Below are 144,179 nucleotides of genomic sequence, written 5' to 3'. Positions count from 1 at the left end.
GTTCATTGTGTCTGGCAGGCAGAGTCTTTGAGGGGAAGGTAAATGTTAGGCTTGCTGTTTCCATTAGTAACAAACAGGCCTGGAGGAAACAGAGAGGTCAACCTGCCAGGCCTTAGTTCACTCTGTTCACCTATTGCGTCCCAAATGGCACCCTATTCCCTATATAGTAATAGCGAATAGGGTGCCATTTGAGATGCACACAATTTCTAATTTCACAGACAGTAACCACATGCTTTTGTTACAGCTACCCTTATAGCATCATGACTATCCATAGCAGTGCATTGAAATTTCACATTACAGCTATACCTTCAAAACTAATCATTGTCTTGTGGGGTCGTGGTGATGGGAGGAATTCACATTGTGTGTGTGTGTCCCAAATGGCATCCTATTCCCTATTTAGTGCACTATTTTTGACCAGGACCCATAGGCCTCTTGTCAAAGGTAGTACACTATATAGGGAACTGGGATCCATTCGGCACGCAAGCTATGCATACTCTTTGATGGCAGGGGCCCTGGAAACAGCCCACTCCACTTCTTCACCTCCTGATTATTTAACTGGCTTCACCGCCTAAGGTGCCAATCAGTTGCTGATTGGATGTCAAAGACCTGCAGGAATTTCAATAGACCCTGGGCACAGTCAGCACTGTGCTGCATAGAACATGAGGACAAAGTGACATCAACAGCCTCTTTTACACCATATATACATTTCTATAGATATAAAAAGAGGCAACATATTTCACTCTATTCTCTATTGCCCGGTTTAAGATGATAATGAAGTCAAAGGAGCGTGTCCATCTAATTCAGCACATTTCCCCAATCTCATGGCTTGGCCCCCCAGTGCCCCCTATTGGCCCCCCACTCATCTGTTGCCTCCATGGACCTAGTTTAACTTACTCTAAATGATGAAATCCACTTTGATTAGAGAATAAAGAAAACATTGCAATTGCTCATTTTTACAGATTGTGGTTTTCACAAGAGCAAACATAAAAGCAAGACGAGTCTCTCTCCTCCCCCTCCCCTCTCTCTTGCTCTCTCTCTCTCTCTCTCTCTGAGAGGGATGCAGGTTGATGCAGGAGTGAGCTGAGGTGTTCTGATGAGAGTGATTATTATGGGAAACGGCGAGAGCGAAGGTCTAATTCTACCCCTGTCTACCTGCTCGCACCCTCACTATCCCCCTCCCTCGACAATAACACCGGTTGCAATTCTCACAAATTGATCGCAGACCCATTAGAGTTATTCTGTCCCTTTTATCTACGCATTTTTTTCCCATGAGCAATCTTTGCTCTATAAGGGCTTGAACCGCTGCATCAGCCTGCCGCTGTGAGCTCAGAATGCATTTCTCAATGCTTTTGACAGCAGCCATTATTACGACAACCTGCCCAGGAGGACACATCAGGCTAGGACTGCATCCCAAACGGCCCCCTATTTACTATTCCCTATATGGTGCACTCGTTTTGACCAGAGCCCTATGAGCCTTAGTCAAAAGAAGTGCACCATATAGGGAATAGGGTGCCATTTCGGACGCGGACTAGGACATTATGCAATGGAACCTTTTCAGTTAATGTCATGTTAATAGAACAAAAAAACGTACTGTATATTTATGGCCTGATTTGACATTATTGCTTGTGCAAGTAAGTTTTTTTTCAGTGCAAGTAAGGCTCTTAACATAGTTTGGGGATCAGAAACTAGCTTAGGAATCTTATAGTCATTATAATCCTAACGTTATAAATGTAATGTCCAATTCTCAACATGTCCTTTCAAAGCATGTCCACTGAATGTGTTGAGATCTCCATTACTCCTGAGACAGTGTTCACTTATGAAAATTCGCTGAGATTCAGTGGGAGAAGTTAATATGTCTCAGATTCACTGTGGAGTACATATAATGGCCATTCCTACAGCAGTGATGACAGTAACACAATGACAAATAAATAATGACGTGTGAAAATGGATGGAAATTAGACATAACTAAGTAATACTATTTTGGGGAGCTGTTGGTGCCCGGTGACGTGAACTAAGGTCATAAAGGTCATCAAACCTGTTTATCAAAGGAAGTCAAGGTGGTTGGAGGCTCACATCAAAGTTCCCGGGGAGGAGATAAAAATTGCCCGTGACTCCCAAGGATCATGTTCAATGCCAGTCAGTTGGATGGTCTCTACAGTCACATATAATTGGTCTGTCTGTATAGCGCCGCTTCCTGTCCACCTGCACATCATCGTGGCGCACGTTATTTAGAGATGTGTTCTGTCCATCTCCACTCTGACCACTCAAATGTATCAAATACCCACACCTCTCCTAAAGTACTCTACAACAGTTAGAAACCGTATTCATTTCCCATATCTTTTTAACTTAAACTGTAAAAGTCCAAGTCACTAAATGAACTAAGGCGTGGTATCTTAAACACGAGCAGTAGTCACATGAACTTGATTATATTAAGTCAAACAAACTCAATTCCTCAATGTGTCTCTCTTGACTAACAAGGAGTTAGTATAAAGTATTGAGAATACTCTGTCAAATCAGTTGTGCTTAACCATAGACATTAAAACCAGTATTTAGTGATAGCTCTGACATCATCCACGTATTCCTATGGAAAACTCCCGATGGCATATGAAGCCGGAAGTATTTGAATTTGAAGTGCACCGTTTTTCTGAATGGGTCTGAATGGCACCAAAATAATCGCTAAGGATCATGGTGAAAGTGGCTGTAACTAGCAAAAGATCCTGGTTGTTGTTTTCAACCTGCCTGAGAGAGTCAACCTTAATGTCTGTGGAGCTTCCTCGTAGTCTGTCGGCCCGTGATTGGTCTGTGTCAGCACATGGTCCTGTGTGGCGACAAATGCAGTAGTCAGAACGGATCACTATTTCATTAAATATCACGATTTGTAGCGAACTTTAAAACAATTCACTGTGGGGATCTAACTTACATTTACATTTTAGTCATTTAGCAGACGCTCTTATCCAGAGCGACTTACAGTAGTGAATGCATACATTTCATACAATTTCATACATTTTTTTTTCTGTGCTGTAATCGTAATTAACACATTTTAGAGCCCAAAGCGGACGTCCCCCTCCCAAAAAGTCATACGTTCTGACGATCGTAATTTACATAGGCTTTCCAGGGCTTTTGGCACCGCTAGGTTGCTACGCAATAGCCGACCAGCAGAGCTTGTGACTTCCCGCTCCTTCCTGGACACTGTGGCCTGCGCTTAAACAGTGAGTTTCATGGTCTGTTCCCAGCCCAGTTCACAAAGGCAGAGATGTAGGTCAAACCGAGTCCAGCTAGATCTAAATGTGATGAGAGGTACAGTATAGTGCCCAGGATCACAATCATTCAAGTGAAACGCTAAGAGTTCACTCATTTTTTTTGTGTGTGTTTGAAATTGCAAGAATCCCTCTCCTCGACTCCGAGGCATTTGAGGCAGTAAATTCAACACGTTTTTGATCGCCGATGTCCAGTCTGGTCAGGAGCGTTCTCTATAATGTAGCGAGTAGGTGAGTTTTTACACACTTTCCTGTCAGTTTTCAGGGCGCTTCGCAAGCAGAGGAAGAGGCGAAGTCTGACGGGTCCGTCCCAACTGTAGCACCGCCGGAAACCGGACTCTCTCAATCCACATCGCAGAAGTTTCACGGAAGATCCGCATTATAGCGTTACTGAAATTTAAAGACAATGTTCCCGCGTTCACGGAGGCTGCATTCATGGTGAACACTGCATATGTCAGCTTAATCCAAAATTGCATTTACATTTTACTCAGCCCTTACTTTGTATGAGTAAATAAAACATAGCCAAAGTATAAGAAATATGTGATTCTCGTTAACCAACATAGCAACGTTCCCGAAACCTTTAGGGGCCATTAGGGGAACGCTCTGTGCTCTCTGGGGTTAGAGCACGTTGGTGTGTGAATTCCTTAGCTTCTAAACAAACTTTCACATTACAGTCATTTTCAATGATTCTACATTGTAGACACTAACAATTGCAGTTTATACAGAAACCCTATGATTATCATAATGATGACGTGTCTTTACAAAGATGGCGTAACTCATATGATGTGTTCAATGGTTTAATGGTCCACTGCATCGGAAAGGCCTCAATCCCTTTCCTCAAACAGGTAGCACCTGTCTAGTCCCCCTGTGATCCCCCTAGCCTGTGATCTGGGCCTTTTATAGACTTTACTACCCACAGTAGCCTACAGAAGCAGTGCACAAAGCTTTAAACCTAACCCCCCTCCTTACCTGATGAAGCACCTACCTGCTGCAAGGCTGTAAAGATAAAGGGCGGGGTGTTTTCCCACCTGCACAAAGAGACCTGAGATAAGCACAACTTCCGCTATTCCTGTCAGTCACACAGCACACAACTGTTTCTCCGGTAGTAGTATACACCATGCTTCACCATCTCACTATTCCAATTTACTGTATGTCTGATTTGTAGAATAATTGAAGATTTATAGCACTGGCGGTTGTGTACTTTATTGGCTTGATCGTGAAGTTCGTCTTTATGACGACCGTCTAAAATATATTGATGTTCGGAACTCCTAAATCCACATGATGTGTTAAAACATGTCTCCCAGCTAACAATTCTAGGAAGAGAGAACGTTTTTGTAATGTGACCCGCAATGTTCCACTGATGTTTGAGGGTCCAGTCTTCCGTTATTTATGGGGAAATTCTATATATGTTAGCAAAAACCTCTTGAGAAGCTTTTTACCATGTTTTAGCGTTAAGAGTTATGATAACGTTCCCTTAATGTCAAACATAACTTACCCAGAACATGGTTAGTATGTTCTCATAATATCTAATATTGATGTTCTAAACATGTTTCATGGGACGTTGCAAGAACATTAACGTGTCCAGTTTCATGAGGGTTAGGAGAATGTTCCATCAACGTTACACCAAATACACACGCAACATGGTTACCATGTTCTCAGAATATAAGATATGAATGTTCTAGACACATTTCATTGGAACGTTTCAAGAACATCCCTGTGTCCAAGGACGTTTAAAACATAGGACACTCTGTCATGGTCCCCTGGAGGTTTTTGTCTAGTTCCCGGCTTGTTCCGGGGATGTCCCTAAAGACCATTTTAGGACGTTGCTTATTGGTCCCAAAGAAACGTTCAACGTTTTTTCATTCAAAGCTCTTTGTCTGTTGGCAAGGTTAGGGACACCCACACAGTTTTCAAATGACATATATTACGCACTATGACATACATGATTCATTTATACAGTACTTATTATTCAACATGTCCTCACAACCTCTTCGTTCACGGATTTCCGATCTTCCTGCTACTCCACCATGTCTATGTCAATGACTGATTTCACCTGTATTACTACACTTTGCATTTCGAAGTAAATCTCAGCTCTATTAAAAGTACCCTCAAGAATAAACACAAGACTACTACAGTATATAGAAAACCCTAAAATGGCTAAAATAAGTCAGTTAAATCAATGATGAGAGTATAGTCAGATGAACTAATATCTGACAGACAGGGTGGCGTAGCAAGAAGATTGGACTACCGTAAACCAAGAGGTTGTGAGTTCAAATCCTAGATGAGGAGATGTTGAATAATAATTACTGTATAAATTAACATGTACAATGTAATCATGTGGGTCAAATACGTAAGTTAAAAGCACTGTGGGTGTCCGTAACCTTGCCAACAAACAAATGAATCAGTGGTTCACCAATCAGGGCCTTGATGTGCTCGGCAACAGTAACCTGGTGTGGAAAGAAACTTTTTTTTGGAGAACGTTTCTTTGGGACCATCAGGCGACATCCTAAAAATGTGTTAAGGGACGTCCCTGGAACAAGCTGGGAACTAGACAAAAACCTCCAGCGGACCATGACAGAACGTCCAATGTTTTAAATGTTATTGGACACAGGAATGTTCTTGCAACGTTCCCATGAAACATGTCTACAACATTAATATTGAATAGTCTGAGAACACGGTAAACATGTTCTGGGTCAGTTTTGTTTGACATTAAGGGCCCTATTCAATCTGTAGTGCTGAAGATCCGCTTTATAGCGTGACGGACAATTAAAGGCAATGTTCTCATGGTCGCGGAGACTCCATTCGCGGTTAACACTGCATTCACCGTACGTATTCACGGTAAACGCTGCATTCAAATATTACCTTTGCATTTTAACACAGATCTTCCGCGATACTTCGACGATACGGATTGAATTCAGCCCTAAGGGAATGGTCTCTTGGAAACAATCCTTGCACTTCACAGGAACATTCCTATGAAAACGTTATGTAATGACCTAATGAGACTCTTAAGGGAACGTTCTCTAAAGTTTGTCGTTAGCTAGGCTTTTACACACATATTCTAAACTTCTGAAACAATGTTCGCATTTGTTTTTTGAATCTTTGAAATGTATTTCATTTTTTCGGTGTGGTCTTGTTTTCCGGCCGCCACAGGATTAGCGGCAGCTTACTGAGTTTACTGCCAGACTTTAGTCGTCTGTAAGGAAGGAGGGGCTCCTTCTTGCTCTTTGGACTATGATCCCAGCAGGCTTGAGTGTCAAAGAATTGGTATGGTTTCACTTGGAGGTAGAGGAACAGGACTCAGAGTCAACATCACAAATGGCACCCTATTCCCTTCATAGTGCATTACTTTTGACAAGGGCCTATAGGTCAAGTCTGTCTCGCTGGTCAAAAGTAGCGCACTACTTAGGAAATAGGGTGCCATTTAGGAGAGTACCAGAGAATCGGAGTCAGACACTGTCTGGCGAGACAGATAACGAGGACAACATGATTACATCACAGAAGGGAATGGACGATCAATGGCAGCAGCCTGCGATCGATAGCCATGCTCTTTAGGTTGGAGCCGCTGTAGCTGGGCTTTGTCTACTCCACAGCAGTTTATCCCAGCACTAATCTAACACGCCAATTTTATATCTCTACTAACAGCACTATAATTCACAGACAGAGCGAGTGAGAGAGGCCCCCAGAGGAGAGAAACAGATAGAGATGGAGCGGCAGAGAAAGAGACAGAGACAGATTTCCTCTGCTCCTTTCATAGGGGTGGTATTATCAGTGTGGTATGTGAGGTGTGGACTTACAATGTAAAGGACACACCTAGAAGAGCTGGTGCAAGTCCATCTGTCTGTCATTCCAGCAATAGCGTCGATTTGAGTATGTCCTCTTCCCTGAAGTCAGTTTGTTTACCTGAAATGAGGTACCGGAATAGGATAGAGTTTAGTATGGAACATCCACAGGTATGTATGACACATTAGACACAGGTATGAGAAGATACATTTCTACACAGTTACTAACCAGACATGAAAGCCGTTTTAATAGGGGTCAAACCACAATCGTGTGCGCAACCACTACAGAAGGTACATAAACACAAGTGTCTTCAATGTATCACTTCCATGTGCTCTCAAACATAAAAAAATGATGAGATCCGTGAGCAATAAGCACATCTTTTTAACAGGGGCCTGATTGGTTATTGTCATAATAGTCATGTGTTGTTTGAAGTGTCTACGAGGCTTCAGAGCTGAAAGTCTGTGAAAGGGAAGGTGAGCTTGAAGGTCTGAGCTTGATGTCCATGCTAACACACCGGGCGCATCCCAAATTGCAGCCTATTCCCTTTTGGGTTCACTACTTTTGACCAGAGCCTGTCCCTGGCAATTCCCAGCCTTACCTCACACTATTCCCATTATAGTGCACTACTTTTGACCAGCGCGCGTCAAAAGTAGTGCACAACATAGGGAATAGGGTGCCATTTGGAGAGACACGACAATGCGGCAGCAATACGCAGACACGACAACAACAGAAGTGATAAGACTGAGCCTTTGTTAAGGTGCCTTGTTTGCGAGGGAGATTATATTATTCTGGGAGGTGGTGAGGGGGGATGAGGAAGAGGGGTGGGGGGGGGGTGAGGTGGAGAGGTGAGGGGGGGGTGAGGAATGACTGGCAGGGGGTCACTAGGAAGGTGTGACTCAGAGGTGCAGCGCCGGTCGAGGTCTAATCAGCTCGCTACTATCCAGGCTCATCCTCCAGAGCACCGTTTGACATATCCCTTCAACGCCGCTCACAACTCTGCTCTCCTCACCTTGGTTCTCCAGTCTCCTCCACACTGGGCTGGTCTCTCAGCATGCTTCCCAAATGGCACCCTGTTCCCTATATAGCGCGCTACTTTTGACCGAAAGGGCTCTGGTCAAAAGTAGTGCGCTATATAGTGAACAGGGTGCCATTTGGGATGCAATCTCAGTCTAAGCCCCACTGCCTGTCTGCCTGCCTGCCACACTCTATTGACATTAACCCACTCCGCTATCAGTCCCTCGCCTCATTAGCTTCTGTTTAGCTGTTTTTTCTGAAAGCTAGTCTAGGCGCACACGCTCACAAACACACGGGCACTCGGGAAAGCTCACAATTCTTCCCAGGAGTAAGTCAGTTTGACGGTTTGGCGTTTTGGAGGTTGATTGTGAACTATGTAGATGACTTTCACTCCCGGTGTGATGTCCATGAAGAGAAATGATCATCAAAGTCGCTAGCTGGTTCCGGTAGACTGAACTGTGTCTGTGTCAGTTGTGTTGGTATGAGGTAGTTGTCTACTTTTGACTCGTTGGCTTTATGATGTCTGAGCAGACATTACAAATATGCAGCCTGTGACTCATGAAGTTAATGGTTACTTTACCTTTGGTTAATATCATAATCAATTAGGAAATAGGCACCGACTGTATCTTCAGACAGCATGAGCAGTACTTTGGAATCAATCCAGGACAACATTTCCTCCAAGCTTACTTCTGACAATGAACCAACAAAGTGAGAATCTGATGCATTGTTGCTCCAAGGACAGAAATCATTAACTTAGATGGTAAAGAGCAGATTGAGAAGACGTGTGCTTGGCTAGCATGTTATCATACCATAATAAGTAGCAGATACTGGCGTGGTTAGTGTGGTTGGCATGAGGAAGCGCAGTAGCCTGTTCCTGTGGCATAATTGAGCTATATTGGCGTTTGCAAGGTTCCTGGGTTAATTTATAGACTCTATTCGATAGGCCTGAGGTGAAATGGCACACACTTGAAGGACTCGGGATCATTACACAGATAGTATCTGTGTCCTCAGGTTTCGAAAACCGCAGATTGAACAGATCATGCCGAAGCAGAGTTTTCACACCATAAACATTGACCTTGCATATCCAGATTTGTCACACCAACGCAATTATCATTTGTTTGTTGTCTGTTGCTGAAATTGCCATTACGGTTTCACAACAGAAGAGGGCCTTGATTTCATGCACATGAGTCATTGTGTTTTTGCCCTTGGTTTCTAGCTATGATTTCAGCACATTTAAACCCATATGTGTGACAAACCACTCTTATCACAGAAACACAGGATCTATTTAGCCATCCTCTAAAACAATCTATAATTTGGTATTTGTGTGACTACCAGTGAAGGAATTGGGACTGATGTTTCACACGGAATGTGATATGTCAACAGAAGTGGCATGAGACTCTCTCCTAATCAAGCATTATCCCAGTTAAGGCCTGGATGTTCTAACCATGCCCCTCCACCCCTCCCCTGCGCGTTGGGTTCACCCTACTCCGTAGTTCAAAGTGGTTTTGCCTGTCTAGCCTTGGCGCTTAATGTTGAAGTACTGGGAGCGGCTGCAGGGAGCAAATAAAACATCTTTACAGACTCTGTGACACACCGAGAGCTACAATCCCAGGTACTGTTATTGTGCAATCTCCATTGTAACTCAAAATGAAATGCCTTCAGGACATATCAATCCTTTCAATACAAATCACGACCGATGTTCTCTAAAGTGTGATTGTACCGTCTTAAGTGATTCAAAGATAGAAAGATAATTCCACCTGGGGAAAGGTTGTGGGATAACTGGCGAATGTGTGCCAGTTTCACCTTTTGCAGATTGTCAAAGGTTCAGGCCAGGATGAAAGCCCTCAAGCCCTGAATCGGGACACCTGCCATTTGAAACTCTCAACCTTGTCCTTGGTGATGGTTTTCTATTGGGTCGAATAAAGGAACTTCCTTTTACCAAACAAAAAGAGAACTAGCTGGCACAGGGTGTGTGTGTGTGCGTGATCACTCTGCAGCGTTAATCCATCAAAACCTCAGACAGAAGGAGGACTTAGAACAGTCATGGAAGGACTTAGACCAGCAAAAGCTCTGTTCAGCCCCTTTCTTTCTGCCTCGCCACATGCTTGGTTAACACTGTGTTGTGCAAAATTAGCCACCTGTTTAGCTTTGATCAGATCAGAGGCAAATCGAGATCCTCCATGCCGGCTCAAACTGGTGAGGGGAACATGCTCGAACAACCAATGAGTGCTTTATTTGGGTATGGCTGAGGTGGATGGGTGTTTTCAATCAAGGCCTATGGAATATGGCCCCAATCACGTGGCAGAAAAAAAGGTGGTGTAGGCTGCATCCCAAATGGCACTCCATTCCCTATATAGTGCACTACTTTGGACCAGGGCTCTGGTCCAAAGTAGTGCACTATGTAGCGAATAGGTTGCTATATAGGACATACCTGTAGTCACCTGGAAGGGAGATGTATGGAGATGGCCATGAAGAGAACTGATGAGTCATCCATCTCACTACTCCTCACAGTGGATTATCCATCACATGCAACAGGCTCAGAGGTGCTACGCAATTCATAATGCCCTCAATCCCCCTTTAATGATTTCATCAAACAACTCTTATTGTTGCTGTGTCACTCCTGGTAGCAGTTAGCATGGCTCTCTGCTACTGCTCTGCTGGTCCCTATGTTCTACTATTTATGAGCGCTTTCTCTAAATGGACTAGTCTCTACCACTGTATAAACATTATGCTGTTGAGACTCTGCCCCAGTGTTCAGATCATCCAGATATCTCACGTCCCCTCCCCCACCACTTTATTTTACCTTTATTTAACTAGGGAAGTCAGTTAAGAACAAATTCTTATTTTCAATGACAGCCTAGGAACAGTGGGTTAACTGCCTTGTTCAGGGGCAGAATGACAGACCTTGTCAGCTCGGGGATTTGATCAAGCAACCTTTCAGTTACTAGTCCAACACTCTAACCACCAGGCTACGTGCCGCCCCACCCTCTGTCCATGGCCTCGGAGTAGGGTGAAGTTGCCCATAGATGCTGATCTTGGGTCAGTTTTGCATTTCCCCCACTAATAGGTGAGGATTGGGGGAGGGGAAGCTGATCCTAGATCTGTACCTAGGGGAAACTTCACCCCGGAGGCTATGGCTGTGTCAATGCTGGAGAAGAGATGCTTGGCTGGGCTGTGTTCTTGTTGTCAGCTGTGCTTCCAGTGGACTGGTTGGTTCCCTCGGAGACCAGGCAGTAGCACAGCCTCCTAGTCGTCTGTACAGGTTGCATTATTCATGGCCTCCAGTCTGCATTATTTACATTGCTTACCATTTTTACATTTCACACATTTAGTTACCAATTTACAGGGAGACCTTTTTCTCTTCTCCTCGTGTGATGGAGGTAATGTACCCAGTCGGTTCGTTGGCACAAGACATCATGGCGTCAGCCACCAGGGCAGAGCGGAGGCGGTAGTGGGTTGGTGGAGTCTGAAGGTAAGGGCTCCACCTGCCTCACCAGTCCCCGCCACACCGCGTGGCAATCCCTGTGGTTTTGAGGCACCTGGGTGACATCACTGGCATGTCTGCCTGGGTCTACATCTCAGAGTAGTGATACCTGAACTCCTGTTCACTGCCTGTGACCTCAGCCTGAACACTGCCCTTGGTTTTTGGAACGTCTCCTGCAGCTGTAGGCTAGTCCTCCGTGTGTATACTCAGGACTTCCACGTTGACGGCTGCTGAAATGTACCCTACTGCCGAGACAACTGAGATTCTCCTGTCACTCTGGAAACAAAGAACATAGAGGCATTTCAAGGGTGTGTGCACAGCTAGACGTAGATAATCAAGTTGTTTTTCTTGTACTCTGAACAGAGGGGGAGTCTCGGTTTGGCCTGACGCTCTGCTAGCTAAACTGGTCATCTTTCGGCAAGGGTTTCATCATGTTCCTGCGCACATTAAGTGACATGTAGCATCACCTGCCCTAATATCACCTGCCCTAAGCTGGCATGAGCCTGGCACGGGCCACGGACACAGGGCTGGCAGTGCTGGAGGTCAGCCAGGGCAGGTTTAAATTAGACCTAACCCGTCTCTCCTGTGGTGGCAGGATCTCCCCCGCTCTCGTGCCACATACAAATATAGGTTCGTCATAACTATTAATATTTCTGCATGATCACTATGATATGGAATACCAATGTTAACCAATAGTTCACCAGAATACATTATTTTTACTTATAGCCATTTATAAGAATAATCTCCAAATGCTAAGTAATCCATTGTTTGTTCGACCCAAATCAGCACCTCCTTACTGAACAAAGGGTTTTGTGATTACATACAAAGCTCCTCCCATTAGACTTTTAGTCAACCAAGCCCCAGATTTTTTCCCCCGTGATTCTTACTTATGTAGTAATATGCATATGCAGTATCAGAGCAGAGAAATACGACAATTTACAATATGAGCTTTTCCAGAGCAACTTACAGTAGTGAGTGCATACATTTTCAAACTGGTCCCCCGTGGGAATCGAACCCACAACCCTAGCATTACAAGCGCCATGCTCTACCGACAGCCTCACAGGACCACTATTGCTTCTACAACAGTCATTCACTGTGGCAATATCTTAAAGGTCTCTGCTAATGTTTTCTATTGTGTCAGAACAGAGTGGTTCACTCATTACCAAGTCCTAGATAAGGAGTTTACTTAGGTAAACCCAGAAAATATTGATGAAAGCAATCTAAACAGATCACAATCTCTTTGTGAAGCTCAGATATGATCTGCCATACAGCATCAATTGGATACTGATGAACATTATATGCATACATTGAGTTTTGGTCATCTCCAGAAGCAAAAAAAAAAAATCATTATCTGCAATGGGGCCTGCTAACAAAGGCCTGACCATCGAGGAGCAGAGGCAGAGCGTTAATATGTCTCCCAAGACAAACAGACACCATCTTTGAGAGCGGTCCTGCAAACGTGTGAAGACAAGAGAAAGTAAGACAATTAACGCACATACCTCGCCTGCTGCTATGGGCCAGTGAATACAGTGGTTACCATGGCTTAATCTGTCAATGAAGTGGACTTTGGGGGACAAGCTTTGTGGTCTGATCCCTGGCCCAAACAGACAGCAGCGTGTTTGTGTACACTTGACAAGCCATTTCCAATAACCAATGGCCCAGGATGTGGAGGAAGGAGAGGCCTGGGATAACAACCTCAGAACACCCCAAGTCTCTTCCCCCAAAACACCATTCAAACCAGGACACCATTTTGTGCTGATCTGGTTTTATCCATATTTTGGGGATTATGGTTCCATTCATTTGGGGGAATTTATTAAAATAGGCCTAAACATAATTATATTCCATAATAGGCCTGGAGGTTATTAGTTAGGAGAGAGACTGAATAATAAAATATGTTTAAAAGTTTAAAATTCGTTTTTAAATGTTTAGTGCTAAGGAATTCCCTTAGTTCCAAGGCTGAACATCTGACCCTATAGGCCTATATGCTTCCACACAACATACTTGTTGGCCTATTGTAACAATAAAGAAAATGTAATTCAACATTTGTATTAAAAGGTGTTACACAAAGTAACAGAAAAGTGTTGGCTACTCTTAGAATTTGTGTTTGCACATGGTATTGCAGTGTCGTTTCAATAATTACCATTTGGCGAATTTTGGAAAGGCTCATGTACAGCGCGCATTACGCATGTATCATTAACATAAAATTTGAATTTGAGTTAGACCTAATTTGCCAGTTTTGTCCATTTAAAAAAAGCCTGCTTCCTTGAAACGCTGTAACTGAAGAAAAATTGGATGGTGGCTCTTAAACGTGACATGCATCCACATAGCATATGTGTGCTCCACGGCCAATGGCAGTGTCATGCGCATTGATATGTTTTATTTATTTTTATGCAAGAACATAAACGCAAGGTTTTTCACATAACATAGGATGTTCTCTTTTTATGCAATATCAGACTTAAACGCAATTTGTCCTGCTACTTTCTGTTCTGACTGAAAACGGGTCTAAAATGCTTAAACTAAAATGAGGGGTTTCGTGCCCGAGTCAAATTGTATAGTTGGACGTGTGCATACATTAGTTTAGTCTAAATTATATTTCCTAATAGCTGTTTTAAAAAGGTTTATTTTTGTTCTCTGACCCGTCTAGTTTCCAACCAGCGGCTATGAGATGCAATACTAACACTGGGCTGTATGGTTAACCAATTGTACAACTTCTTGACAACTTCTGGCTTATTCATGCAGCCTTTCCACCCAGACACTCTAACATAGACGTACTCTTACACAGTGAGGAACACCCAGTCAGTCAGAGACATGCGCACCGGTGCGCGCACACGGATTTTCAAGCTATTTCCCACAAGTGGGGAGTCAACGTGTACCAAAGTTGATCTAATAACTCTAGACACAACATTCGAATCACCCACACTAAGTCAAATAACATAACAACATAGGCCTATAGGCTACTAGGTGGGTTTTCATCAATTGGTTCGTTTCAGGAACAGAGGAAGAGAGAGAGAAAAAAAGGTGCAATTGATGTTTTCCCGTGGAGTACAGCCCCTCCCCTCTAACCCACCCTTCAGGTGGAAAAAAAATCTTTAAAGATTGTTTTACTCTTTGTGGGATAACATCAGAAGGGTTTGTCTGGGCGAACCAATCAAGTCCCTCCCTGCCATAGATCGGTGCTATAATACATAGCAGTAAAAGCGGTCTGCTCGCACAAGCGGCTGTAGCTCGACTACGCAGAGATTCCGTGGCTAATTTTCTCACTTTTTACCCACGCAGCAACGTCTTTCCTTCGATGTGTTCCGTTATTCTTTTAAAGAGGCGTTCATTTCCGCACCTGCCACGGTAGTGATCGGGGGGCACGGTAGCCTACAGACGAACTAGAGGAGGAGACAAGGACATTGTGGAAGCAGCGGAGCGAGAGGCAGGAGAGACAGAAACCGCCGCCGGTTGACAACATACTGAGGCTCCGAGTAATTTAGTATTTTATGGACGAAATGCTGCTGTTGACAAGAATCGTTCTGGTCGGGTTGATCTCCTTGTCCTTGGTGTCCTCTGGGATGGGTTGTGGACCGGGCAGGGGCTACGGGAGGAGAAAACATCCGAAGAAGCTGACACCTCTTGCGTACAAGCAGTTCATCCCAAACGTCGCGGAGAAGACCCTGGGGGCCAGTGGAAGATACGAAGGCAAGATCACGCGGAACTCCGAGCGATTTAAAGAACTGACTCCCAATTACAATACTGACATTATCTTTAAGGATGAAGAGAACACCGGTGCGGACCGGCTCATGACTCAGGTAAAAAGGATACATGTTTTAATGCGGTGCATCTTCTAGCACACTGTCTAACACAACCTTTCACATAAGGGTGAAGATTGCGCACCACAAATAAGGACATATTTAGGTCTCGGGTCTGTTATTTTTAAAGCAGATGAGTGAAAAGGTTCCGTTTCAATCTCAGAGCATTGCACTTTTGATTAGGTCCTGCATGGGTAAGGCTTTCATAATCAAACCAGAGATATGACATAGGCCCCACTGGCATTTCGGTAAGACGCCCGGCCTTCATGATTGTGGCAGTTTATTTGAAATATTTATGTGGTTCTCTCTCCACATATCTATATTTGTATCAAGGCCTTGTCTTGTACAGACGCGCACAGGCTGTTTATGCATTAGCCTACTAGACATCATTTGGATATTCAGCTATTGCACCGTTAAGATTTAGATTACATCTTGTCTTAAATCTTAATTTCAGTCATCTGATCTGGCATCTATGACTATAGCAGCGGTGTTGTTTATGCGTGGTTGGCGCATTCAGATATATTCTTGCATAATGTTATTCACCCTTTCGCAGTATAGTGTTTATTGGCGCATGAAGACTGACATTTCTTTGAGAATGTTCTGAACACTGTCACTACTTCATAAATGGGTGGGCCGCGGCCAATTAGTGCAACGATATAGCAAGACGCACCGACTGCGCCTTGCGTAATGCATTTGCTTTGGAAAGGCTAAGTGGCAAATAAGCATTGTAGTTTCTGTGAATCACATTTCCCTTAGCCGAATGCTAGTCTGTGATGTCTTCATAAGATTCTGGGTGGCTAGCTTGCATGCATTGTCCATAAAAATATGGGTCAGAAATGCACAGTCTGGATAGCATGTCTCGCGCCCATAAGGTTACTTGATTTCCAGCTACGGTTAGGCTAAATTGGGTGTTTATTATGCTTATGCCGCACTTGATGTGCTGCTATTTTAATAATAACCGAATTACTTCCGTCCGGCCACCTTAAAATGCGACTGAACCTGAAGTAGTGTGATAGAGGTGCGCGAGCCGGACTCCCTGGACCGTCTACAGCGACATGGGCACGAGCTCTGATTAAATATTCACCCTGCGTGCAGTCTCAACATCTCTCTTAAACGCTCCCTTCCCTTCCTCTAATATATACGTTATCACACTTTAAATGGAGGCTAGAGTGAGATTCAACCATATATTCTGTCTATAGCCCTCGGCCACTACCCGTTAAAGCTGTGGTTGGACAGGGAATTGTGCCAAGGACTCTGCTTTTTGGACACACAATGCGCTTTCATCTCCATTTACCTGCCTTCTTTATCGATCTGAATAGAGTAGAGGATGTATTTTGGGTTTTATTCTGTTATCACTGCATAAACAAATGCGCAAAACCATTAAAAAAAACATTCATTCCATTGTGAGTGACAAAATAAGATCATTGCTCTCTGTTTTGTGCTAGACTATAATTCAAAGAAAGGACATGTTTGCATTAGATCAACCAGGCAAGGCAAAGGAGGCTCATAAACATAGGCGGGGGAATTTGAACGCATGACCTTTGGTCAATGAGAAGAGGAAGCATAAACAAAGTTCAGACAAAACATGTATTAAGTATAGAGTGCTCAGTATTTATTTGCTGTTTAGTGGCGCACTGCGTAGCCCTAATGTATAGATGCACCTGCAACAACAGCACGAGTTAGAGATAAACCAACGTAATATCTGAATAATATGAAGAGCTAATGCTTAGCATCTAGAATATGCTTGCCATCTTCTATATTGGATGGTTGTTGTGCGTAAAGGTCAATCCAGTGGGCTGTCGTGGGGACCGCGCGGACGCTCTGTGGGTGCACAGGTGCACTGAAAGTTATAGGCTATACGATCGATTCCTGGAATAGTCTAACTGTTGTTTAATCAAACTGTCATTTCAACTGAGATTAAACGTGTGTCTGTTGTGGTTTCCTAAATGTAAATAAAAGTCCAGTTAAAGTGATGACTATAAAAGCGTGATGCCCCAGGCTGCGCCAACTCATTTTGAGTGAGCGGGTTAACCAAGCAGCTCCATCAACTACAAAGACAAGTTCGTTTCGAGGAAAGTTAATGACGTCCTCGCTTTACAGACATTTTTTAGCGCGCAGCCCCCGAAGAGTCTGTCGCGAATAAAAACATCACATGGTCGTCTGTAGCAAGCACAGCTTAATGTGAACGGAATATTGCCACGCAAACGAGGCGATATTGAGACGGACCAGTGGGTTGTTTGCACTGACAGGTAACTGATAAGTGTTTCCTCTAACCAATTTATTTGTGGGAAGGTTAAGAGGCAGGCTGCGGGCTAGGCTTGTTGAACAACTTTAGTCTGAGCACAAAGCGCCGCTGAGGGATCCTGCTGGGCTTCACGGTGGCTGAACATAATTTGGCTTGATTTGCGGCACACGACTCAATGAATTAATAAATAGTTTAGTCTTCACGGCTCTTGACTCCGGCTATCGTACTCAGAATGTTTTTTTTCACCCACTGCATGCTACAAGTGCGAGTATAATGTTGGTTTGTTTTGACCTCTCGCAGGAAAGACCGTTTAGGCTAATTGAGATACCACTGGTAGCCTAACCTTATGACCAGCATGTCTTGGGGATCGTTGCCTACAAACGGGAAAGGATTGTGTGTGTGTGTGTGTGTGTGTGTGTGTGACAAGACTAATTCAACTTTCCCTCTGGTTGCGGTGAAAATACGCTTTTGGGATGTTTTATTTTACATGGGCCCTATTTGTTAAGTGTTGAGAAGAGTTGTCTTGGAGAAGGCCAAGCATCTCACAAAGGGTCCCGAGATAGGTTAGGAAGTGCAACGTTCCAATTACAGGAAACTATTTTATAACTCAGTTATTTCTGAAGATTATCCTCAATATCAATTATTTATTCAAAGAAAACACACATCTTAGCCTACTAAAGATTCTTGGTTTCATTAAGTGATATATTTTTCCCATTCTAATGCGTTTTTAATATGTCATTAATTCCGGCATTTCTTTTTTATTGGAGTCTATCACATCTTATATAATCTTGGGAGAGAGTACAATTAGGCCATTGAGCGGTCGCACCTGTCCAAGGACCAGATCTATATCTTTTAGGCCAGTGAAGCGAATGCAATGCCTTATCAATTTTTCATCACAAGCTTCTCTATCTGAGATGTGCCCCTCTGACGCTGCCCTTCACGCAGAACATTCGAGCTTAGGTAATTCAAACAAACCATTCACATGGTTGTGAGTAGGCATATATCCCATCACATAGGCTACATCACTCCATACAACATCATGATGGACGGTATTGACTGAATCTCAGTTGACGTTTAGTGTGGTGGAATCTTGGAGATATTCAGGTTTACCAGATGTAATGAAATGTTAACTATTTAAGGATTTGTACTTTGGAAAGACCATTGAAGACCTTGAAATATAGGAAAATGCTAACTCTATAGGACAATGGTTTTGGCCTCGAACCATGCATCTACAAAATCGCCCATACCTTCAGGCATTGAATTAAGATCATGAGCTTAATATCATAATATCTTCATTTATTACTTAGGCTTAATACCCAGGCCTGATACACATGAAAGGGTATTAGCATCTAATGAATCGTGAATTTGATATATCTTAATAGACAACTGGTCCATTTTCCTTTCCCCAGAGATGTAAAGACAAGCTGAACTCCCTGGCTATCTCCGTCATGAACCAGTGGCCAGGGGTAAAGCTCCGCGTCACCGAGGGCTGGGACGAGGATGGGCACCATTTCGAAGAGTCCCTACACTACGAGGGAAGGGCAGTGGATATCACGACCTCCGATAGAGACAAGAGCAAGTACGGCACGCTGTCCAGACTTGCAGTGGAGGCTGGATTCGACTGGGTCTACTACGAGTCCAAGGCCCACATCCACTGTTCTGTCAAAGCAGGTAGGGTGTCAAGTTAAGAAGCCGTTCGTCACCATCACTGACATTGAAAACGAATGTGAATGGGGAAGATGGTATTAACAGGGAATATAGCCACCCGCCCTCCCCTTCAAAGCATTATAATGTCCGATTTAAACTCGCACATTTAACTTGTCTAAATCCCTGTTACTGACATTAGCCTACATCAAACCCACAAAGGAAGTTGCACGGACGTCGTATAAAGGCCTATTTCTCACCGATGAACGAATAAAGTTATTGATGATAAAACGTTTTATTTATTTTTTTATTTTTTAACAATATGCTACTCCAGCTAGGCAATTAATCAACATAGATGATTGGATAGAAATAAACAACGTTTCTATAAATAAATAAAAACGTTTCTAGGATATTATCTGATGCTTCCTCGTTAACCAACCTTCAGCTCTCCACAATGTGTCCTCGCGCTATTCACTTGTTATACCGTGATCTCTTATCCTTTCATCTTAGGCCTATCAGTTATATTTCTTCTCGATTTATAGGCCTATTTAGATTTCAAATAAGTAGGCCTACTCCATCTTTATAGTAGTTGTGTTGTGTATGGGTCATTTCCTGTTCAAGTTTAATGCATAGACCCTACCAGACTTTTTTTTCATGATCTTTTATTGCCCCACACCGTCTCTTAGATGGAACCACGACCTTATATTTTCGCAAAATCTATTCCCACACTCATAAAATGCCATGACCTATACTTTCATTTTGTGCCCTGTTCCTGTAAGCTAACTGATAGGCTATGGACTCCAATATCATTGCACGCCAAGAGAAGGCTATTCGAGTTAACTAAACACATTACAGCTTTAGATGTGTAGATTTGTATTATTTTCCGAACGAATCAATCAATTCTAGGCCTGTTTGGATCAGTGTTAGCCATCCAAAATGTAGATGAATTTTACCAAAGTACTTCAGACAAATCATTCGGGTTGATATCATCTCTTTGAGTTTCCTAAAAAAACATATGGAAATCGACTCAGCCCTATTCTTCCTGAAGAGCACATTTGCGTTTTGAATTGAATGGAACATCAATTTAAAATTCAACACACTCGTTTGGACATCATATATTCCGTGTCATTAGGGGTCATGTGACTTTACCAAAGGGATTTAGACTTACAAATGTTGAACTCGTTTGGGGCAAATCTAGTTTTCAATTGTCACCTTATTTTCATGCCACGGAATCTTAAAATAAGATTAGATCCAGAAATTCAGAGCGGGTCGGTTCTATTCTGTGGATGTGTGTGTTTACTGACAGTGTGATCCTGGAGATCGGAATGTAAATAGTTCTCCAAAGGCCCGAATTATTGTCATCAAGATTGACAACAAAGCGGGGGGAGAGGTGGTAAAAAGAAGGGACATTGATGTTGGTCGACTGCAAGCATTTAGAGTCTTGGCCCTCATTTAAATTCAAATCTGCATCTTGAGAGGCTTGGAAAAGTGGCTCCACTGGGTAAATAGTCTTTGCGGCGCTCATGTTTTTTTCTCTGAGAAGTACTAGGCTATGTGTGTGAATTGTCACATAGAGGTTTCTGCACCTGAGCAAATATGGGAAGAGAAGCTGGGAAAGGCGCAAGTGTTCTTTTCCAAGAATGGCTCGGTCCACAAGCTGATTTAGAATGACAATGTTCGCTCTTTATTGGTTTTTAATTAACGTCAACAGACCCAGGGCTTTCGGTTTTCTCATCTTATGCAACAAGAAGCAGCCAATAGGCCTACGTTAATGTGTGAAGGGGGGTAAATGTAACCTATAGGATATTGATAAATGCGCCTAAAATCACAATTTTCATTCCTCCTTCCTTTAAAAAGTATGGATGGAGACAATAGGCTTATGTGACAGTGGTTCATTCATAGGCAGGCCCATGCGCTATATACATATTCCACAGTGCTGAGCTCAACTCGCCCTGCTCTCATGGGTAAATCAAATAATTGATGGATATATATTCACAATCACTAATACAATCTCTTCTATTTCAACAGAAAACTCTGTTGCTGCCAAATCAGGAGGCTGCTTCCCAGGCACCGCTTCGGTAACTCTCAAAGATGGAAGCAGGAAGGCAGTGAAAGACCTCAGAGTTGGCGACAAAGTGCTGGCAGCCAACAGTGATGGGAACCTCGCATATAGCGACTTCATCATGTTCGTGGACCAGGACTCTGCAACCAGAAGAGTGTTTTATGTGCTAGAGACTAAAGAACCAGTCCAGAAAATCATCCTTACTGCTGCACATCTGCTCTTTGTGGTCAACAACTCAACGGATGATCTCCACAGCATGTCAGCAGTATTTGCGAGCAAAGTCAAACCTGGACAAAAGGTGGTCGTCTTTGATGATTTGCATAACCAACTGAAGTCGGTCACCGTGGAACGGATTTACACGGAGGAGCACGAGGGGTCATTTGCGCCTGTGACGGTTCAAGGAACCATCGTGGTAGATCAAGTGCTTGCGTCATGTTACGCGGTAATTGAAGACCACAATCTAGCGCACCTGGCGTTTGCACCTGTCAGAATGAGCTACTGGCTGTCCTCGTTGCGATCCCCGAAAGACTACTCCATGGTCAACGCCACCTTACACGAGGACGGAGTGCACTGGTACTCCAAGATTCTATATCAATTAGGAACGTGGCTCTTGGATAGCCACGCGCTTCACCCACTGGGGATGTCAATAAACTCAAGTTGAAACCTCATATGGAAAAGCAAAATGAGACTAATGTAGAACAATAAACAATAGTAGAATAAAAAAAGACAGGCCCCAGCGGAGTTGGGATATTTATTTCAGTGACTTTTACATGTGTCCCTTTCAAAGAATGAATGGAGCCTTAAAAGTTTTATTTGAATAATTTATTCTTATGTGAACTAGCTGGTATCACACGGATGGATTCTAAAACTGTGTGACCAGCAAATTGTGCAGAATCTATTTTTGTATATCTCAAGTAAACCGCAAAGAAAAAGAAGACCATGTAAAAAGCAGCAAACTTCTTGACAGGTTGCAATGTTCTGTGCATATTATGTGCAGTTGACTGTTATATTTTGGGGATAAACAAAACTTCGTGGGGGTCCATAAATTATATTTTTATACACAGAATTGTAAATGAGATTTTGACAGATCGTTACCGAATCACATTTCGTTATTTGAAATAGTGTAAGATACGAGAATATATTTTAATTTAAATAGTTGGGAAACGACTTGGAAATCTTGTACTGTTTTGTTTATTATTAAGAAATCAATTATTTTGGAAACGTTTCGTTTAAGTTGTCAGAGTGGGACAGATATTCTGCCTCGTGTATATTTCCTCTGCTTTTGTTGTATTTCTTTGAGAAAATGTGAAATGCACATTCTGACAATTCAGTAACAGTATAAGTAGTAGCCTATAGAAAAAACGTTTCGTTGAATAAATGAATAAGTAACTCCTGTAAATTTACTAAAATGTATTTTTCTTTTCATATTTTGTAATAGGGAAATAGTTTTATAGAAATTACATGCGGCATATGCACAGTTTGGATAGTTTATAGCGTTCCAGTTAACTTTCATAACAGGGCGATGTGTCAAAAATGTCTAGAGTTTATTATTTATATGTTTATTACAAAATGATATAAAGAAAATATTCAAACCTGCAGTTGTTACATGTCTTTTTCTAATAGCTCTTGGAAATTGACATTCTGGGTCCATAAGGGAACATAGACTACCAAAATGAAAATCAAAATTCGAACTGTTGCTTCAATTGCATAACTTTGGCGCAAGTCTCCCTTTGACACCAATGCATGTGTCAAAAATGCGAGTTAAGCGCGTTTTTTACTCAACCCATGGAATAGTTTGGTGTTTAGCTATGAGTACATTAAATGTGAAGTTTAACGTATCGAGATAAAATTGCAGAAATTCCGCTCTGCTTTGAACCGCCTAATGTCTGCTTGTGAAATGTAGAGACCCCATGTCAAATTTAACGAGGTTAGCCTTTCGCAAATAACTTCTGAAAAACTTACAGACAGAACCGTGTTTGTTAGCCCTAAACCTGCTTGAAGACTCTGTGAGCAATTCCATTTACAGGAAACGTAGTTAAATCAAATATTTGCTCAATGAAGAGCTCACTGCCACATAATACACAAATGCCTAATACACAAATGCCTGTCCATCCAAGGAACAGCGACTGTTGCGCTAAGACAATGGCGCAGTATTCCAAGTCCTGCTGGATGCATGCCCACCAACGCATGGAATACGGTCTGTATTTACTTCACACATTATGGTCATACAAATGAATGATAAGCTGGCAAATGATTAAGCTTCTATTTACATTTGAGTAATTCAGCAGATGCTATTTTCCAGAGCGATGTGCCTTTCCTCAAGGGCACATCGACAGAGTTTTCACCTGGTCGGCACGGGAATTCGTACCAGAAACCTTTCGGTTACTGGCCCAGCGCTCTTACCCGCTAGGGTACTTGTCGGCCTAAATCTATAGAACGTCTGTGTTCTGGTCATCACGACCCATTCGATTATCGATACACATGACATCTATTTGATTTTAACTCAACAAAGTGAAAACGGCGGCATCAAGTCAATCTGTTAACATGTACAAGCGCGACACCATGTGGTTCTGGTACTTGACATGTTTCCTTACTCAGGCGACAGAGCAAGAGGGCGACACAAGCATCAACACCCATGACGTTCTATCTAGGGTGCAATTGTCTGAACATTCTTTAATCTTCCAATTAAGAAGTGACTAGACAAAACGGACCAGCAGCAATAATAGGAACACCACTTTTGGTAAATTGGTAGGATGTCCCAGAAGACAATACTGTTGAGATTGCTGATGCTAAGTGTTTGGTCGTGTTCTGTAAAAGGCTCTAGCTGGGAAATTGGTGCAATGGTATTGGACACATAAAATATTACATTTATTTGACGTACAGTGCATTCGGAAAGTATTCAGACCTCTTGACTTTTTCCACATTTTGTTACATTACAGCCTTATTCTAAAATTGATTAAATACATTTTTTAACTCATCAATCTACACACAATACCCCATAATGACAAAGCAAAAACTGTTCTTTTTATTTCAGAAAATGTATTAAAAATTAAAAACAGAAATACCTTATTTACATACTGTTCAGACCCTTTGCTATGAGAATCGAAATTGAGCTCAGGTGCATCCTGTTTCTATTTATTATCCTTGAGATGTTTCTACAACTTGACTGGAGTCCACCTATGGTAAATTCAAATGATTGGACATGATTTGGAAAGGCACACACATGTCTATTTAAGGTCCCACAGTTGACAGTGCATGTCAGAGCAAAAACCAAGCCATGAGGACGAAGGAATTGTCCGTAGAGCCCCGAGACAGGATTGTGTTGAGGCACAGCTCTTGGGAAGAGTACCAAAACATTTCTGCAGCATAAAAGGTCCAACTGAACACAATGCCCTCCATCATTCTTAAATGGAAGAAGTTTGGAACCACCAAGACTCTTCGTAGAGCTGGCTGCCTGACCAAACTGAGCAATCGGGGGAGAAGGGCCTTGGTCAGGGATGGTCACTCTGACAGAGCTCCAGAGTTACTCTGTGGAGATGGGAGAACCTTCCAGAAGGACAACCATCTCTGCAGCAGTCCACCAATCAGGCCTTTTATGGTAGAGTGAGCAGATGTAAGCCACCCCTCAGTAAAAGGAACACGACAGCCCGCTTGGAGTTTGCCAAAAGGCACCTAAAGGACTCTCAGACCATTAGAAACAAGATTCTCTGGTCTGATGAAACCAAGATTGAACTCTTTGGCCTGAATGTCAAGCGTCACGTCTAAAGAAAAACTGGCACCATCACTACGGTAAAGCATGGTGGTGGCAGCATCATGCTGTGGTGATGTTTTTAAGCGGCAGGGACTGGGAGACTAGTCAGGATGGAGGGAAAGATGGAACGGTGCAAAGTACAGCAAGATCCTTGATGAAATCCTGCTCCAGAGCTCTCAGTACCTCAGACTGGGGCAAAGGTTCCCCTTCCAACAAGACAACAACCCTAAGCACACAGCCAAAACAACGCAGGAGTGGCTTCGGGACAAGTCTTTGAATGGCCCAGCCACTCAAGGACAAAAAAAGAATAAGGCTGTAATGTAACAAAATGTGGAAAAAGTCAAGGGGTCTGAATACTTTCCGAAAGGACTGTATACATCAAATACACACCCCAGGTAAAAGGTAGTTAACACTTTACATGAAGGGGGTATGTTTAAGGCATTTATAACACCTTTATGTATGTTGCAGTAGCATTCATACAACATTCTTAACACATTTATTCATTCATAAGTGGTCTTCAAAATAAAACTCTGTTTTTATTCTAATACAAAAAGTTATGTTAGTAGAAAAATCTGGTGGGAGTAAGCCAAATGGTTATTGGTGTTACTGGCTGGGTGGGTTAAAGTTTTGGTCTTCTAAAGTCTAGGGCTAAGCATTAGTTTGTTAATCTAGTACAAGTCTTCAGGTCTCAGTTAAGATTGCTTAGCACCACATTTCAATGGCAAACAATTGCTCAGGTGGCATCCAGGCATCCAGTACAATAGTATTTAAAATCTTTCAAATACTGTGAGCTTTCCCATGAGCCTGACCTGAAGTGCCAGACGGTCAGGTGGGGTTTTCACTTTTGGGACTATTCCATTGGGCCAGGCAAGCTCAATCAAGCACAGCTAGCTTATATATTTAAATATTTACACCGAACAAAAATATAAACACAACATGTAAAGTTTTGGTCCAATGTTTCATAAGCTGAAATTAAAGTTCCTTGAAATGTTTCATACACACAAAAAGCTATTTAGCTCAGATTTTGTGCACAAATGTGTTCACATCCCTGTAGAGCATTTCTCCTTTGCCAAGATTATCCATCCACCTGACAGGTGTGGCATATCAAGATGCTGATTAAACAGCATGATCATTACACAAGTGCACCTTGTGCTGGAGACAAAAGGCCACTCTAAAATGTGCAGTTTTGTCACACAACACAATGCCACAGATGTCAAGTTTTGAGGGAGCGTGCAATTGGCATACTGACTGCAGGAATGTCCACAAGAAGTTTTGCCAGAGAATTGATTGTACATTTCTCTACCATAAGCCGCCTCCAACATTGTTTTAGAGAATTTGGCAGTATGTCCAACCCGCCTCACAACAGCAGACCACGTGTAACCACGCCAGCCCAGGACCTCCACATCCGGCTTCTTCATCTACGGGATCGTCTGAGACCAGCCACCCGGACAGCTGATGAAACTGTGGGTTTTGCACAACTGAAGAATTTCAGCAAAAACTGACAGAAACCATCTCAGGGAAGCTCATCTGCATGCATAAACTACGGACAACGAACACAATTGCATTTTATTGATGGCAATTTATATGCACAAAGATATCGTGACGAGATCCTGACGCCTATTATCGTGCCATTCCTCCGCCGCCATCACCTCATGTTTCAGCATGATAATGAACGGCCCCATGTCGCAAGGATCTGTTCACAATTCCTGGAAGCTGAAAATGTACCCAGTTCTTTCATGGCCTGCATACTCACCATACTTGTCACCATTGAGCATGTTTGGGATGCTCTGGATCTACGTGTACGACAGCGTGTTCTAGTTCCCGTCAATATCCAGCAACTTCGCACAGCCATTGAAGAGGAGTGGGACAACACTCCACAGGCCACAATCAACAGCCTGATCAACTCTAGGCGAAGGAAATGTGTCACGCTGCATGAGGCAAATGGTGGTCACACCAGATACTGACTGGTTTTCTGATCCACGCCCCTTCCTTTAAAAAAAAAAAGTTATCTGTGACAATATTCCATCCATCAATTAGGGCCTAATTTATTTCAATTGACTGATTTCCTTATATGAAGTGTAAGTCACTAAAATCTTTGAAATGTTTGTATGTTGTTTATTTTTTGTTTGTTTAGTGTATTTAAAAGATACACCCAGAGCTGGTGCCATCCCCTACAGCCATTGTGGCCTTTAGCAATTCATTTAACCCTCAAAACTGTTACAAGGGTAATGCCCTTAAGGCTGACCTTGTGCTTTCTCCTAACATGCTGTGTGAATAGTTTCTCAGAAGGTTGGCTACTGGGACACTAAGAACACACATTTCAGTTGTAAAATGGATGAATCGAGTTTTATTTGAGGGGACTTTAATTTTGAATACTCCTTATAAAGTATGTTGAATTCATGTGTTATGAATGATACTGCAACATTCAAAGGTGTTACGTATACCCCTTCATATAAAGTGTTGTCGAAAGGTAAACAAGGAATGATGACTTTCAGAGACCGATCGATCACAAATACTAAGACTTAGGCTTCACTCTCTTGAATAGATTGCGGTAGGATTATTAACCTATTACATGAATGAACTGTGATAAAAATGTCTATAGAGCCAAGGTATGGTTGGTCAATGTTTAATGCTGTACTACGGAATAGCTCTCTACATCTTATACTGAGCAGAGTGTAAGAGCAAACGAAGACTAGAAGTACAGAGTAAATGGCCCCCCCAAGTCTCGAAAAGAGGTAGGGCCACTGCAAGGTTTCTGAAGTCTGAACATTGTTGCAACACGACTAGGAATTCCACTTCCTTCTCTAGAGTCACCTACATTGTGTATTGTTGTTGATATTGTGAGGTGGAAACTTGGGAGAGAGACAAAGCGGCACGTCTCCTCCAGAGCGTTGACCTTGAGTCTCTGGCAGATACAAAAGCGGCTGAGAGAAAGCATTCCGCAGAGGAGGTAAATAAAGCTCTCGCTAATCCCTGTGGGGGCCTTGTGTTTGACTGCTGCAGTTTGAACAACCATTTCAACAATTGGGGACATTTGCAAACATGAGCGGTCATCTGGCATTTTGGAAAACACAACTTGGTTTCTTAGGGGGTCAAGTTGCTGCAATGGCAGGGACAATGATGGCTGCTTGAAAATGAAAGTTTGCATAATTTATTTTGTATTGAATCTGCTGTCACCAACAACCATTAGGTGTGTCTGCAACACTGTAAATGGTTGGTAGTAAGAAGGAAAAAGCTACAGAGGCTCTTCCTCAAAGAGCACATGTGCATGAGTACATAACTCCAAATGTTCAAAGGAATTTACAGTTGAAGTCAGAAGTTTATACTTAGGTTGGAGTCTTTAAAACCCGTTTTTCAACTACTCCACAAATTTCTTGTTAACAAACTAGTTTTGGCAAGTCGGTTAGCACATCTACTTTGCGCATGACACAAGTAATTTTTCCAACAATTGTTTACAGACAATTCCAGTGGGTCAGAAGTTTACATACACTAAGTTGACTGTGCCTTTAAACAGCCTGGAAAATTCCAGAAAATGTCATGGCTTTAGAAGGTTCTGATTGGCTAACTGACATCATTTTAGTCAATTGGAGGTGTACCTGTGGATGCATGTCAAGGCCGACCTTCAAACTCAGTGCCTCTTTGCTTGACATCATGGGAAAATCAAAAGAAATCAGCCAAGGCCTCAGGTAAAAAACTTGTAGACATCCACAATTCTGGTTCATCCTTGGGAGCAATTTCCAAACACCATGGGACCACGCAGCCGGCATACCGCTCAGGAAGGAGACGCGTTGTCTCTTAGAGATGAACGTACTTTGGTGCGAAAAGTGCAAATCAATCCCAGAACAACCGCAAAGGACCTTGTGAAGATGCTGGAGGAAACAGGTACAAAAGTATCTATATCCACAGTAAAACGAGTCCTGTATCGACAAAACCTGAAAGGCCGCTCAGCAAGGAAGAAGCCACTGCTCCAAAACCGTCATAAAAAAGCCAGACTACGGTTTGCAACTGCACATGGGGACAAAGATCGTACTTTTTGGAGAAATGTCCTCTGGTCTGATGAAATGAAAATAGAACTGTTTGGCCATAATGACCATCGTTACGTTTGGAGGAAAAAGGGGGATGCTTGCAAGCCGAAGAACACCATCCCAACCATGAAGCACGGGGGTGGCAGCATCATGTTGTGGGGTGCTTTGCTGCAGGTGCACTTCACAAAATAGATGGCATCATGAGGCAGGAAAATTATGTGGATATATTGAAGCAACATCTCAAGACATCTGTCAGGAAGCGAAAGCTTGGTCGCAAATGGGTCTTCCAAATGGACAATGACCCCAAGCATACTTCCAAAGTTGTGGCAAAATGGCTTAAGGACAACAAAGTCAAGTTATTGGAGTGGCCATCACAAAGCCTTGACCTCAATCCTATAGAAAATTTGTGGGCAGAACTGAAAAAATGTGTGCGAGCAAGGAAGCCTACAATCCTGACTCAGTTACACCAGCTCTGTCAGGAGGAATGGGCCAAAATTCACCCAAATTATTGTGGGAAGCTTGTGGAAAGCTACCTGAAACATTTGACCCAAGTTAAGCAATTTAAAGGCAATGCTACCAAATACTAATTAAGTGTACATAAACTTCTGACCCACTGGGAATGTGATGAAACAAATTAAAGCTGAAATAAATCACTCTACTATTATTCTGACATTTCACATTCTTAAAATAAAAAGTGGTGATCCTAACTGACCTAAGACAGGGAATTGTTACTGTGATTAAATGTCAGGGATTGTTAAAAACGGAGTTTAAATGTATTTGGCTAAGGTGTATGTAAACTTCCAACTTCAACTGAACATAGGCATACTTTTATAATCATAAGAATGACTTGAGCATAATTCGTTTCTACCTATAGTTAGCACATCATACTAGGCATCAGTCGCACTGTGATATTTCACCTGGTTAAATAAAGGTGAAATACATTTAAAAAAATCAATCACACTGCCTTTAATTTCAAAGTTAATTCAAGAAAACCAAAAGACAAAATACATTGGTGTTTATTTAGGTATGGAATAACTTAATTATTCAACAATGTACATTGTATCTTGTATATTTTGTAAAAATAATAGCATATTTCAACATGTTGCATCTCAGTTTACAAAGGAATCTCAAGCAAACATTTCACAGACAAACACTGAAATTCTTGAACAACGTTGGTTTGTACAATCTTGATTGATCAACATTTCTTTCAACACAAATGTGAAACATACATTTTGGTATATTTTCAACAATTCAAGTCAGTTCTGTCAGTGCTTGACAATACCACACCGTACACGGTATAAGAAATCAGTGGTGTCTTTTTTATGATCCAACCAAACATTTGAATGCCGAGCATAGCTGGCATGACTTGGGTGGAGCGGAATCGTGTGGCTTTAAGCGTGTCTGATCTGTGAACCCGGGTGTCGTCACAGATGTTAACCTCCATCCATTGGGCTAACAAACAAAGGTAATCCAGGCAGGGCCCCTGCTTGATACAGAGGGTTAAGAGCAGCAACAACCACAATAACAACACATCTCAACTGAGTCAATGCCAACCTTGGAGGTTGGGAGGATAGGGTTACAGGAAAAGGTGTTGACGGAGGAAGCGTAAGTCTGACCAATGGGGTTTGAGGCCCAAAACCATGCTGCAAAATCAATTGAATTATCAAGAGGAAAAAGTAGTCAATCGTGTTCTCACAGGACCTGCAAACAACCAAATCGTGTTAGCATTGAGAGGCAAGCCGCCAGTCCACGGGATCACACCTAAAAAAAAAAGAAGAGGAAAGGAGTCAACTATGGATATTCAGCCGTGGTCCTGCAAAAAAAAAAACAAAGCGCTTCTGGAGCCCATCCAATACACCTAAGTGAAGAATAAGAAACGTTAGTAGTTTCAAAGTTCGGAGATCTTTTAAACGTCAGGCGCGTCTTCAACCCAACGGCCACGATAACATTTTAAGCAGCATGTACAGTAGTTGTATCTTAGAAAACCATTGACATTTAAAATAATCAATAGGAAACAATTAGATGTGAGCAGATCAGTCAATGTAGCATCCTGTTTAAAACTTAAATTAGTGCAGTTTTCCAAAAAAAATCATCAACATTGAAACAGCTAAAGTGGAGTGCTCCAAACCTGATGACACAAAAAGCATAACGTTCATCATAAAGTACATGCAAGTACAACGGCAATAAAAACCTTCGAAACAAGGTACAAAAATAGGTCCAATATGAACCTGGTTCTCTGTTACAAGACATAACCTTCATGTCTTTTACTAATGGGACTTAAATGGCATTGACAATACTTTTCAAATCCATAGGATTCAAATTCAGTACAAAAAAACATTGAACAACGTGCAAAGAAGCGGCCAGTTCAAACATAACAAAACAAAATAAAACCTCAGTAGTCAGAGAAAGCACAAAATGGGAACAGTGACAAAAAAAACACTTTAAAATTGTACTCAATTGTAACATGTAGCCCTTTACGACTTACAAGGAGTACAGGAAACCACTAGGTAACACATGCGTCTTCCTCTGCTCCTTATGCTTACAGCTAATACTATGGCATCTCAAATAATTAATCATCAGTGCTGTGTGTTGGTGAGGATGGGGGTAATTAAATGTAAACTATGAATATATACACTATGAATAAAGATACTCAAATACTTGACAAAAAAAAAAAGATTAATTGCCAGAAATAATGGCAGATTGTACCCAATTAGCATGTAATGGAACTATGTAGCCTACATTCAAACTACGTAGCCTACATTCAAACTACGTAGCCTACATTCAAAAGCACAAGTTACCTAATCTTACTGATACACCTAGTTCCCAAATTGAATTGTGCAACAGGAAATTGTTAAAGGATTTGGTAAAACAGCACAGGGAGGGGAGTCAGTATACTGTAAGAGACAATAACCAGGGAGGATAAAAACTAACCAATATCTTAAGAAAAATATTAAATTACAATGAATGACAGCTGGCATCCGTATTGAGCTACCTCACCGCAACGACAAATAGACATCAGACACACAAAGTTGCGGGCTAGAATAGTTCAATCGGCTTCACATAACCATATTTCCATGGTATATATAGGCCATATTTTATTTTCCCTTTAAAACGTCTTCAAATATCTACAAACAGAAACAGGGTCCAGGCTCTCAAGTTTTTGTTCAACATACAAATGAAATACTTGTAGAATAATGAAAGTCTGGACACACATATCTATATATAGATATATATATAAAAATAAAAAAAGGTTAACGTGATACAACAAAGCACATAATGAGAACTCAAAACGTTTGGAAAAGTGATAAACATTCAGTGAAAGTTATAATTGTTTGATGTTATGTACATGACTACTAATACACTGACAATGGTTGCCCCCACACCTTCCCAAATGGAACAGGTATTGCACTAAATTATACTAAATAATGGAATTATACTGCAACTGTTTTATTCTGATATCTTGTTATGGGAGGTTGGTCACTTTTGGAAGCAAAATAAAAACCTAACCAAATTTGATCCAGCAACACTGAAAGGCACTATGTTGTTCACTGATACAAATATGCATTTGTTGCACCAGATATCAGGTTTCAGTAAACCTGAAATCCATCATTAATAAATAAAATACACCATGATAAAAAATAGGATGTATATATGCGTGTGTGTGTATATATACACGTTCATTACCTAGATAATCACTCAGGTAGAATGAGTTTGTAAATATGTTTTTTTCTTTTAAGTAAAAAAAAAAACAAGTATGAGCTTTCCTTTTGCAGCTTGGTGTTCTAATCAGAATGATAAACAACACAAACATAGATTGGCAAGACTGCTAGAACATTCTGAATTGTGGCCAAATGCAAAAACCACAAACCAGTATCCTTGTTTAACTATTGAGTCAAAGTAAAATGTACTATTAAATTAAAGTTTACTATTAAATTAAAGTAGAATTTGTAGCTCAGGTTAGAGTTGTATATGATCAGAAACAAAACTAAACTTCAACTGTTTCTAAATGACCCATATCAAAAATTTTCTGAACGTATCGGCCAACAATAATCATATCAGCAATACAATACAGAATCTAAATTTATGGCAACTAAAACACATCTGCTGCAATGTAAAAATTGTACCCTGCAAAAATTGGACGCTTCAAAAAGTTTTTTCCCAAATCAATCTGTAAGAGATTTTGTTGACAAACTATAAAACTACCAACCATACTCAGCATTTGAATCATTATACCAATGTAGCATGACAATCTTAAACCCAGTGTTTCCCCTGTATTCATTTAACAGCGGCGCACCGGTGCGGCTAAATTGTTGCCCCCACACCAAATATATATATAAAAAAGTGGAATGGAAAAATGTTTTGTGTAAACTTAAATGACAAAAACCAGACAAAGTACTTAGAAATGAAAATGTAATCTTTGAGAACTAGAAATCCACAAAATAAAAGCTAGACAGTTAATATTTTACATTTTTGATTCTCCCTATGAATTTATGAGTATTTTTTGGCCTGGGTGGATTACCTACCGGGCACATACCCAGGGGCCCGATTGGGGTACCCATTGCTTTTGTTATAGTGTGTGAGCATAACACAGCCATGGCAAAACGCGATACATAGAATTGCAGGACATTTTGCTGAGAAACCCGAAATTTGTCTCTCCGCCGCCAATTCTGAATCGAATTAAGCTGCGCCAACGGGTTGACCACGCCAATTACCACGCCCCCCCCAACACGAACACCAGATAAACCCCTTTATGATCCTTGCCTGACCCCCCACACCCCTTCTGCGACAGTTGCCACCACTGCTAAAACAAATTCTAAGGGAAACACTGATAAACCTTTAAAATGGAACTGTAATGACGATTTACTATGGAGCGAACACACACCCACTAAACTTGACATGTACCAATGAAATCAGAATATGCCAACAATATACAAAACTAAAGTTGAGTGCATCGCAAAAATGTAAATAAAGTCTAAAACGGATTCCGAGATCACACAAGCGTAGACGCCCTATTCATGTTTACCCAGTTAAAAGACAGAACTAACGGCTCCCTATTAAAGTACACGTTTTTCCGATGATCAATTAACGCTACTGGTCAAAATGGACACACTAGCATCATAAGGACAATTAAACCAGTCTTTCCACGTAACGTCAATGAACTTAAATGTAGAGAAAACCTAACAAATACACACTATTTATCCATGTCATCCAGCCTAGTATTCCTCCAGAAGTGAAAAGTGAAGATATGGTGGCCAGTCAAAAGAGCTTTCTTTAACAGAACTGTGTAAGGAATAGGTTAAGAACGTCCTGTATTTTGCATGGCTAATCAATCTAAATTCTATTTGAATAAAAATCCTTGGAATCGTTACCTGATGCAAGTGCAAGTTTAAATCACCATAATCATACCCTCAAACCAGATTATTATTATTTTTTTTAAATGGCTTAAATTCTCCACTAGGCTGTGCCCTTTACTCAGAAACGAAACACTACTTGAGGAAGGGCTCTACCCAAAAAGTCAACCCATCGCATCCAACCAACAATAATTATGAAATGCTGCCATCTGTAGAAGGAAAATGGCACTGCCAGAAAGGAAAATATGTTGTGGCAAGCTTCGCACCTATTCTACACCTGTTTCTTTCAGTCAAGACCTACATCAGCAGCTTGCCTCGAATCAGAAACACCTGTTCAGAAAATGTGTAAAAATCTCCAGGTACAAGTTAAATCTCCTAAACTCTTTTCCCTAATCGTTGATATAGATGGTGTTCACAACTGAGCTGAGGGTGGGAGCAACCATTATCCAGTGTTAACCACTACTTCTTGTTGTCGTTACTGCCCGATGCACAAACCTTTTACTCAAACCTTTTCTCATCTCAAATTTCTTCTGTCAAAGTTTGACAAATCACAGACTATCCAGCATCTTCCCTCTAGTCACGTCTGTCCAAGTGTCCAGAGCAGCGACCATAAACATATTTGTCATATGAAACCGGCATTGAACCTTCCCCTTAACGGCAATTCAAACATGAGCAAAACATGCTGCTTTGTGTTGACGTTTTCCCACAGTAGATAGCCAGCAGGCAAGGCGGTCGGGGGTGCTTGTTGTGAGGAGGATGAGGGTGCTGTGTAGGTTCGTGTTCCATAGGGCTGTGGTTACATATAGCTGAAGGATTTGTACACCGTAGTCTCCAAGCCACATGAGCGTCAGGCGTGACGTCCTGCACTGGGCACTCGCCGCCACCCTCTACCGCGCGCTTCAGACATCAATCAGTGACACATCAATATGGGACAAATCTATCATATGCCTGTATGGTTTCAAAAGAAAGATGCATCGATGAGTAAGCGTTCTAATTTGGTGTTAGGTGTAAACCCTTTTCATAATGATACATTTGGGGGGGGGGGGGGGGGAAGAGAGACACACTACATTTTCAGAGTAGTGACAGAGGATTGGGGGGTTTTAAAAATGGAGAGTGAAACAAAGTGGTTTATTTACCTGTTGAAGCTGACTTGGAAACTCAAGGCATGCTGGGGATTGTGAAATTTGGCAATGGCTTTCCTCTGCTGGGGCAGCATTTTGAACATCTGCGGCAGCATGAGCAGAACAAGGGGAGAGCAGGCGTGTTTAGAACAGAGCAGTTGCTGCTACCCCCATCGCAAGCTTCTCTCATCCACAAGAGGGAGCAGGGGTGGATGGGGGAGGCAGGTGTGGTTATATTACATTCTGTAGCTAGAGGGTGCTAGCAGACCACAATCGATCCACATTAGTTAAGAGTCCACCATTATGAGAGGGAGCATAGAAGACGTTCTACCGGTGGAGCAGGGAAGCATGGAGGGAGAGTAGGGTAAGCGTCCCAAATGGCACCCTAGAGTGCCCTACTTCAAAAAAATATTTAAAAAAATAATAATAAATGTCATTTTTTATTTAAAGTTGAGCATTCTAGGGTGCTATTTGAGACGCAAACACAGATGGAGACAAGGAAAGAAGGCCTACCTGGATGGGGCCGATTGAGTTGAGCAAGTTTCGGAGTTGCGCGTCGGTGGTGGATGTGGAGAGGCCGTCTATGGACACAGTGCAGGCCTGGCTGTCCCCTGCCCCTCTCTGGCTCTGTCTGGTAGGAATCAGGCGCCCACGGCCCAGCTGACTCGCCCCTCCCGCCCCCACTGCCCCTCTGGCTCTGCCACACCCCGGGACAACCACCTGCACCAGGCAGGGAGGAAAGAAAGGGGGAGGGGGGAAAGAGAGAGGAAACTTTTTGAACCTCTTATGCAGGTATGTTGTTTTAATACCGCATTCAGCCGAGTGGCAACGAGATGCGTGATATCTACAGTGCATTCAGAAAGTATTCAGACCCCTTGACTTTTTCCAGTTATATTAGACTTATTCTAAAATTGATTAAATATTTTTTATTCCTCATCAATCTACACACAATACCACATAATGACAAAGCAAAAACAGTTTAGAAATCTTAGCAAATTTATAAAGAATAAAAATGAAATAGTCACATTTACATAAGTATTCAGACCCTTTACTCAGTACTTTGTTGAAGCACCTTTGGCAGCAATTACAGCCTCAAGTCTTCTTGGGTATGATGCTACAAGCCTGGCACACATGTATTCTTCTCTGCATATCCTCTCAAGCTCTGTCAGGTAGGATGGGAGTGTCTTTGCACAGCTATTTTCAGGTCTTTCCAGAGATGTTCGATTGGGTTCAAGTCCCTGCCCTGTCAGAGTGACGATTGGGTTCTTGGTCACCCCCCTGACCAAGGCCCTTCTCCCCGATTGCTCAGTTTGGCCGGGTGGCCAGCTCTAGGAAGAGGCTTGGTGGTTTCAAACTTCTTCCATTTAGGAATGATGGAGGACACTGTGTTCTTGGGGACCTTCAATGCTGCAGAAATGTTTTGGTACCCTTCCCCCGATCTGTGCCTCGACACAATCTTGTCTCGGAGCTCTACGGACAATTCCTTCAACCTCATGGCTTGGTTTTTACTCTAACATGCACTGTCAACTGTGGGACCTTATATAGACAATCATGTCCAATCAATTGAATTTACCACAGGTGGACTCCAATCAAGTTGTAGAAACATCAAGGATGATCAATGGAAACAAGATGCTCCTGAGCTCAACTTCAAGTCTCATAGCAAAGGGTCTGAATATTCCCGTTTTTCTTTTTTATAAATTAACAAACATTTCTAAAAACATGTTTTCGCTGTCATTATGGAGTATTGTGTGTAGATTAATGAGGGAAAAACTATTTCATACATTTCAGGATAAGGCTTTAACGTAACAAAATGTGGAAAAAGTCTGAATACACTGTACATTTACGTCCTTTAGCAGTCTTATCCAGAGAGACTTGCATCTACCAGAGTCTACTGTTTTTCAGCATGACTGAAAATTCAAAAACCTGCTGTTTTTTTCTCCTCCATTTTCTCATAAACACCTCCAGGCTGCTGAGCTGGTGCTTTTGCTTGATTGACTTATTATATTTCTACATACAGTGTCAACGTCAAAACATGACTGCTGCATCTTCATACGAGAGCGAGGGAGGGAGTGGTGTGTTTGTTCGTCAGCCACCGCGGCGGAAAGGGGGAGCGACCCCAGAGTACAAAGAAGGAGAGAGCCAGCCAACCAGGCGTCATGGTGGCTGCCTTTCCCTGTCAGTGTCGCCGAGCCAAAAGCGTCCGTCCTGTCCGCCGAGACGGCGGGCTGGTGACAAGCGTGCAGAGAGGCCAGGGGACCCCATGTAGCAGTCGTGTCACGCCGACTCTCAGCTTGTCAACATTACTACACCTGGCATACTGTCCTGTCTTAAGTTACTACCAGACCTGCTCCAAATGGTACAGCTGCTAACATAAACGTCAGGGGAACGCCAGAGGCATGAAAAACATAGCGAATAGCAATGTATTAAGAGAGGACTTTCTTACATCTATATTTAAAAGATGAGTTCTGGGTAGCGCTCCTGTCAAAAATACACCTGCCCTTAATATGACAGTACTGGCTGGTGGACCAAAATCACAGTTTCAGGCCCTGGTAAGTAACGCTAGAGAGTGTTAGCTCGGCCCTGTTTAGAGTCCACCGGTTCCGTCCCAAATGGCACCTCAAATGGCTATGTAGGGAATAAGGTGCCATTTGGGACACAAACACTGTTTTTTGTTTAGTGCTCGTAATGGTGATAGGTGTGAGTGGATATAACCTACCCTGTTGCCCATGCCCCCTCTGCCCCCCTGTGTGACCAGGCCCTGTATGGGCTGTCCTCCGGGGGGGCTGGCTAGGGTTACCTTCCTCACTGGGCCCTGGCGGAGCTGGGGGGCTGGCCTGGTGGCCTGCTGCTGGATTGGGGCGCTGGCACCACTCACATCTCCTCCCTAGAGATCACACAGTACAGGGAAAGTAAATAGACTGCAGGGCTCTGTCCTAAATGGCACCCTATTCCCATTATAGTGCACTACATTTGACCAGAGTCCTATGGGGGGGCTCTGGTCAAAAGTAGTGCACTTTGTATGGAATAGGGTGCCAACATAGTGCACTATCGCAGGCCATAGGGTGCCATTTGGGGCGCATACGCTAACCAACAGACTTTCGACTCATTTCTCGGTTTTAACTGTTACAGTGTGGTCTGGATGGAGTCCTTCGATTGGATGCAAGGGCCTGGCGACGCAGAGAACACAAGACCGATCACGGATTCCAGACTTCAAATCGAACATCAAAACGGTCGAAAAAGGTCCTGTTGAAATGCGCCCTTCAGCAATATCTGAAGCCAGTCTGGCTTTCCTGTTCTCACACCACAATACCCACGAAGACATTAGCTTTGAGGCAGAGCACTGTGGGCCTCATGCTGCGAATGGATCCAACATGGTTACGCTCTCGTTATTAAATAGTTAGAGAGCTAGGGCCGTACAGCCTACACACATGCACACCCACACGCGGAACGAGATGAAGGCTGTCTCTTCTCTCCTCCTCCTCCTCCTCTTAATGTGACAGATCAATACTAGGAAAAGAGAGAAAGACAGCAGAGCTATCTGACTCGGACCGGTCTCCTGCCGTCATCCCACAGTAAATGGATTAATCCTCCTATAGAAATCTACAGCTGCTGATTGCACCCATCAGATGCTAAGCTGCATTACACCCGAGTGACACCGGCTTCACATGTTCCCCGTCCCTTTACCCCACCCAGTCTCCTCCCCACCCCCCTGGCTTTTGTAGCGCATGTTGCATTGTAGGGCCCTATTCTGCCTGATTAAACCCCCCCACCCCCCCCCCACCCCTTATCTGCACTGCCTAAGCTATACAAATCCAATTCCCTCAAAAGTGGCGACTCTTTCTTACACAGGTATTATGGCGCAGAGCCGCCCTGCTAAGGGAAGATTAATTGACGCGAGTCGTGGGTTGACGTTTCTATGGCTCACACACCTGAGAGGCGGCTGCTGGAGAGAGGGAGGGAGGGAGGGAGCGAGATAACATTGTCAGGCTGCCGATGACAGCGGAACAATGTGTGGCGGAGGAGAGAGCATCTGGAGAATCTGCTTTTTCAGCACAGCTATGGGCTTCCTCTCTCCCTCGGAGATGCGGCACTTCAGATAGCTAGGAACAGGTTTCTATTAACGTGGCTGACACTCCGTTATCTTCATTTAGGGCATCAGAGAGAGAGAGAGAGAGAGAGAGAGAGCCTGCGATGCAGCCTTTACAGCCTTATCCTCTGGGATGTGAGCAAAGCAGCTTACTCCAAAATACATCACATCTCACAACTGCCTCATCAACGACAGATACGAATGTTTATACACAAAGCCTTTTCCAATTTACAACCGTGATTAATTCATAATTAAGGCGGCGGCAGTAGTGATTTGAACCAACGAGAATAAAATGATCCAACGCTGACAAAGGAGGGATTTCTGAATCTGGACTGAGTTGGCTCATAACCGTCTTGCCTGTTTTACACTTAAAGTTCCCCCGTTTAGATCTTTTAAAAACAATATGGGTATGTCTTCAAAAAGGACAGTGGTGTCTCGAACACCAAATACATTTAATACATGTCAGAGAAATGCCAGACAGTTCACATTAATGACTGGTTCCTATTAGTATTTTAAAGCTAAGATGGGTGTGGAAGCTCCTCATTTTCAATACCACCACAAAAACAAAGGAAATGGGACACTTTATGGATACATCTTGCCAAAATGACACAGAGAGCCATATAGCATTCCAAATAGGTTACAAAACATGTGGTCCTAGGGAGTGGGTGACATTTAAAAGTATCTGGAAATTCTTAGGTTGAATTCACTTTCAAGGAAACAATAGAGGGTACCGAACGAACCGCAGGACAAAGGCAAAACGAAACAAAGATGCTGTTTATTTAGGATTGCAAAATTCCGGTACATTTTCCCCAAATTCCCAGGTTTTCCTGTTTATTCCCTTCGGATTCGGTAATTCTCCCAGAATTTTGCAACCCTATTTCTGTCAGTCCAAAAGCAAATCACCAAACCAGGAACTCACCCCTCCTAGAAGCTTGACCACTCTTACTTTCTGTGGGACTTGTGGCCCCGCTCCGTCTCCACTGTTGGCTCGCTGCATCACAGTTCTCTTCACCCCTGATTTAGGCCCCAGAGCCTGGGCCTGGCCTGAACCCAGACCCGCCATCGGGACTCCCTGAATGGGCATGTTCCCCATGAGAGGGGCCCCACCTGGTCTGACAGGGTTCAGCTGGGTAACGTTCCTCCTCTGCTGCCCGTGTTGCTGTTGCCACTGGGCCTGCTGCTGATGGTTGGGACCAGGGCCCCCGGGGCCAGTGTTGCTCCCCTGCTGGCTGCCCTGCCAGCCTGGAGCCGGGGCTTGCTCACCCTTGGTCAGGCGGGTCTTGACGTTCTGGCGGAGTGCGGGGGGCGTCTGTGGGGTGCCGTTGGGAGGGAAGGCAGAAGTGCCTTGCTGGGGCTGTTGAGGTTTAGGAGGAAACTGCCGCTGCAGTTGTTGTTGGGGCGGTTGTTGATGTTGTTGTGGTGGTGGGTCACCCTGGCCGTTGATGCGTTCCAGTAGCTCCTTCTTGCGGACGCTGGCCTGCATCTGCCTCCTCATCTCCTTCCTCTTCAGGATCTCTTCCCGGAGACGCTTCTGCTCCTCGATCTTCAGACGGTACTGCCGCGTCTCCTCGTCCTCGTCCGGATCCTACAACAAATCGAACAATACGAGAAACATCACAAAGACACAAACTCACAATGTGCTATTAACACAGGCTTGCTTCCCCAATGGAACCCTATTCCCTATATAGTGCACTACTTTTGACCAGAGCCCAATGGGCCCTCAGACTAGTGATGGGGAAAGAAATCGATATCTTTCTGACAATATTGCATTGTTATTTTTGCGCTAGCTTGCTGTACCTGCACCAAAACTCCAGTGTTTTTCCTTCATAGCTTGCTCTCTTTAAATAGGGAGCCCATTTTGTTTTCAGCACTTTTATTTCCACAATTGATCAAAACTGGTTCTCTCATGGCTCTCTCTTGTCCCTCTGCAGCACCCTTTTGCACTCAGAACCTGGACTCTACAAGGTGTCGAAAGCATTCTATAAAGGATGCTGGCCCATGTTGACTCCAATGCTTCCCACAGTTGTGTCTAGTTGGCTGGATGTCCTTTGGGTGGTGGTCTATTCTTGACACACACGGGAAACTGTTGAGCGTGAAAAACCCAGCAGCGTTGCAGTTCTTGACACACCCAAACCGGTAAGCCGGGCACCTACTACCATACCCCGTTCAAAAGGCACTTAGATCTTTGTCTTGCCCATTCACCCTCTGAATGGCACACAATCCATGTCTCAAGGATTAAGAAATCCATCTTTAACCGGTCTCCTCCCCTTCATCTACACTGACTGAAGTGGCTTTAACAGGTGACATCAATAAGGGATCATAACTTTCATCTGGTCATTCTGTCATGGAAAGAGCAGGTGTTCCTAATGTTCTGTACCCTCAGTGAATACATAGAATCGTGAGAATAGCAATACATAATCGTATTATGAGGTCCCTGGCAATTCCCAGCCCTTCCTCACACTATTCCCATTATAGTGCACTACTTTTGACCAGCGCTCGTTAAAAGCAGTGCACTATAGGGAATAGGGTGCCATTTGAGACGCAACCATAGAGTTACAGTGTTTACCATTGGGACCGTCTAAATTGGAGTGACATTCACAGTAGCAATGAGAAGCGATACCCCCAGAGAAATATACTACAATGGTATTGATTCATCTTCTAATGGACTCCTCTGTGAACGAGTCTCATCTCATTTCTAACCTTATGATTGGGCCATTAAATAAATAGAACTACCTCATTTAGGATCGCGGCGGGCTTCGCTCGGCTTATCTCAGGTTACTGAATTTTACAGGCACACCGTCTGTCAAAATCATAAAGCATTCTCAAATTAGCTCCATGCCTTGAATATGTGATAAAACAGAGAAAATGATTAACGAAATAAAACCTAAAGCCCACTTTCTAAATTCTTCCTATATTGCAAATGAGTCGCACATGGAAATCCCAGCCGTTTCCCGTTCTAGCCATAACACTGTTTAATTTAGACAGTCCTTTTAGGTGCGTCCGAAATGGCATCTTATTCCCTACATAGCACACTACTTTTGACCAGAGCTTTATTATATAGAGAATAGGGTGCCATTTACATGTGGTGCAGAACTGACCTGTACTGCTGTGTTTGGCCGAGTGCTTGTGGAATCCCTGCAAACCACCGTTCTTCCAGGTGGCCCAGGGAGCTGTGCTGCTGCCTTGTTGGCAGCAGCAGGCTGGGCTCTTCCTCTGCCACCGCCGGGTACCGGCCGAGGGTTCAGGCCCGGTTGCGCCCCTCCTTGCATTGCCCTGGCAACGGGCCTGACGTTGGAGGAGTTTGGCGCAGAGGCGGGGCGGACGTTGTTCGCGTTTTGGTTGCCAGGTGCCACGGGGAGCTCGCGGAGGTTGCTGTTGCGCTGGGGAATGACTTTGGGGGCAGGAGGGCTCTGTGGAAAGGGGAGGGATGATTTGTATTGACATTTGCTTGATATGCGTAGCCTATATAACCAATGTGATTTTCTTTTTGTGCCCGTTTGGGTTTTTTATTAGTAAGTAAAGCATGTCAATTCATTCAAAAATCGTTTGGAACTTGCCATAAACCTAAACAGACCTATGACCGATTGTGAGCACAATAATTTCACAATTCTGAAACGAAAAGAGAAAAACTATAACGCGGCTCTTCACCATCCTCGGCCTGATGGGGGCGTTACGCTGCTGGAGGTTCTGGGGGCGGGGCCCGCTAGGGTGCATCTGTCTGGGGCTGCCGTGCTGCTGCATCTGCTGCTGGTGGAAGGGGGGCTGGCCCTGCCCGCCGCGGTGCATCATGGGGCCTTGCCGCTGCTCATTGGGATGGGGGTGAGAGTGGTGCTGAAGGGGCGGCTGAGACAGGTCCTGTCTGTGGTGCTGCTGATGTTGTTGCTGCTGATGGGATAGAGGCAAGTCATGATGCTGGAGCTGCGAGTGGAGAAGGCCGTGCTGCATCAAGCCCTAGTTTTAATAAAAAAATAAATAAAAGACAAAGCGGGCAGAATGAGTGATTTTAAGACGTACTGTTTTGACAAATAACTTGAACATGGAAAAAGCCACAGTTCTGAATTGTCGTACGCACACGACTCAAGCTTCTTCAAGGAGAAACTGTTACATGCATTTGATTAACCTCCAATCGGTGTCCTCATATAGCCGCGGTAACCGAGGTAGAACTATGAGTCGTACACTAGAGGGCACTCTTGTCTGTGGCTCACCATAGATACCACATGGGAGGGAGGTCTCAGTAATCCGAACAGTTTTTATGACTGCTTCACTAACAGGGAATATTCAACAAGCTTGACTTATTTATGTGATCATTACTCGGGTTTCCAACATTTTAATAATCCAGAGAAAACTGGGTGAAATACCAGATTGGTTTATAAAATAAGAAAAGGCCCATATTTCACATGACATGCATCTCAACAGTCACTGATTAATTACGGATCGTGAAGAAGCCTGGAAAAAGCCAGAGTTTACAATACAAACTGAACAAATTCCCTTTCATGCAGAGTAAATACTAAACAAACGAATTAACAAAAAGATAACATTCCCATTTGTGGACCAACACTTTAATCATTCCGCAAGCCTCTTGCACAGGCAAAGTGCAGGCCACCACCACACATGTTAATTGGTAGTAGATTCACTTACTCTCATCCGTACCTGCATCCCAAACTGGAGCTGCTGTGAGGGGAACGGCCCGGGAGTCCCCTGCTGCTGGGGGAAGCCGGGCTGACGGTGGCCCATGAAGAGCCTGGTGTTGGTGGGTCCGCTGTGCCCAGTCAGGCTCTGGGGGTGGCCCTGGGGAGGCAGGTTAGGTCTGGGGGGCTCTCTCTGGAACATCCCTAGCTGGCCCCCTGGACCCTGGCCTGGCTGGTTGAACCCTCCTGGGCTTGGCTGGTTGAAGGCCATGTGGCCCTGGCTGGAGAGCTGGTGGTTATTACTGTTCATGAGCAAGCCGGGGTTCTGGTGATCGAACATGAGCAGCTGCTGCCCTGGGAACCGCCCTGGCTCTATAGAACAGGAGGGGAAATAGGAGGGAGGAAAGAACCACAACTGAGACGTCAAGTTGTTTGCCGCATCTCCACTCACTTTCAATACATCAGACAGCGACTGCCAATACATGGACACGACACAAATATTTGATGGTATTCTCATTCCACATAAGCAGTAAATGGAGAAGTGATACGCATGTACATTAGGAGCCCAGACTCATTTCGAATGCATGCATGAGCACATACATAACATTAATTGAGTTAATGGAACTCCGCAATTACCCTTGCAGCGTACCCTGAAGGTGTACTGCTAGGGGTTAATGCCCAGAAGGGTTAGATATGCTAAGAGAGAAGACGTAACCCCTTAAAGGCAGGGAAGGAGGCATGGGTGGGTGAGTTGGGTGTGTGGGGCTAGGTAAGGAGGGCGACATCCCAAATGGCACCCTGTTCCTTATGTGGTGCACTATTTCTGACCAGAGCTCCCTGGTCAAAATTAGTGCGCCATATAGGGCATAGGGTGCCATTTGGGACACACAAAAAGTGTGCACTAAAAAGGGAATAAGGTGCCGTATGGGACGCAGAGCTGTGGTCTCACCCCCGATGAAGAAGGGCTCTCTGTCCTGGGGGGTGGGGGGAGGCTGGTTCCTCCAGGGCTCCATGTGATGGGGGGGCCTCTGGGGCGGCTGGCCGAAATTACCCGGCACGTGCTGTTGCTGGAAGTCCCCCGGTCCCTGTGATGGGGGGAGAGGAGCACACAAACGCTCATGCATTTAATTCCACATTGGGAACCACTGTAATCACAAACTAATTAAACCCCCCCCCAAAATGGACATTTCGGGTAATAATATTATACTAGAAAAGGAGTGAGTGCTCAAAATGTAATGGCTAGGATTATTCTCATTAGGCACGATGTTGACTTGCGTGAAATGTATATTTGTGCACACAAATATTCAGAGAAAATACCAAATACCTCTATAATTCACTAGAGTAGTCATTGGATCATAGCAACATGACAAAATCTGCCATTTTGGTCAGGAAAACGTCCATTTGAGAAACGGTTCCAATATTGTAAAATATCGTATAGAACAATGTGAATTACAGGATCGCTATGGTAAACCTGCACTAAAGCCAACATATACATTTTGTTGACGTGACCTGCTCGCGTTCCGGGAACAAGGATGGCAAAGCATTTTGGGCTTGGGTTAAATCAGTGCTAATTTCTTTGTCCCAGCCACCCATTTTGTATGTACAACAGCTTTCCACTTTCCACACAGCACACAATCCCCCCCACCGTGCTGCGTCTAATCTACCTTCAAGGAAAAGCAGCAGATAACGATCCCCTAATCCCTCCTTGGAATAAGAAGCCCCCCTTACAGCCCGTCTCTCCTTTATCCTCTTAAACATCAGTCTCTGTTGAAAAATTAACCTTCAACTCAACATGTGGCACTTCCACAAATGCGGTGATTAGACCTCCCTCCCTCCTTGCCGCTTTATAAATGACTTAAGATGCTATCTAAGCTTAATCCATCCTGATTCGCCGGTAGACTGACGGCATTTAGAGAGGGATCGAGGGGTGTTTTTGAATGCTGGACTGGCGAGAGTCGCCAAAGTTGCTTAACAGAAAGTTAATCAACGAGGCTTAACGAAGCAGAGGAGGAGAGGGAGCAGATCACATTGTTAGTTTGGACGTTAAAGCTCTGTTGCAAAGGTCAGTCCGGTATACACAATGGAGGCTTGGGTGTCTACATAATACCTCTGGAAATTTGTATGAATTTGATAACGCGGCTCATCCTCTGAGTGTTAATCCTCGATAAACAGGCTGAGAGGTGCTCAATGTGTAACTGATGCTGCAGATATCCCCCTCGGAAAGAGAAGAGGGCTAGCTAAGACAAATGTCATACAATGGACCAGGCCAAAATGTCAAACCATTCAATGAGAAATGGAAACGAAGAGGATTAGAAGTGACATTTATTTTGGTCCTTCCCTCTTTGGACATAGTGTTTTGTACAAATTGCATATTGTTGCCAATGATGAGGGAGGGATTTCACCTTTCTAAGGACAATGGTACTGTTGACCAATGAGTCTGAAAGACATGTTAGATAAGTGCCTCTACCGTCGCACAGAAAATGTTCCCGATGGAACTTCAATGTCATCGTTTAAAGTTCTTTGTAGCTTGGACAATATGGAACCAAGGCTACTTTCATGTTTTCAATATCTAACCTGATGATATTACAATGTATTCATACTTGGAATAAAATGGCTAAATATAATGATACTTTCACCACAGTGTTTCCCCTAGGATTTATTTCAGCAGCGGTGGCAAAGTTAGCATGGGTGGTGTGACAGCGGGCATGGCCAATTGCGCGGTCTCTGACCAAAGATTTTAAAGGCTATCCTCTTTGGCTGCTTTAAAGTCAATTTCCTGCAATTCTACACATTTTGCCAGGGGGCAGAGACCATGCTAGTTTTTTAAAAACGAATTTCCTGCAATTCTACACATTTGGCCATGGCTTATGGCGTTTTATGTTATCTGAGGGACTAAAACATAAAATCAATGGGGGCCCCCATGCCATAACATTTTTATTTTAGATTCTCTGACTAGTTTTTATTGCCGATCATTAGTTCTCAAAGATATATAGCTCCTTTATCTTTTCTATATACTTTATATCTGGTTTTAGTTTTACCGTCGCAATTTAAAAAATATATTTCTTGGCGTGGCTGCAACGATTTAGAAGCGGTGGCCAGCTACGGCTAAATTAATATACGGTACGGCACCACCAAGCACTTGATATAATGGATACTATTTCAACTACATGCTAATTACAAACATAAAAATATATTCTTGACTAGCAGTTTTTTCATCATGATAGCCCCCCCTAATGAGCTCTTAATTGGAACCCCTGATTAACAATATTGTTCATATAACGATATTACAGGGGCATAATCTCATAATCTCCGCCACCTCCTTGAACAATTACATTTGATAATCATCCGTAATCTGGTGCCGTTGTACATGGATATTGCAGGTCTTTTTGTCACATTTATTTCAAATCACGTCTGTGGCAACAGCAGCCTAAAAGTGATTGACAGCTGGGGAAACCAACACTATGCTTGGCGTCAGCTTAGCCTCTCCCTCAAACTCTGACAAATGTGTATAACAGCTCTGCTACACACACTGAAGCACTCTCTCTGCTATCAATGTCCACCGCCATCACAGACTGATGGAAACTGGCACTGGAAAATTGAAATGGAGAGGAGACGAGGAAGACTGAATAAAATGTAGGCAATTTCCAAATAACAGACTAACGCGAGACCCTGGCTCATTTGTAAACCTTTTGCCAAATGCAATTGGACGCAGCCATTTTTGAATGTTTAAGCTGATTTGCATAAATCCATATAAAACGCTCTTCCCGGGAAGGTGTCAGTCAGCACCAGCGCCACCTGATGCCTGGGCATCATTAGCTGGGAGAACTGAGTCTGCATTCCAAATGGCACCCTATACCCTACACAGTGCACTACTTTTGTCCAGAGCACTATGGGCCCTGACCAAAAGTAGTGCACTATGTAGGGAATAGGGTGCCATTTGGGATGCAGCTGAGTAACTTGAGGCATATTTGGCTGCCTAGCCAATCCACTTCCCCCACAATGTTTGTAATCACTTTTTAAAAAAGCATTCCTTTCCTGTTATCTCTGTAATGGGTTCTAGTTTACTCTGAGGCTCTTCAATGACTCCATATTCCTTTCTTTGACTACCTGACTATCTTTTTAGCCCAGAGTATGAAACAAAAACTGTGTTGGCCATGTTTTACCCATTCAAACAGCCTTCTAAAGGACTGTTCTGCTTTGGGACAAACTTGTCCTAAAAAGTGGTATTTTCACTGGTAAATAAAAAGTGGTATTTTCACTGGCGGTGGTAGGCTTTATCCCGGGCTGCGTGCCAAATGGTACCCCATTCCCATAGGGCTCTGGACAGATGGAGTGCACTATGTAGGGAATAAGGTTCAATTTGGGAGGCCGACCTGATTTCAGGATTTCATTATGATGCCAACCTCAGAGTCTGAGCCCTAGCGCATCCATGAAGAGTGCAAACTAAACTAAGCCTGCCACCATAGCCACTGCCTAAAGCCCCTATCAACCATTTCCAGTTGTGCAGACAGACTTGGTATCAGAGTTTACAGATTTGCTCTAACAGTATTTGGACCCGAGTGGGCATCTAATTGCCATAATGACATTTCTCTCACAAAAAGGTCCACACTGTTAACGGAGACGGGGGAGCAGCTGCTACTCACAGGGAACCTCTGAGGACCCACAGCAGGTCTGGGCTGGCTCTGGGCAGGAGGCAGCAAGGGCACTGCAGACAGAGAAAGATGTAGAAGATTGGGGGGGGGGGGGGGGGGCGAGAAAGAAAATGGGAATAGGAAGAGAGAACGAGTGTGGGGAGAAAGAGAGGCAGTCCATTAGACACCCCTTTGTGAGCTGTTTACACAGGCACGTTTTAAGGCTCTCACACGTCGCACCGAATGTGGATCTAGCGTTCGTCTGAGAACCGTTTTTATATTTCACCTCCAAAATGGGCTCCCACTTGTACCCATCTGGACAGAGGCAAAAAGGAATTAAAGAATGAACATAGTAAAATCATGTTGTAGTTCTCTTAAGGACCACAGGTTAAGGTAGAAGTGGCTCTGAGGCCACTTCATCATACACTATTAGCTAGGGTTTTTGACTTTAGTAAATATTACATGCATCTTCAATTCATAATCAGTTTGTTGTAACTGGTAATAGGGATTAATTTAACAGCAGAAATTGTAAAGGACAGTCCGTTGTATATACAGCACATTCGGAAAGTATTCAGACCCTTTCCATTTTTCCCACATTTTGTTACATTACAGCCTTATTCTAAAATGGATTAAATCATTTTTTCCCCCTCATCAATCTACACACCATAGCGACAAAGTGAAAACCGGTTTTCAGAAATTTGTGCAAATGTATTAAACCTAAAAAACAGAAATAACTCATTTACATAAGTATTCAGACCCTTTTCTATGAGACACGAAATTGAGCATCTTGTTTCCATTGATCATCCTTCAGATGTTTCTACAACTAGAAGTCCACTTGTGGTAAATTCAATTGATTGGACATGATTTGGAAAGGCACACACCTGTCTATATAAGGTCCTACAGTTGACAGCGCACATCAGAGCAAAAACCAAGTCATGAGCCCCCGGGACAGAATTGGGGAAGGGTACCAAAAAAATGTCTTCAGCATTGAAGGTCCCCAAGAACAAAGTGGCCATCACCATTCATACATGAAAGTGGTTTGGAACCAACAAGACACTTCCTAGAGCTGGCCACCCAGAGAAACTGAGCAATTGTGGGAGAAGGGACTTGATCAGGAAGGTGACCAAGAACCTGATGGTCAGTGAAAGAGCTCCAGAGTTCCTCTGTGGAGATGGGAGAACCATCCAGAAGGACAACCATCTCTGCAGCACTCCACCAATCAGGCCTTTATTGGTAGAGTGGCCAGACGGAAGCCAGGCCTCAGTAAAAGGCACATGATAGCCTGCCATAAAGGCGCCTAAAGGACTCACAGTCCATGAGAAACAAGATTATCTGGTCTGATGAAACCAAGATTGAACTCTTTGGCCTGAATGCCAAGCATCACGTCTGGAGGAAACCTGGCACCATCCCTACAGTGAAGCATGGTGGTGGCAGCATCATGCTGTAGGGATGTTATTCAGCGGCAGGGCCTGGGAGATCCATCGAGGGAAACATGAACGGAGTAAAGTAGTAAGAGATCCTTGATGAAAAGCGCTCTGGAGTAGGTTAGGATCTTAAGACTGGGGTGACGGTTCACCTTCCAACAGGAAAACGACCTTAAGCACACAGCCAAGACAAAGCAGGAGTGGGACAAATCTCTGAATGTACACATCTGGACAGAGGCAAATAGGAACTAAAGAACGAGGTTGCAATCACTGCCAAAGGTGCTTCAACAAAGTACTGAGTAAAGTGTCTGAATACTTATCTAAATGGTTTTTATTTATTATCGGATATTGTGTGTAGATTGAGGGGGAAAAAATGATTTAATTCATTTCAGAATAAGGCTGTAACGTAAGAAAATGTGGAAATAGTCAAGGGGTTTAAATACTTTCCGAATGCACTGTATGGGTTCAGGGACATTTGCCAACCTCTTTATAACACTCCTGTTGTCCTGTCCCCCTCCACACACACTCTGTCACACACACACTTTAAAGGCAGTCTGGAAAGACAGGGCAGATAAACAGATTGAGGAATGGTGATGCTGCCGAAAAAACAACAAACCCATTACTGGCTTTGAGAAGTATCCTCATGTCATTCAACCCAAACATGACACTTTTCAAAGCAGTGCACTGATAACTGCCAACGAAATTGCATCTTTATGCCTTCACCTAAGTTGCAAATACAACATCCAACAGAAGAGGCACTATCAATAATAAGTCAGAAGCCAATGAAAGAGGACCAGGTGTGCATATCAAATGGCACCCTAATTCCCTATATAAAGCACTACCAGGGCCAACAGTAGTGCATTATCTAGGGAATGGGGTGCTATTTGGCCCTGTAAACATGCGGAGCAGCCCAAAGTGCAGATCTACCTTGTGCAGGGGAGGATGCAGGGCCCCTGAAATGGGGGTTGATGTGGATGTTCTTGGGCTGCTGCTGCTGCTGTTGGTGGTTGTGTGAGGGAGGGGGACTCATCATACGGTGTGGTGGGTCCATCTGGGGCCTGACTGGTGCCCCGCGTTGGGCCATGTGCAGGGGGAGGAGGGGCGGCAGGGGCTGCTGGGCCAGCAGGCCGCCACTGTGCTCCTGGAAGGAGGGCCCTCGAGGGCCACCCTGGCGATGGTGCTGCTGATGAGGATGATGACGTTGGTGGTGAGGTGGAGTCATTCTCGAGGGAGACTGCTAATTGGAGGTAACGGGAGTGATGGAGAGAGAAAGTGATGGAGAGAGGGAAGACCGACAAGTCAGATATGTCGAGTAACAGAGGCTATATACGGCTCAAGATTAACGGCTCAAGGCAAGTGCCCAGAGGGACAACGCACTGTACATATCTGATATTAGAGAAGCTTTAATTGAAGAACACACTCCGGGTTCTATTGGATAAATAACTCTCCAACCATGTGATGGCAGGCAATGTATGAATTTAGTTGTCAATAACAATTTATGATCAATAACAAAGGCTGCACTGAATTCTAACAATACAGCTCCAACTATCATGTTAATATCCAATTATTTTAACCAAAGCAGTCATCTGAGTCAGTGCAGTACTGTTGAGTGCCCTATATGCATGCTAAAAGGCAGTAGTTAACTTATTTGGGCAAACAATTCTCTCCATCAGTTTACTAAGAACAGGTAGCAAACTGATTGTGCAGCTGTTAGAACCAACAATGAGTGCTTTACTATTTTTAGGTAGTGGAATTACTTTAGCTTCATTCCACACCTGTGGGGACACACTCCTTTAGGCTTTGGTTAAATATATACAGTGGCTTGCGAAAGTATTCACCCGCCTTGGCATTTTCCTTATTTTGTTGCCTTACAACCTAGAATTAAAATAGATTTTGGGGGGATTGTATCATTTGATTTCCACAACATGCCTACCACTTTGAAGATAAATATTTTTGTGTGAAACAAACAAGAAATAAGAAAAAAACTGAAAACTTGAACGTGCATAACTATTCACCCCCCCATACTTTGTAGAGCCACCTTTTGCAGCACTTACAGCTGCAGATGTCTTAGGGTACATCTCTATAAGCTTGGCACATCTAGCCATTGGGATTTTGCCCATTCTTCAAGGCAAAACTGCTCCAGCTCCTTCAAGTTGGATGGGTTCCGCTGGTGTACAGCAATCTTTAAATCATACCACAGATTCTCAATTGGATTGAAGTCTGGGCATTGATTAGACCATTCCAAGACATTTAAAATGTTAATCCATAAACCACTCGAGTGTTGGGCCTTTCAGTGGGGCCTTTCAGAAAGGGTGTGTATATACACTGAGATCATGTGACACTTAAATAAAGTCCACCTGTGTGCAATCTAACTAATTATGTGACTTCTGAAGGTAATTGGTTGCCCATATATTATTTAGGGGCTTCATAGCAAAGGGGGTGAATACATATGCACATACCACTTTTCCGTTTTAGATTTTTTCGAATTTTTTGAAACAATTATTTAAATTTCCCTTCACCAATTTGGACTATTTTGTGTATGTCCATTACATGACATCCAAATAAATTTATATTACAGGTTGTAATGCAACAAAATAGGAAAAACACCAAAGGGGATGAATACTTTTGCAAGGCACTGTAGCAAATAGGGGTGGGAATAAAGTCTGCTACCATTCTCAATGGTTTCCCATTAAGGTTTTCTATAACTGGTGGCTTATCATTATTGATGGATAATAGTTTTTCCACCTCTCCCACACTAAACTTGACCAAATTTAAAACAGCAATCCTAGTCTTTCATTACTACATATTAGAGGTCAACTGATTAATCGGAATCGCCGATTAAATAGGGACAATTTCAAGTTTACATAACAATTGGTAATTGGCATTTTTGGACACTGATTATGGCCGATTACATTGCACTCCACTAGGAGACTGCGTGGCAGGCTGACTACCTGTTACGTGAGTGCAGCAAGGAGTCAAGGTAAGTTGCTAGCTAGCATTAAACTTATCTTATAAAAAACAATCAAACATAATCACTAGTTAACTACACATGGTTGATGATATTACTAGTTTATCTAGCTTGTCCTGCTTTGCATATAATCGATGCGGTGCCTGTTAATTTATCATCGAATCACAGCCTACTTCGCCAAACGGGTGATGATTTAACAAGCGCATTCGCGAAAAAGCACTGTCGTTGCACCAATGTGTACCTAACCTTAAACATCAATGCCTTTCTTTAAAATCAATACACAAGTATATATTTTTAAACCTGCATATTTAGTTAATATTGCCTGCTAACATGAATATCTAGGGAAATTGTGTCACTTCTCTTGCGTTCGTGTCACTTCTCTTGCGTTCCGTGCAAGCAGAGTCAGGGTATATGCAGCAGTTTGGGCCGCCTGGCTCGTTGCGAACTGTGTGAAGACCATTTCTTCCTAACAAAGACCGTAATTAATTTTCCATAATTATGACATAACATTGAAAGTTATGGAATGTAACAGCAATATTTAGACTTAAGGATGCCACCCGTTAGATAAAATAAGGAACGGTTCCCGTATTTCACTGAAAGAATAAACATTTTGTTTTTGAAATTATAGTTTCCGGAATTTGACCATATTAAATGACCTAAGGCTCATATTTCTGTGTGTTATGTTATAATTAAGTCTATGATTTGATAGAGCAGTCTGACTGTGTCCACATCACCAACGAACTATCATGGTCCAAACACACCAAGGCAGTTGTGAAGAGGGCACGACAACACCTATTCCCCCTCAGGAGACTGAAAAGATTTGGCATGGGTCCCCAGATCCTCAAAAAGCTCTACAGCTGCACCATCGAAAGCATCCTGACTGGTTGCGTCACCACCTGGTACGGAAACTCCCCCCTCACTGTTTATTATCTATGCATAGTCACTTTACCCCTACCTAGATGTATAAATTACCTCGACTAACCTGTACCCCCACATTGACTCAGTTATTGTTATTTTGTTACTTTTTTTCTTTTTACTTCAGTTTATTTAGTAAATATTTTCTTAACTGCATTGTTGGTTAAGGGCTTGTAAATAAGCATTTCACGTTTAAGGTGTACACCTGTTGTATTCGGCGCATGTGAGACATAAAATTAGATTTGATATTGCCAATCATTTCAATCACTATTTCACTAGTAAAGTGGAGAAACTCTGAAGCTGATACCGATTTAAATCGGACGATTTTTATACATATATTTGTAATAATTACAATTACAACAATACTGAACGAACAATGAACACTTATTTTAACTTAATATAATACATCAATAAAATCAATTTAGTCTCAAATAAATAATGAAACATGTTCAATTTGGTTTAAATAATGCAAAAACAAAGTGTTGGAGAAGAAAGTAAATGTGCAATATGTGCCATGTAAAAAAGCTAACGTTTAAGTTCCTTGCTCAGAACATATGAAAGCTGGTGGTTCCTTTTAACATGAGTCTTCAATATTCCCAGGTAAGGTTTTAGGTTGTAGTTATTATAGGAATTATAGGACTATTTCTCTCTATACCATTTGTATTTCATTGACCTTTGACTATTGGATGTTCTTATAGGCACTATAGTATTGCCAGCCTAATCTCGGGAGTTGATAGGCTTGAAGTCATAAACAGCGCAATGCTTGAAGCACAGCGAAGAGCTGCTGGCAAATGCAGGAAAGTGCTGTTTGAATGAATGCTTACGAGCCTGCTGCTGCCTACCACCGCTCCAAGGAACTTGAAACACTCGACCCACTCCACTACAGCCCCGTCGATGCGCTCGACCCTCCTTTTCCTGTAGTCCACGATCAGCTCCTTTGTCTTGCTCACGTTGAGGGAGAGGTTGTTGTCCTGGCACCACACTGCCAGGTCTCTGACCTCTCTATAGGCGGTCTCATCGTTGTCGGTGATCAGTCCTACCACTGCTGTGTCGTCAGCAAAATTGGTGTTGGAATCGTGCTTGGCCACACAGTCGTGGGTGAACAGGGAATATAGGAGGGAATTAAGCACGCACTCCTGAAGGGCCCCCGTGTTGAGGATCAGCATGGCAGATGCATTGTTGCCTACCCTTACCACCAGAGGGTGGCCCGTCAGGAAGTTGTAATGGTGATTTTAATGTTTGTGCTTTTCTTATAACTCATTTCTGTGTTCTATTCATATGCTGTTCTACGAACCAATTTCTGTGTTCATGCAACTGGCTGACTGAACGAATCCTCACTATCAGTAGCTGATACGTTGTTTTGAGAACAAAAGATCTGTTTCAAGGTCTCAGCTTAGAGAGAAGAAGCCTCGTGAGGTATTGATCTGTCACATGTTATGAACCAGTGTTGGTTGGTAACGTGAATGATACAAACAGTAAGGATTAATTATGCTAAATCACGTAAATATAACTTGTCTGTGAATAGCCGTATAAGACAAGTGCTGGGACTGCCCAGGCAGAGCTCCTGATTGATGTGTGTACTATGGTGCATTGAGTTGGTTGGAACCTCTCCAGTGCGCTGACAAACAATGATTCATTTAAGATTGACTTTCTGTGTTAGAATTTCCACGGCAAAGTCGAGGAACCAGTTGCAGAGGGAGGTGTTTAGTCCCAGGGTCCTTAGCTTAGTGATGAGATTTGAGGGCACTATGTATGGTGTTGAACGATGAGCTCTAGTCAATGAACAGCATTCTCACATAGGTGTTCCTTCTGTCCAGGTGGGAAAGGGCAGTGTGGAGTGCGATTGAGACTGCGTCATCTGTAGATCTGTTGGGGTGGTATGCAAATTGGAGTGGGTTTAAGGTTTCCGGGATGACGGTGTTGATGTGTTCCATGACCAGCCTTTCAAAGCAATTCATGGCTACCGACGCGCGCTACGGCGGTAGTCATTTAGGCAGGTGACCTTCGCTTTTTTGGGCACAAGGACTATGGTGGTCTGCTTGAAACATGTAGGTATTACAGACTCAGTCAGGGAGAGGTTGAAAATATCAGTGAAGACACTTGCCAGTTGGTCCGCGCATGCACCGAGTACACGTCCTGGTAATCTGTCTTGGCCCACGGCCTTGTGAATGTTGACCTGTTTAAAGGTCTTACTCACATCGTCTAGAAGGGAGCGTGATCACACAGTCGTCCGGAACAGCTGATGCTATCATGTAGAGGTCGACCGATTATGATTTTTCAACGCCGATACCGATTATTGGAGGATCAAAAAAAAGCAGATCGATTAAATCGGCCGGTTTTTATACATATATTTGTAATAATGACAATTACAACAATACTGAACGAACAATGAATACTTATTTTAACTTAATATAATACATCAATAAAATCAATTTAGTCATAAATAATGAAACATATTCAATTTCTTTTAAATAATGCAAAAACAAAGTGTTGGAGAAGAAAGTAAAAGTGCAATATGTGCCATGTAAAAAAGCTAACATTTAAGTTCTTTGCTCAGAACATATGAAAGCTGGTGGTTCCTTTTAACATGAGTCTTCAATATTCCCAGGTAAAAAGTTTTAGGTTGAAGTTATTGTAGGAATTATAAGACTATTTCTCTATACCATTTGTATTTCATATACCTTTGACTATTGGATGTTCTTATAGGCACTTTAGTATTGCCAGTGTTACAGTATAGCTTCCGTCCCTCTCCTCGCCCCTACCTGGGCTCGAACCAGGAACACATCGACAACAGCCACCCTCGAAGCATCATTACCCATCACTCCACAAAAGCCGCAGCCCTTGCAGAGCAAGGGGAACAACTACTCCAAGTCTCAGAGCGAGTGACGTTTGAAACGCTATTAGCGCGCACCCCGCTAACTAGCTAGCCATTTCACATCGGTTACACCAGCCTAATCTTGGGAGTTGATAGTCTTGAAGTCATAAACAGCGAAATGCTTGAAGCATTGCGAAGAGCTGCTGGCAAACGCACGAAAGTGCTGTTTGAATGAATGCTTACGAGCCTGCGGCTGCCTACCACCGCTCAGTCAGACTGCTCTATCAAATATCAAATCATAGACTTAATTATAACATAATAACACAGAAATACGAGCCTTAGATCATTAATATGGTAAAATCCGGAAACTATAATTTTGTGAAATACGGAACCGTTCCGTATTTTATCTAACGGGTGGCATCCATAAGTCTAAATATTCCTGTTACATTGCACAACCTTCAATGTTGTCATAATTGCGTAAAATTATGGCAAATTAGTTTGCAACGAGCCAGGCGGCCCAAACTGTTGCATATACCCGACCATGCATGCAATGAACGCAGGAGAAGTGACAATTTCCCTACTTTAATATTGCCTGCTAACATGAATTTCTTTTAACTAAATACACAGGTTTAAAAATATATACTTCTGTGTATTGATTTTAAGAAAGGCATTGATGTTTATGGTTAGATACATTCGTGCAACGATTGTGCTTTTTTCACAAATGCGCTTTTGTTAAATCATCCCCCGTTCGGCGAAGTTGGCTGTCTTTGTTCGGAAGAAATAGTCTTCACAGTTCGTAACGAGCCAGGCGGCCCAAACTGCTGCATATACCCGGACTCTGTTGCACAGAACGCTAGAGAAGTGACAATTTCCCTAGTTAAAAGAAATTCATGTTAGCAGGCAATATTATTAACTAAATACGCAGGTTTAAAAATATATACTTGTGTATTGATTTTAAGAAAGGAGTTGATGTTTATGGTTAGGTACACATTGGTGCAACAGTGCTTTTTTCGCAAATGCGCTTGTTAAATCACCCGCTTGACAAAGTAGGCTCTGATTCAATGATCAATTAACAGGCACCGCATTGATTATATGCAATGCAGGACAAGCTAGATCGACTAGTAATATCATCAACCATGTGTAGTTAACTAGTGATTATGTTAAGATTGATCGTTTTTTATAAGATACGTTTAATGCTAGCTAGCACCTTACCTTGGCTCCTTGCTGCACTCGCATAACAGGTAGTCAGCCTGCCACGCAGTCACCTCGTGGAGTACAATGTAATCGGCCATGATTGGTGTCCAAAAATGCCGATTACAATGAAAACTTGAAATCGGCCCTAATTAAATCGGCCATTCCAATTAAAATCGGTCAACCTCTAATAAATTGTATATATTGTTTTTCTTCGTATATATATTTGTATAATTTTAAAAAATCTCATTAAAGTAAACTGCCTGCTACTCAGGCCCAGAAGCTAGCGTCCCAATGATCCGCAAGAAGTTTAGAGGCACCATTTAAGCCCTTGAGACAAAACCTCTCATCATCACTCAATGCCTAGGCTTACCTCCACTGTACTCCCATCCTACCATACCCTTGTCTGTACATTATGCCTTGAAACTATTCTTCCGCGCTCAGAAACCTGCCCCTTTTACTCTCTGTTCCGAATGCACTAGAGGACCAGTTCTTTTAGCCGTACTCTTAACTTACTCCTCCTTTGTTCCTCTGGTGATGTAGAGGTTAACCCAGGCCCTGCAGCCCCCAGCATCACTCCCATTCCCCAGGCACTCTCATTTGTTGACTTCCGTAACAGTAAAAGCATTGGTTTCATGCATGTTAACATTAGAAGCCTCCTCCCTAAGTTTGTTTTATTCACTGCTTTAGCACACTCCGCCAACCTGGATGTCCTAGCCGTGTCTGAATCCTGGCTTAGGAAGGCCACTAAAAATCCTGAAATTTCCATCCCTAACTATAACATTTCCCGACAAGAAAGAAATGCCAAAGGGGGCAGAGTTGCAATCGACTGTAGAGATACCTGGATAGTATGAGAGAACTCTGCAGGCTATGTGCCCAAACTATTTGAGCTTCTACTTTTAAAAATCCACCTTTCCAGAAACAAGTCTCTCACCGTTGCCGCTTGTTATAGACCACCCTCGGCCCCCAGTTGTGCCCTGGACACCATATATGAATTGATCGCCCCCCCATTTATCTTCAGAGTTCGTACTGTTAGGTGACCTAAACTGGGACATGCTTAACACCCCGGCCGTCCTACAATCTAAGCAAGATGCCCTCAATCTCACACAAATCAAAGAACCTACCAGGTACATCCATAAATCCGTAACCATGGGCATCCTCTTAGATATCATCCTGACCAACCTGCCCTCTAAATACACCTCTGTTGTCTTCAACCAGGATCTCAGCAATCACTGCCTCATTGCCTGCGTGCGTACTGGGTCCGCGGTCAAACGACCACCCCTCATCAGTGTCAAACGCTCCCTAAAACACTTCAGCGAGCAGGCCTTTCTAATCGACCTGGCCCGGGTATCCTGGAAGGATATTGACCTCATTAAGTCAGTAGAGGATGTCTGGTTGCTCCTCAAAAGTGCTTTCCTCTCCATCTTAAATAAGCATGACCCATTGAAAAAAATGTAGAACTAAGAACAGATATAGCCCTTGGTTCACCCCAGACCTGACTGCCCTTGACCAGCACAAAAACATCCTGTGGCGTTCTGCATTAGCATCGAATAGTCCCCGTGATATGCAACTTTTCAGGGAAGTCAGGAACCAATATACTCAGTCTGTTTGAAAAAGCTAGCCTTCGCTTTCCTAACAGAAATTTGCTTCCTGTAGCACTAATTCCAAAAAGGTTTGGGAAACTGTAGTCCGTGGAGAATAAGAGCACCTACTCCCAGCTGCCCAATGCACTGAGGATAGGAAACACTGTCACCACCGATAAATCTACAATAATTCAATAAGCATTTTTCCACGGCTGGCCATGCTTTGCCCCTGGCTACCCCTACCCTGGCCAACATCTCAGAACCCCCTGCTGAAACTTGCCAGAACACCCCCACTTCTCCTTCACCCAAATCCAGCCAGCTGATGTTCTGAAAGAATAGCAAAATCTGGATCCGTACAAATCAGCTGGGCTAGACAACCGGGACCCTCTCTTTCTAAAATTATCCACCGAAATTGTTGCAACCCATATTACTAGCCTATTCAACCTCTTTCGTATCGTCTGAGATCCCCAAAGATTGGAAAGCTGCCACGGTCATACCCCTCTTCAAAAGAGGGAGACACTCTAGACCCAAACTGTTATATACCTATATCCATCCTGCCCTGCCTTTCTAAAATCTTCGAAAGCCAAGTTAATAAACAGAACACCGACCATTTTGAATCCCACCATACCTTCTCCACGATGCAATCTAGTTTCCGAGCTGGTCATGGGTGCACCTCAGCCACGCACAAGGTCCTAAACAATATCATAACCGCTATCGATAAAAGACAGTACTGTGCAGCCGTCTTCATCGACCTGGCCAAGGCTTTCAACTCTGTCAATCACCTCATTCTTATCGGCAGACTCAATAGCCTTGGCTTCTCAAAGGACTGCCTCGCCTGGTTCACCAACTACTTCTCAGATAGAGTTCAGTGTGTCAAATCGGAGGGCCTGTTGTCCGGACCTCAGTCTCCTTGGGGGTGCCACAGGGTTCAATTCTCGGGCCGACTCCTTTCTCTGTATATATCAATGATGTTGCTCTTGCTGCTGGTGATTCTCTGTTCCACCTCTACGCAGACGACACCATTCTGTATACATCTGGCCCTTCTTTGACACTGTGCTAACAAACCTCCAAACGAGCTTCAATGCCATACAACACTCCTTCCGTGGCCTCCAACTGCTTTTAAATGCTAGTAAAACTGACTATCCTACCGATCCTTGACTTCGGCGATGTCATTTACAAAATAGCCCCCCAACACTCTACTCAGCAAACTGGATGTAGTCTATCACAGTGTCATCCATTTTATCACCAAAGCCCCATATACTACCCACCACTGCGACCTGTATGCTCTCGTTGGCTGGCCCTCACTACATATCCGTTGCCAAACCCACTGGCTCCAGGTCATCTATAAAAGTATTTTCTAGGTAAAGACCCGCCTTATCTCAGCTCACTGGTCACCATAGCAACACCCACCCGTAGCACGCGCTCCAGCATGTATATTGCACTGGTCATCCCCAAAGCCAACACTTCCTTTGGCCGCTTCTCCTTCCAGTTCACTGCTGCCAATGACTGAAACGAACTGCAATAATCTCTGAAGCTGGAGTCTTATATCTCCCTCTCTAACTTGAAGCATCAGCTGTCGTAGCAGCTTACTGATCACTGTACACAGACAATCTGTAAATAGCACACCCGACTACCTCATCCCCACATTATTACTTACACTCTTGCTCTTTTGCACCTCAGTATCTCTACTTGCACATCTATCACTCCAGTATTAATGCTAAATTGTAATTATTTCAGCCTATCTCCCTACATTTGCACACACTGTACATAGATTTCTCTTTTTCTTTTCTGTTATTGACTGTATGTTTGTTTATGTGTAACTGTTGTTTTTGTCACACTGCTTTGCTTTATCTTGGCCAGGTCGCAGCTGTAAATGAGAACTTGTTCTCAACTGGCTTACCTGGTTAAATAAAAGGTGAATTTTATTTATTTTATAAAAATGGAATTAAATGCCTCTGTTCTCTCTTATCTTGTTTCAAAACCATGGAGAAAGGTTGCATGATCAATTCTCATTCCCTAGGCTTCCAGGCCTAGTAAACATCTCCTTGTTCATGCTTTGTCCTGTTCTGTAATCTTACGATCTATATGCTTAGAATAATGCCTTGTAATGCTTCTTAACGCCTTATGCCTTGTTTGTAAATCCATTCATTGTACAATGTTAATTAAATATCTGCCTTTGATATAGACCATTTTCAGACCAATTCTTGCTAGTCAACATCAACTCATTGCCTAATGCTGGCTTGAATATTCTATTGTATGTCTTGAGTCAGATAATGTTAATATGCTAATTCCTTAGTCTAATTACGAGTCGCATGTGATGTATAAATAATATACTGTATAAAAACATGTCAAATATTGCTGCCCACTATAGCAGTCCCAGCCACAAGGACTAACTGCATCACGGGCTGTGTTCAAGCTGTAAAATAAACCTTGATAGCTAGTTAACAGCTAGGCTAGATGCTACGCCAAGCAGCTCTTCATTCTAACTTTTGGTAAGCAGGATCCCCGGACAGATATAGTGGTCGAAGCAACTGAGGCTAACTGAGTTGCAGGACCCCCCCCCCTAAAAAAGGGAACTAGTAACCAAACTTTTTCAATAGAATAATTTTGCCAGACACATTCAAACCGAGCTCGACCTCTTTCCGCGTTCAACTGATGTTCAACCTTCAAAGGCGTTGCATACAATTGAAGTCGGAAGTTTACATACACCTTAGCCAAATACATTTAAACTCAGTTTTTCACAATTCCTGACATTTAATCCTTGTAGAAATTCCTTGTTTTAGGTCAGTTAGGATCACCACTTTATTTAAAGAATGTGAAATGTCAGAATAATACTAGAAAGAATGATTTATTTCAGCTTTTATTTCTTTCATCACATTCCCAGTGGGTCATAAGCTTACATATAATCAATTAGTATTTGGTAGCATTGCCTTTAAATTGTTTAACTTGGGTCAAACGTTTCAGGTAGCCTTCCACAAGCTTCCCACAATAAGTTGGGTGAATTTTGGCCCATTCCTCCTGACAGAGCTGATGTAACTGAGTCAGGTTTGTAGGCTTCCTTGCTCACACGCTTTTTCAGTTCTGCCCACAAATTTTCTATAGGATTGAGGTCAGGGCTTTGTGATGGCCACTCAAATACCTTGGACTTCATTGTCCTTAAGCCATTTTGCCACAACTTTGGAAGTGCGCTTGGGGTCATTGTCCATTTGGAACCAAGCTTCAACTTCCTGACTGACGTCTTGATATGTTGCTTCAATATATCCACATAATTTCCCATCCTCATGATGCCATCGATTTTGTGAAATTCACCAGTCCCTCCTGCAGCAAAGCACCCCCACAACATGATGCTGCCACCCCCGTGCTTCACGGTTGGGATGATGTTCTTCAGCTTGCAAGCATCCCCCTTTTTCCTCCAAACATAACGATGGTCATTATGGCCAAACAGTTCTGTTTGTTTCATCAGACCAGAGGACATTTGTCCAAAAAGTACGATCTTTGTCCCCATGTGCAGTTGCAAACCGTAGTCTGGCTTTTTAATGGCGGTTTTGGAGCAGTGGCTTCTTCCTTGCCGAGCGGTCTTTCAGGTTGTGTCGACATAGGACTCGTTTTACTGTGGATATAAATACTTTGTACCCGTTTCCTCCAGCATCTTCACAAGGTCCTTTGCTGTTATTCTGGGATTGATTTGCACTTTTCTCACCAAAGTACGTTCATCTCTAGGAGACAAAACGAGTCCCCTTTCTGAGGGGTATGATGACTGCCTGATCCCATGGTGTTCATACTTGCGTACTATTGTTTGTACAAATGAACGTAGTACCTTCAGGTGTTTGGAAATTGCTCCCAAGGATGAACCTGACTTGGAGGTCTACAATTTTGACTTGGCTGATTTTTATTTTTTTTCCCATGATGTCAAGCAAAGAGGCACTGAGTTTGAAGGTAGGCCTTGAAATACATCCACAGGTACACCTCCAATTGACTCAGATGATGTCAATTAGCCTATCAGAAGCTTCTAAAGCCATGACATAATTTTCCTGGAATTTTCCAAGCTGTTTAAAGGCACAGTCAACTTTGTGTATGTAAACTTCTGACCCACTGGAATTGTGATGCAGTGAATTATAAGTGAAATAATCTGTCTGTAAACAATTGTTGGAAAAATGACTTGTGTCATGCACAAAGTAGATGTCCTAACCGACTTGCCAAAACTATAGTTTGTTAACAAGACATTTGGGTGGAGTGGTTGAAAAATGAGTTTTAATGACTCCAACCTAAGTGCATGTAAGCTTCTGACTTCAACTGTATATGGATGAACATCTTAAATAAACGGATTATATGCTTCAAGAGATGTCTAATAATAAAAAGGCCACGAGAAACTAAATCCAATAGGCGAACGAGAAACGAGAAAGAAACGAGAAAAAAATTGCCTACATAGCTGTGCCTGATTAGTTTTACCAAGTAAACATTGCGACAATATTAAGCAAGCATAGCTTTAAATCGTCTTGCACACATACACTCAAGCTAATCGTAAACAATTCTATAATTTAAAGTGACATTACAGAATATCAAGAGATAGATAATCCTTTCATATTGTGTCAGATTATTTTAATAAGATTTACCTGCATGCCCATATGTAGAGGCACCATTGGGAGCCTCAGGTCATTCATTCGTCCTCTTCCTCCACCGAAGTCTCCCATCCCAAATCCGGGGAACCTCCCTCTTAATCCTCGACCTCTGAATCCTCCTCTATCTCCTCCTCTTCCTCCTCGGCCCCCAAAGCGGCCCTGCTTCCTCTGGCGCTCCTTCTCCTCAAACTCCATCAGGTCTGCTTTGGCCTCTTCGGACAGCTCTGGTGGGCAAAACGCATCCCCACGAGGTTAACATTAGAACATTCAAATACAAGCCATTCAGTAAGACTTGCTCAATTTTCTTTTGATCCAAATTGTTTAGGTACAGGAGTTAAACTTGAAATGCCCTTCAACCAAACAGCGTAACCAAACAAAGCACAAAAATCTATTACAGTTTATATAACAGTGCAAGGTTGTACATAAATGTACCTAATGTTTCAGGAATGTTCCGTCTTTTGGTTCCCGCATCCGCCAGCCGCACAACACCAGACGTGACATCTTTGCGCTCCGTTTTGAAACGCAACCGTCCAGACTCTCCATCGTCGTCTTCCTCTTCATCCTCGTCTTCCTCCTCCTTCACTTCTTCCTTTGGCTCTGGTTCATTCTCAGTCTTTAGAATTATAGGGATCATCTTAGCCATCAATTATCAACAACCCATCAGATACAGGTAACTGCCAAAATAATGGAACACTTCAAAAAATAAGGGTACATAGTTATATTGAAAACAGGTGCATCCACACAGGTGTAGTTCCTGAGTTAATTAAACAATTAACATCCCATCATGTTTAGGCTTATGTATACAAATGCTGGGCAGGCCATTATTTTGGCCCCATATTCCCCCCCCCCCCTAATAGGAAGACGATGCCCCTATCCACAAGACAGGAGTGGTTACTGAATGGGTTGATGAGCATGAAAACAATGTAAACCATATGCCATGGCCGTCTCAGCGTTCTCCACCACCATCAACAGAACAGCAAATGATAGAATTTCTCGTGGAAGAATGGTGTTGCATGTAGTGTTGTCACGATACCAACACTTTACTAACGATACAATACCAGGCCAAGTATCACGATATAGAGTAGTATCACAGTACCATGGGGAAAATAATTTATTTTTAAATCTGTGGCCTAGCATCCTGCTCGCCCCATCATGTACATGTGCTACACAAAATCCTGTCACTGAAATTCACTCTTGAATTTAAACTTCACACTGTTCAGTGTATAATAGAATACTGCAGAGAGCTGATAGGCCAGATTTGCAAAGGCGTACCTGGGATTTGGCTGGAGGAATGGGAGGAAGGAATATATTAATATATATATGCATGTCATTGTGGCAGTAAGGGAAAAACTTGCCTAGTTAAATAAAAGGTTAAAAACTAAAAAACAAACACGGCATGAAAGCTTTACTCGAGTTAACAGACACAACCTCACTCCCCCACACACCATCTCCCTTGCTCTCAAACTTACATCCCTCTCTCGCTCTCCCACAAACACTGCTCCCAACTTTTAAAAGGTTAGGCACCGAACAAAATTTAAGGAGCACCAGAAATAAATAGATTTTTGATATAGTTTAGGCTCACATTAGGCCAATATGAATCCTACCTTTGAAGCATATTATGAGTAGCAGACCCTTTTCCTTTCTTCCTGTGCCAATGAAATTTGCCTAAACCTACTGTCAAGTTACCAGGTTGTTAGCTAGCTAGGTAACATGACAGAACAACGTAATTTGTTATCAAACCAATAATTAGCGACCAGGGATTAGTTCAAAAAACAAAAAACACGACATGGTTTGTGAAATTATATTAAATGTGCGCAAATCCCGATAGAAAAAAAGGCATCTCTGGAAATATGAGTCATACTGTTTTGAACCGTTTATGCTAGTTTTCTTTGCTGTAAAGCTGCAAGCATGGCTGTCCATTTTTCCCTTTGGCACTCAGAGGCTGCATGAAGGTGATCTTGCAAAGTCTACTCAGAATGATCTTTGCTCTTGCTTATAACAGGTGATCAAATGATACAATGTATCAACATCGCTCACTGTGCGCTCTGCTCCAATGTAACAAATGTACAAATCTAACAGACTCATCTGGGTCTGCATCCCGCTCACCATCACGGCTAAATTACACTGAACAAAAATATAAAACATATAAAAAGGTGTCGGTCCCATGTTTCATGAGCTAAAATAAAAGATCCCAGAAAGATTTCATAAGCACACAAAGCATCTCTCAAATTCTGTGCATAAATTTGTTTACATCCCTGTTTGTGAGCATTTCAGCTTTGCCAAGATAATCCATCCACCTGACAGGTGTGGCATATCAAGAAGTTGATTAAACTGCATGATCATTACACAGGTGTACCTTGTGCTGGGGACAATAAAAGGCCCTCTAAAACATGCAGTTTTGTCACAATGCCACAGATGTCTCAAGTTGAGGGAGTGTGCAATTGGCATGCTGACTGCAGGAATGTCCACCACAGCTGTGCCAGATAATTGAATGTTAATTTCTCTACCATAAGCCGCCACCAAAATCTTTAGAGAATTTGGCAGTACATCCAACAGACCACAAGTAACCACGCCATCCCAGGACTTCCACATCCAGCTTCTTCACCTGCGGGATCGTCTGAGACCAGCCACCCGAACAGCTGATGAAACTGTGGGTCTTCAAACAAAGGATTTATGCAAACTGTCAGAAACGGTCTCGGAGAAGCTCAACTGTGTGCTCGACAACTGCAGTTCGGGGTCGTAACCAACTTCATTGTAAAATCTGAAATTGTTGGAGGTTGCGTTTATATTTTTGTTCAGTGTATATTTTAAAAGCTGATGGAAGAATAGATGCGCATGAAGAGCGGACAGAGAGAAGCAGGTGAGTGAGGGCTGAAACGGCATGTAGCTGGCTGATTACAGCTGCCACATGTGATATGCACATGAGTGAAGTGGATATTATTGGCCCTGCGCATACAAGAGACTAGTGGCTATTACTTGAATTCAACTGAATTTATAAACTGACTTTATAAACATGCACCAGCAGGATCTTTAGATCAGTAGGGATGAAAAATATGGCAGTATCATATGAAACGGAACTACGATATAAAACAATATTGGTGTCAGAAGTATCATGACGTTTTGGCACCGTGATACCGGTATACCGGGGCGGCAAGTAGCATAGTGGTTAGAGCGTTGGACTAGTAACTGAAAGGTCGCAAGATTGAATCCCCGAGCTGACAGGGTAAAAATGTAATTCTGCCCCTGAACAAGGCAGTTAATCCACTGTTCCTAGGCCATCATTGAAAATAAGAATGTGTTCTTAACTGACTTGCCTAGTTAAATAAAGGTAAAATAAAAAAATAAAAACCATGCAACACTAATCGCATCCCTCCAATAGAGTTCCAGACAATCTATGCCAAGGTGCACTGAAGTGGTTCTGGCCCAACACCCTGTTAAGACACTATGTTGGTGGTCCCTTTTTTTTGGCAGTTACCTGTACAGCATATGGATAGTGTTCATCTTGCAGGCCTATAAACTGCAACCATGTCTTACTTGAACATCTGGGGCATTATCAGATTTCACAAAAGACGTAAGTCTAAAGTCTTGAATAAGCTACAAACATTTATCATTTTCATAAATTATACATTGTCCATAGCAGAATTGTCAGCCATTGACTCAATGCAAGGCACCAAAGAGGCATCAGAGAGAGAGAGTGGCTTTGACTTATTGGTTAGTGTCCCAAATGGCACCCTATTCCCTATATAGTGCACTACTTTTGACCAGAGCGTCTTAGTAGTGCATTATATAACAGGGCTCGACATTAACGCTTGTCCTCTTGTCCAGGTACAATTTTAAATAAATAGTCGGACAAAAATACAGATTTAAGTTATCCGAATGGACAAGTAAAACTTTTTTTTTTACAGAATAATCATAACAATCTAACAATTATTAGATCAGAGAAGACAATAATTGGATCAGAGAAGCAAACATTGGAATAACATTCAAATCTATTTTTCCATGTACATAAATAATCATGTTTGACAAATATAATGAAGGATAATTAACATTAATGTCTAAATGGTCACAAGACCAGAGTGAGAAGGACAGTGCGTTGCGCACCACACATTTACATTTAAGTCATTTAGCAGACGCTCTTATCCAGAGCGACTTACAAATTGGTGCATTCACCTTAAGATATCCAGTGGAACAACCACTTTACAATAGTGCATCTAAATCTTTTGGGGGGGGGGGGGGGTAGAAGGATTACTTTATCCTATCCCAGGTATTCCTTAAAGAGGTGGGGTTTCAGGTGTCTCCGGAAGGTGGTGATTGACTCCGCTGTCCTGGCGTCGTGAGGGAGCTTGTTCCACCATTGGGGTGCCACACATCACACACCTTGAATCTGAGCGGAGGCGGTCAGCATTTAGAAAATGATTCAACCATAAACTTGTTTTAAACCTGGACATTTTATATCATTTTATGAAGCATGTCTTTCTTCAGAAAGTATTCACACCCCTTGACTTTTTCCACATTTAGTTGTGTTACAGCCTGAATATAAAAATGTTTTTGTCACTGGCCTACACACAATACCCCAAAGCGGAATTAAGTTTTTTGACATTTTTACAAATGAAAGCTGAAATGTCTTGAGTCAATACGTATTCAAGCCGTTTGTTATGGCAAGAATAAATTATTTCAGGATTAACAATTTGCTGAACAACTTACATAATACATTGCATGGACTCACTGTGTGCAATAATGGCTTAAAACCTCTCTGGGATAGGGTCTAGTTTCCTGAATTTCCGCCTGACTGACGTGCCCAAAGTAAACTGCCTGTTACTCAGACCCAGAAGTCAGGATATGCATATAATTGGTAGCACTGGATAGAAAATAGAGGTCGACCGATTAATCGGTTCCTGGTTCGAGCCCAGGTAGGGGCGAGGAGAGGGACGGAAGCTATACTGTTACACTGGCAATAATATAGTGCCTATAAGAAAATCCAATAGTCAAAAGTAAATTAAATACAAATGGTATAGAGAGAAATAGTCCTATAATAACTACAACCTAAAACTTCTTACCTGGGAATATTGAAGACTCATGTTAAAAGGAACCACCAGCTTTCATATGTTCTCATGTTCTGAGCAAGAAACTTAAATGTTAGCTTTTTTTTACATGGCACATATTGCACTTTTACTTTCTTCTCCAACACTTTGTTTTTGCATTATTTAAACCAAATTGACATGTTTCATTATTTATTTGAGGCTAAATTGATTTTATTGATGTATTATATTAAGTTAAAATAAGTGTTCATTCAGTATTGTTGTAATTGTAATTATTACAAATAAATCAAATTTGCCGCGATTAATTGGTATCGGCTTTTTTGGTCCTCCAATAACTGGTATCGGCGTTGAAAAATCATAATCGGTCGTCCTCTAATAGAAAACACTGAAGTTTCTTAAACTGTTAAAATAATGTCTGAGACTGTAACAGAATTGATATGTCACGTGAAAATCCAACATAATTTTATTAGTTTTTTGAGGTCCCCAGCTCTTATAATGGAAACCTATTGTTCTTACGTAAATCCGTCTCCCAGATTGCAATTCCTATGGCTTCCACTAGATGTCAACAGTCTTTATTCAAGGTTTCAGGCTTGTTTATTGAAAAACAACAGTCTTTCGGGGCGCACGCTTACTAATTTTCCTTTCCTGTTGAACATACTACTTTTGGTATGAAATATGAAAGTTTATTTACATTTTAGAGTACCTGAGGATTAAATAAAAACGTCGTTTGACTTGTGTGGACGAAGTTTAGCGGTAGCTTTTTGGACTTTGTCTGCATCTTGAACGAGTGGATTACTGAAATCGACGGCGCCAACTAAACTGACTTTTTGGAATACAAAGGATTTTATCTAACAAAACGACCATTTGTGTTGTAGCTGGGACCCTTGGGATTGCAAACCGAGGAAGATCTTCAAAAGTAAGTGATTAACTTAAATCGCCATTTGTGATTTTATGAAGCCTGTGCTGGTTGAAAAATATGTTGATGTGGGGCGCCGTCCTCAGACAATCGCATGGTATGCTTTCGCCATATAGCCTATTGTAAATCAGACAACGCAGTTAGATTAAGAATTTAAGCTTTTAAATGATACAAGTATCTTATATGTTCATGAATGTTTAATATTACGATTATTTATTTGAATTGCGCGCCCTCCAATTTCACCGGATGTTGTCGGCTGGTGTCCCGCTATCCCTAATGAACATTACCCAGTCACTACAAAAGGTACAGGCGTCCTTTACTTCCAGAGAGGAAGTAAACCACTCAGCAATTTCATCATGAGGCCAATGGTGACTTTAAAACAGTTTAATGTCTGTGATAGGAGAAAACTGAGGGTGGGTTAACACTGTAGTTACTCCACAATACTAAGCTAGAGCATGAAAAGGAGGAAGCCTATACATAATACAATTTTTCCAAAATATGTATCCTCTTTGAAACAAGGTACTAAAGTAATACTGCTAAAAATGTGGCAAAGCAATTAACTTTTTGTCCTGAATACAAAGTGTTATGTTTGGGGCAGATCCAACAACACACATTACTAACTGAGTACCACTCTCCGTATTTTCAAGCATAGTTGTGGCTGCATTATGTTATGCGTATGCTTGTAATTGTTAAGGACTTGGGAGTTTCAGGATAACAAAAGAAAAGTAATGGAGCTAAGCACAGACAATCCTAGAGGAATACATTTGGTTCAGTCTGCTTTCCACTAGACACTGGGAAACAAATTCACCTTTCAGCAGGACAATAACCTAAAACACAAGACCAAATCGACACTGCAGTTGCTTACAGAAGACAGTGAATGTGGTCGATTATCAGTTTGACTTAAATCTACATGAAAATCTATGGCAAGGATTGAAAATGGTTGTTTAACAATTATCAAACAATTTGACAGATCTTGAAGAATTTTGAAAATAATAAATGGCCAAATATTGTACAATCCAGGTGTGCAAATCTCTTAAAGGCTTGTGTGAATACTTATGTAAATTATACAAAAATGTTTCAGTGTCATTATGGGGTAGTGTGTGTAGATCAGATGTTTTATTTTTTAATCCAAGCTGTAACAAAATGTGGGATAACTCAAGGGGTATGAATACTTTCTGGAAGGCACTGTACATTGTTTCAAAGTAACCTAGCCAAAATATGGCCATAGAAATTGAGGGAATTATTTTATAAAACACTTAATATGCCATTGAAAATGCTAGTTTTCCCATGCCATATTAGTTTTCAAATCAACATTTTATTGTCCAGCAGCCAAAGGCATAATCCTTGTCATATCAGTAAACAATGCTAATTGATGCATCTTTAGGCCTCTCCTCTTTCTTAATTTCCAACAGATATTTTCATCTCTGTCACATGAAACTGCTCACGTGTGCGGTGCGCTTTTGATAAGTGTTTAACCGCTAATTGCATGTTGGAACATTTGCCAAGCCTACAGCCATATGTGTATTGTTGAGGTTATAATATTAATAAATAAAACTTTAGCAATAGTTGAAGCTCAATGGTCTGATCTGTTGCATCAGCCTCATTGATAGATATATTTTTATATAAACTCAGCAAAAAAAAGAAACGTCCCTTTTTCAGGACCCTGTCTTTCAAAGAATTTGTAAAAATCCAAACAACTTCACAGATCTCCATTGTAAAGGGTTTAAACACTGTTTCCCATGCTTGTTCAATGAACCATAAACAATTAATGGACATGCACCTGTGGAACGGTCATTAAGACACTAACAGCTTACAGACGGTAGGCAATTAAGGTCACAGTTATGAAAACTTAGGACACTAAAGAGACCTTTTTACTGACTCTGAAAAACACCAAAAGAAAGATGCCCAGGGTCCCTGCTCATCTGCGTGAACGTGCCTTAGGCATAATGCAAGGAGGCATGAGGACTGCAAATGTGGCCAGGGCAATGAATTGCAATGTCTGTACTGCGAAACACCTAAGACAGCACTACAGGGAGACAGGACGGACAGCTGATCGTCCTTGCAGTGGCAGACCATGTGTAACACCTGCACAGGATCGGTACATCCAAACATCACACCTGCGGGACAGGTACAGGATAGCAACAACTGCCCGAGTTACACCAGGAATGCACAATCCCTCCATCAGTGCTCTGACTGTCCGTAATAGGCTGAGAGGCTGGACTGAGGGCTTGCAGGTCTGTTGTAAGGCAGGTCCTCACCGGCAACAACATCGCCTATGGGCCCAAACCCACCGTCGCTGGACCAGACAGGACAGGCAAAAAGTGCTCTTCACTGACGAGTCGCGGTTTTGTCTCACCAGGGGTGATGGTCGGATTCGCATTTATCGTCAAAGCAATGAGCGTTACACCGAGGCCTGTACTCTGGAGCGGGATCGATTTGGAGGTGGAGGGTCCGTCATGGTCTGGGGCGGTGTGTCACAGCATCATCGGACTGAGCTTGTTGTCATTGCAGGCAAACTCAACGCTGTGCGTTTCAGGGAAGACATCCTCCTCCCTCATGTGGTACCCTTCCCGCAGGCTCATCTTGACATGACCCTCCAGCATGAGCAGTATGGCTGGTGGCATTGTCGTTCTGTGCATGATTTCCTGCAAGACAGGAATGTCAGTGGTCTGCCATGGCCAGTGAAGAGCCCGGATATCAATCCCATTGAGCACGTCTGGGACCTGTTGGATCGGAGGGTGAGGGCTAGGGCCATTCCCCCCAGAAATGTCTGGGAACTTGCAGGTGCCTTGGTGGAAGAGCGGGGTAACATCTCACAGCAAGAACTGGCAAATCTGGTGCAGTCCATGAGGAGGAGGAGATGCACTGCAGTACTTAATGCAGCTGGTGGCCACACCAGATACTGACAGTTACTTTTGATTTTGACCCCACCCCTTTGTTCAGGGACACATTATTCAATTTCTGTTAGTCACATGTCTGTGGAACGTTCAGTTTAGGCCTCAGTTGTTGAATTTTGTTATGTTCATACAAATATTTCGTTTGCTGAAAGTAAATGCAGTTGACAGTGAGAGGATGTTTCTATTTTTGGTGAGTTTATGTGTAGTGGTTGTATGAATTTTGGATGTGTCGTCCAAGAGTCTGTTTTGAACCGTAGACATGTTTTTGGGGGTTGTAATTGTAATGGTAGCCTATAAAATATTGCAACAAGGGTGACCAGCCATCCTCCAGGAGAGCCTTAAAGGGGCAGTGCTTTATTTTGAGACAAGTTTGAATATAAGAACCCAATAGTGTAGCCTACATTTGTATCTGTTTCTCTATGGTAAAAAAGATAGTAATGCATTTTATTTTGTAAAGTGGTTTCTTGCATTATACAATGATGTAAAAATGGTGTTACAGACCATTCATTTTTGAGGGGACAAGCGACTTGAGCTTTTCGACAAGTTATAAAAAAAATACTTGTCCAGAAGACAACTGGCTAAAATGTAAAGTCCTGTATAGGGAATATAGAAGGAATAGGGTGCCATTTAGGATGCACACAGTGAGTGAAGGAGACCCGTTCTGTTCCTACCTCTGTGTCTGCGAGCTGAGAGACTTCCTCCTCCTCTGGGGCTTCCTGTTGCTCTGCCTGCTCCTCCTGCTTTTCTCCACCTCCATAGCTTGGTGAGTAATCATCCACCTACAACAACAAGTGGAGAGATCCAGAGTGTCATAGATGTATTGTACATTCTACCATCCTATTATGGCTCATATTTACTATCAATGCTAGCAGGATATTAACGCTGGCCTGAGATTACAGCCTGTGTGGGTTTAGCCTAACTTTATCCCCATGGAAATGTGAAAGGAATAACGGTTGAACCAAAAATGCTGCCGTGTTTCCTTTTAATGAAAATATTAACAGCGAGCATTAAAGGAGAAAACATTATGGGGGGGGGGGGGGGGTTAGAAAGGGGGAGCCTCTTGAATTAACATAACAGTGGGAGCAGGCTTTGTTACCAATTCCTGACGGCATTTGAAATTCTATGAGATGTAAATGTTTGACATGATATACAGAAATGTGGGGGGAGATAAAAACAACCTCTGGATCAGTGATGGTGAAAATATCATCACGCTAGCTACTGCTTTAATGGCCCCCTCTAGAAGTTCACGACTCAATGCCAGGAGGAACATCCCACACAGGAAGCTGAATACAGTTTCACGGTGCCGAAACCCGGGATTCCAGTTATACGATAATAAAAAAAATGTTGGCTCTCCAACGTGTACTTGATATACCATGTGGTCACAACTCACGTAATTACACTCATTTCAAAACATACTTCCAGTGAGAAGCCACTAGGTGATTCATGACTGTCAAATGAGGTCAGTGTGTAGGTCGCAGGACAGTGTTTGGTGTTCCGCACCATTAACCTGCCAACCCAAAACATAATATTGCAGACAAATACCCGTTGCAGCAGAAGGATAGACGGACAGACTGTCCCAAGGGAACAGAAAGGAATTAATCCTTTAAACTGTTCCACATGTTACCTCGGAATACCACCGCAAACAGAAGTATTTAAGCCCGGGCAGTCGAGTGACCTTGTAAACATAGTTATTACACACAAACGTGCTCTACGTACTCACTGGGGTTTTCAAAGTATGAAGTAGAACCGTGCAACCCTACTTAGAATATCAAAGGCTTTATCTTCAGTGTGTAAAAAAAGTGATGTCTTTTGTCAGCCATCACACCTTAGTAAATAGGACTATAACAGATGTCACATTGATCTAGTCTTATCTTTTCCCCTCTTCACTCTTGGATTAGGGGTTTGGGAAATAACTAGAGGAAATCGCATCAATCATTTCATCCCACTTCAGGACTGTATGGGGTGTCCTTAGGAAGGTCAATAATCTTTCCACCAATGTGACACTTTATCAGAGTCGAGTGCCCGATATAAAAGCCCCCCGCGTTAACCTCTGCCGATTGGAAGCGCGTCTTCCTCGCACAAAATGGCTCTTTAGCCAGACAAATATACAGGGCTACCTACCTACTGCCAAACAAGATGTCAACACCAACTTTGTCAACGAAAGGAAAAATCAACTGGCAGAGAGTGATAATGAACCCCCCCCCCCCACCTTCAACCCCTATCCAACGCACATCCCCTTTAGCATCCCCTGAATATATTTGATACGTGCCCCCTGAAACCTGAGACAGGGAAATAAATCAAAGTTATCGTTTCAAGATGTAATGGAGTAAAAGAGAAAGAGGGGAGACGAGGACTCACTTGAAATTCATCGTCTAGAGGCTCATTGATTTGAATGTCTAACACTTCGTCGCCCCCAGCCTGTTCTCCTGAGTATTCCATTTGGCCGTCTGGTATCTCCATGTCATTGGGCAGGCTGTACTCGTCCACGTACTCTCCCCCCTCCTGCTGGTAGCCCCCCTCTATATCTCCTAGTTTTTCTTGGTAGTCTATGGGGTTCACCTGCTGGTCAAATTCGCATAGAGTAGCATTGAGGCTAACGCCCTGGCCACTGAAAGGCAAAAACACACAATTATAAACAAAGGACACTGTAGCTCAAAAATTGCCACATCAATTGTCTAAAGACTAAGTATGGAAACACAAATAGCATGATCAGACAACGTGGATACAATTAACTTACATGTTTTGATCTTCTTCATCGCTTTGTAGAAGGTCGTCGTTCAATTCCTCATCTGACACTTCTGAGGGATCCTAAAAAAAACAAGAAAAACAAGCCAGAACGGATCAGTATGTTTTAGCTCATGTTGTTTATTCCTTGCAAGCCCAGGCTTTAAAATGGCAAGGTCGACTATAACACAACTCCTCGAATATCAACCAAAAGTTACATTATGATTGAATGTGTAGGCCTACGCATGTTCAAATCGGATTGCTAATCTAACAGATTAAGTCAATATTTGAATCAATAAAATAGTGAGTTTCAATAAACATGGGGGGGGTCTCCTCCAGTCCAAAAGTATGCTTTATTCCCATGTGGTGAAGGCAATCTGGGCAGGTTAAGATACTTTTTTTGCCCACTGTACTTCCTCCTGGTTCACATCAATAAAACGCCCCTGTGGTAGGGCCCCCTGTCAAAAGACTACTGCAAAATCCCACGTCACTGTGAACTAACTATGGGATCTAGGCTATTTCACCTATCCTACAGCTGGTAGGCTACATTAATAACGACATGCATAATAGGTTAGCATGGCAGAGGCATCTATGAATGCTATGAAAATAATCAAACAGAAGCCAGGGAGAGTTCTTTGTCTTACCTTTTTGGCTGTCAGCCAATCCTCCTCGAGCAAATCACTCTCAAGATCACTTTAAGAGAAGAGATCAACCAAGTTAGCAAGATAAACCGAGTCAGCGTAGATCCTTTTACAAAGCTAGATATTGGGCTACTCTCCACGCACGTTTACAGCTAGCCTAGACAAGATTATTTAATGAAGCCTAAATTGTCATTCTCATGAGCAAGGCCGGGCAATATGCTACATTCTTACACGGCATGTTTGCGATAAGCAGATGCCAATGTTCCACAATATTTACACTAGGCCTGACTCTGCAAGGCCCATATAGTAGTGATAGAAATGTTGTTCTCATAGGCTGCAGTCACTGTATCGCTCCTGGGTCATGTTCAGTTGGTCCCAAACAGGAGAAAGCACTTCAAAATGTACCACCTCAATTACTCTCCTACCAGGTCTTCTCATATAAACCTACATCATATTCAGATCATAAGCTCATTATAGTCATATTGTTTCTTACAGTGTTGTGAAAATTGTTTAGTCTAAATTACAACAGTATACTTTGTGTACATAATCGCCAAGCTCCATTCATGAACACACGTTGTGACAAAGTCTCCGCAAGAGACAGTCTCTGCCTAAAATCTATTTTAGGCCTATATTTTGTGCATGAGTTATGGGCTTCATAGTTGGAGTAAGGAACTACTGTACTAGTATAGCCTAATGTCAGAGGACAAGCCCAAAACTGCTGGCAGTAAAAGGAAAAGGCATGTAAAACTTGCAAAAAGGTTTAAAACATTCATGTTACACCTAGCCCTTGATCATGACTCTCAGTTCCATCACACATAAGAGTCATTGGACGAAGGCGACTTCTGTATGGGGAAAGTGTTGTTTAGAGCCCCGACGCTAGTTCTGAACATTAACACCCATCGCTTGTGGTACGGTTTTAGAAGCATAAGGACCTTATCTTTCATATCTGTGGGATTAAAAAAAAAAAATGTTAAACAAAAGATAAGGTTAACTTGATACACTTTTCTAGGGTTAGTGTTCCCACGGCCATATCTCCATCTTACAATGCTTGTTTACAGAAAACAGAAGGAAGACAAGAGGCAACCACCTGTGCTAATTAGCTATTTAGGGGCATGGCCTGAGGCCGTCGGCCTATTTTAAAAACATTTGCGGACGTCTAGTAAGGGACCGTACATTTGGAATATGGAGATCCTCATCAATCATACGGGAAATGCCATCGGCGTCCCTTATGTAGGTTAGTGTTCCCACACGGCCATTTCTCCATCTTACAAAGCTTGTTTACGGAAAACAGAAGGAAGACAGGAGGCGACCACCTGTGCTAATTAGCTATCTAGCATGTTCCCGAACACCTGTGGGTAAGTGTAACTCGGGAAGTGTAGAAGTGTACTTTCGTCGGATGGAGGCACCCATAGCTGTATGGATCTGTGCAAAACTGCTACAGTAAGTGTATATTTTATTTTATTTACGTATTCTTTCTCGCTGATGAAAGATCAGGGCCGTAACACAAGCAATGATTATTAATAGTTGAGAATGGTGCAGGAGGGGATGGCTGCCATTTTACGGGCTCCTAACCAAGTGTGCCATTTTTTTTAACTTGTTTTGTACATATCGTTGCTGCTACCATCTCTTATAACCAAAAATAACTTCTGGACATCAGAACAGCAATTACTCACCTCGAACTGGACAAAGATGTTTTATTTAACGAGTCCAACGCGAAGGAAATACTGCTTTCCTTGGGAACGGGCCCAAATCCCCGTCATTTGCGTGAAGAAAAGACATAGAAAAAGGGGGCGGAGGTCGGGCTGCCTTCTAAGAATTCGTAGGCGAGTGAGTAAACCCCCACTACCATCCGTTCTATAGGCCAACATGCAATCATTGGAAAACAAAATGGATGATAAACGATCAAGACTATCCTACCAATGGGACATAAAATCTGTAATATCTTATGTTTCACCGAGTCGTGGCTGAACGACAACACAGATAACAGAGCTGACGGGATTTTCCAACCATCGGCAGGACAGAGAAGCTACATCTTGTAAGACGAGAGGCGGGTGTGTGTGTATTTGTCAATAACAGCTGGCGCGCAATGTCTAACAAAGTCTTGAGGCAATGCTCGCCTGAGGTAGAGTATCTTATGTAAGCTGTAAACCACACTATCTACCAAGAGAGTTCACAACTATATTATTCGTAGCCGTCCATTTACCACCACAAACCGAAGCTGGCACGAAGACTGCACTCAACTGGCTGTATTAGGTCATAAGCAAACAAGAAAATACTCATCCAGAAGTGGTGCTCCTACTGGCCGGGGACTTTAACCTGTTGAGGTGTAGGGGGCAGTATTTTCACGGCCGGATGAAAAACGTACCCAAATTAAACTGGTTACTACTCTGGCCCAGAAACTAGAATATGCATATTATTAGTAGATTTGGATAGAAAACACTCTGAAGTTTCTAAAACTGTTTGAATGGTGTCTGAGTATAACAGAACTCATATGGCAGGCAAAAACCTGAGAAAAATCCAACCAGGAAGTGGAAAGTCTGAGAATTGTAGTTCTTTTGATTCTCAATCGAAACTACAGTTTCTGTGGGGTCACGTTGCACTTCCTAAGGCTTCCATTGGCTGTCAACAGCCTTCAGAAAGTTATTTCAGCATTCTCCTGTCACTGGGCATATAATAGGAGCTCAGTCAATGAGTGGACTGCCTGTGGACAAAGGGATTGGATATGCGCGATCCTGCGAGCACGCCGTTCCTTCTTTTTCTTCTTGAATGAATACGCTATTGTCCGGTTGGAATATTAACGCAATTTTACGTTAAAAATACCATAAAGATTGATTTTAAACAGCGTTTGCATGCTTCTAAGTACGGTAATAGAACATTTAGACTGTCTCTGGTACCGCGCTCGCGCGTTATGCCTTTGGATAGTGCTCTGAACGCACAAACAAAATATTTGGACATAAATATGGATTATTTCGAACAAAAACAACATTTCTTGTGGAAGTAGCAGTCCTGGGAGTGCATTCTGACGAAGATCAGTAAAGGTAAGAGAATATTTATAATACTAATTCTGAGTTTAGGTGACCCCGAACTTGGCGGTTGTCTGTAGCGGTTGTCTGTATAGCTTGCTGTGATGGCGAGCTATGTACTCAGAATATTGAAAAATGTGCTTTCTCCGTAAAGCCATTTTAAAATCTGACACAGCGGTTGCATCCAGGAGTAGTCTATCTATAATTCTTTAAATAATTGTTATATATTTTGTCAACGTTTATGATGAGTATTTTTGTAAATTGATGTGCACATTCACCGGGTGTTTTGGTGGGAATACATTTTCTGAACATCACGCGCCAATGTAAAATGCTGTTTTTGGATATAAATATGAACTTAATCGAACAAAACATACATGTATTGTGTACCATAATGTCCTAGGAGTGTCATCTGATGAAGATCGTCAAAGGTTATTGCTTCATTTAGCTGTGTTTTGGGTTTTGACACATGTCCTTGCTTGGAAAATGGCTGTGTGATTATTTTTGTCTATGTACTCTAACATAATCTAATGTTTTGCTTTCGCTGTAAAGCCTTTTTGAAATCGGACAATGTGGTTACATCAAGGAGAAGTGTATCTTTAAAATGGTGTAAAATAGTTGTATGTTTGAGAAAGTTGAATTATGACATTTTGTTGTTTTGAATTTGCCACCCTGATATTTCACTGGCTGTGTCCCGCAGGTGGGACGCTAGCATCCCACGTAGCCCATAGAAGTTATTAATGCAGGCAAACTTAAATCCGTTTTACCTCATTTCTACCATCATGTCATATGTGCAAACCAGAGAAAAATAATAACTCTAGACTACCTTTACTCCACACACAGAGATATATACAAAGCTCTCCATTTGGCAAATCTGACCATAATTATATCCTCCTGATTCCTGCTTACAAGCTAAAACTAAAGCAGGAAGTACCAGTGACTCGCTCAATACGAAAGTGGTCAGATAGTCCTGTGATGCGGATGCTGCACTGTTTTGCTAGCACAGACTGGAATAGGTTCCGGGATTCATCCAATGGCATTGAGGAGTATACCATCACAGTAATCGGCTTCATCAATAAGTGCATCGACGACGTCGTCCCCACAGTGACCGTGTGTACATATCCCAACCAGAAGCCATGGATTACAGGCAACATCCGCATCGAGCTAAAAGCTAGAGCAGCCGCTTTCAAGGAGTGGGACACTAATCCGGACGCCTATGACAAATCCAGCCATGCCCTCAGACGAACCATCAAACAGGCAAAGCGTCAATACAGGATTAAGATTGAATCCTACTACACCGGCTCTGACACTCGTCGGATGTGGCAGTGCTTGAAAACTATTACGGACTACAAATGGACACCCAGTCGCGAGCTGCCCAGTTACGCGAGCCTACCAGATGAGCTAAATGCCTTTTATGCTCACTTCGAGGCAAGCAACACTGAAACATGCATGAGAGCACCAGCTATTCCGGACGGCTGTCTGATAACGCTCTCTGCAGCCGATGTGAGCAAGACCTTTAAACAGGTCAACATTCACAAAGCTGCGGGGCCAGATGGTTCTTCCTGCTTTAGTTTACCAGGACGTGTACTCAAAGCATGCGCAGACCAACTGGCAAGTGTCTTCACTGACATTTTCAACCACTCCATGACCGAGTCTATACCTACATGTTTCAAGCAGACTACCATAGTCTGTGCACAAGGAAGCAAATGTAACCTGCCTAAATGATTACCGCCCCATAGCACCCACGTCGGTAGCCATGAAGTGCTTTGAAAGGCTGGTCATGGCTCACAAGAGCATCATCCCAGATACCCTAGACCCACTCCAATTCAAGAGTTTCAAGTTCCTTGACTGAAAAGTTTTGGCATGGATCACCTGATCATCCATAAGTTCTACAGCTGCACCACCGAGAGCATCCTAACCGGTTGCATCATCGCCTGGTATGGCAACTGCTCGGCATCTGACCTTAAGACGCTACAGAGTGTAGTGCCTACGGCCCAGTACATCACTGGGGCCAAGCTTCCTGCCATCCAGGACCTATATACTAGGCGGTGTCAGAGGAAAGCCCCAAAAATTGTGAGACTCCAGTCACCCAAGTCATAGACTGTTCTCTCTGCTCCCACATGGCAGGCAGTACCGGAGCGCCAAGTCTAGGACCAAAAGGCTCCTTACCAGCTTATTCTCCCAAGCCATAAGACTGCTGAATAATTAATGAAATGGCCAGCCGGACTATTTACATTGACCCCCCCCCCCCCTTTGATTTTACACTGCTGCTACTCACTGTTTATTATTATCTATGCATAGTCACTTTACCCCTACCTACATGTACAAATTACCTCGACTAACCTGTACCCCCGCACATTGACTCGGTACCGGTACCCCCTGTATATAGCCTCTGTATTTTATTGCACTACTTTTGATTATTTGGTAAATATTTTCTTAACTCTTTCTTGAACTGCATTGTTGGTTAAGGGCTTGTAGTAAGCATTTCACCTGTTGTATTCAGCGCATGTGACAAATAAAGTTTGATTTGATGTTTCTAAACGTTAAAACAGTGTCGGGATCGTAGTTCCCATGAGACAGTCGTGGGCGAAGTGAATGGCTGAGAACCGTAAGGAGGAGGCAGAATGCCGCCTAGAGTTTGAGAGGTACAGTATGTTACACCAAGCAGCTGAGATACCTGTCTAAATCATCTTCGCCTCTCCTCCTGCGTGATCTCTCTGCACCTGGTTTGTCATAATCTTCAAAGTCATCATCTGAAAACAAAAAGACAAGGCTCTGTTAACTTGTTTGATGGCAGGGTCTTCAACCCCAGTCCTTGAGGGCCACAAACAATGCACATATTTGCTTTCTAATTGGCAAATGATGATGATGATGATGATGTGGGAAACCAGATGTGAAAACTCGGGCCAATCAATTAGAGAAACGAAATCCCGCAATTGACCACCCCTGCTGTTTCAATTAATGAATGATGTGGTCAACTAGCTATAACAGTTTACTAAGCAACAATTGTTTAGTACTTTTAATGATATTTGGGCTGTTTTAGATAGTTCAAAGCAATGAAAATGTAGCAACAAGCTAACGTTAGCCAAATTCAACGTTAGTTAGCTAACGGTAGCTAGCTGGCTGGCTAACCACTTGGTTGTTGGCAAAAAATATCAGCACACTACACAACACGGTAACATGCACATTTAAACGTTGGAACTAAATACAACACATAATGAACTTGTATCACGATGCCTAGAGTTTTTGTGGATTAATTATCGTACCTAGCTACATTTTAGGCCTATCTCGTCTGGCTAGCAAACCAAACGTGTTAGCTAGAAAGCCAAAAGTCTACCGAAATAATTGTGGTAACCATACCTCCGGGGCTATCCGCCATTACGCAAGCCGGTTTCCTCAGTGTAGGCGAAATTCTATATAATTGAAGAATACATTGAAATGTTTACTCCTTCGTGTTTAAATCAAGCTAACGTTGTTTACCACAATAGGCAGAGAACCTGAACATAACCATTACAGAGTGAATAACTTCTGATGCATTCTGGGATAGAATAATGTCCTTCCTAAACGCTGATCCGAAGAAAGTTTATTTTACCTACTACATATCCATTTAATATTTGTGTGTAGGATAAACTGGTCCTAGATATTTTGGTCAACCTCTGCAGTTCATGAGACCCAATAAGTATGCACGATATCTAATTACAATACATAATGAATGAAACTGTAAAAGTATACATATTTTCTTAATTAGAGTAGGAGATACTGAAACATGAAATATAGCCTACAATACACTAGCTATACAATATCAGTAATTTGGGTAACGTGGTATAACTAGCCCCCCTAACAACAATGTCCAATTGCTGGCACAAAAAAAGCAAAGTTTGGAGAAAAAAATTGATATGTGGATGATGGTAATGCTTAGGCAAACAAACTATGAAGGGAAATTAGTGGCTACAGTTTACACTTTTTAAACTTTTTTACAAAATGGTATTGCACATCTCACTATTAATATTCTCACTATGATGAGATTTTGATGTAAGGTCCCTCTTCTAATTTCCGCACCAAATCATGTCCAAGTCATCCTAAAGTATCTAAAAAAAATTACGCTGTAACTCAATTAAGTTACTTGTAGATGATTTGGGCATGATTTGGAAAATGCTAATTTAGGAAACATTGACTTGCATTGGATTGCTGGAGGGGCAGTTTCCCCCAACACTCACCTTAAATGTTACTGCTTTATTACAATTGTTATCTCTAAACAACTGTATTACGTATCTTTAGGCTCCCCTAATGGTATATACAGTTGAAGTCGGAAGTTTACATACACTTAGGTTGGAGTCATTAAAACTTGTTTTTCAACCACTCCACACATTTCTTGTTAACAAACTATAGTTTTGACAAGTCGGTTAGGACATCTACTTTATGCATGACACAAGTAATTTTTCCAACAATTGTTTACAGACAGATTATTTAATGTATAATTCACTGTATCACATTTCCAGTGGGTCAGAAGTTTACATATACTAAATTGACTGTGCCTTTAAACAGCTTGGACAATTCCAGAAAATGATGTCATGGCTTTAGAAGCTTCTGATAGGCTAATTGACATCATCTGAGTCAATTGGAGGTGTACCTGTGGATGTATTTCAAGGCCTACCTTCAAACTCAGTGCCTCTTTGCTTGACATCATGGGAAAATCAAAAGAAATCATCCAAGACCTCAGAAAAAAAATTGTAGACCTCCACAAGTCTGGTTCATCCTTGGGAGCAATTTCCAAACGCCTGAAGGTACCACATTCATCTGTACAAACAATAGTATGCAAGTATAAACACCATGGGACCACGCAGCTGTCATACCGCTCAGGAAGGAAATGCGTTCTGCCTCCTAGAGATGAACGTACTTTGGTGCGAAAAGTGCAAATCAATCCCAGAACAACAGCAAAGGACCTTGTGAAGATGCTGGAAGAAACAGGTACAAAAGTATCTATATCCACAGTAAAACGAGTCCTATATCGATATAACCTGAAAGGCCGCTCAGCAAGGAAGAAGCCACTGCTCCAAAACCGCCATTAAAAAGCCAGACTACGGTTTGCAACTGCACATGGGGACAAAGATCATACATTTTGGAGAAATGTCCTCTGGTCTGATGAAACAAAAATAGAACTGTTTGGCCATAATGACCATTGTTATGTTTGGAGGAAACGGGGAACTTGCAAGCCGAAGAACACCATCCCAACCGTGAAGCACGGGGGTGGCATCATCATGTTGTGGGGATGCTTTGCTGCAGGAGGAACTGGTGCACTTCACAAAATAGATGGCATCATGAGGCAGGAAAATTATGTGGATATATTAAAGCAACATCTCAAGACATCAGTCAGGAAGCTAAAGCTTGGTCGCAAATGGGTCTTCCAAATGGACAATGACCCCAACTTCCAAAGTTGTGGCAAAATGGCTTAAGGACAACAAAGTCAAGGTATTGGAGTGGCCATCACAAAGCCCTGACCTCAAGCCTATAGAAAATGTGTGGGCAGAACTGAAACAGCGTGTGCGAGCAAGGAGGCCTACAAACCTGACTCATTTACACCAGCTCTGTCAGGAGGAATGGGCCAAAATTCACCCAACTTATTGTGGCAAGCTTGTGGAAGGCTACCTGAAACGTTTGACCCAAGTTAAACAATTGAAAGGCAATGCTACCAAATACTAATTGAGTGTATGTAAACTTCTGACCCACTGGGAATGTGATGAAAGAAATAAAAGCTGAAATAAATAATTCTCTCTACTATTATTCTGATATTTCACATTCTTAAAATAAAGTGGTGATCCTAACTGACCTAAGACAGGGAATTTTTACTATGATTAAATGTCTGGAATTGTGAAAAACTGAGTTTAAATGTATTTGGCTAAGGTGTATATAAACTTCTGACTTCAACTGTATATACAATGTTTATAGATCTAACTTAATTATATTATGTATATAACCTTTTCTAAATGACAAAATATTAGATCAATTTACCTCAGAAGGGGGGGAGGGACAGTTACTATGGGGGGCTGTTTACCCCACGTTACTTTACTAACCCAATTACCCATTCTTCAACAATGTTGTTTTTCTACCAAAGATATGGCACCTTTCAGTTTTCCAACATACATAGTGAATATATTTTTTTCAATGCTATCAGGTTTCACTATTGCTTGGTTGCATTATTGTGACTGATTAATATGCTTTCTCGTCAAAATCATGCAGTAGCACCATCGCTCTTGTCTTATTTTCTGTATCAAGCTTAGTGCTGTGCTGCGTTGAAGCATCGCATCAATTTAATTTCCTGGTCTGACTGCATAGAGACTTTCCTCTGGGATTGTGATTTGGATAGGAATCAGACAAGGTTTATCAGTCTCACTGGCAGCTATAGGAATTAAGAGAGAGGAAATGTCACAAAAATTATTTGAGGATAATGAGTTTGTCACAATGATGCTGGAGTGGAATTGTGAATAAAACATGAAGTATCCTTGAAACAAAGAACTCAGTCCCTTGGGAATAACATGAGATTATCAATCACTCTCAGATCCATATTATTTAGTACAGTAACTGACTCGTGTAAACATGACCAATGTAAATAGATTGTATTTTATTTGATGTTTCTAGATAAACACACACAATTTACATTGAGGTCTAGTCATTATGCAATTCCAGAAATGGAGTTAATCTTATTGAAGTGATTCAAGTCAGTCCTTAGATTTTTTTAACATTTTTGGACCATAGCCTTTTTCAGTTAACGTTACAAAGGTTTCCATTCTAAATTCTGGGGTCTATTAAGCTCTGAAGAAGGAGTCCAAGTAGTTGTCTGTCTGACTCTTCAGCCAGACTTTGCAGCTGGGTCGTTTCACCAATTTAGTGCCTTTTGAGAAGTGTAACTTGGTCCATTTTTGGGGGGAATTTCACCTAGTTAGTCATAAAGAGCACATGTTCATCTTAATAAACAACAAGTTTTCCCATCTCAAGAGGTTAAATAAAAACATGACTATAGTACGTGCCTATTAAGTGCCAAATAATGCAACAGGGTTGACTTAACAAGGTTGACCGCAACAGGGTTGATGATTTCCTCTTAAGTCAGCCATAAATCCCCTTGTGACAGGTGGAATGGAAGCTTGTTGTGTGCAACAGGGAGTGGCAATTTAATGCAAGCTTCACAATTTGTTTCACTGTTAAAACATTTCTAGCCTGTCTATCTATGGGTAACATGGTTGACATGTTATGCTTGTCCCACTCGGTTTTCCACCACAAGCACCAGAAAATTGCCAAAAAGAGTAAAATCAGATCACTTGCTTTTACACTATGATTTGACTATTAATGTTCAATGTTTCTTTTGAAAAATATATTTAAAAATGAATAATTTCACCATTTTAAATTGAGAGTTCAGTTCACGTAACAGGGTTGACCTTAAATTGAGGGACAGACGTAAATGAATCACTAATCACATTAAATAAATGATAATCTTCAGTAATGACTACATCAAACAAAATGACTAGGGCTGTACAATGATGGTGAAAACTTACAGAAAATCTGGGGTTAAGTTGGTTAAAATTTTCCTAGAATTCACAGAGGGTGCAAAGGGGGACATGTCAAAATAATACATTTTGGCACTTTAGCAAAACTTTTTTCAAATTAAAAACATGAATAAAATATGAAAAAAATATTTATTGAATTATACATGTGGTCTTTATTAAAGGGCACTTCATTTAATATATCATGTTTTTAAAATGCAATGTTGGTGCACAATTTCTACTTAAAATATCAAAGAGATGCAAAAGGCACTGTTTTCGTGGAACGACCCAGCTACTACTAAAGTCTAACCCCCAAATTCCTCTAGGGCTGACAAACGTCAACAAAGACCCCTAGAGACACCAAAGAGAGGTGAGCAGTGAAGTGAAGCCTCATTGTATTGGCTTATTATGGGGTCCCGCAGTGAGGAAGAGGCCATTTTGTAGCACCACAAGGTCAATATCTGAAAGCCAGAGCGATGGAGGGGATCAGCCGTGAGATTTTTAATTTGAGAAGGTGTAAAGGGACTTTCCTGGTGAAAGACAGTCTGTGAATTATAATGGACTGTGGGGATTGGGAGGATAAGATGTTGAGCTGGTGAATGTTTTCCTGCTTTCGTGTGGAGTGGTGTATTGATAAAGCATACAGCCTTTTCCCTATTTCTCCATGACTGTCTGTTGCCTCCCTTAGCATGGCATGCCATTTATTTTGGTGTTTGGCAGGTAGGCTTACCTTCTGACACACATTTTTTAACAATATCTCACCAATAGTGTCTGTAAATAAAGACAAGCCTTTATGCATGCAAGTACAAAAGGAAATCCTCAAGCAGTGAATAATTAAACCCTTGGGGCTTGTCAAGGATACTCCAAATGTGTGTCCAATGTCCAGTGTACAATGAGCACAGAACAACATTAGCTATCAGTACTAACATGTAACCAATTATGGTAAAGGTACAACTGTAAAAACATGAATTGAAAAGATTATAGATGAGATATAAGTATCAGAAAAGAAGACAATTATTTTGACTACATACATTTTACACATACAAAACAACCATGTCATCATAACTAATAAGTACTTTCATCATGATCAACATTATTGCTATGCATATTAATATTCATAATGGGGATACCATCTTAAGAAATATTAACAACTGAACACAGCTGCTTTTAAGGTGCTGTGTGATGTTTTTTCCCCCCCGACTAAATGCTGAGAGGTTGTATATACTCATCCCTCCATCCTGATTGTCTTTCCCAAGAATATGGTGTTATTTCCAATAGCAAGTGCCGAAGGGAGCTGTCACATTCTATTACGGCACCCTGAATGATTCTGTGCCCTTTTCCAAATCCAGCGGTTTTCCATAACAATGCGAGGGTGCAAAGCCAAAGGCGACAATCATTTATCATTTTCAGTTAACGGAGAAAAGTTCTTCCCGCAACAAATCTGTCAATTTGCCTTGTGTAGATTCACTTGACAAAGCCTCAACCTCATCTTGTTTGTTTTGTATGTAAGCCATTTGTATGTGCAAATAATGAATCATTATTACAACAATACAAACTATCCCGAGAAAGCCCTATAGCATTGCAACGAAACATGTACAGTACCAGTCAAAAGTTTGGACACACCTATTCATTCAAGGGTTTTTCTTTATTTTGACTATTTTCTACGTTGTAGAATAATAGTGAAGACATTAACACTATGAAATAACACATATAGAATCATGTAGTAACCAAAAAAGTGTTAAACAAAGCAAAATATATTTTATATTTGAGATTCAAAGGCAGAGGTGACTCTGGGTCTTCCTTTCCTGTGGCGGTCCTCATGAGAGCCAGTTTCATCATAGCGCCTGATGGTTTTTGCAACTGCACTTGAACAAACTTTCAAAGTTCTGGAAATATTCCGTATTGACTGACCTTCATGTCTTAAATTAATGATGGACTGTCATTTCTCTTTGCTTATTTGAGCTGTTCTTGCCATAATATTTTGTTTTCAGGTGCATTCGGGGTCTGCACCTTTGGGGGGGGGGGTACTGTCACGTCCTGACCAGTAAAAGGGGTTATTTGTTATTGTAGTTTGGTCAGGGCGTGGCAGGGGGTGTTTGTTTTGTGTGGTTCGGGTTTTTTTGTTTATGTTTTACATTTTCTATTTCTATGTGTTTATCTAGTTTTTTTATTTCTATGTTGGGGTTTTGGTAGGACCTCCAATTAGAGGCAGCTGGTTGTCGTTGTCTCTAATTGGAGGCCACATTTAGTTGGGGTTTGTTTCACTTGTGTTTTGTGGGTGGTTGTTTCCTGTATAGTCTGTGCACCTTACGGGACTGTTTTCGTCGTTTGTTTTGTTTGTGTTTTCCCTTCAATAAATAAGAAGATGATAAATATACCCGCTGCATTTTGGTCCACTCCTAACGACGACCGTGACAACACCTGTTAATTGAAATGCATTCCAGGTGACTACCTCCTGAAGCTAGTTGAGAGAATGCCAAGAGTGTGCAAAGATGTCATCAAGGCAAAGAGTCTCTATGAAGAATGTCAAATATAAAATATATTTGGATTTGTTTAACACTTTTTTGGTTACTACATAATTCCATATGTGTTATTTCATAGTTTTGATGTCTTCACTATTATTCTATAATGTAGAAAATAGTCAAAATAAAGAAAAACCCTTCAATGAGTAGGTGTGTCCAAACTTTTAACTGGTACAGTACATGAAATGATCTATGTAACAGAGCATTCTACTTGTGCAGGTTGTGATATTATCAGAAACACTTCGGAGTGTGAAATAACACACACATAAGACCTTTAAAATCAAAAGGATATAGTATCCAGCCTATACTCTGTCTACTCTGATCCCCTGAAAATGACAATCAACTTGTAATGTAGGCCTACGTGTGACAGGATATAAACCTTAGTTTTGGTCCTTGTTTCTAAGGGAACCATAAGTAGTGGTGAACATGTAAAAATGTATAAAAGCACCCAGAAGATGGTAGCTAAATGAAGATGTCTTACTCAGGCCATTTACCATTGGGAGGGGATTGGAGGAGGGGGGGGGGGTGTAAGTGCTGGTCTGCCTGACAGGGTGGCTCTCCCATAGGCACCAATGTAATAGCAGCTGGATCTGGTCTGCTTAATTCATTTTTATTGTTCAAGAAAAAATGTAGTGGGATGTCTCGCTTCCTCTTCTGTCTCTGTCACCCCCTTCTGTCTCTGTCACCCCTTAAAGTTATGGCACTGCAATAATGGCACTGCAATAATCTATTTTGTTTTCAGTTGGTTTCATGTGTTTGGAGTATCAGATGGGGGGTCCAAGCACAATTAATCTGACCTACCTTGTCATTGTTTTTGGTCAATTGTGAACTAGGTAAGCAGCTTCTAAAGTCTGTGAAAACACTATTGTATTGCAGGAAGCGATTGAGCCATCCAGTGAAAGTAACAGAGATCTAAGAAGACATTTGTCTTTTGCTATGAACCTGTTTCAAACAAGCAAACCTAAGCATTTATACTTAATACATAAACATTGGTTGTTTACCTTACAGAAAAAAACACATCAACTTCACATGTGATCACATGTGATCTTATGTGAAGAGAATGTGATAACATGTGACGAGAATGTGATAACATGTGACAACATGTAAAAGCAACATGTGATAACATGAAACTACACAGGTGAAAACATCATCTTATGTGATATAAATGTGATGACATGGGAATGCGACACCATTAAATTACAAATTTGAGCACATGTGAAAACATGATCTGAATCTGAAATAAATGTGACAGCATGGGGATGCAAAATTTCAACAGTTTTTCACACGTGAAAAGCAATTCCACATGGGAGTTTGATTTTCACGTTTTGTTTTTTCAGCAAAAACACGTTATTCTCATTATCTATCTGTTTATTAATCTATCCTATGTATCTATCCAGTCATAACTTTCTTTTAACAGTTTTATCATTTGATTAAGAAATGAATGTATGGTTGAAGTAAGGGATAAACACCTGGGATAAAATAAAGTTGTTTAATTCATTTTAAACTTCAACAATGTCTCCTTGTCGTTTGTACTCTATTATTACAGTTGGCACATACTGTGGTATTCTAGTAGGAGAGTGTATAAAAGTGTAGTAGGTTAGTCTGAGTGTAGTTATTTGAGATGAAATATGTGATCTATCTGCCCCACAATCCAAAGTAATAAGGTTGATAAACTACACTATCAAAGTAATAAGACCAATTATTTAACTAAATTTAAGTTTGACTATATTTAACTGCTTTGCTTAAATAAAACATTTTAAACTTCTTACATTTCATGATAAACTCTGTGAACGGATGTTAACAGAATTGATAACTGTCTGTCTGCTGGCATTTTGCTCAATTATTGCATGTAAAATGTGCATTACATACATTCAAATAATTATTTCAATTGTGCATTAATTCAGTTGAGGATTCATCCAGAATAGGTGCACTACACTAACATATCCACAATGCACTTTATTTCACAATAGATGGGCTAATCAAGTGTTTTGACAGTTTTCCCAATTCTATTTTCAAGTTCAAGCTTGACACAGTTAAACGTAGCCCAGCCTAATGATTCTTTTCAGCCCCAGCATGCAAGCACGAGGGTTATCATTATGTCCTTTGTCATTGGATGCCAGGTTCAGATTCACAATGCCATTGGCTCTTTGGCTGTCAGTCTGAAGTGTTGCTCTTTTTTTTGTTGCGCGGGTCGTGCACGCGCAACACAGCCAGGCACGTAACTGTTTTGAGTCTGTCTGGTGTCTGTCTGAAACTGAACAAATTGGAGATGGAGTTTTAAGTCTCCATCTAAATTGATAAGAAATAATGAATTCAATATGGGAATTTACAATCACTCAACAACGCTCGCGATTGAATTACCGCGCAATATAAATCAATATTTAGGCTGACGCTTTGAAAGTTTTTTCAATGTTTATCATCAGACAATTCATTATTTACAGGTAAGACAACCAACCGTCTGTAGAGCGCGATAGGCTACTATTTTATACAAGCTTACTAAATAAATGCTATCATTCATTGCTGTTAAAATGAATATGTTATGATAAAGAATCGGAAATGTGTTTTTACACATGTTGTTAAATTGACTTCATTGCTGTATATAACGCATGCCTTATGTGATGTGAATTATGCACTGCCAAACAGACAACAGCATTGTTGCTTTTGAGGAAATATGCATCCCTCATTCTTCGTCCTGTTGCCTACTTTGTGAAGATGCACAGGTGACGCACCTTTGCTCACGTGAATACCTATTAACCATTTGAGCACCTCACAAGAGAGTGCCGCTTATTTGTTCAGCATTTTCAGAGCCAGAGGATGATGGCCCTTTTTTAAATGTTACAAGAGTAACAGTGTGTTATGCCGAGTTCATGTGGTAGTCGGAACTAGGAAAGTCGGAAATGTCCGACTTGCTAACTGGTTAAACGTGGCACGTGTATGACTACAACCATTTAGCAAGTCGAACATTTCAAAGTTCCGACAAGCACTTGAACGCTGGATACATGTTACTCCCAAATATTTGTAATTTGTTGATTGATGAAATTTTTTTACAACAACATTGTAGGCTAAATGAGAAATTTGAACTGATGTAGTCCAGCTGCACTGCGTGTGTGGTAAATACCACGCCATTGTTGGCATGTGGAAAAAATAGTTTTCTAGTGTGCTCTTAACCCGCAGGTATCATCTTCTTCCGTCCTGACAAAAAGCCTATTTGCCCGAAGTTTAAGCCTAATGGAGCGTTTCAATGGAGCAGTTATTTGAAAGGTTGGTTCTGGTTGAAAAAGTAAATTACAAGTAAATGATGATAAGTAAATTACTGAGGCATTGTAAAATTGCCGTCTACCTGTTAATGTAAGGCATATGAGATGGCCCATAACCCAAAAAGTACATTCTAAGCTACCAATTGCCAAAAGAGCTCTTAGTCATGAAAATTGGATGTTGGAACTGTGTCAAAACACGAGTAACAGGTAGAAGTTTTCTTTATTCACACAATCAATGTAATAGCCTATAGCCCACAAATTGTTACTTCAGGTAAGGCAATATAGCCCTGAAGATGAACCAAAACGTGATTTGTGTCAGCCGGTAGGTTTATTAACCTATGTTTATTAGCTGTAGTCTTCTGTACCTGTCTAAGGTGGTTTCCTGTCATCTCTTGCCATTCACCGAATTTGGTATAGGACACTAGAATTACTGTTAAGTTTTTGTTGAAGAAGCCATTCGAATTGACTGTTTAAAAAAAAAATGAAATTGTGTAGCCTGAAACATTTACATAGTTCATAGATTTTTACATTGCATGCACAATAAGCTTCTACGAATTTGACATTTTAGATAAGGTGCTCTTCATCGGGTATATCCTCATTTTTTGTTGCCTCAGAGATTCTACTTTGCATGTGAAATAGACACCTTTGCTTAGTCATTGTAGCTGTCTAAAGAAACAGTAGTCACATGACTTGGAAGCTACCCTCATACCCGCCTCTGGTTTGACAGGACAAGATGGCGGCTGCTGAAATCATAAGGCATTGTTATTTTCTATCGCCTATTGATTCTTTGGCTATTTGATGAGACAAACCGGTTATCTGTGATAGATCAGAGAAAGCATAGATTTATTTGTTACTGCTGAATGTAAAGTGAGCATTCATTGCACCAAAACCCCATTTTTGTTTCTTTGATAATATAAAAAAATTCTGGGCACTCTTCGTCTCTTTTTCCCACATCAACTCTGTTGTTCATAAGCACACATGATATGGACTATCGCACTGTCTGGTTTTGTTTATCTTTCAGCAAAAATATCCATAGTATTCAGTCTTAAGCCCCTCGTCGTCACTGTAGAGGGGAGTGACAGAGTTCAGAAAATGAGCAGGGCAGCCTGGAACATTGAGATCTTACAGGCACAGCCATCAGCATTTTGCTCATGGTACATAGTGGCTCATGGCATTATGGTTTGACATAACTTGTGCAAGTAATAAACATGTCTTTGATGCTGATTCTGATGTAACAAATGTGGTTAATGGACACAAGATCCCTTAGCCAACATTTAATAAAGTAAAAAGTGTACAAAACCACACATTATCAGAAGGAGTTGTAATGACAAGTTGATGTACAGTAGACCTCTAAAGAGATATCGTAATAGACGCAAGGCCTCTTTGGGTGCTGTTAAACACCCATAAGGGTGTGGTAGTCGGAAAATGCTATCATTCATTGATGATAACTGTAAAAGTTATCGCTGGCTCTGTGATGTTTATCTGTGAGTCTTATCAGTGACCGGCCTGGACAGATCACTTAATGATCACCTACCTGTTAAAGCTTGATTTGTGCATCTGCTGTCCAACCTAACCCTCACTGAGTCTTAAAGTAACTGTCTAGAGTTTCTAGATTTCTATGAAATATGACCTATAATTACAATATGAGTGAAAAAGATTTCCTTCCAAATAAATGGTAATTAAAAAGCAGCTTTTCTGGGTTTGAATGGCATGTGTCACGTTCTTGAAAGTGAGCGGACCAAGGCGCAGCGTGAGTATAGTTCCACATTTATTTAAGTGAAACTAACAAAAACAACAAAACTTACAAAGACTGTGAGGACGTAGTGCCCAAACACACTAACAATCAATATCCCACAAAGCACAGGTGAGGAAATAGCTACCTAAATATGATCCCAATCAGAGACAACGATAAACAGCTGCCTCTAATTGGGAACCATATTAGCACCAACATAGAAATAAACATACTAGATCGCCCCCTAGTCACGCCCTGACCTACTACACTATAGAAAACCAAGGGCTCTCTATGGTCAGGGCGTGACAGTACCCCCCCCCCCCCAAAGGTGCGGACTCCGGCCGCAAGACCTGAAACCAAATGGGGAGGGTGATTAGTGTCGGTGGTGGCTCCGGTGCAGGTCGTAGCCCCCGCCCAGACCCCGGATCCGGCCATTGCGCCGGGCTGAACGCCGTGCCTGGACTGGGCATCGGCACAAAGGAAGACTCCGGCCATGGAGCTGGGTTGGACGCCGTGCCTGGACTGGGCACCGGCGCAAAGGAGGACTCCGGCCCTGGAGCTGGGTTGGACGCTGTGCCTGGACTGGGCACCGGCGCAGAGGAAGGCTCCGGCCTTGGAGCTGGACTGGACGCCGTGCCTGGACTGGGCACCGGCGCAGAGGAAGGCTCCGGCCATGGAGCTGGACTGGACGCCGTGCCTGGACTGAGCACCGGCGCAGAGGAAGGCTCCGGCCATGGAGCTGGACTGGACACCGTGCCTGGAAGCTCCGGACCGTTGACCGTCACTGGAGGTTCCGGACCGTGGACCGTGGCAGGAGGTTCCGGACCGGGAACCGTGGCAGGAGGTTCCGGACCGGGAACCGTCGCAGGTGGTTCCGGACTGGGAACCGTCGCCGGAAGCTCTGGACTGGGAATGCGCACTGGAGGCCTAGTGCGTGGAGCCAGTACAGGTGGCACCGGACTGGGGACACGCACTTCAGGGCGAGTGCGAGGAGCAGGCACAGGACGTACCGGACTGGGGACACGCACTTCAGGGCGAGTGCGAGGAGCAGGCACAGGACGTACCGAACTGGGGAGGCGCACTGGAGGCCAGATGCGTGGAGCCGACACAGGTTTCACCAGACTGCTAACCGGATCTTCTGGTCAAATGTTGAGCAGAACACACTTGCACAACATCTCTCTCTCCCAGCTTCTCCATTGCCTCCCTGACAGTCTCTGGCTCTTCCCGCGGCTCAGCCGCCAGCTCCATGTGCCCCCCCCCCAAAAAAAATCTTGGGGTTTCTGTGGCTGTGGTCTGACGACACGCGTCTCCGGAGTTTGCCATTCGGGCTCTGGCACTCTCCTTGGCTCGACCGGCCACCCCTTGTGCCCCCCTCCAAAAAAACTTGGGGTTGTCCTTAGGCTTTCTGTGGCCGCGAACCCTGGCGTTGTCGCTGTCCTCCATTATTACCTTCCGTCTGCCGCCAAGGAAGGGTTTCGCATCCACCCATCACTTCTTCCCATGTCCAAAACTCCTTTACCTGGTGAACACGCTGCTTGGTCCTGGTTTGTTGGGATATTCTGTCACGTTCTTGGTAATGAGCGGACCAAGGCGCAGCGTGAGTATAGTTCCACATATTTATTTAAGTGAAATTAACAAAACAACAAAACTTACACAGACAGTGAGGACGTAGTGCCCAAACACACTAACAATCAATCAATATCCCACCAAACACAGGTGGGGAAATAGCTACCTAAATATGATCCCCAATCAGAGGCAACGATAAACAGCTGCCTCTAATTGGGAACCATATTAGCACCAACATAGAAATAAACATACTAGATCACCCCCTAGTCACGCCCTGACCTACTATACCATAGAGAACCAAGGGCTCTCTATGGTCAGGGCGTGACAGCGTAGTGTACCGGTCATTAAAAATATTAATGCGAGTAGACCACTGACTGGCCATTTAATTTCACTGTCCTCTGTGAGGAAATAGCAAGCATTTTTAAAACTGTCTGTTTCAGATACAAGTTTGAGGTGGGGTTTTTGAAGTGTTTTTTCCCCCCTCCAATGTATGCTTTGGCCACATACGAGTATAGGTTGAGTCAATAATGTTATTTGGGTATGAGTTAACAGAATTTGAACTTTTAAAAGTGATATTTTCACAGGACAGTTACTTTGATGGTTTTTGAGTGGTTTAAGATTATGTTTTCAGTGTAGCCTAACTTGGGAAGTTTTATCTTTGCAGGTTTGTCCCCAACCTGACCTGAAATGGTTGACATGTACAATTTTCCAATTGCAATTAGAGTGGGAGAAAAACATTGCAAGCCATGCTCATGGTGATGGTCTGTCTGTAAGCATGTTCATGACGGTCCAATGTACCTGGTTTAAATTCAAAAACCATACAATTTGTGTACGATGACATTGTAACAAAATCATCTTCCTTTGGGAAACCTGCTATGCTCATCAACATATATTTGAAATACATTTTGAATACATTTTTTGAAAGTACAATTTTCACTAACACTTTACTGAAAGCAGACAGGTACAATAGATTATTATGCAATTATAATGATTAAGAACATTTCAGTTACACTTAAAATGGACTCAGTCCTTAATTTCATGTTTTTAATCCTATGTCAAGCATGTTTTTTTTTTGTTTTTTTTTCACGTTAGCAGCATATTAAAATGTTTGTTGTCTTTGTTTACAGAAGGCCCTTATGACATCTTGAACCCTGTACATAAACCCCATGTCTGTGGTGAGGACACTGTGCCATGGCTGATGGTAAGAATATTGTTGACCTGTTCGCTAAAGCACATTTGGGCATGTTGCAAGGAGAAAATAGTAACGCTAGGAATGCTATAAGGTGTTGGGTAAAGAGAGCAAGTGTTAACAGGCTAATATTAACAGAAAATGAGTAGCAGCTTTCATCGTCAAATCTGTGGCTGAGAAATGGCACTTTGCATTCAGCTCTGCAGTCCATTCATTTTCAGCAACCACTTCTAATAAACTCAGATTGTTGATATCTTCACAAGATAATTACAAAATGTGGATCTGAAATCGAAGAACTTTTCACCAGAGGCTTTTAGCTGGGAAAAAATACTGACGTATATCTCAGAATCATTTTACTACTCTGTTATTGGTTCCTTTTTGCTTACCACGCTCTAGTGGCCGCAGTCACGATTTACATTTTAGCATCATGGAAATGCCCAGAGAGAATGTGGTTCATCGTAAAGCCATTTTTATATTTTATTTTAACACTTCTTGGGGGATCTCTGTGCTCATACAATATATTACGGTAGGTTAAATTTGGTTGTTTAATCTTTTATCAGTGCACTGCACAACAGCGACACCAGCCAATGCTGCTTTCTAAATGGCTGGTTGTTTTTCCTATCCTGACTACGTAATGACGCTGCATTCTGGAAACAGGGCGTTTCCTTTGATATTGGTGTGGCATATTTTTTTAATCAAAGCCTTTGCTGTATTTGAAGGGGTCTCCTGGCAGTCTGCCAGAATATGGGCCCACTTGCCTCTTCCCCCATGGCTGCACAAGATCATGACTATTTGCACAGCTGTACTCTTTGCTGGTCTTAGCTGTCGAAAATTCAAGGCCAGCATCCTCCATTTTATGGTGCAGCCGAAGGGGAAAGAGTTTGCGCTGTAATGTAGCTACTGGATCAGGCTAATTGAAAATGCAGGGCGTATGGTTAGGAACCAGGATAATTTCTACAACAAAAAAAACGATATGCAACTGAACAATGTTAAATCGTCAGTGAGGGAACTAATATGAGAGAGGTCTCTGAACATGGATTTATGTTTTTATCTTTATTTCATCTTTTTTTCCCCCTTCGTACAAGGTCGTTCGATTTTAGATGATTGCATTGAGACGGGTAACCATTCACTTTTTATTGGGTATCCCCAAAAGTTTCTTGTCAAAATCTGCGTCAAATGTTATCATATGAATTTGTCTGTTTGTGGTTGACTGTTCTCCACAGTTAAATGATATGATTTTACATTTGATCGCGATCCAACATATCCTATGATTCAAAATTAAGTGAAACGTATAAAATATAAAACAATTAAATTAAAAGATTTCACTATATATTATATATAATTTTTTTCAGTTTTCAGGTTATTTACAACAGGTTATCCCGTTGTTTTGTAATGTCTTAAAATAAACATTTAACCCTGATAAATACAGATAGTGTGACACATGCAGACCTATATATTCCCTAATTTAAAAAACGTACCAAATCGTGTTATCTTTAGTATCAAATATTATCAGATGCTGCTTCTATAATGCATATTAAGAAACAATGTGTTTAGTATATTTTCAAACCAAATGATTATTTATTGTGAACTTGAAGAATTGCAATCGAATTAGATGTACACATATACATATACAGACCACAATATATAATATTAACTGATTAGATTATTGTAAAATACAATAGAATGATTCTTTGATACGTTACTTGGCATATAGTTGAATATCTTTTTGTTGTTGTTGCAATTTCCCATCGTTATTTGACTGCTTTTCAAACAAAGGTTACACAACAATTTTTGTACTTTAATATTGTATATTTTGGCAGTCATTTGCTGTAACACAGTGAACTATTTATTGCGACTCATCATTACTGCAAAACTCAAACGGTATATATGGGGATATTATGAGTGTACTTTTGCAATAAAGGTAACTTTAATGTTTCAATCAATTATTGCACTATAACTGACTGGATGTTGCATGAGGAATGAATTAACAAATCAACTCAATCCCTGAAGTGGACATTTGCAACTAAACCTTTAAAGCTATAAGACTTTGAGTGTGCAGTTTTATAGTTGCCCGGCATGATCTTTGAATTACTTGTAATTACCTTTCTATATATTATATGCCAACATGTTTTTAAACAAGCAAATCATTATCAGGTCTTTTAAAAGTAAAAAACTAAAAGTGAGAAAAAATGTTATACCAAAGAGAATCCATAAACTGTAAATCTCCTCACATTAACATTTCTCTCTCTGTCCTTTGTATAGTCTGGTTGAAAGTATTTCACAATGTAAACGTAACATGTTCCCATATAGTAAAAACTGTAGCTACAAACTATTTTCTAATTGTGGGGTGTGTGTTTCTGGTACCTCTGACTTTCACGCTCTGAATGGTGGCCTTAGTTTTACTGTAAAAAAAAGTTTTTTACGAAGGTCAACCTGTGTTTCTATACCACCTAACACAAGAATGGCTGCCAGTGACATGTTAAGCTGGCATGCTACTCCCTCGCCACAACAGTAGAAAGAGGACTGTTGGTTTGTGTGCGTGTCGGGATGTGGAGGGCGGTGGTGGGGGGGGTGGGGGGGGGGGGGGGCTTTGAGGGTTGGCGGTGTAGGAGAATCAAGCTTCGGCTTAATGTCAGGTTGTCTGCACTACAGTCCTTGATTTTTCACTGTTCGCTCAAATTTCTTGACCTTTGGGGTGAGACAAGGCAATGCCCAGTACAGTTGTGTTTTGTGCCCTGAATTTTGTGCAGTGAGATTTCTAGGGTACATTTGGGTTTGGAAAACAGGGGCTGATATAACAGGTATTAGAGATAATTTGACATTGGGGGTTGTGGCTGAAGTATTTCCTCAACAACCAAAAACGTAAAGATGTCCTAAAGTTTGAAACAAGGCACTGCATGACTGAGCTTTAGTAAAATGTTGTACTGTACAAACAGTACAACAATAACACAAATTCTGCTGAAGAATAAAATAACTTTATTTGGTGTTAAACTGTGTTATTATTATGAATACTCTGAGGTTTGAATTAAGTTCGAAAGGGTTGGCTGTGTTTAAAAGACATGAGAATTCAGTTCTAGGCAGCTGCGATAGTTTAAAGTGTGTCTTTCGATATAAGGAAATGTATTTCGTAACATAGTGTAACAATCTACCATTTAGTTTATCCTCTGCTCCATTGTAGCTCACTTGGTAGAGCATGGAGCTCACAATGCCAGGGTTGTGGGTTCAATTCCCACTGGGGACTGGTATGAAAAAAAAGGTATGAAAATGTATGCACTGGATAAGAGCATCTGCTAAATGACTATACATGTAAAATGTAATCCAGTATGTATAAGTAAACAAACTTTGTTTGTACTGTTGTCTAAAGGGCTATCCATATATAGGGCTATGGGTATGAATTTAGAAAAGACACATGTCACCTGACCTTATATTAGTATTTTCTGTGTTTTATGTCCAAATCATCACAACGACACTAAAATGGACTGCATAGCTTAATTAATACAGTTACTTTAAAGCTAGAATCCTTAGTTGCTAAATCCATTTTTGGACTTATGTACCCATTGATTCTTAAAGAATATAATTTGTAAATGCCTCACAAGCTTAGTTCAGATGTCGTACGCCGTCAGAACCCCAAATATACTCCAATGTTTGTAAACAAAGTAAATGTAAACAAACTGTGTATAGCCTCAAAACATGGTTAAAACTATAATGGCGCTATCACGGATGGTCAGGCCGTGCATCCATAGCTCTGTCTATGAATTTCAGTGGTTACATTTCTCCTGGCCCAACCCTCGGCTTTTTACCAAAACAGAGGTGGGGTGTCCGCTTTGTTATTATTTCAATTAAAGATTGTAGCTTTAAGATGACATGAAATTCCAAAAATACTCACATCAGAGATAATGTCAAAATTGCTAAAAGGTAAGCACTGGTCAAGTAAACAAAACCAAAACAAGTATTGTGGTCTTGTCCATAGACTGCTTACATGGTAAGGAAAGCAATGTATGTATTTTTGTAATTTGAGTGAACTATCTCACTTTTAAGGTGTTGATATTTAGGACACTTTCTCACACAATATTTCTTCTGATATTACAAGGCCGGAGCCTTCACGAAGTGTAAAATCATTTAAGGAGACATTGTAATAATAACAAATAATACTGTGTCATGTTTGTACAGTATAGTACACATTTCACGTTACTCATGCGTTCAAGTCTGGTACGCGTGTACCAGGATCCTGGGCGAACTTCTCAGACATTAAAGCCTACCTGATGAGTATGCGCTTTCGCCTCACTTATAAATGAGAGAATTGATCAAGCCGTCTTGAAAGTTGTCTGCATGACCCCTCTGTATGTCTGGGACAGGCAGATCTTTGATTACTGGGAGGTCGTCTGCAATAGGATGGACGTGTCGCTCAAAAGTCAAAGGACAAGGTTAAGACAATGATGACGCTATGCGTTTATCCGAAAAAGCAAGAATGTCTTGGAAGTCATCGAAGGTCCTCTTTTGACTAGTCTCTATTTGAAGTGTCTGCCTTTTTATTTGGGTGGGAGGGTCTCTTTAGACAGAAAAAGATGAGCGGGACAAATAATATATGCCAATGGAAACACGGAGTAAACATCAGCTTAAAAGCGCAGTTGCGAACGCGCAATTTAGTTTGAATGGTAAATAAGTGAATGGTTTGTTTCAGATGTTGACCGCGCTGCTCCGTGTGAATGCTAAGTGCTTTCCCATGTTCCACTGTTCTAGATGCAGCTGCTGGTTTTAGGATGTGCACACACAGCATGTCCTTCCCACCCAGCTGCGTAACACTGACAGCTCCAGCAATTTCCCCTGTTTTCATTTGACTGCAAATCCTTCAGCCACTGCCTTTTAAATGGGGTGTACTCATCTATAAAACTCTCCATAAGAGTAAAGAAAAAGCGGTATGGGGTGGGTGAGCAACGTCTGACTGCGACCCCTAGCCTTGAAGACTGTCCAGATTGAATAGAGAGAGAGACCTTTTGGCTGGAAACTTTTGTCCTCGGGTGGTGTCTTATGTTAAACACGTTTTGTTTTCTTACTACGAAGTGCATCACTTTCGTCGTAAGATACAGTACGACGCATTCATGCCCCGTCGCTGCCATGGTTACTTTTTTTCCCCCACTTGGGATAAATTGGCCAATGGTACAGATGGTCATGGGTTGCTTTCATGCTATTCCGTCGTTATTGCTTTGTTTATAGGAAAAATGGAAAGTGTTTAATAAAACGGAAATGAGAGAGATGTATTCCTATCTGGAGGTGTCGGTTTCGCAGATTAATGAAATGGACTGTTTCTCTCTCTCTCTCTATACAAATTTGGTTGAACTACTTGTACTTTTTGACTGACCATTAGTCAGCTGAGTTTTTTGGAGATGACATAAAAAAATCTCAAAGGAAACAAAATACAGTACATGGCCTATTACCTGCATAGTTAAGTTAGCGACCCTCCTGGAGTATTCCTTCCAACGCGCTTCCTCGTATGCCTGGCACTTTTTGTCCTGCAGGTGTGTTCGCATATTTTCTTAATTAGGGTCTCTCATTAGCTTCAGCTGGAATACCTGCTCTCTCTCCTAAAGCACTGTGACCTTTCCTGAATTGACGGCCAGGCAGAGCAGAGTTAGAACCAGTCTACCCCGCCGGTTCCTCGTAACTAGAGTACGATGTACCATGACTAATTAGTAAATCTCACCTCGCTCAAAGGTGGAGGAAATTCTTTATTGTACAGGGAGGGTGGGGGTTGGGGGGTAAATGCCCACCTGCTGCAAACCGTGGAAACCCACATCAGTCATGAGACCTTTAGGGTGGATTTCATATCTCGCTGAGCGCGAGCTAGCATGCCTTTTGGCTTGTTTTAAACATTTAACTCCACAGAAGTCAAAATGAGCAAGGGAAATGCAGACTGCGCCATGTCCTTTCTCCTGTCACACAATGGTGTGGAAAGGTCAGGTCTAATGAAGTCAGAGGTTTAACCCCTGGTATTCAGTGACTGTGCGCGGGCCCCCGCACCACCTCACCCCATCAGTCATGTGGGTTAATCCCCTTTTGATGCTAATTGATAGGCAATAAACACAATCCTTATCCAGGAGCTGTGTTTTGTCTTCCACAGCCCAACTCTCAGTGTCGGTGACACAAGGTGGTAAAGTGCTAAACCAAATGTGAAATTGATATTTTTCATGTTTGTGTGGCAGTTTTTTTTATAGACGCTTACAAAGTGTTCAGTGTTCAGTTTGTGTCATCTGAGGCTCTTAGCAGGGCTTACTGCCATGACCTTTAGGATCCCTCATTGATCTCAATGGTAAAGTTTGTTTTGACTTGACCTCTTTCATCTTCAACGCCATCTTATGGATGGTTACACAGCTGTAAACTGTTGGCTAATTACTCGCTTCAACAAAGTTTTAATGAGTTGGCTGGACTTGGAGGAATCACTTGAAAATGGAGGAAGCAGGAGTAACATATTATTCCATTCTCTGTACTATTGGTCACCTGTGGGGCCGTTACACAAGCCCTTATTTATCAAGCAATCAGAAGCTCAAATATGAGCACCAAGTGAACATAATTTTAATGAAAAATTCAAGCTTGATCAATATTTAAGGGATCTTCCGGCAGAATTATATTTTGTGTCAACTCTCAGTTGCTGTATGCAAATGTCTAGTGGTGAAAATGCGGTGTTCCGTGGCATTTGTGACCGAGCAGTATATTTGGGTGGCTAGGGCATAATTAAAGATGGGTTTATGATCATGTCAAGTCTTGTGCGTATTACAAAAAAGTCTGGTGAAGTCCAGTTTATTAATAAGGAACCACATATCAGTAGAATACTCAAGTTTATGAGTCAAATGTGGGGTTTGTCTTTTTTTCCTTTATTTTACCCATTTTCATAAAACATCACATTTGATCCTCTGGTTCGCCATCTAGTAGCTTTACTCTCCCCCTTTTAAGCGTTTTGCATGTTTTTCCGTGGCGCTCATTGTTAAAGACTTTGCTTACTTTCATTAACTTCAGGACTGTGGGCAAATAGTGGTGCCAAGGAAACCACAGGCTATGTCTTTTGGATAGCCGTTATGCATCGACAGCTCGCATCACACCAGGCTGCAATGGAGTTAAGCATTTTATTTCTACTGGAAATCTTTTATCTCTTTTTTTTTATTAGTTACTTTTAGCAGAAATTGTGCATAGCGAGAAGAAAAACAGTTTTCAGAAGCGTTTCGTCAATAAGGCCCCAGGTTTTTTCGAATGTTGTTGGAGTAAACAAAAGTGGAGTAGGTTAGACTGCCATTTCCACCAGTCTCTTCAACTAGCACAATTAAGCAGGCTGTTCCAGCAGTGTGCTCAGCGGTGTACAACAGCACACTTTGGCTGGGAAATGCCAGGTGTCGTGTCTGTTCTTGTTCATTTCACACGGTGACTCGAGTCCCTCCCTGGAACGCCATTCGCTGGTCTCCGTAGGATTGGAAGTTGTTTACAATTCGTTTGTTACCAGAAGTAATGGGGAGCCGTAAGACCCGATAACGTCATTTTGTTGCACGGAAAAGACTCATATGGAACAAACGCTAATTGCAACTGGGACTGTGCTCATATACTCCACTTGACTGCAGACACCTACCCTCTTCATGCCACGCTCACCAATGTCATCCCAAAACGGTCGAAGTGAACTGAGTCAGTCTCAGACATCCATCTGTAGACCTCATCCTTAACCCCCAGACAGCAATATCACAATGACCTTTAACCTTAAAGTGTCATTTGCGGAGGAACAAGTCATTAAAAGTGATTACAGTCCAGGATGAACTGACGATCATGGATTCAAAGTCTTATTGTTCAGCACACGTTCACCCTGAAGAATGTTTCACTGGTGCCTGGAGGATTATTGAACCATGTAAAGAAGTCTTCGAAATATTGCTACGGTATGACATTTACATTTTGGTCATTTAGCAGACGCTCTTATCCAGAGTGTAGGGGAGAACGGCTGGTCGTCACACTTTCTGCTCGCATCTGTACTTTTTATTGACAGCACCAGTATATCACCATTTTCAGTATGAGGAGAAAGGCCAATGTCTTGGGTTGAAATGGGGACCCGTTTTATCCTCGTATCTTATTCCAACATGGCGTTATAAGCCATCAGACACACACCTGCCCCATCGTGGGGTTGGCTGTCACACAGTATAGAGTTGGTTGTCGCAATGTTTGCTAGTAGCTTATTTCTTCCTTTCGTAACAGGAAGTGAAGCGATATAGCAAACAAAGTCTTAGAAATAGCCAACGTTCTTTGATCGAACGATATTCCTAACAAAACGCCGCATTTTATGTCTTTGGAATAACATCTGACATTGTGAGTAAGTGTGTGTGTGTGTGTGTGTGTGTGTGTGTGTGTGTGTGTGTGTGTGTGTGTGTGTGTGTGTGTGTGTGTGTGTGTGTGTGTGTGTGTGTGTGTGTGTGTGTGTGTGTGTGTGTGTGTGTGTGTGTGTGTGTGACAAAAGAAATGTGTGTGAGAGACAGAAAGGCAACGAAGGGAGCTCTTTACATTACAATCAACCAAACAAGTCCTACAGGCCCTAGTTTTAGCCCACCTGGACTACTACCCAGTTATATGGTCAAGTGCCACAAAGAAGGACACACCGATAGGCAATTACAGTTGGCCCAGAAGAGACCAGCACGGCTGGCTCTTAACTGTACATGAAGGGCTGATATCATTAACATGCATGTCAATCTCTCCTGGCTCAAAGTAGAGGAGAGATTGACTGCACCACTACTTGTCTTTGTGAGAGGTATTGATGTGTTGAAAGCACCAATCTGTCTGTTCAAACAGCTAACATACAGCTCAAACACCCATACATACCCCAGAAGACAAGCCACCAGGGGTCTCTTCACAGCACCCCAAGTCCAGAACAGAGTCTAAGAAACACACAGTACTATAGAGCCGTGACTACATGGAACTCTCTTCCACATCAAATAACTCAAGCGAGCAGTGAAATCAGATTAAAGAAACAGGATAAAACAGCACCTCACGGCACAACACGGACTGTGGAGAGAGACACGTATACGCAAACACAATCTAACACACGCACTCTACATACACACATTGTAATATTGTATTATTGTAATAGTGTACATTTCATATTGTAAATTTGTAATAATAGAGTAATAAAATATTGTATAATTGTTTTATTTATCATGTAGGCTGTTGTTGTGTTGTGATGTAATTGTTTATTTCTGTTTGGACCACAGGAAGAGTAGCTTGGCAGCAGCTCAAATCAAAATCAAATCAAAGTGTATTATTCGAGGGCACAGATTTGCAGATGTTATCGCAGGTGCCGCGAAGTGATTGTGTTTCTAGCTCCAACAGTGCAGTAATACCTAGAAATACTTGCAGTAATACCAAGAAATACAATCATGGGAGAGCGTGGACGCAGTCCCCCACTACCACAAACTATGCAGTCGAGATTCCCACATTTGGGGAATTCGCAGGGGTCAGCATGGCCGGAGTGCGATGGGCGAGACTCGCCCTTGGTGAACCTCCTTCGTGGTCAAGGTGTCTGCCAGGTACAGTAAGTATTTAATGGGGATCCTAATGAATACTAAATACTAAATGGCACAAGCGCAAAAGAGCTTGGGGTGTATTGTGTACTGGCAGTGGCAATGTTGATAGTGACAATCAACCCCACATTCCATGTGCTCATTAAGATGCTAGTTACCACATGATAACTAGCATTTTAATGAGGGCGACGATCCGAGTGTGACGATCCCGAACTCCGAAATAGGTTTGAAATATAGCTTTCTGTTTTCTCCTTTCCACAACATAATTGTTCATGGATACTCCCATAATTCAAACATTTACAAAGAAAATAAAAATAATTCATTTTTTTACTTTCACCGATGAAAAATATATATTCCCCTCGCCTCAATGTTTTGTCATGCTGACATGAATTGACCAGGTGGATGAGTTCTTACGCAGTGCCATTTAGATTGGGAGTAATTAGCACTGTGTCAAGCAACGCGTGAGACCTCCAGCCCTGGTCTCCCCTAATCTTATCATGATGCCTGATAATGATAGTTATGTAATTGCAACGTTCTCTAAAATGTTCCACAAAGGCTTGATTTTGTTTTATATCTAGTCGTAGACAACATTTTATGAGTTCTCTGGAGATAATTGCAATCTGCAAGGATTTTCAGCTTCTGAAACGATACATAGAGACCAGTTTCTGTCCAGTGTCTTTTCAAAGATGGCCGTCCATTCCTCCAATGGGGATACAATGGATAAAGTGTTAAGGGGCCTCCTCTCTTTGAGGATGGCTGGCCGGTTGGATCCTCTTGTTCTCGCACTGTACCATGTCCAGAGAGACACCATTCAAATCCCTTATATTGGCCAAGAAGAGACATCGGCATGTCATTGTTGAGAAAGGACAAGCTTTGGTAACTATCCCCTTCAGATCAACCAGGTATAATTTTACCATCAAAATAATTAACCCATTCCTTTCTACACTACAGCAATGTATTTGTCAATTCAAAGACATTCTCAAATGTTTGATTAATTAATTATGAATTCAAATGTGTGGTTATTAACAGATGGCTTGAGAGTGGTGCTCAACAGCCGAATTTAGATTTTTGTTGTTTTCTGCTGTTATGCAGCAAAATCCATATTTACATAAATCCTCCAAAATGGTTAGAGCCCATCTGACAGAGCTGTACACACTGGCTTTATTTGCAAATGCAGATTGGGTCCCAATCTCTGGGCTGAATGTGTGAGGCTTTACTGTATGTTTGCTTATCTGTCCAGCCATCCCATCTATTCAAATAGCATCCCTTTAATTAAAGGGAGGCGTGGCTCGCTGGGCTTATTCTCTTCCTGGGACCCTTTCTCTTATTTTGGAGACCAGATGGCGGAGGGGCACAGAAGCTCCCCTTTTGTGCAAACGGCCCCTGTGAAAAGAGCCTCTCCTCCCTAATGTAATCAGTGGCACCGGAAGGGTCCATTCTGGGCTGTGAAAGGAGACAATTTGGTCTGGACACGTCCAGATTAGAGAAACACAGAGTTCATCTCCCGGCCCTGCCCCCTTTGACCAGGGCCCTGGCACGGAGTAGCGTCAGCTTTGATCAGTGGAGGGAGGAGGGCGACGATCCGACCTGCCTTCTTTACCCTGTACTTGGCTGCTGCTGACACCTCCTTCCGGGAAGAGCCGGGGGGGGGGGGGGGGGGGGGGGGGGGGGGGTTGGCCTGGGGTGGTGGCCACCATGACCTGTCTAGACAGTGTCGCAGGTTGCTGTGGTGTTGCCAAGGGGAAATGATGAACTCTGACCTTAAATGCAGTTGGTTAAGAGTCACTCTGGTCATCCAAAAGGATGTTTTTTATTTGGAGGGGTTGGGGGTGGGGAAAAAGGGCGGGGGCGTGGATGTGACCCACATAATATACAATCTTCTGGAAAGGATCACTAGCATGAATGCATGAATGCAAAAGTTTTTCTGAAGTTTCATTTATTTAGTTTTCCGTGAACATATGTGGCGCTAACTGTCCTGAGAAGCAAACAAACATTTAGGTTTAATAGGTTTGTTAGCAGATTATACCGGCTCACTTGGGGACCAAGACATGCAGATGATCTACATGGGAGCTTTTTTTCAGGATGTTCAGAATTTTACAGTTGGACTTCCTCTGACATCTAATTTCATAAAGTTTTCAGTAAGTTATCTTTTTTTAATATATATGTGTGTGTGTGTGTGTGTGTGTGTGTGTGTACATAAATAAATGTATTACTTTGGTTATGTATAAAGTAACCCAACGTACTTGTATTCTATTATTATAATATTTCAGTAATTTGGGATTTTTTCCCCCTTAACTTTATGTACAAATACAGTGTAATAAGAAGGTAAATGGTTTTTAAAAATGTTTTGGAGAAAAAAAAAGTTGACTAAAAAACAGTATTACTGTTTTTGTTTTGAGGGACACGAAATTGCTGTATCATTTCATGAGATATCCATTTGGTCTGTTGCCAGTTTTGACTCAGCTTAAGCCACCCACTTGACTATATGAGAACAGAATTGATCAAATATTGTCAAATAATTCAGTTATTACAATATGGTTTCTCGATTTAATATATAATATCACTGTTAATAAATGGTCACAAAACGTGTCAACGTAGTTTGCCGACTTTTGCTGCGCCTTGTCTAAAATAAAATCATCTGCAACACATGCATATTTACAATGCACATTTTTTTAAGGAAAACCCATTCATGTAGCATTAGTACCACATAGTACCACTATTTTCTCATAGTCTGTGATGACCGGCGCCTATTCACCGGCACACAGCCAGCTGCAGGAAGCAGTGGTTGTTCCTGTGGAACGGTGGGTGTAGTGATTCTTCCATCATGGCCGCCATTGCCACCCCGCCCTCTCGCCTGCCACTCAGGACTAGCAGTAAAATGGAGTGAGCGAGACTAGAGAGTGATGTGCTATGTGGCTGCTGTGGCACACTCCACTGAACCATAACCCTTCCCGTTCACCATACCCGAGCTTAGGGGCTCTCTATACGTCTTAAGGTGCTTTTAAACTGTGTTAAAGCACAGTAGTGTGCGAAGGCGAGAGTTATTATGTGAGTGAGTGCTTAGGGAATGAATCGTTTGCGTAGGACAGCACAGGTAGAAAATACTACTGATGCAGATGGGTAGCCTCGCCTGCCACCATTTTCTCAATGACTGTAGCCACAAGAAACGGTTGACAGTGCAGGCCGTTCAGAGGCTCAACGATAGAATTGACGTCGCCTCGCCATGGTAGTGCGTGGCAGACCGCACAGAAGTATATTGATCTGGATTAGCGAGTAGTGTTACTTGCGAAAAATTACTTTAAGGTGGCTGTTTTTGCATTTGTCTAGGGAAGCAACTAGGGATAGTCATCCCAGTGACGACACTGGTTGAAATGATGTCTTTTTAAACCAGTTTTACAGCCAAAATGACGTCTTTTTAACCAGTTGTGTAGTCAAAAGGATGTCTTTTTAGCCAGTTTTGCTCACTTGGATACAGTAACCAGTACATCGTGCGTTGAGGCTTATCTTCTTGCGTTGGATATGTTTTTGTTGTCAACACTAGAGATGGAGGCGAGGATGTTTTCTGCACAATTTCACCAGCTCCTCTGTTTAGCATTGAAACGTCTTCCTTATGATTTATGTGTTATCTACCAAATCAATGTGGGCAAAACAGAGATTTGGTTATATGATCAAATCTTCTTCCCGCTTACATAACACGGCCGCGCCATTTATCTGCGGTGTCATGTCTCCGGTGATCCTTCGCGTCACCATAGAACACTGTGTCATTTGAATTCCAGAATTGCACTGTATCTCAGAAGTAGAATGGGTTTCTGCGGTGTAGGGAGGGCATTGAGTGGTCCGAAACGTGGTAAACCTTGAAACGGGGGAATATATTTGACCTTCGGGTTGATTGCGGTGATTATACGTCGTTGATGCCAAATGACTGTTTTACGGAATACGATAACGAACCCCATTTGCGATACTCTTATCTGTTTGCTTCTAAGTCACTATACGTATTACATGTATGTTATTTTGTTGCTCATGTGCACCAGCAACTTTAGACGTAGCCTAATTCTGGGATTGTTCTTTACAGTATATTGACGAACCTGAATTTTGCCTGAGAAATGAATTGTGTGATGGAGTATACAGCGCATTGGCATCCAATCTACACGCAATTCTTAGGAAAAATAGGTTGGATCATGCAATAGTGTTAAAATTAGGTTGGATCATATAAATCAAAGTTCTATTTTTAGGCACCCCTGGTAAATATGACATTCTCATTGGTTCACAATGTATATTTGTTTCTTTGTTGTTTTTTTTCTCACAGCGTGTGAGGAGGATGGCTGTGCTCTGCACCACGAAGAAGATGTCATGCTGAGGATGGGTTTCTGCACTGATGTTGTTGGTGTGATGTACTGTAGCGGTGGCTCTCTCACTGTGTCTCTGTTGGCCATGATGCGTAACCATAGAGAGTGAGTGACAGCCTGGTCTCCACACAGCATAGGGGGCCTGAGGTGAGTAGGATGTGCCCTTGGCCCTGCCTGTCTGGCTACCTTTGTTTCTCGCAGCAACACAGACACATACAGAGCCTTCAGAAATTCAAAATGGCTTCAATAAATAAAACATTCTCACCCATCTACACACAATACCCCCATAATGCCAATTGTTTGCAAATTTATTGACATTGAAATACAGAAATATCTCATTTCTCTGAGTCAATACTTTGTAGAAGGACCTTTGGCAGCGATTACAGCTTTGAGTCGTCTTGGGTATGCACAACTGGGTTAGGGGATTTTTTCCCATTCTTCCATGCAGATTTTCTCAAGCTCTGTTAAGTTAGATGGGGAGCGGCTGTGAACAGCAATCTTCAAGTCTTTCCACAGAATTTCAATGAGAATCAAGTCTAAGCTTTGGCTGGGCCACTCAAGGACTTTCACATTCTTGTTCTGAAGCCATTCCAACATTGCTTTGGCTGTATGCTTGGGGTCATTGTCCTGTTCTAAGGTCGTTTGCACTCTGAAGCAGGTTCTCATCAAGGATTTGCCTGTATTTGGCTCCATTCATTGTTCCCTCTATCGTTACCAGTCTCCCAGTCCCTGCCACTGAAAATCATCCCAATAGCATGATGCTGCCACCACCATGCTTCAAGGTAGGGATGGTGTTAGACGGGTGATGAGCTGTGTTTTTGTTTTTCTCCAGACATAGCGCTTTGCATACATTTTTGTCTCATGAGAACACAAAATATTTTTGCCTATTGCATTCAGAGTCTCACATGCCTTTTTGCAAACTCCAGGCGTGCTGTCATGTGCCTTTTTCTCAGGAGTGGCTTCCGTCTGGCCACTCTCCCATAAAACCCAGATTGGTGAAGTATTGTAGAGATTGTTGTCCTTCTGGCAGGTTCTCCCATCTCAGCCAAGGAACTCTGTAGTTCTGTCAGAGATTTCATTGGGTTCTTGGTCACCTCCCTGACCAAGGTCCTACTTCCTCAGTTTAGTCGGACGGACAGCTCGAGACAGAGTCTGGGTAGTTCTATATTTTTTTTCCATTTCCCAATGATGGAGGCGACTGTGCTCTTGGAAACTTTCAACACTCTAGAGATTGTTGTATACCCTTCCCCAGATGTATGCCTCATCACAATTCTATCTCGGAGATCTACTTACTTACTTACTGACTTTATTGTTTTGTTGCAGTATCATGTACACGTTTAAAGTGGCATTTAAAAAGAGCGCCACACCAAACATCGCACACACTGAGGGATGCAAAAGAAAATACATCTGTTTTGGGGATATAAATAAAGAAGAAAAATGACAATGTTCGGTGTTAAAATGAAGGATTTGAATATGGTACGGAATATGGACTAAGAGAAGCCTACCTTCTCTCGCTGTGTATCCCACGGTTTGGCACCATGAGAGATTGATCATGACAGTTCAGTATGAAACAAATTATGTGCGGACTCCATTTCCTATGTTCATGATCTGCAGCGTGTTTGTCAGTGCTCCCAAAATGGTGGGTCAAACCCAACCGCATACTGTGGCCAATTTCAACTCGGGAACGTCGTTTGTGGGGTCTCAAAACATATTGAATGTCTAAAAATCACAGCAACAAAGTTTGGGAACCACTGTTGTAGTATTGCCGAGTTCAGCATTTAGTTCATCAGGGGGTCTCAGATTGCTTCTGTGATGAAAACTGCATCATGGCTGCGTTTACAAAGGCAGCCCAATTCTGATCTTTTTCCCACTATTTGGTCTTTTGGCCAATCACATCAGATCTTTTTCAGAGCTGATCTTATTCATCAAAAGACCAATTAGTAAAAAAAAAGATCTGAATTGGACTGCCTGTCCAAACGAAGCCCATGACACGCGGGGTGTCAGAGTCTGTGCTAAAAAGGTTTATTGGTCAACTCCAAATTATAGACTAGGTGTAGAAATGACTGAGGTGTAATGAAAAATCATACAGTGCAATGAACATCCTTTCATACTAGTCTGTCCATTACTCCTCCTTTCATAATCTGTTATGTAAGTGAAATGTGAATAGAAACCAGAAACCATGACATGAAATAAATGAAAAACCACCTACACTGCTATTGTATTTCACTGCAGCATTTATAAACATTGAACAGAAAGTTTTTATGTGGGTTATGTCATGTCATATGTGGACTATATACTTTCAGCATTGGATAAAAAAAGCTGTTTAGGCATGAAAATTAAGGAATTGTGGGGAATTGGAGCTAATGCTTTATTGACGTTCATTTTTGACTATTTCCTCTCAGCCCTACTGCCAGTCCCTCAACAATATCGAAGCATATTTTTACTTTTGCAAGTGAATCGAATCGTCCAGCAATTCAATTGAATTCTGTCTGGTATGCATCCATCAATCAATCAGCAACCTTATTTCATTGGTTAGTTTAGTTTATCTACAAGTTTGTAGATTCTTAAATTCCATGGGATATCTTTCTTCTCTTTTTTTAAAAACTTTTTTGATTAAAATGCTTCCTAAGTGAGAGAATGGGTAGGGTGGCCTACACCAGGAAGGGTCATTCGATATCCTACATGAGAAAAACAGCCAAATGGAAAGTTCCCTAAAAACTTCTAGCATTCCGATGAAAACTATCCCGTGTCTCTTTTGCCAAGGGGTCACTCAAACACAGTGTGTGAAATGAGAGTTGCCTTCTGTGTGACTTCTTAGAAGGCGTCCGCTTCTCATTGTCTGCCCAGTCAACTTCTACAGGCCCCAGTGCCCTGAGTCCCATACATAAGAGATCAAGGGTTACCAAGGTGCTATTGAGAGAGAAGGGCTCAATGTGAAAGGGGACAAACTGGACCACAAAATACTAATTTCCTTTGCATGTTAGGTGCCCTGGTGGGGATTCAGACAGGGTCACTGACACAACTGCTGGAGTTTCTGTTTGTAAACGGTCCCCAGCTCTGTGCAGTGTGTGTGTGTGTGTGTAGCTTGATAATGCATTGAGGTGGTTGCCCAAGGAAAGTTGGACCTGACTATGGTCAAGCAGTGCCAGACAGAAGTACCTCATTTAGAAAGGTAAAAGGTGCATCTGTCCACTCGGGTTCTCCCCACAATGTCCAGTCACTGAGCTCTGGCATTAACTTGTATTCTAACAAGATTAAAATATATTTGTCCTGGGGATTAGCATAGTTAGGTGCCCTTTTGCCTTCTTTTTTTTGCAGTGGTGCGGTGACACTGGGCTTTGATCTGTGTTGCATGGCAAGGGTCCTGGCTTGGGCCTGGCCATCCGACTGCCAAGTGTGAAATTGGCCTGATGTCATCCCCATTCTCCACCTTTTACATCTTTCACCACTTTAATTATGTTTCCGCTACAAAGCCTGGGCACCTCGAAGCAGATTCAACTCGAGCTATAGGAAGCGTTTAGAAACGATGGTAAAATGACACAGTAGGGGAGGGTGAGGGCATAGCAGGATGGGATCCTTTGTAGGAAAGGTAGGCAAGGGACATTGATAGTTTTCTGTTCGTTTCTGTTATCTCCCGCTTCCTCTTTCTTGATCTCTCTCTCTCTCTCTCTGCCACCTAACTACCTGTTAGTGGAGAACTTTTGAAAAGTTCTATGAACTTTCAAAGCAATTACTTTTACTCTCCTTTAAAATTGTTGTTTTTGAAGTGCGCATTTCAATGCACACATGCATGTTCATACAGTTGTTTCTTAAGGTAATGTGCTCCCTCAGTTAACTAACCATTCATCTCAATGGGAACCAATAATGTTTTATTTGGATAGGTAGCTCTCAAACACAGTAAAGTTATGGTTTCTAAACCATTTTCTATGCTTACATTTAACCTTCACACGACAAGCAATGGTTTTGGGGCTTAGCAGTTATTTTGTTTTTTGAAGTGTGATGGGGTTTTGATGTTGGGTTTGAAACTTTGGAAATTGACGGAGGTTCCCATCGAAAGGCTGCATAAAAAGCTGCAGAAGTGTGTGGGTGTGTGTGGACGAGAGGGAGGGAGGGAGGGGAAGAACGGAGGGAGGGAGGGGAAGAACGGAGGGAGGGAGGGGAAGAACAGAGGGAGGGAGAAAGAAATGGGGGAGCGAGTTTGAGTTTGTGGGTGAGAAAGTACTGTGTATTGAGAATGGGTTTCGGTGGGGTGGGGTGGGGGGTGGTGGTGGGGGGGGGGGTGAGCCACCTGCAGCCATGACAGGAGGATTTGACCTTCATTGGTCTCTCTCTCTTTCCTTCTCCCTCCTCTTTCTGTCTCACTCTCTTCTTCTTTCTCCTTTCCTTTCCCGCCTGGCCACAGAACCACAGACTCCTTTCAGAAGCAGTGAGGACTGACCAGTCTGCAAGCGAGACACTGGCCTTTCTCCCATCATGCCAGTCACTGACTGTTCTAGGCGTTGTGTTCAAAGACTAGTGCCACAAGTATGGAAATGCAGATAAAGCATTGTAACAAATGAAAGAGGAAAAAAAGGGTTAAATGCCTGGAAATGGTCACCGTCCACCACTTGTGCCACTGCCTGGTGCATTTTTCTTTTGTTTTGAAAGTTTTGCCAACATTTTCAGTTGTTGACGGATCTGTAGAGCGGAGGTATCTATCTACACACGCAGATTATGAGAGCCCTCAATGTAAATAACATATTTTTGTTTCTTTGAATTTAAGATGACATTAACAATGACCTATCACAGTTTGCTGATGATATGCCCGAATGTACTCTTTCAGGTAAACATTCTACATAGTTTGTTAGATACGGAAACATACAACTGCCATGTAATGTTTACGAGAAAGCAATCAAAACAGTATAAAGCAAGCCTGTTTAGTATTACGTTTTGCAGGCTATATGTTATTTGGGTAATTCATAGAAGCTCTGTAAGTATGTAAAACATGTTTTGTTTTTTATATTTCCAAAAACAATATCCACAGTATATCTATTGTCTTAATCAAGTATCCCCCAACAGTCCAAATGGAGGAGTAGTCCAATGGTGGTTTTGGTTATAGTGTGATGATTGAACGAGTTGAACCAGTCGTAGGCTGGGATATAAAGGCCCACGTGAGTAGTATGAGGAAGAATATGGGAACATAGCAACATTTATCTAGAATTATATCCAATACATTTGATCCATCTTTAATTTGTAAAAAAAAATGTTTTGTCAAAGTGATGAAAAAAAAATATTATTCACCATTTTGTGTAATGTTGTGATTGTCCTTCTCATAATAAAAATGAAGACATACTCAATTGTGGCGTCTGTGTTTTAAAGTTATATGTTTGTGTCACCTTTTTATGAACTAACCTGACCTGTGTGATGACAACACAAACCTGGGAACGTAAAGCTGTTGGTTGAAATTCACTTTACGGCTTTTCATGAGCAAACATCACGGTTATAAGACCTACTTGGAACTTAAGCCAACCTTATACCAGCTTTGTTGTGATTTTGCTATTTTATTGTAGGCCATTGTAAATGAAAAAGTGTTTTGGTGTCGTTATTCCTTTTTATTTATCTAGTAGTCTTATTGACAAGGTAACTGTAATGTCAATGGTCTTGAGAAGGGAGTGTCAGTTTGGGTGAGTACTAGGCCTAATAACAGCTCACCACTTAAACTAATGCACCCTTCTGGGCTGGACCCAACCTCTCCGGGTTAGTAATAGTTGCAACAAATGGTGGCAAAATCCAAGTCATGTAAATGTTCTAGATTTTAGCTTTTTTGGTGCATTTTGTCATTGATCTTTTTGGTCGAAAGGTTACTACAAATGACATTGGTGATTTTCCCAGTGGTGTTGCCAAAACAATGACGCCATCCAAATGGACTCCTTGGAACAACTCTGACGTCACCCCATTGAAGTTGAAACGTAAAACAGTTAGTGAAAGGGTTAAGGTTCGGGTTAGGATTAGGTTCAGGTTATGGGCAGTGTTTGATGTAAGGATAGTGGCTAGGGTTAGGGTTTAGGGTAGGGCCATCACAAGGATCCCGGATAGCACTAACCATTTGTCAGTGGAGGGTCAACGTTTTCTTTCCGATTTTCTTCTGTGTTTGCATAGAGATGGCCATGTCTCACAGGCGTTCATAGAAATTGAATGAATTCATTCTATTTCCATGGTTAAGTTATCCTGGACTCTGGGTTATAGAAAAAAAGGATGATGCCAGAGAAGTTTTAAGTGTATTATCTTCGAGGTTTATTTACTTTTCTTTTCCAGTTTTTCAGGAGGAAGTTAATTACACAATGAATACATACATGATACAAATGATGTACATTATACCAAAGAATACTTTTGAACATAAAATAATTAAAAATAACATTGTATAATAATACAACTCCGTGTTGTAATTTCATTTATAACATATTAGCCTAGGCCTATAGATAGATATTCGCTGATGAATATATTCTTTATGTCATACCAGCAGTTTTCATAAAGGCAATAATCTTGAATCAATAGTCTGCATTTTGAAGTGATAGGCTACTGCTTCTCTGATTCGGCACAGTTCTGTTTCATAAAAAGTTCGCACTTGAACTTTAAGGCAAAGTGTGTTCAGTTTGGTGGATTTTAATTCACACACACTTTTCCCAGATACACAACAAAACAATTAAAAGGCAAAAGTCCACAATTTGGTATGGATACAGTCTAAAACGTAGCTCGATCATACTCTCGTTGACAAAAAACAAAGTTTATAAACACAGTTATTTGCCCAAGTATAACAAATTGCAGCTTTCATGCAAAGGCCCCATAAACCAATTTCATTCACGAAAAGTTATTGCAAGATAAAGAAGCAGTGTAAAAACCTAAGAAGTCTACTCTAAAGCAACACCGGTCATTGGATAGATTTTTTTTTCTCTCAATATAATCTATATAAATACACATATGAAGTCCTTTCAACAACAATAAAAGAGATTTTCAACAATTGTTATACAGTCACTAACGATTTCGCCTGTTTAATTATATATATGGATATGTATATGAAATAAAATTTATATAGAGAAAGAGTTCCATGGGATGTATATAGATAGACCATATGTTCCGATACCTTGTGCCTACTTTTGATAAAGTAGACCTATAATACTTTCAGCCAAGAGTGCATTAAACGTTTTGTCATCATTGTCATTATGCTACAGAGTTGTCTCTCGCGTTATTGGCAGCATTATAATAATTCAAAACATTTTGCTACAAAAGATGATTTATATTGCTCTTCAAAAACTATGTATAGAGGCCTCGGTGCATTGATATAACACAGAACACGCAAATTGTTTATGGGAATGAACTTGCTTTAGGCTATCCTACGTATTAGCAATGTAGGTGTTCTGTCTGCTAACCAAAACATTGTTAACCAATCACTGATGTGATAATACGAATTTTCGAAAAAATAGTATCAAAATCCACTACTTTTCAATTAAGTCTGCACATCACTGACACTCAAAAACCCTTGCTATGTCCTTTTTACACTAAACCTCAACCCCAATAAAACCATAACAACCATGGAAATAAAATATCTTGTCAGCAAATGTATTAAGATTCACAGTTGCCTGGATGCAGCAGAAAATATTCTTTGGACTTAAGCAGGTTGTTTTTCACTTCACTGACAGATCTCAACGTCAAGTGCCAGTTTAAAGCGCTATAATGTACAATTGAAAATGAATAGCAATATAAAATGAAGCGTATAATAAGCATTTGTACTTTTCCTGGAAGAAAAACGACACACGTTACAAGAGATTGAAAACATACATTTTTACAACATCTTTTCATAGACATGATATTGCAGAAATATCTCTATATATTGATCAATTTATGCTGGTATATTCTATACACTGGCCCTTTATTCGGTGAAATTATTGCATTGTTATCTGTATCTCGAAATCAATCGCTGTCTGATTTGTCATCTTTTGACGTCGTAGCATGATTGTACAGTCCCTGTGCCATCAGGTGCAAGGCTAGGGTGTTTTTTGCGCCCGTGGCCTTCTTGATTTTTGCCCTTTTGTTCTGGAACCAGATTTTGATTTGAGATTCGTTAAGACCGAGTTCTTGGGCCAAGGCCTGTCGCCTCTGTTCGGTCAAATACCGGTTCGTTTGAAACTCGGTTTTTAGTCTTTGAAGCTGTTCAGCTGTGAAGGCCGTCCTTGGTCGCTTGTCCTCTTTGCTGGCGGTTTTCTTCTTTGGTTTTCGAGATCTCGGCCCTGTGTTTAAAAATATATATATTATTAGCCAAAACCAATCATAATATGAAATGTGAAAGCTTAGTGTAGCCTAGGCTGTAAGTGTCCCAGTTACTACGACTGTAGTAATGAATTCGTTAATTTAGGCCCTACTTATTAATTTATATTTGCGCTGTAGGTAGCCCATTAAATAACCCATTTGCTACGTAATGCAAAATACGAATTTGAGTGTCATTTGGTCATTTCAACGCACACTAATCCATATTACACAAGAATTGTCAAAATAGTTAGAAATGAAACCGTAGTTCCGCACTTCTATAGGCTACTTAAACTACAACCATGCATTGGAAGAGATATAGATGGTAGGTAGGCTAATAGGCTACTGATGGAGTATGTCGGAGTTTGTTCAGGTCATTGGAGGAATTTCTGAGAAGGCCTGAAATATATCAACACAACTGGAATACCCGTCTGAAATTGAAATACTGAATAATATCAAATATCTTTTTCGTAAATAATTGATTTCTAAGACCGCCTTTCTACTTTCATATACAGTAGAGGTAATAGCCTATAGGCTTGTTGATGTTGTCTAGTGGAATACAGCGCAGCAGGTTTCTGAATTCGTTTTTTTGGCTGTTGTAAAATACTATTCCAAGTTTACACTTTTGGTGGGTAAGCATGATTGGTTGTATTTGAATATTTGTTTAATGAAAATAAACATTGACCTCAGCATTGATGGTTTTATTTAGGCTTAATTGTTTCGACTATTAGGCCCATAAGATCGTCAGCCCAAACGATTTGATGAAAAAGTGGTGACATCCGTTTGGGTAAGCAGGCCTGGTCGACAATCAAATAAATAGTATTGAATACATTTGGAGCTCGCTGGAGATGATAAAACGACGTAAAACGTTTTAAGATAGCCAGCCAATGGGGATACCATCGAATAATAGTGCACTCCATGCAACGAACGTTACGTAATGCATGAGAACATTTTGTACAATACGATTTTTGGAGTAAGTAGTATATAGAATACTGATGGAGACGTTCATGTTTTCTGTGCTAATAGGCTAAATATTTAGAGACCAAGGCAGCTCTATTGCGAAAACTCATGCATTAACAAAAACAGTGGATTTGCACGACAGAATTATCGAGGAAAAGTATGCTATTAAGTCGTTAAACATATTTTTGGGGACATTCAATAATTCTATGGAAGACGATTATTGCTTTGGTTATATGCGCGCAGATGTTTATAGTAACCTATAAACTAGTAGTAGTAACCTAGTAGTTAATTGGCTATCATCTAGCCCAAAACTAGCATATTCTTATTATGGGGTTATATTCTAAACACTCATATAAAATACAATTTGTCGGAGGTTATTCCAAAATGACTTCAATAATGTTGTTGGCTTATATCCTATTTTGAAATATATATTTATTTACAATTCAATTCATTCATCCATTCATGTTACTAGGCTATTTATGCCGCACTCTTAGGCTACATTAATGTGTAGACTTCCAATACCCCTGCGTTTAAACATTTCAGCTTTAAACCAGTGCAAGATGCTATTTTTAGCGCCTTAATTAGTCTTGATATTGTTCCCTATATAGCTTTCGTGGATAATGATATCGTATGTAATGTTTTTATTGTTATTTTTATGTTTGCACGGACACATTTAGAATATTTTGCAAGGATAAACCTTCTATTTTCCATTTTCACGTCGTAAAACAGGCGAACACTGTTTGCCCTTCTTTCCTTATAGAACTCGGTCGAGGCGTTTGAGGTCAGTGTTACAGCGGGTTGGGGCATTTCAGGATACAAAGACGAGGGAAATGAATCGTAGCCTACCTGATGAGGGCCTGTCTGAGTATCTGGTGCAGTACACCCAAGCTGGCCAGAGCATAGGCTGTTTGGATGGTACATTTGAGCTGGCTTGAGAACTATCCGAGTCCGAGCTTAGGCACTGATCTCCATTCTCTCCGCGGGGTTTCAGGGGCTCTTCGGTCACTATTTCAGCCTTATTGGCCACGCCGCCTGGATGAGGAGTGGAAGTTCCTTCGGTTGGCACAGTACTCCCCACTTGCTCCGTTCTTGGAACAGCCGGGCTATGGTTCTCTCTGGTAACGTGACTATTTTCTTCCTGGTCTGTGTTGCCTTCTTTTTTCCGCCCAAAGTCCGGCCGTAAGATATTATCGATGAAGAAATTGGTGACTCGATGCGGGATCTGCTGAATGTTTCCCGGCGCTTGTAACAGGGGAAGTATCGCTCTGTTGGACTCGTCCGCCGACACTTGACGTTCCTCATCTCTGTTGCTATGATCATTTTCTTCCATACTGATACACTTTCCAATGTTCTTTCTTTAACCCCTTTATTGCTCTCCCGCACCGAAATGAGCGCAATCCACTTCTATGTCACGTGTAGTTTTTTAAATGTTTGAATAAAGGTTTAAAAAATAAACTCAAATCTTGTTGAGTGTGCAGGACACCATGCAACCCTTTGCGATAGTGCCCACAGACAAAAACATCGTTTTGGTCATATATTCCCAAACTTGGCTATCCTATATTGTTGCACTGGATAGACACCATTTGTCATTTGGCCATCCAACTTGGTACTATCCGTTTTCAGTCTATCCAATAAAAGTGCTTCAATGACTAAACTAAGGGTAAATAAAGAGGCTTCCAACTGATCCTGAAACACATTCACTCTTGAGTTTTGTTCTTATTTTCAATACGAGCCCCCCAAGTGACGTTGCAGCAGTTATCCTAGACACGTGCCTTGGACCAATAGACTGGGAGATATTTTACCACATGACAGTGACTAGTGAGCGAATCGACAAACGTTCAGCCTCGCCTTTTTAAAGGAAAAGCGTTCTGAAATAAAACGAACTGCCTACCCTAAATATCTCTTATGTTTGATTTGACTATTATATAGGTGACTTTGTGTTGTAGTTGAAGGTTAATGTTTTCAATTCACGCGTATTGCATGCGTAATGCATGCATAATCTGGAAACGGTCAAACGCCATTTCATAAGAATAATAATATTGAAATAGACTCATTCTAAAAATGTTATTGTAAGATTGGGTAAAATATGGAGAGTCGGTTAATAGACTGCTGTGTGAAGTTTGCATTATACAACTATTCTGTTTCAGACAGATGAATAGCCTAGTAGTTGTCGAAGCGGTGTCCTAACCAACTAGGCTACTAAGGATAGTCTCTGCAGCCAGAATTGGGTGGGGGATACCGGAGTCTGTAGTTTATAGCTCGCATCGAAGCTGATTCGAATTAGTGGGCTACTGGGTTTAGGGTTTTTTAAGTTATTTTTTAACTCGCGCGTTTTCTATTTGGGACGTTGTGTACCTTTTTTTTACTTTATTGAGCTCTTAATTTTGAGGAGTGATATTTAATGGGGCTATTGCTGACTCGTCTTGCATGCATCATGTCATTGACAGGGCATTGACCGTCCCAGTTTCTAAAGCGCCATAATAAATGGCCAATTCATGCAACCTCATAGCTAGTCATGCGATCATAGCCAGTCATGCAATCTCCAACTCCTTCTCATCTCCTCATGTTCCCTCCATAAATATTTAAAGTGCAGGTAATGTTGAGTCCTTGGCTAGTTGCGCTCGACAGTCTGCGGTCTAGAAACGAGAGGTTCGAAGCAAAAATAGGTCCGTAGCCCTTTAAAATAAATCAGTGATGCCAACAAACTGTTGTATTCGCCGTGCACATGACATAGAGTCGCGCCAAAGACAAAACTTGGGAGTAACTTTACTGACCAACTCCTTTACCGTTTTCTCTTAAATCAGGATCCAGGGCGCGCCTTGCAATAGTCGCCAAAGTTAAGTTGCTATTTGATCTGAAATGTATTGTAGGCTACGCACTGCGTAAAAGGACATCACTGAAGGACTGAAGGAGCGCGTGAGTGAAGGAGGACATAGCGTTTGTCAAATTTAGGTTTTAAAAAAAACCGGTGAATTATGGATGTTTTTTTTTTTAAAACCTCTCCTGGGCCAGTGGGCAATATCCGATGTAAATTCTTATCAAGGTAATCGTGAAGTGTCTCATTTCGAATTCTTTGTAGGCCTATAGGTGCCATAGAAATGTTAAGAGGACAAAGTTGGTCTATAATTTCAACTCAGTCGTAAATGGTGCATATTCTATGTCATTGTTGTGTTAGGTCATTATTATTGGTACGTCCGAACATTCATGGACTATTCATTCCTCCAAAGAGTGTTGGGGAACGGTGGAATAACTCTGCAAGAGTGCGTTTTTAGAATGACAGTTCCTCTGTGGTGTACTAAGACCCTATAATTAGGTTGCATCTTTTTAGGTATTGTCCTGCGGTAAATAGCTTTTCCAAGTCATATGGCGGACTGTGCCCTATTTCGTGTGTGACCTATTGCATTACTATTTGTTTTCACTTTGTGTACGTTTAAAATGAAAGTTTGTCAGCTCAACAGAGAATAAACTTCGAACAGGCATACAAATGTTTTCTGCCACATTGTGTAGGCCTATTGGCTCGTGCAAAACGGCCAAATCACGTGAGCCCGCTATATTAATGATAGGCTACATTACTTTTATGTCATTTTGACCAATAGCCTAACTCTGGTGGTTTTGAAAGCGATTAATACATTCCTGCATTTCCACCATAGAGCGATCTCCATACGTCAGTCATTTTCTAGCAGTGCCACATGGTTGTAAGCGGCGGCGCTCCCTGCACCATGCACAACCATCATGCACCATGCAGTGACCGTCTTATATCTCCAGCTGACAGTGAAAGTTCTGAGTAAAGGATGTAATTAGATAGGCCACTCTCAAGCTGTGATTGTTTCTCACTTGTGAGGGATGTCCAGATTATCCAGAGCACAGATAAATGAGCAGGAAACAATGGCGGCCAGACAGGCCCGCTACCACCGAGACTTGTCCTCTATAACCCCCGAGGCTTGGCCTCCGCTTCTCGCGTCTCTCGCTGCCAGCCACAGCAAAACAGGGCTGGCGTGGAGGAAATCACACGATTTCGAGTCAAGAGTCATACAGATTTAACCACAGCCAATAATAAACAGGATGCTTCAATGGGCCTCTATGTTGTTATTCTTGTGGCAGAAGATTGAGGAAATCGAGTTTTATGCGTTTTGTTATGCAGGCTCCTATAGACCGCAATGGCACATACGTGTCAATATGCTATTGAAGGGCTACGTTGGTTTTTATTGATTATATTGGACAATATGGCATAGTATATCCCTTAATTGTAGGCGTATTCTATTGTGGTGTCACATGCACCCGGTTAATTAAGAGACTTTTCTTGAAATATTGACATAGAGGCCAGCCTACCTTACGTTTTCTTCCACGGTGCACCTTGTAGGCTATGCTGCACACTTTCGTGTTTTAAGAAGACTGCGTTGTCTCGATATCGTGTTTTTTGGTTTATGTTACCTAAAGGTTAAGTTAAACGAACTCGAATTTGGATTAATTTAAAAGGAACAAATACATGTTACATTTTATGCCTTATTGTTGTATAATTTCCAACAGCTTTTCGTGACCCATAATCTGTTTTTCGCTGTAGGCTTGTATTTCTTGCAATTGTAGCCTATAGTTTATTCTTGTAACGAATTTGACTAATTCGGTGTGGATCCATAGCCTATATTCTCTTATTGCTGTGTTAAATGCGTGAATAAATTCTACATTTAGGTACATTTATAGGCCTATTAATACAAGATAATAAACTTGCATTTATTCACAACCTTCTTAGGGCAGTCTTTACCGCTATCTCTGACTGCGATATGCCCTCGTTATGCATTTATGCATTGTGCATATCATTTAGTTTTACGATGGATATGGTAACTCATCTCTCGTAGCCTATGGTAGGCCTACATGAGATGTATGCTTTGCCATTGCGTCAGTTTGGCAATAACGCCCCCTTTAAAACGTAGTGAGATGCGTAAAGGGCTGTGCTACATTGACATTTTTATTCTGCCTGAATGTGACATCATTCTGTTTATCATGTGTTGTTGGTGTTGTTGTGCACATTGTGTATCATTCAGCTGGTGGTCAATGCCTCAACGGTCGTTATACCCTTATATGATTTACTAAACATGTATTGGGTATTCGCACTTCTTGCACCAGTCTAATCCCCCAGAAAAAAAACATCGCGCCCTGACAGCAACCCTATAGGTCTACTATTCCCTGGACACTGGCGCGACGAAGGAAATCAGATATTTTACCCAAAGCAGTAGACCTACATTTTCAACGAATTCCTAGGGATTTACTCTTCAAAACACCTCTTGCGATAGTTGGCAAAGAACGATGGTAATGTCAGTTATGTCGTTTATGGGTATAGGCCTTCATGCGTATGCTAACCTGATAATTCTACGCCACTTTTTCCTATGATTGTAAGTATAGCCGCGTTAAAAATCAATTGAGTCTGATTAAAGAGGTTATTAACACGAGAAATAAAATGCAATCCGTAGGTTATTATGAACGTTCACATATAGTATCCTAACCAATTCAGTTCAAATTGGACCGAAATGCTGCTTATATAAATGTTTTAACCAATAACTCAGTTATGGTTATGTAAAATGTATGTTTTCGTTTATAAATGATGTGCACCTTCAGGGGAGGTGGAAATATTGATCATCCTTAAGGCCATGCACGCATACAACCTAAACCTGTCAAATGTTCTTCGAAACCAGTCGATATACAAACCTGCAGTGTGCCTGCTAAATGACTAATACATGTTATGCAAATGTTTAATGTAGACTAGCCTATACATGAATCGAGAAGTAACAGTTCGTTTATTTCAGTCCAAGACTGTTCAAGACTGTCTACTTTGGAAGATGCTGTGACATACAATTATGGCACATACAATTATGGCACACCCCTCTATATAAATCAAATTGTATTGGTCGCATACACATGCTTAGCAAATGTTATTACGGGTGTAGCAAAATGCTTGTGTTCCTAGCTCCAACAGTGCAGTAATACCTAACAACACACACACATCTAAAAGTAAAATAATGGAATTAAAGAATATAGACATATTTGGACGAGCAATGTCGGAGTTCGGGAGTTTAATAATGTAACACTAGTCACTTTAATAATGTTAACATACTATACACATACTATATATTCTATCCACATACTGTCCATAATGTTTATACATCCCAGCACATATACATATGTAAAGTGACCAGTGTTCCATTATTAAAGTGACCAGTGTTCCATGTCTATGTACATAGGGCAGCAGCCTCTAAGGTGCCTCTAAGGTGCAGGGATGAGTGACCGGGTGGTAGCCGGCTAGTGACAGTGACTAAATGCAGGGCATGGTACTCATCCCTGCACCATAAGCCCCCTTTGTTCGTTCGATAGATTTTTCGTAAGCCTTTTTGATTCCAAATGATCAATGATTCCAAATGATCCAAATGATCAATATCTTTGATTTGATCAAAATTCAGTGTTGATACATTTCATATGAGCTATATGCCTACCAATTGTGCGTACACGCGTACAAGCCTTTTTCCCACTGATACCTTTGAAATAGACATTGGTTAGCCTAGGCCGACGTGTGCGTATGCATATAGGCCTACTGCAAACCGTCCTCGAGTCCCTAACCCTATTTTCCTGTTTTTCTTTGGGCTTTTCTGAGACGTCATAAGAACTCACTGCCATGGATTGAGAACCCCCACTACAAAAGGTGACGCGCAGGGAAGGATTTGTGAATGGACACCGTGCACAGTCTGTGCCAGCTCACAGATCACAGGGCTCTGAGACCGTTGCAGATGTGCCTTATTCGCATCCCTCCCTCTCCCACCCCGGCCACCGCCCCTCCCGTCGAATGGGGTCGCTAAGATATCAGCTCTGTCTCCAGGGGTCGGCCCAAATCCGCCAGCTTCCTGCATGTGCCCTTTCAAAACGTGAAAGCACATCTCCCCCATTTGACGATTCTGTATAATTTCTGTGGTTTTGTCTCGGTGAAAGCTGCTTTTTTTTTTGTCATCCTGGGTCACTCAAGAACAGAACAGTCATATCACAGTCAATGTACAGATCAAATCCACACATCGTCAAACCTAGCCCAAAACGTTCCCTGTCTTTATTGTTCCCTATTCTTAAAGGCCCAGCGGAGTCAAAAACGTGATTTCCCTGTGTTTTATATTTCCACACGATGAGGTTGGAATAATACTGTGAAATTGTGAAAATGATGTTAATAGTGTTAGAGCTGTTAGTGTTAGAGCTGTTTGAAAAGACTGCCTGAAATGTCAGCCTGTTTTGGTTGGATGGAGTTTTGGCCTGCCTCTCTACCCAACACCAATAACAGCTAGTTTTCAGTTTTCCTCTCCCCACTCAGACCACTCACAGACAGTCCTAGCAACATTCTTGCTTGAGAAATTGCTTTTTGCTATAAGAAGCTATTTTTGTATTTTTTTTTTAACTATTTTAATTGAAAACAATCACAGGTACTTTATTGTTACCCATAAAGGATTTGATATCGAGATAAAAACGTATGCATTGGACCTTTAACTTAAAGTTCATCACCCGAGGTTGAAGCTCCCCCAAAAATCTAGTTTCGATTCTCCACCCTATGTAATTACGATTTAAGGGTGTCCAATCCCCATCCTTTGTTTTAGGATAAATGTTTCTTCAAGCTAATCTGACCGCGTCACCGTCGAGGCCTTGCCTAGCGAATGGCCACTTGAAAGTTTTGAGTGGAGATAATTTATAGGTTTAATAACTCTTAATCCACTTGATCGCCCTGGCGTAGATAAGTCTCCTTTGAGTTGGGATTGCTCTTTAGGGATCCCTTCGGATTTCGCCATAGAGGTCCTAATCGAGTTTACCGCAGCCCTGACGAACCACTGCTGCATCCCCCGAACGCAATCAAAGTCTTGATCAGATTAAGCTAATTGAACGCCAATCCGTTGTTTAATTGCAACTATCTACATATTTTATTTGTGTTGCTTGAGTTTAAGATGCAGAAGAATTGGGAGAAAAACTATTTAGAACTTTGGTTAAGTCAGTGTCGTCCATTTAAATGTTTGTCTGCAGCTACATTTCTAGAAGTTTAGACCCACTATTAAACTCTCTTATCTAATCACAAGAAAAACAAAGAGCATGGTGGTGATTTGGCCTATAGTGTATAGGTAGGCCTAAAACCAATTCCCAAAATTTCTGACCATCAAATACTGTTCTATAGGCTACGTCCTAATTACAATTGATAAAACGGAGATCAAACGCATTTTTCTTTAATTGATGATGAATGTTTTCTGCTGTCAATCATTAGGCCTAGTCAACGAAAATACCACATGCTTACATTTCTGATTGTTTGCAAAAGCATCCAGCTATGATTTCTGGTCTAATTTGATATTCTTCTAATGTGGTCAGATATCTTGTGAATATTTGTGAAAATATATAATAAAAAATGTGTTCCAGAAGTTTAGAAGGCTGAGCTGTCTTTGTCATCCGGATTTCTATTTATGTCAACTGAACCAAGAACTTTTGATAAATAGTCTAGTTCTAAAATAAACGGAGCTTATTTCAGTATGAACAATGTTGTATTCAATCAATGTTACATAACACAAATATGCCTACAATGTACAAATATAGGATAACGTTTACTAATCAAAGTTTTAATGTTGACACAATGTCAGTGTCAAATGCTGGCACAATGTCAGTGTCAAATGCAGGTAACATCAATTTTGACACTTTACATGCAATTAGCATATTGTGTTTTTTTGTTGTCCTGATTCAGAATATAGTTTTTTATTTTTATTGAAGTGCAGTTTGGTAATCCAGTCTATGTAAAACTTCTCAGTTAATTGTTTGAATTCCACATATAAGGCATAGTCTTTAAGGAAAAACCTTGTATGGGCTATAAAAGTTATGTCGAAAAAAAGTGTCCTAGAAGTCTACAGTGTAGCCTATTTGCATGTCAAAGACCTTACAAAAAAAAGACTGGGTAAAAGACTGGTTTTGTCCAGAAGAGAATATATATATATTTTTGTGTTCGTTACACATTTCCCTTGTAGAGGCCAGGCCTAAGCCTGCTTTAAAACTCGACGAAAAGTTATAGGATTCGCTCGAGTTATTTAGGTTAAATGTGTCAAAATGTGTCAAAATTGCTATACTTTTTTCACTTAAAAAATAATAAATTAATTAATTTTGGACTTAATATTGTAGGCCCATTTCGCCACCGGTCTAATGTTGGAGCCTTGCCGTGTTGACGTTTTTTATTCACCAATGGTAACGTATAGGCTATACATCGGCCAACTTATCCTGTTGATGAACACCAAAGCGCGCATGCACATGTACGTTTATACAGCCGGTCAGCCAGACGTTTCACGTGTCACGACGTCTTACTTGTGACAGTAAAGAAGGAACGCCACGTGTAGGCTATTTCCGTGAGGTTAATGGGTATAGATTCTCAGTCATACAGAACAAATACCCTGCAGGGGGAGGGGGCACTTTCAGGCAATTGACACCGAAAATCTGCTCATTAATAAAACCTCGTCAGGCCAAACAATATACCCATTTAATGTAAACATGCTGAAAGGTCAACCGCACAAAAGCCCAGTAACAATAAAGTAGAGGTATGGTACCTGATCCAACTTCTGTAACGTATATGGCAGGCCCCCCCCCACCCAAGCGTATATGGGCATTGAATATTTGCCTGTTTTACTACAGTATCCCCGACGCCTCGCGCGTTTTAGATGATCGAAATGCCCCCTGCACCTGTCTGAAGAGGTCTGTAATCAATTACCAGCGACCTCGACAGGTGGGAAGCACTTGTTACTCAAAACCCAACCACTTTCACAAGACTGTAAACTCAATGAAGCCAATTGTTAACTACAACTTTTCACGTTTCTAAAAGGGTGTAAACGGTTGTAAAATCAACTTTGTGAAATTATTATGCGTTAAGGGTGTCGAAGGTTATCGATCATGTTTATTCATAAAAGTTATTAGCGAGTAGCCTATCGATCGAATATGTTTTGCACCTGACCTGGCCATTGGATAATCAATTCGAATGTATTTTTTTTAATTTAAAAAATATATATTTCCACTAGATATAGGCCTATATTTTTGCTTTAATCTCAGATAGGCTATAGGCCTATACACTTTTTTAGGCCTAAACTCAAAATCATGAATTAGCCTAAATTATGTGTAAAGGTTAATGTTAAAGCACTGTGGAATCATAAAGTAAAAATAGCATAAATTGCCAATTTTACACTAACCTTACATCTGTTTTGGCCAAGGACCCTGTAAATCGAATGTTTCGTCGAGTTACAAATGTGAGTGGCTAGTTGCAATATGCTTTTAGGTCCAGCTTACTTTTAACTTAAGAAAGAGGTCAATCGTTATGAGAAGTTATTCGACCCCTCTCCTTGTGTGGCATCGTGCCCCTGCACTGTCCCCAGTTTTAATTTGCAAAAATAGTGCAGCAGGATGTCATGAAAGCATGCATGTGTCGATGAAGCACCTTTCACCCCCCCTACGGTGAAATATGGTGATGGTGACTTTTAAATCGTCAGGCGGTATTAGTAAACGACCTTAATTCAATAACGTTTCAATAATGTTTCATTAGGCTATACACGGGTGTCAGAAGTGGAAGCATTATTGTCTGATGTAGGGCCTATAACTCTTGAGTAACTTTAAATATGTTTTTCGTGATAATAATATAGGCCTCCGTTAAATCCGTTAGATTTTGCACTGAGTAGCCTACACTTTAATTCTTACATTTTTACATTTTGTACATATTTCTTTAAAGCCAGTCACGCTTTAAATGAACTATAACTCAAAAAGACTTTCCAGGGCATAACGTCTTAAGAGCATAACATAACTGTTTTACAAATCATACACGTTGACCTTAATTGTTTATAAGATATGCAAGAAAAGGCAGAAACATTATTGAACGTTAGTTGCCTATATGGTGCCTTTGGGGTAAAAAAATAAACAATTTTGAATAAAGGTTTTGTTACTAACACAATCGATGCTGAAGTGATTCTGAACTTGTTTCTACATTTTTTTATTTTTACTTATAGGGTGAGAACTCAAGTGAGTAAGATTTCTCATCCATTACACACATGCCAAAATAAAGTTGAAAAGTATTCGTATTAGGTCAAATTCGTCTGATCATTTAATGTATACATGCATTCATTTAATCTCTATCGTGGTCATATGAGCCACCGAACACCCACCTTCACATCCATGACACTTATATCTCTGTCTCAACAGGTGTTTCTCATGCTGTTCGGGGCAATGCACCTGCACTTTTTTCGTCTGGCGCTCTATTCTTGCATCCTGTACCTCGAATATGTTAATATGTAATTAGTATTGAACGAATTGAAATGTAATAATTCTAATATAGGGTATAGGATGAATTTTGGTTTATTGCGTATTTTGCTAACTTTCTGCGCTAGTGCATGCTTGCCGGGCGTTTGTTCGTTATATTGATGACCAATAACATTTCACTGCATTATGAATTTAGACAGATTTTCTTGTCTTTTTGTCTTGTGGTAAATTTCTTCTCCTTATTTCTTCTTCTTTCGATTGTGGAAGCCCAATCACATGATAACTGCGTTTTTGTGTATGATAGTTACACTCATTTTGGGGATTATATTTAGGGTAAAGTGGGGTAACTAGGGCTTCCTGAGAAATATTTGCAATTGGTTACACAAAAAAAGCAGTTTGGTAAAAATGAGGTATGTGAATGATGGTCATGCTTAGCGAAATAAACCGATTGTATGTAAGTGGCTACAGTTTACACTTTTTAACTTATTTAATGAAATTTTGTTTTTACAAAAGGGTTGTTTTTCCCAAGTACCGGCCTAACTGGACATGATGTGGAAAATGTTCATTTAGGTATCATTGACTTGCATTGGATTGCCTGAGGAGGGGGGAGGGGCAGTTGTCCCCTACACACTCACCTTAAATGTTACTGCTTTATTAAAAACAGATACAAAAAAAAAATCTCTAAACAAGTGGATTATTTATCTTTAGGCTCCCCTAATGATTTATATTTGAGATTCTTCAAAGTTGCCACCCTTTGCCTTGATGACAGATTTGCACACTCTTGGTATTCTCAACCAGCTTCACCTGGAATGCTTTTCCAACAATCTTGAAGGAGTTCCCACATGTTCTGAGCACTTATTGGCTGCTTTTCCTTCCACTCTGTGGTCCAACTCATCCCAAACCATCTCAATTGGATTGAGGTTGGGTGATTGTGGAGGCCAGGTCATCTGATGCAGCACTCCATCACTCTCCTTCTTGGTCAAATAGCCCTTACACAGTCTGTAGGTGTGTTGGGTCATTTTCCTGTTGAAAAACAAATGATAGTCCTACTAAGTGAAAACCAGATGTGATGGCGTATTGCTGCAAAATGCTGTGGTAGCCATGCGGGTTAAGTGTGCCTTGAATTCTAAATAAATCATCCACAGTGTCACCAGCAAAGCATCCCCACACCATCACACCTCCTCCATGCTTCACGGTGGAAACCACACATGCAGAGATCAGCCGTTCACCTACTCTGCGTCTCACAAAGACATGGCGGTTGGAACCAAAAATCTCACATTTTGACTCATCAGATGAAAGGACAGATTTCCACCGGTCTAATGTCCATTGCTCGTGTTTCTTGGCCCAAGCAAGTCTTTTCTTCTTAATGGTGTCCTTTAAAAGTTTCTTTGCAGCAATTCGACCATGGCCTGATTAACGCAGTCTCTGAACAGTTGATGTTGAGATGTGTCTGTTACTTGAACTCTGTGAAGCATTTATTTGGACTGCAATCTGAGGTGCTGTTAACTCTAATGAACTTATCCTCTGCAGCAGAGGTAACTAATTGAAATGCATTCCAGGTGACTACCTCATGGAGCTGGTTGAGAGAATGCCAAGAGTGTGCAAAGCTGTCATCAAGGCAAAGTGTACCTAATTTGAAAAATCTCAAATATAAAATATATTTTGGTTACTACATGATTCCAAATGTGTTATTTCATAGTTTTGATGTCTTCACTATTATTCTACAATATAGAAAATAGTAAAAATAAAGAAAAACCCTGGAATGAGTAGGTGTGTCCAAACTTTTGACTGGTACTGTATATATATATACAATTTTTCTAGATCTAACTTAATTTGATTATTTATATAACTTTTTCTAAATTATGAAATATTAGATCAATTTACCTCAGAATCCTTTTGTTAGTGACAAAAAAACATTGTTTATGAGACTACTAACATTTGTTGCACATGTTTTTGGTGACATAAAGTGGTTTTCGTGAGCATTACAGGGGGGACAGTTACCCCAGGGGAGTAGTTACCCTACATAAATGTCATTGTCTGAACTTATTTATTTAAAACCCTGTAACAAAAAGGTGCACCTTGATGGATTCTATTTACCAATGCAACGCCATGTCTCAACTTTATTAGGTTGTAATATGCTGGGCCGGTTTACCATACGCTAATCCACACTGTAATATGTGATGTGTGTGTGCTTTGTGTTTAATTTGCACTCTAAAGGATTTGTTGGGATGAGATGCATAATGTGGCATCACCTGAGGTTTATCGTGTCAACTCAATTTTGTCCTGTGGAGGGAAGAGAAAAGCGTCAGAAGCAGCATACAGCACTGCACACAGAACATGGGATAAAGGCAGAGAAGGCAAAGCCCTTAATCTCCATGTATGCTTGTTTTCTTTCCTATTCCAATTGTAAGGGATATGTTGAGTTGAAATGGTTGATATTTACATTTATATTCTATGCTATTCACTTGAGGTATATTTTCCTGTATATTCTTACTCACAGCACATGCTTGAGGTATCCATTTCATTATAAAGTAGTTATATATTCATCATACTTTGAATACTTGGATATCAATTGTCTGCTTTTACCATGGTGTTTACATTTTTTTGTTCTATCAGCTCTGCTGTTGGGATATTCCAATCAGACATTTATAGACGCAGTATTCTGAATTGGCCTCTGCACTGTTCAATTCAAGGTCCAGGGGGCATTGACCATCACAAGCCAACTGCAATACTGTTACAGGACTTACTAAATGAATGAATAGTCAAATATCAATCAAATGTATTTTATAAAGCCCTTTTTACACCAGCAGTTGTCATAAAGTACATACAGTTTTTGCACTTTTCTTAGATAACTCCCTATTTCTCTTAAAATATTTTAAATTGAAGAAAACTTTTGGTCTCCACACCTTGCTATTGGATTTTCAACATTGCAGAACCAATTTTATTTGAGTAAATTTCTGTTTACAATTTTAATTTAGAAAATAAAAAGAAATGGCATGGACAAAATTATTGGCAGCCCAGAGCTAGTACTTGGTTATACAGCTTTTGGCCAAGATGACTGCAGACAAATGCTTCTTTTAACCATCAATGAGCTTGATGCAGCTCTCTACCGGCAATGTGGCCCATAAATGAAGCATTCAAAGAAAAAACACCCTCCCTACAATCAAACATAAGTGAGGTTCGATAATGCTGTGTTGCTTTGCTACCTCTGGTACTGGGGGCCTTGAAAGTGTGCAAGACATCGTGAAATTAGCGGATTATCAAGGTGTTTTGGTGTCCAAAAACTGTGTCTGATAAAGGTTGTGGGTCTTCCAGAAGGACAACAACCCCAAACACACATCAAAGCACTCTGAAATGGTTCAAGCTGCTGGACTGTTCTGTGGCCAACAAAGAGTCCATATCTGAATCACATCCATAACCTATGGCGAGATATGAAAACAGCAGTTGGTGGGTCTTCCAGAAGGACAACAACCCCAAACACACCCCTCAAAAATGAAAGAGCAGGTTGCTGCTGAAGAGTGGGGCAAATTTCCAGTAGAAAAGTGCAAGGGTGCCAATATATTTGGCCGCAACCGTATCACATTGACAAGGATATGTGGAGAATAGGAGAGGGTACAACATTAACGACTACAATTTGAGTGGGATCTGCCGTAGGTCATTTGACCTAAAATGGAGTCCATTTGCAGCCATTTCAGTCAGCTCCTCTTTGGCATCCGCTGTAATTCATTATTCCATGCTGGCATGGAGAGTGAAGGAGAGAGGTACTGAGAGAGAGAGAGAGGTACTGAGAGAGAGAGAGAGGTACTGAGAGAGAGAGAGAGAGAGGTACTGAGAGAGAGAGAGAGAGAGAGGTACTGAGAGAGAGAGAGAGAGAGAGAGAGAGAGAGAGAGAGGCTGGACAGAAGTGACTATGCTTTGGGTTGTGTCCCAAATGGCATCTTATTCCCTTAATAGTGCACTACTTTTGACCAGAGCCCTATGGGTCCTGGTCAAAGTAGCACACTGTATAGAGAATAGGGTGCCATTTGGGAAATACAATACATTACCAAAAGTATTTGGACACCTGCTCGAACATCTCATTCCAAATTCATGGGCATTAAGATGGAGTTGGTCCCCCCTTTGCTGCTATAACAGCCTCCACTCTTCTGGGAAGGCTTTCCACTAGATGTTGGAACATTGCTCCGGGGATTTTATTCCATTCAGCCACAAGAGCATTAGTGAGGTCAGACACTGATGTTGGACGATAGGCCTGGCTCACAGTCAGCGTTCTAATTCATCCCAAAGGTGTTCAATGGGGTGAGGGTCTGGGCTCTGTGCAGGTCAGTCAAGTTCTTCCACATCAATCTCGACAAACCATTTCTGTATGGTCCTTGCTTTGTGCATGTGGGCATTGTCATGCTGAAACAGGAAAGAGCCTTACACAAACTGTTGCCACAAAGTTGGAAGCACAGAATCATATAGAATGTCATTGTATGCTGTAGCGTTAAGATTTCCCTTCACTGGAACTAAGGGGCCTAGACCGGACCATGAAAAACAGCCCCAGACCATTATTCCTCCTCCACCAAACTTTACAGTTAGCACTATGCATTGGGGCAGGTACCTTCATCCTGGCATCAGCCAAATCCAGATTAGTCTGACGGACTGCCAGATGGCGAAGCGTGATTCATCACTCCAGAGAATACGTTTCCACTGCTCCAGAGTCCAATGGTGGCGAGCTTTACGCCGACGCTTGGCATTGTGCATGGTGATCTTAGGCTTGTGTGCAGCTGCTCGGCCATGGAAACCCATTTAATAAAGCTCCCGACGAACAGTTCTTGTTCTGATGTTGCTTTCAGAGGCAGTTTGGAACTCGGTAGTAAGTGTTGCAATCGAGGATGAACTGACTTGTTGGAAAGGTGGCATCCTATGATGATGCCACATTGAAAGAAAGTCACTTAGCTCTTTGGTAAGGGCATTCTACTGCCAATGTTTGTCTATGGAGATTGCATGGCTGTATTCTCAATTTATACTCCTGTCAGCAACGGGTGTGGCTGAAAAATCTGAATTTGAAAGAGTATCCACATACTTTTGTATATATAGTGTAGATCTTGTGTAATGTAGACTCAGTAGACCTGAACGGCCCACCATGCTGTTTTATTAAAAGACAGAGACGAGGACATTTGCTGTTCTTCAAATTCTTACATTTGACCTTTTTGAGATGTGTGTGACTCACTGACTGTCCCAAAATGGAATCCTTTTCCTTATATCTCTAAGGGGCTTTGGTCAAAAGTAGTGCATTAAATAGAAAAAGGTTGCTGTTTGGGAGGCAGGCACTGTTTGGTTGTTCCCTTGAATGCATTTGTATTCCTCTTGAATTGTGACTGTTAATTGTAAAAACTGGAGTTCCCTGGAGCCATTAGTGGTGTTTTCTGTCAAGCTGTGCTTTTTAGTATGACTTTGTATGCTACTGCAAGTGCACTCACTGACTGAAAATGGGCTGCTGGCAGTTCACACAAACACACACACACACACACACACACACACACACACACACACACACACACACACACACACACACACACACACACACTTTATACGTATAGGAGTAACACCAGTTAGAGACACTGAAATGTCAGGAGACTGTCTATCTTTTCATTCATCCATCCAAATCAGGTTCCAATTCAATTCCCAAATACTTGTCAACCAATCAATCTGTCTTTCAGATGGTAACATACAGTGAGGGAGAAAAAGTATTTGATCCCCTGCTGATTTTGTACGTTTGCCCACTGACAAAGAAATGATCAGTCTATAATTTTAATGGTAGGTTTATTTGAACAGTGAGAATAACAACAAAACAATCCAGAAAAATGCATGTCAAAAATGTTATAAATTGATTTGCATTTTAATGAGGGAAATAAGTATTTGACCCCCTCTCAATCAGAAAGATTTCTGGCTCCCAGGTGTCTTTTATACAGGTAACGAGCTGAGATTAGGAGCACACTCTTAAAGGGAGTGCTCCTAATCTCAGTTTGTTACCTGTATAAAAGACACCTGTCCACAGAAGCAATCAATCAATCAGATTCCAAACTCTCCACCATGGCCAAGACCAAAGAGCTCTCCAAGGATGTCAGGGACAAGATTGTAGATCTACACAAGGCTGGAATGGGCTACAAGACCATCGCCAAGCAGCTTGGTGAGAAGGTGACAACAGTTGGTGCAATTATTCGCAAATGGAAGAAACACAAAAGAGCTGTCAATCTCCCTCGGCCTGGGGCTCCATGCAAGATCTCACCTTGTGGAGTTGCAATGATCATGAGAACGGTGAGGAATCAGTCCAGAACTACATGGGAGGATCTTGTAAATGATCTCAAGGCAGCTGGGACCATAGTCACCAAGAAAACAATTGGTAACACACTACGCCGTGAAGGACTGAAATCCTGCAGCACCCGTAAGGTCCCCCTGCTCAAGAAAGCACATATACATGCCCGTCTGAAGTTTGCCAATGAACATCTGAATGATTCAGAGGACAACTGGGTGAAAGTGTTGTGGTCAGGATGAGACCAAAATGGAGCTCTTTGGCATCAACTCAACTCGCCGTGTTTGGAGGAGGAGGAATGCTGCCTATGACCCCAAGAACACCATCCCCACCGTCAAACATGGAGGTGGAAACATTATGCTTTGGGGGTGTTTTTCTGCTAAGGGGACAGAACAACTTCACCGCATCAAAGGGACGATGGACGGGGCCATGTACCGTCAAATCTTGGGTGAGAACCTCCTTCCCTCAGCCAGGGCATTGAAAATGGGTCGTGGATGGGTATTCCAGCATGACAATGACCAAAAACACACGGCCAAGGCAACAAAGGAGTGGCTCAAGAAGAAGCACATTAAGGTCCTGGAGTGGCCTAGCCCGTCTCCAGACCTTAATCCCATAGAAAATCTGTAGAGGGAGCTGAAGGTTTGAGTTGCCAAACGTCAGCCTCGAAACCTTAATGACTTGGAGAAGATCTGCAAAGAGGAGTGGGACAAAATCCCTCCTGAGATGTGTGCAAACCTGGTGGCCAACTACAAGAAACGTCTGACCTCTGTGATTGCCAACAAGGGTTTTGCCACCAAGTACTGTCATGTAAGTCATGTTTTGCAGAGGGGTCAAATACTTATTTCCCTAATTAAAATGCAAATAATTTTATACCATTTTTGACATGCGTTTTTCTGGATTTTGTTGTTGTTATTCTGTCTCTCACTGTTCAAATAAACCTACCATTAAAATTATAGACTGATAATTTCTTTGTCAGTGGGCAAACGTACAAAATCAGCAGGGGATCAAATTATTTTTTCCCCTCACTGTATACACACAGATCACGGCTAGATATTTACATTTCCTGAGTGTAGCACACACTGCTAAATGACTAACCTTGGTAGTCAAGTATGCTGTTCTGGGATAGGATGGAATCCTGTTGCCCTTTCCTTCTGCAGTCCACTTCATCTGTTCGTGTGATTCAATAGTATATGTCTATGTTCTCTTAATTTGAACAGATGTCCAATATCTTTGCGTGTGTGTGTGTGTGCATTTGGTTAAGAAACAAGTCAGTCATTCTTGTCCAAGTTGTAATCATCCCAACAACTATTTGTTGACAGTTGACTCCATGTCCTTTATCCAGCCAAGACAGTGGTTGATATTGTCAGCCTTACCACTAGGGGTCCACATCTGTCAAGTCAATGATGTCCAGACAAACTGAGGATAAATACTGTCATCTGGTGGTTATAAAAGCAATCACCACTGAATTGTTATTGCATCTTGCCTTGTCCTGTTCTCAGGTTTTGTCCTTTTATATCATAATGTTTGGTCTTTGGTCTCATATAGTCGATAGTCAGAAAATTTAGGGCACATAAATTCTCTCTCTCTCTCTCTCTCTCATCTCTCTCTCTCTCCCATCTCTCTCTCTCTCCCATATATCGCTCTCTCTCTCCATCTCTTCCATATCTCTCTCTCTCCCATATATCGCTCTCTCTCCATCTCTCTTCCATCTCTCTCTCTCAATTAAATTAAATTTGCTTTATTGCCGTATGACGTAACAATGTACATATTGCCAAAGCTTATTTTGAATATTTACAATATAAAAAATAAAATGAGAATCAAAATTGTCAACGGGACAACAGTAACAACAATAACCAAGGGTCAAAATAACCATACAAAATAACCATACATTCAACAATAACAATAAACACACAGTAGAGGACATGTGCAGGTTGATTGGTCTGTCAGACACTGTCCCTCAACTTATGGCAGGCAGCAATGTAGTGCGCTGCCAACCCACAGCTCTCTGCGTCCTCCCCCAACAGGACGGGCAGCCTATCCTCATCAGAGAGGTCTTTGAAACCTTGAATAAGGGTTTCAAATTTTGGAAAATGACACTCTCTAATTGTTTTATATTTTTTACATTTTGTCAGGAAATGCAGCTCCGTCTCAGGTTCTGCTGTTGTGCAGTGGTTGCACAGCCTTTCCCCTACAGGGAGCCAGGATTTCCTGTGTCTACCCTTCTCAATGGCAAGGCTGAGCTAGCTCACTGAGCCTGTACTTTGTCAAGGTTTTTCTAAGGTTTTGATCAGTAACCATGGTCAAATATTTAGCCACGGTGTACTGTCGATTTAGGGCCAGATAGCACTGCATTTTGCTTTGTGTTTGTGCTTGTGTTTCCCAATAAGCAATGTAGTTTTGTTTTGACTGTGTTGTAATTTGGTTTATTCTGATTGATTGGATGTTCTGGTCCTGAGGCTTCAGTGTGTTAGTAGAACAGGTTTGTGAACTCAGCCCCAGGACCAGCTGGATCTCTCTCTCTCTCTCTCTCTCTCATATATATCGCTCTCTCCATCTCTCTTCCATCTCTCTCTCTCTTTCACACATGCCCCCATATGTTTTTAAGGTCTAATTTTCTCAGAGCAGAAGGAGAAATGTCTTCATCTCCATCTTTGAAATGTAGGCCACTAATACATGCCTTTAATTTGAAAACATCCAAAAAATAATTTGGAGAAAAACTCCCATCTAGCGGGACCAGTGTCAGTTAGAAGCACTTAGCGCTCCCAGAGAGAGAGGGAGCACCGAGGAGAATATCAAAGCTGGTGCACGTCAGTGTATATGATAGGGCCTGGGAGAGTTATATGTGTATCACCGGCTTAGCTGACTGGCAGTTAAGGGGGGAGAGAGGACAGGCCCCACTGCCGGGTTCCACCCCCGCTGAGTCAACTCCAGGTGAGGGGGCACAGCCACTCCAGTGTGCTCTGGGAAACACACAAACACACACACAAACACACACACACACACACACACACACAAAGAGCATCAGCTGCACCACAAATGATACTATAGCCTACATTCTTCAGAATCAGAATCTCCATAATAGAACGTATAGGATTTTTCTGCTTTGCTGTTAAAACATCTTAAAATCATAAAATCTTTCTGCTTTGCAAAACATATAAAATCTACTGGCACGAAAGTTAACCCAATGTGTTTGTCCCAAGTCAAAATAACATCCCAAAGGTCTTCCTGGTGGTTTTACCAGCTAACAGCCGTAAATAAAATATCCTTTATGGTGTAGTGTGTTGATCTATCCAGTCACCCAGTTGAATTAGATATGGCTGTGGGGTGGGTTCGTGCCAGTTTCATGTTGATGAGGGGTACATATAATGACTTCACTAACTGTTCCTGGACTGTCTGGGGATCCTGTCTGGATTTCAGATCAAATAGGCAGCGCTGGAGCTTCGCCACGTCTCTCAGCAGACGACTGCCCCTGTGGAGAATCTGTCCAGTAGAGAAGACCGTGTCTGAGTCCCAAAATGGCACCCTATAGCCTGCATAGTGCACTTCTTTTGACCAGAGGTCCTGGTCAAAAGTAGTGCACTAAATCGGGAATAGGGTGCCATTTGGGACGGGCACCCTTGTATGTTTCAGTCAGATGGTTGACATTTTATGGCCTATTCTTTTTTCCTCTGTTACCACCACCAGTTATTTTCTTTGTAATGTCTGGTGTTCCTTATTTGATGGCTTGGGAATGTCATGAATGCCTGCAGGGCCAGTGAATATTTTGTTGTTGTTGAAATTTGGACTGTGCATCTTGCCAACGTGCATTCATCGGGAGTTGGCTATAACTGAGAAATGATGACTCATGTTAACTGTACATAATCAGGTACACATTCATTACAACTACAACATTAAGGCCTCCCCCAGAGAAGATTGAGATTACATACGATAGGCTTTTGACCCCCACCTGAGGTAGATGGAGCATAATAAGGTACCGTAATATGTATCGGCCAACTGTAAAGTATCGGGGCAAGTTGGCCCTCAGGGCACTGCGTCAGGACCGGTGTTGTTTTCTAACTCCTTTATGTATGAGCGGACGTGAGGCAGAGGAGAGATTTGGATTTGATTTATTAGGATCCCCCATCCCCCGGCGCCAATGGCGACAGCTAGTCTTACTGGGGTCCGACATATAACGAAAAATACTTTACAGACAAAATACTTTACAATTTACATACACTTAACATGCAGTGTGTGTGTGTGTGTGTGTGTGCACATCCATCAGTTACACATGCATGTCAATACATACACACAACAAGTAGGTCACATGGGGGAGAGAGAGATAAGAGAGGCAGAGGAAATAGATACAGTGCCTTGCAAAAGTATTCATCCCCCTTGGCGTTTTTCCTATTTTGATGCATTACAACTTGTAATTTAAATGGATTTTTTATTTGGATTTCATGTAATGGACATACACAAAATAGTCCAAATTGGTGAAGTGAAATGAAAAAAAAGAACATGTTTCAAAAAATTATACAAAATGAAAAAATGGAAAAGTGGTGCGTGCATATGTATTCACCCCCCTTGCTATGAAGCCCCTAAATAAGATTTGGTGCAACCAATTACCTTCAGAAGTCACATAATTTGTTAAATAAAGTCCACCTGCGTGCAATTTAAGTGTCACATGATCTGCCACATGATCTCAGTATATATACACCTGTTCTGAAAGGCACAAGAGTCTGCAACATCACTAAGCAAGGGGCACCACCAAGCAAGCGGCACCACGAAGACCAAGAAGCTCTCTAAACAGGTCATGGACAAAGTTGTGGAGAAGTGCAGATCAGGGTTGGGTTATAAAAAAATATCTGAAACTTTGAACATCCCACGGAGCACCATTAAATCCAGTATTAAAAAAATGGAAAGAATATGTCACCACAACAAACCTGCCAAGAGAGGGCTGCCCACCAAAACTCACGGACCAAAACTCATAACCCCGAAGGAGCTGCAAAGCTCCACAGCTGAGATTGGAGTATCTGTCCATAGGACCACTTTAAGCCGTACACTCCACAGAGCTGGGCTTTACAGAAGAGTGGCCAGAAAAAAGCCATTGCTTAAAGAAAAAAATAAGCAAACACATTTGGTGTTTGCCAAAAGGCATGTGGGAGACTCCCCAAACATATGGAAGGTACTCTGGTCAGAGGAGACTAAAATGTAGCTTTTTGGCCATCAAGGAAAACGCTATGTCTGGCGCAAACCCAACACCTCTCATCACCCCGAGAACCCATCCCCACAGTAAAGCATGGTGGTGGTAGCATCATGCTGTGGGGATGTTTTTCATTGGCAGGGACTGGGAAACTGGTCAGAATTGAACGAATGATGGATGTCGCTAAATACAGGAAAATTCTTGAGGGAAACCTGTTTCAGTAATCCAGAGATTTGAGACTGGGATGGAGGTTCACCTTCCAGCAGGACAATGACCCTAAGCATACTGCTAAAGCAACACTCGAGTGGTTTAAGGGGAAACATTTAAATGTCTTGGAATGGCCTAGTCAAAGCCCAGACCTCAATCCAATTGAGAATCTGTGGTATGACTTAAAGATTGCTATACACCAGCGGAACCCATCCAACTTGAAGGAGCTGGAGCAGTTTTGCCTTGAAAAATGGGTAAAAATCCCAGTGGCTAGATGTGCCAAGCTTATAGAGACATACCCCAAGAGACTTGCAGCTGTAATTGTTGCAAAAGGTGGCTCTAAAGGGGGGTGGGTGAATAGTTATGCATGCTCAAGTTTATTTTCTTTGGTCTTATTTCTTGTTTGTTTCACAATAAAAATCATTTTGCATCTTCAAAGTGGTAGGCATGTTGTGTAAATCAAATGATACAACCCCCCCCAAAAAAATAAATTTTAATTCCAGGTTGTAAGGCAACAAAATAGGAAAAATGCCAAGAGGGGTGAATACTTTCACAAGCCACTGTAGGAAGAGGAGAGAGAGAGATTTGTGTTGGCAGAGAGCAGTTGTCTAATGGAGTCCTTCAGTCAGCTCTGGGTGGAAATGAAAGCGGTTGAGGCTTCGCCAATTA

The 144,179-nt window shown here is 41.8% G+C and overlaps 3 protein-coding genes, 1 long non-coding RNA gene and 1 other non-coding gene across 7 annotated transcripts; 2 read left to right on the top strand and 3 right to left on the bottom strand.

Annotated features, from left to right (window-relative positions):
- The first annotated feature begins 14,627 nt into the window (after positions 1 to 14,627).
- shha (sonic hedgehog signaling molecule a) lies at positions 14,628 to 22,878 on the top strand. Its single transcript, XM_029756129.1, has 3 exons — positions 14,628 to 15,329; positions 18,984 to 19,245; positions 21,247 to 22,878. The coding sequence occupies exons 1-3, from the start codon at positions 15,021 to 15,023 to the stop codon at positions 21,939 to 21,941; spliced, it is 1,266 nt and encodes a 421-aa protein (XP_029611989.1). The 5' UTR covers positions 14,628 to 15,020; the 3' UTR covers positions 21,942 to 22,878.
- Positions 22,879 to 30,056: 7,178 nt separating this feature from the next.
- rbm33a (RNA binding motif protein 33a) lies at positions 30,057 to 83,169 on the bottom strand. 3 transcript variants are annotated; one of them, XM_029756127.1, is made up of 19 exons: positions 82,987 to 83,169; positions 82,304 to 82,379; positions 76,610 to 76,658; positions 75,979 to 76,049; positions 75,600 to 75,849; positions 73,913 to 74,020; positions 64,822 to 65,002; positions 64,384 to 64,613; positions 51,226 to 51,532; positions 48,887 to 48,948; positions 45,193 to 45,328; positions 44,254 to 44,615; positions 43,264 to 43,566; positions 42,714 to 43,025; positions 40,535 to 41,200; positions 38,245 to 38,412; positions 36,042 to 36,248; positions 35,544 to 35,632; positions 30,057 to 35,355 (listed from the first exon to the last, which is right to left on the bottom strand). In XM_029756127.1, the coding sequence occupies exons 1-19, from the start codon at positions 83,003 to 83,005 to the stop codon at positions 35,307 to 35,309; spliced, it is 3,645 nt and encodes a 1,214-aa protein (XP_029611987.1). In that variant the 5' UTR covers positions 83,006 to 83,169; the 3' UTR covers positions 30,057 to 35,306. The 3 variants fall into 3 exon arrangements, with proteins under 3 accessions (XP_029611987.1, XP_029611985.1, XP_029611988.1); XM_029756125.1 differs by having other exon boundaries at positions 51,226 to 51,535; positions 82,987 to 83,168; XM_029756128.1 differs by having other exon boundaries at positions 44,266 to 44,615; positions 51,226 to 51,535; positions 82,987 to 83,168.
- Positions 83,170 to 91,877: 8,708 nt separating this feature from the next.
- LOC115195833 (uncharacterized) lies at positions 91,878 to 116,648 on the top strand. Its single transcript, XR_003878755.1, has 5 exons — positions 91,878 to 92,124; positions 92,858 to 92,944; positions 97,366 to 97,439; positions 111,273 to 111,459; positions 115,715 to 116,648. It is a non-coding gene; the product is annotated as an uncharacterized LOC115195833 (long non-coding RNA).
- Positions 106,822 to 106,981, bottom strand: LOC115196508 (U1 spliceosomal RNA). The gene has a single exon (XR_003878872.1). It is a non-coding gene; the product is annotated as a U1 spliceosomal RNA (small nuclear RNA).
- Positions 116,649 to 117,566: 918 nt separating the features above from the next.
- en2a (engrailed homeobox 2a) lies at positions 117,567 to 122,264 on the bottom strand. The gene is made up of 2 exons (XM_029756124.1): positions 121,399 to 122,264; positions 117,567 to 119,576 (listed from the first exon to the last, which is right to left on the bottom strand). The coding sequence occupies exons 1-2, from the start codon at positions 121,880 to 121,882 to the stop codon at positions 119,260 to 119,262; spliced, it is 801 nt and encodes a 266-aa protein (XP_029611984.1). The 5' UTR covers positions 121,883 to 122,264; the 3' UTR covers positions 117,567 to 119,259.
- Between the last annotated feature and the right edge of the window lie 21,915 nt (positions 122,265 to 144,179).

Source organism: Salmo trutta, chromosome 6, assembly GCF_901001165.1.
Source record: "Salmo trutta chromosome 6, fSalTru1.1, whole genome shotgun sequence".
NCBI classification, from domain to species: Eukaryota; Metazoa; Chordata; class Actinopteri; order Salmoniformes; family Salmonidae; genus Salmo; species Salmo trutta.
This window is presented reverse-complemented; position numbering and strand designations above follow the sequence as displayed.

Coding starts and splice junctions, on each gene's coding strand:
- shha (XM_029756129.1), top strand. CDS start 15,021: ATGGACGAAATGCTGCTGTTGACAAGAATCGTTCTGGTCGGGTTGATC. Junction 15,330..18,983: donor CGGACCGGCTCATGACTCAG/GTAAAAAGGATA, acceptor TCCTTTCCCCAG/AGATGTAAAGACAAGCTGAA. Junction 19,246..21,246: donor CCACTGTTCTGTCAAAGCAG/GTAGGGTGTCAA, acceptor CTATTTCAACAG/AAAACTCTGTTGCTGCCAAA.
- rbm33a (XM_029756125.1), bottom strand. Junction 75,850..75,978: donor GATGAAGAAGATCAAAACAT/GTAAGTTAATTG, acceptor TTTGCCTTTCAG/TGGCCAGGGCGTTAGCCTCA. Junction 43,567..44,253: donor GGATGCAGGTACGGATGAGA/GTAAGTGAATCT, acceptor TATTAAAACTAG/GGCTTGATGCAGCACGGCCT.
- en2a (XM_029756124.1), bottom strand. CDS start 121,882: ATGGAAGAAAATGATCATAGCAACAGAGATGAGGAACGTCAAGTGTCG. Junction 119,577..121,398: donor CTCAGACAGGCCCTCATCAG/GTAGGCTACGAT, acceptor TTTTAAACACAG/GGCCGAGATCTCGAAAACCA.